The sequence below is a fragment of the Polypterus senegalus genome, chromosome 3, assembly GCF_016835505.1.
Source record: "Polypterus senegalus isolate Bchr_013 chromosome 3, ASM1683550v1, whole genome shotgun sequence".
Taxonomy (NCBI): domain Eukaryota; kingdom Metazoa; phylum Chordata; class Cladistia; order Polypteriformes; family Polypteridae; genus Polypterus; species Polypterus senegalus.
Genome location: NC_053156.1, coordinates 216522165 through 216666343, shown reverse-complemented (window position 1 = coordinate 216666343; position 144179 = coordinate 216522165). Strand labels below are relative to the sequence as shown.

The 144179-nt window shown below is 37.4% G+C and overlaps 1 protein-coding gene across 4 annotated transcripts; it reads left to right on the top strand.

Annotated features, from left to right (window-relative positions):
- The first annotated feature begins 76047 nt into the window (after positions 1-76047).
- Positions 76048-143858, top strand: gata4 (GATA binding protein 4). 4 transcript variants are annotated; one of them, XM_039748455.1, is made up of 7 exons: positions 76048-76166; positions 81839-82847; positions 130707-130873; positions 132701-132826; positions 133242-133326; positions 137540-137667; positions 142782-143858. In XM_039748455.1, the coding sequence occupies exons 2-7, from the start codon at positions 82331-82333 to the stop codon at positions 142905-142907; spliced, it is 1149 nt and encodes a 382-aa protein (XP_039604389.1). In that variant the 5' UTR covers positions 76048-76166; positions 81839-82330; the 3' UTR covers positions 142908-143858. The 4 variants fall into 4 exon arrangements, with proteins under 4 accessions (XP_039604389.1, XP_039604392.1, XP_039604391.1 ...); XM_039748458.1 differs by lacking the exon at positions 76048-76166 and adding an exon at positions 80590-80675; XM_039748457.1 differs by lacking the exon at positions 76048-76166 and adding an exon at positions 80672-80725.
- The last annotated feature ends 321 nt before the right edge of the window (positions 143859-144179 follow it).

The following is a 144179-nucleotide window of genomic DNA, read 5'->3' as shown; positions in this document are numbered from 1 at the left end:
CTTTCTAAAGTCCTAGCGCTTGGGAAGCACACCATGCAATTCTTCATCATTAAGTTAAAATAAAAACGGATGAACTGAAATAATTCTTTCAAGCAAAAGCTAATTGAAGTAAGTCACAAATAATAAAAACGAAAATAGAAAAGGTCAAAAATTTCATGAAGCAAAACTGAAGATAAACAGAAAATATAAATACAGGTGAAAATAGTACTGAAATCAAAGCTAATTTAGACATTGAACTAAAATAGCCTTGTATAACTATGCAAGTAAGATTTTTTATTTTTAATTCAGCCTTTGGACATTTGTTTCATTGCTTTATCATCTTTTATAATACTTGTGTCATGACATCGCAAGTAGCAGCACTGTCTGAAAACATGGTCAGCAATAAATGGCCAAAAGCGGAAATGTTTGTACCCACAAAAAAATCCAGATGCATAAATCTGTGCGTTCGCCAACTTCCATGTTCTTCTGCTTCATAAATCATAAGTCAGCGTGAAAAGCAACACACATGCACACGCCTGCTGCCACTCCCCAAATCCTCCCAGAATTACGCCTCTTTGAATATATAAATCAATATAAATAGCCCTTAAGCTCAGCATTCTGTGAAAAGGCAATAGTAAAAGCACGGAGGGAAATAGAAGAATTTCAGCAAATACCAAGTGGAGGCAAAGAAAAACATACTATTTGTTGGTTTAAACAGTGGTATAAACAACAAAAGAAAGATGATCGAGAGATATAGAGTGTCAGAGAAACTCAAAAGCTCAAGTTCACAAAGTCGTACAGTGCCCGAAATAAAAAAGAAGTTGTCAGATATCAAACTCGCCATGAAAAGGCGAGTCGTAGCCCGCTGTCTGAGTGTCATAAGAAAGCTTATTAGGGTACAGAGAAAAAAAAATAGGGACACAGTGAGGGAAAAAAAGCTTGAAATGTCAACTTTAACCTTGAAATTTCCACTTTAATCGCACAGTTTATTTTTGTCATTAAAATACAACATTATTAACTTCATCTTTAAATCGTTTAATTTACTAGTTTCTCATATCCCATCGTAACTAAAGTAGCACGTTAAATGCTTTGTGTTGTATTTGATCTTCTATGTGCTCTATGTGTGTGAATAATTTAAATACTGAGATGTATACTTGATAGGAATTAAAGCATGTTATTAAACATGGGAACACGGTGGCATACTGATTGTTCATGTCTCATGCAAGATGCTTGCTGCACAACCTTCGATGAAATAATTTATTGCAGCAGTACTGTCTCTTTTAAATGTACTAACCCCCATTTCCCACCAATCCTTTTCTTTCTCCAAATACCCAATCGCCACACAATCAGCTCTGTGATAGATGTTAAGGCATCTGTAAACTGAGAATGCCGATTCTTCAAAACTTTTAAGGAACATTGAAATATCTTTGTAGTACATGTTTAATTATTCTATCCATTTATCCTTCCAGAGTCGCACCAGCACCAGCAAGAATACTTATAATTACAAACAGTTCTACAAGGAGCACTTGATGGTCTGATTGATTGCGTTTATAGTTCTTGGGATGAAACTGTTTCTGAACCGTGAGGTCAATACAGGAAAGGCTGTGAAGCATTTGCTGTATGAGAGCAGCTCAATAGTCAGCATGGCTGGGCAGTGTGTGCTAGATGCTGTATACCGATAATTCTCTTTCCAGTCAGCTGCTGTAGAGCTGTGATTCCCCACTCAGATACAGTGATATAAATACTACGAGTGGTGCAGTGAGAGTAATATGGAAAAAGATGATCTGCTGTGGCAACCCCTAATGGGGTCAGCTGAAAGAAGAAGAAGGTGCAGTGAGAGTAACAACGCTAAAGCAGCTATGGGATTTGGAAAAGTTTGGCTATTCCGTGGATCATTATATTGTTACAGGTTAATTACAATCAGATGCATTAAACTAATAAACAATATGCAGTTAATTTCAGTGTATATGATAAAGCCTCGTCAGAGATGTGGATCTAAAAAAGAAAGGGAAACCACACTGGAACAAAAACACTGATTTGACGCTGGGTGCCGCTAGTTTGAAAAACCGAGCAGAGAACTTGTGTACACCAGGGTTGAGCTACCGTGAAAATGTGCGTGACTTTATGCCAGGTTTACAGTTTTATACATCGCGATTTGAGCGCGGAAACGGGAGTATGCAACTTTTTTGTGTGTACTCACCATTTATACATGAGGCCTCTGGTCTCTCTGGTGTTGTGTGGTTGCTGAGAATGTGGTGTGTGCATTGTATGGCCTTTGGCATTAAAGTGTGAGGAGTCCCAAGTACTAAAAAGTTCCAAAACAATTGCAATTATGCCCACTAAAGGGGGATATCACTATCAACCTCGGCTGTAAATAAGCGCCAGCACCAAACCTTTATAGAATAAAAAATGTATTTGTCACAAAAAGAGTTTCAATCACTACAAAGCTCCGTGGAGCACAAAGTCTAAATTGAATAGCCTGAAACACAAGCACAATCCAAATCAACAACACCCAAAACAGATTCCAAAGTCAATGTAAAAAAAGCAGAAAGCTGAAATGTCACAGATTCAATAATTAACACAGTTCACAGTAAAAACAAGTAAACTTACCATGCCTAGGCACATTCAAAATGAACTGCCAGGAACTGTGGGAGATCCTCCAAATTTATATAGTGGAGGCAGTTCCTGCCAGTGATTGGCAGGTAGCCCAGCTTTTGGTGGGACAACCCACAAAACATGTGGAACATAACTTACATACATAAACATGAGACTTGACATAAACCAGCTGTTGTTATGGCATTCTGGCTCAAATTTATTTGCTTTGTTCATTTTTTTGCTGTTATTTAAATATAATTTTTCATATTATGTTATTAATTTTGGTTTTTATTTGTCTTTATAATTATGTAATATGATTTTATTGGTATTGTGTTTGTCATTTTTGTTTTGTTTTATGTTAACTATATGCTAAGGATTTTTTGTTATCTGCCCTGTCTCCTGTTTCTGGAGCCTAAAGTGGCAGGGCCACCTAATTAGGCGGCAGTATTTGAGCCCAAGCAGAAGTGTGTTCAATAGCCTCTGCACTTCATTCTTGACTTTGCTTTACTGCTATTTGATTTTTGCATTTTGTTAGTAAGATTCTTCATTGTTGACTCTGGCTCTGCACTAAAGTACTTCTTTCTGGAATGTGTGGCTTTAGGATTTATTTGCTTTTGGATTTGCCTTTTTTGGTATTTTGCTCTTTTTGATCTGCCCTGATTCTCTTTTTTTAAATAATATTAAATAAATCTTTAAAGATTAAAGAAACTTGGCTTAGTTTTTGTACGTCAGAGGTTTTTGCACATTTCCTCCGTCTTTTCTGGATAATTGTGCTATAAAAGCCTAACTCTATTTTGGGTTGTGCTAGCCAGAAAGCCAGACTCTTTGAGTTGTGGTTAGGCTGTGGGATGACCAATCCAGTAGGCCCCGACCCTAACTACTACCCTAACGTCGCAAACTGACGACAATAGAAGGACCAGAAAATAGTGGTCAAGATGTAGAATTTACAGAAATAAAATCACAGAAATCTAATCATGACAATCATATGCAATGCTCATTACATCCTTCTCAAACCTAATAACAGCAAAAATCAGAAGCACAACAGCAAGCAGCATGAATTTTAACAGTATATAGCATTCAAAATCTGAGAGTCTGAGTGTGAAATTGATATTGATTGATTAAATAGAGCTAGAACAGGCACTGCTTAGGAAGATACCGTGCACTCAAGTGGTAGCAAGTATAAGGGATGGCCATCAGCCCAACCCAGCCGCGATACCCAAGAGTCAGAAGAATTGAGGAAGGCAGGTTCTTTAGGGCACTGCCTCCCCTAGAAAGCTAGATGGCAGCTCCCCTAGGTTGTAGCGGTGCCCCAGATTCCACATGGTATCATGGGACTTGAAGTTCTTTACTTCAGCCCTGTTAGATACTGTGCGTGCCGACATGTTGTGCTGCAAAGACTAAGGAGCCGCATGGCGTTTGGCTCCTGCCTTACCCAGAAGTGCTTACAGGTGACTTGGGTGGAAGAGCAGAAGCTCTTCTTAGTTTGCCAGTATAAGAGGACTTGCCGGCCACACAGAGTCAGGTGGAAGGTGGATGAAGCTTGTGAAGGGGAGTGGAGGAGACATTGACCAAGACAGGAGAAAGAAAAGAGTGCTTTATTGTGCCAAGACTTGTGCTTATTGCATACTTGTACTCGTGGCTATGGTGGGAAAGGCTTGGGGAAGAGCATCCCACGGAATAAAAGACTGTTTACCCTTTTAAATTGTGTCTATGCCTGCTTGTGTTGGGTGTTTGGGGAGCTGGAGTGCCCCCTACTGTCCACAAATGCTATCTGCAACCTCAATGAGTTTCTTGTAATAAAGAGTCTTTTCATTTGTACTTCTGATTGTCTGGCCTTTGCTTTGGCTGCATCAATGAAAAATGTACATTACACACTGGTTTACCCTGGTAATAATAATAATAATAATAGTAATAATAATAATAATAATAATAATAATAATAACAGAGTAGTAGTTGAGATATAGACACCACATTGTGTTTACTGGAAGGATGCTGCAGCAATTGAGGACTCAAATTTAGATTTAGAATTAGGCCACTGTCAAAGATAATGTCAGGTCACCTCACATAGGATAATGGTATATTTTGTTTGGGTACTTTCTGTACCAGATACTGAATCATGCTTCTTCCTCTTCCTCTTTATCGTTTCCCACTTCTCTGTGGGGTAGAAGTGCTTCATCAACCTTCTTCAAACAGCTCAGTACTGCTAATTCTCGCCAGTCAAGCCCTGTTCCTTCAGATCTTTTTTTACTTTATCCATTCATCCCCCCTTTGGCCTCCCTCACTTTCTCTTCCCTGTACTTCCATTCCCATCACTCTTTTGCCCACATATCTATTGTCTCTCCTTATTACATGTCCATACAACTTCAACCTACTTTCCTGTAATTTCTTAGATATCTCTCCAACTTTTGTTGTACCTCTGATTGTCTTATTTTTCATTTTGTCCTATCTCCACACATCTATCTCAACATTCTCATTTCTGCCATATTTAACTTCTCCTACACTCATTTTATTGCCCATATCTCAGCTCCATACATCATTTCTTGTCTTGCCACTATCTCAAAAACCTTACCTTTAACCTTTGCCTTAATTCTTCAATCACACAATACTCCTGATACCTTCTTCCAGTTGTTCCATCCATACTGCACTCTATGGGTTATCTTTGCATTTAGTTTTCCTTCTTGGGCTACCACAGATCCTAGATATTTAGATGTATCCTCTTTTTCCATCAGCTCTCTCTCAGGCTAATGTCTAAATCCTGATCATCATTATACCTCATATATTCTGTCTTCTTCTTATATGCCTTCAACCCTCTTTCTTCCAAAGTCCTTCTCCATTTCTGCAACTTCCTCTCCACTTCCTCTTTTCTTGTGCTGCAAAGCACAATGTCTTTAGCAAAAAGCCTTCCCCAGGAGGATTGATCTTTTATCCCATAACTCAACACATCAATAACCAGATCAGAGAGGTAAGGACTTAAAGAAGATCCCTGGTGCAGACCTACTCTAACTGGGATCTTTTCTATTACACCAGCACTGCTTTTATCCTGAGTCCTCACTCCCTTATAGACATCCTGGGCAATCCTCACATACTTCTCTGCGCCTCTTTTTTCTCTCATGTGCCTCCAGACACTCTATCATAGGCCTTCTCCAAATCAATAAACTCCATATTCAAACCCTTCTGTTTTTCTCAGCGCTTTTAAATGAGCTGTCTCAATATAAAGACTGTCTCAGTTGTTCATCTCCCTGCCATAAATCCAAACTGTTCCTCCCCTACAGTGGTGCAACGGACATAAATTGTGATAAGAAGACTTTTTTAATTTAATAAACCAAAAATTCAACTACTTAATTCAGTTAAAGACAATGGACTCTTCAACAGATATAAAAATCAAAATATGAACATAAACATAACAAAATGTAATGGTACTGACAAAATTATTGTGGTAAACTATATCAGATTATTTTCCTCCTGAGGAAACTATGTTTTGCAAGTTACTCTTGTAAAATAATGTAACTAACTGTATCTAGTTATTGTTAAACACCAACTCTGGTCAAATATAAAATAAATGTCCATGTAGTTCCATCTGAATCAATTTATTTGTTGTCATTTGTGTCAGGTGCCAATAAATCTTTCTGGTTTATCATTTCTAGTTCCTTCCTTAATTCCACGTTGTTTACAATATTTTGCTTTATCATTATCTATGTTCCTCCTTCTGCGTCTGGTAATTAATAGCATTATAAATTTAACTGGCTAGTTACATAGATTCTACATATTGACGTGTCATTGAGTTCTTAAATAAAAAAAAAACTTTACAGTTAGTTCCTGTCCCAGCTGTGCCTTTATGCTTCCTTAGCAATGTAAAATAATAAAAAATATAGCAGTTTCACTAGATTCAATTCACTCCAAACTATTAAAGAAAGTAGAAACAAAACTTCTTGTCTTTTGATTCTTGGTTCTTGTGTCATCGATTAGTTTGGCTATTAACTTCCTGGCATTATGACATTAGGCTGTTTTTCAGAGTTCTTGTTAACTTGTTATCTTATAGTATTTCATCTCCTGATGTTCCTACTTACAATTTATTCAGTCCTAGTCTTTCATTACTACGAGGGGTACAACTGATTCTAATTAAAAGGAGCTTAGTGGCTGGATAGTGTAGAACTTTATAATGTCTGCTTGAATGTATCTGCTGAGACTCTTTATTAAGTAGCAATTATTTGAATCCTTTCTGGTGTTTGAAAATGTATATTGTTGTACCTATTGACTGGGTTTAGCAACACTTTTTGCATCATTTATTCTACAAGGTAAGTCAATAACCATTCACACTGTTGTGCTAATTTTGTTTGGTTTGGCTGTACAACTTTTCCCGTGTACATATGAGACATGGTGTGCCTGTGGTCACAGTGGTAAAGTTTTAACCTTGATCAGTCAGTTTCTCTTGTTATTTTCAAGCAGTAAACATTGCACTCCACTCTCTGTTTTCACCAATCACTGAGCAGTGATCTGCTGTTTATGGACAGATGTTGTACAAGGGGCTGAGATCCTCGTTGGTTTGTTAGAATCATGGTACAGACTTGGCCGAAGTTGTCATCGGTAGTAAACATGGATGAACATCCTGCACCTTCTTTGTGCTTAACTCTCTTATCTGACTGTCTTTGAACTTCTCAATTTGTAAATACTCTGCCATGGTTAAACATTGTCTCCATATTGTGCAGAAATCTATGGATTTTGACCCCATACCCTCATAGTGGACACTAATTCTGACACAAGACACTTAATGTGCCACATTACGAAATTCATATAAAGTTATAAAAAGAAGTAACAGTGATCCAAGTTGTTAAGTTAACAGTAGAAAAAAACAGAAATAAATAAACAGAGAGAGGAGAAGTGACCAAGAACCCAATGGATACTCTAGTTAAGCTTCAGAAGTCCTCTGCTGAGTTCAGACAACCTTTGCAAAGAACAACCATCTCAGCCACACTCCATCAATCAGGCATTTATGATAGAGTGCCCAACGCCTGCTTGGAGTTTGCCAAATAACTTTTAAAGGAATATGAATATGAGGAATATGAGAGTATAAGGTAAAAGATTCTCTATTCCAATGATTCTTAAGATTTTTTTGAGTCACGGACCCCTTTAAGAATCTGATGAAACCTATGGACCCCCTTCCCCAAAAATATTCGCATAAACAGAACTTTGCAAGCAATGAATATAATGTATTTTATTTATCAAGATTTGATTGTCTCATACATAGATGACATAAACTTTAAAGTAAACAATTTTAAAAAATACTTCTTTTTCATGCAAAAAGTAATGGCCATTATAATATATTTAAATATATATTTAATATACAGTATATATAATATATAATAAATATATAATTATTATTATAATATATAATTATAATGACTCATTATAATTATGAAATATAATCCTCTTGTGCAAATAAATCTACTACTGCTGCATTTTTCTACTACCGTTACTATTACTACTAATACATCTATTCTAAATCAACAGCTGTATAGTGAATATAAATGTTAATTTTTATCTGACCCTCACGGACCCCCAGAAACCCATCCATGGACCCCCTAGGGGTCCACGGACTGCAGGTTAAGAACCCCTGCTCTAGTCTGATGAGACAAAAATTGAACTCTTTAGGTAGAACTCCAAGACCAGGCACAGCTCATCACCTGCTTAATACCATCCCAATGGCGAAGCACGGTAATGTCAGCATCATGCTAGGATGGTGCTTCTCAGTAGCACTGACAGGGAGATAGAACTGAGGAACGGATGAATGGAGCCCAAATACAGAGAGGTTCTTGAAGAAAACTTACACCAGAATACACATGATCTCAGACTGGGGTGAGAGTTTATTTTTTAGCATGACTGCGACCTTAAGCATACAGCTAAAGTAACACTGCAGTATCTTCAAGACAGGCCTCTGACTGTCTTTGAGTGGCATAGTCAAAGCCCAGACTCACACCTCTTAGAATCTGTGTTGAGAGATTGGCAGTTTACAGATGCTTACCATTCAGTCTAAATGTGTTTGAAAGAATCTGCCACGAAAAATGGGATAAATGGCTCAAACCCAGTGTTGCATAGCTTGTAGAGCCTTACTCAGAAGACACAAAGCCGTAATTGCTGCCAAAGTGGATTCTACAAAGCATGAATTAAGGGTCTGAACACTTATGAATGAGAGATTACAGTTTTCGATTTTTAGTAAATTTGCAAACCTTTCTGAAAACATGCTTCTGCTTTGACACTATGGATTACTGAGTGTAGATTAATGGGCAAAATTGCAAATTTTATTAATTTAAGATTAAACCTACAACACAATGCATTGTCCAGAAAATGAAGGGATCTGAATACTTTCTGAATTCACTGTTTACAGTTTGGAGTTCAGTATAATGCCTGGGGTGAGCTACTCAGATGCAATCAAAACATGCTGACATATTGGCTCACCAGGGAGCCACAAGCCGCACTCCTTTGGGTGCTCATGAGGGTAACATACTGTTCTTCCAGGGCACTGTACTTTCCCTATCTGCTTTCATTCAGGAACTCAGATAAAGATGAGTTCAGTGGAGCAACCTCTTCTACAATACACTCATCCTTGCACAATTTACTGTTCATTTGGCAAAACTAGTTACAGTAATCAATTTTTGTTAACGTAACATTGTTTAGCACTTAGCAGTCTGAAATGCATGTTGCATCACATAACCTCAAGGTGAATGATTGTGCTACTCCCTTAAAACGCCTCCATTTAGGAAAACTGAATTTTGTTCCAGGGCTTTTATACTTTTTATTCATAACAGAATGAGAACATTCAATTATATGAGCTCTTTAACTTTGAACTTAGGTCACTTGGCTAAGATTTATTATGTGTGCATAAATCATTAAAAAAAAGTATTAAAATATTTAATCTTTTATGAAAGTGGATGCATTATATTAATTATTTTTAAACAAAAGTTTAAACTATTAAAGCATTTCAATGTTTTGCTACTAAATTTCAGAATGAAATAAAAAATATAAAAAAACAAATATGTAGCACCTGTCAAAAGTATCCAGTCCCCTTGATCAATTCTTAAATTTTACTCATTTATAAATCCTACACAGAAATTTCATACTCTGTTTTATTTTTATTTCAAAGCACGGAAACCTTTTAATGTGATATTGCTTTATGTTATAAAAACATATTAATAAGAAAAAAAAGAAGAAAATATGCTCTTTGCTTAAGAACTCGGTCCCAATGCTGTGGAAATTTTACATCTACATGAGTGAAAAACAATTGTCCACCAAAGACACACATGGCTTTGATCACTGAATCAGTCATGAACCGTAGTCATGTGAGGATGGAGCAGTGTTTGGATTACTCAAAATCAAAACCTGAAACAAAATGCAGATCACCGTATATATTTTTTCTGTCCTTCTTCCCTCCTGATTTAAAATTAAACTTGGTGAGCAGGGGATGGGTTAAGGTTTTTTTTGATTTTGGTTTAGTGAATAAATAATCAATAATCATTCCTCTACATTTATACATTGAATGATTATGCGGATGTATATGTGTGATTTTTGCTATATTTACTTATATAATTAATTACATAATTATATTGTGTTTATGCACACATAATAAATTGCTTTAGCGTGTACTAGGATTATTTAGACTGCATGAAAAGCATTTTTTTTTGCCTATAAGATAAGGTCTTCTTTAATGTAAACATATAGAGACAAGTTTAAAAAACAAGACAGAGAAGATCTTTTATATATCTAAAACTTGCTTGAATTTTGCTATTATAAATAGAAGTGTGAGAAAGCCATTACACTCTAAACTGAGGCCGTAAGGGCAGGTGGAATTGATCTCTTACTTGTTGGACGTTAAGGCCTGCAATGTGTTTTGACCTATACTTTTCCCTTGGGATGCTGAAACTTTTTGCAGTAATCCTTTGGAACTAAAAAATATCTATCTATCTATCTATCTATCTATCTATCTATCTATCTATCTATCTATCTATCTACAGTGGTGTGAAAAACTATTTGCCCCCTTCCTGATTTCTTATTCTTTTGCATGTTTGTCACACAAAATGTTTCTGATCATCAAACACATTTAACCATTAGTCAAATATAACACAAGTAAACACTAAATGCAGTTTTTAAATGATGGTTTTTATTATTTAAGGAGAAAAAAAAAATCCAATCCTACATGGCCCTGTGTGAAAAAGTAATTGCCCCCTTGTTAAAAAATAACCTAACTGGGGTGTATCACACCTGAGTTCAATTTCCGTAGCCACCCCCAGGCCTGATTACTGCCACACCTGTTTCAATCAAGAAATCACTTAAATAGGAGCTGCCTGACACAGAGAAGTAGACCAAAAGCACCTAAAAAGCTAAACATCATGCTAAGATCCAAAGAAATTCAGGAACAAATGAGAACAGAAGTAATTGAGATCTATCAGTCTGGTAAAGGTTATAAAGCCATTTCTAAAGCTTTGGGACTCCAACGAACCACAGTGAGAGCCATTATCCACAAATGGCAAAAACATGGAACAGTGGTGAACCTTCCCAGGAGTGGCCGGTCGACCAAAATTACCCCAAGAGCGCAGAGACGACTCATCCGAGAGGTCACAAAAGACCCCAGGACAACGTCTAAAGAACTGCAGGCCTCACTTGCCTCAATTAAGGTCAGTGTTCACGACTCCACCATAAGAAAGAGACTGGGCAAAAACGGCCTGCATGGTAGATTTCCAAGACGCAAACCACTGTTAAGCAAAAAGAACATTAGGGCTCGTCTCAATTTTGCTAAGAAATATCTCAATTATTGCCAAGACTTTTGGGAAAATACCTTGTGGACTGATGAGACAAAAGTTGAACTTTTTGGAAGGCAAATGTTCTGTTACATCTGGCGTAAAAGGAACACAGCATTTCAGAAAAAGAACATCATACCAACAGTAAAATATGGTGGTGGTAGTGTGATGGTCTGGGGTTGTTTTGCTGTTTCAGGACCTGGAAGGCTTGCTGTGATAGATGGAACCATGAATTCTACTGTCTACCAAAAATCCTGAAGGAGAATGTCCGGCCATCTGTTCATCAACTCAAGCTGAAGCGATCTTGGGTGCTGCAACAGGACAATGACCCAAAACACACAAGCAAATCCACCTCTGAATGGCTGAAGAAAAACAAAATTAAGACTTTGGAGTGGCCTAGTCAAAGTCCTGACCTGAATCCAACTGAGATGCTATGGCATGACCTTAAAAAGGCGGTTCATGTTAGAAAACCCTCAAATAAAGCTGAATTACAACAATTCTGCAAAGATGAGTGGGCCAAAATTCCTCCAGAGCGCTGTAAAAGACTCATTGCAAGTTATCGCAAACGCTTGATTGCAGTTATTGGTGCTAACTGTGGCCCAACCAGTTATTAGGTTCAGGGGGCAATTACTTTTTCACACAGGGCCATGTAGGCTTGGATTTTTTTTTCTCCCTAAATAATAAAACCATCATTTAAAAACTGTATTTTGTGTTTACTTGTGTTATATTTGACTAATGGTTAAATGTGTTTGATGATCAGAAACATTTTGTGTGACAAACATGCAAAAGAATAAGAAATCAGGAAGGGGGCAAATAGTTTTTCACACAACTGTATCTATCTATCTATCTATCTATCTATCTATCTATCTATCTATCTATCTATCTATCTATCCATCCAGTTTCTAACCTGCTGAATCTGAACACAGGGTCACGGGGGTCTGCTGGAGCCAATCCCAGCCAACACAGGGCACAAGGCAGGAACCAATCCTGGGCAGGGTGCCAACCCAACGCAGTCTATCTATCTATCTATCTATCTATCTATCTATCTATCTATCTATCTATCTATCTATCACATTCTTTAATCAATAACAATTGATTGTGCTATAATACCGTTGACTGATTTTTAACTGTAGACAACATGTGTTACCCCCATTTCAGGTCATCAGTGATGCGGACCATCTACACAGCAACTCCTCAGATGCCAGGGGTAGTGTGCTCCACTTTCTGTTCCCTGAGGTTCATGAGTGTATCCTTGGTTTTAAAGGTACTATTGTGTTAGAAGGTACAGTAAATGTAACATACTCTGTGTAAGCTGTCTCATTATTTTTGGTGATCACACCCACAGTGTGTTATGTTTCAGCGAGGGTTCTTCCCCTGACTGGGGTTCATTTTTTTATTTTATGTATTTTTGTTCACTTTTGGTTCTTTGTTTTATGTTAATGTTACTTTCATGTATTATGTGTTTTGTGTAAATGACTTGGTGATGTTTAATGTGTTTTGTGGGTGGTAATCTAATTTGCTTATTACAGTTGGTTGACTACTAGGTGTGCTGCTGAATTTTGAATCATCTACATTTGCTTGATCACACATGCCAGTACTCCTGCTATCAGAGAGTTGTAGTAATCAAATTGTAACAAGACTAAACCCTGGACCAGGAGTTGTACTGCTACTCTGTCAGATACAGTCCACAGTACACTTGTGGATATTTTGTAAGGTGAATCTGCAAGAGATAGACACCATTGTAACATTATCACTAAAGAACAACTGGTCATCAATCACCACCCAGAAGTTGCATACACACTTGGTGGTTGTTAGCAGTGATGAACCTAGCTGAACAGACATGGGGTGCTGAATAGAAGGATGTCCACCTTTGCAAGGTTGAAATATCAGTGAGGTATGCAGAGATTCTAGCTAATGATATGTGATCCTCTGGAGGGAACGACAAGTATAGCTGTGTATCATCGGTATAGCACTGATGAGAGAAACCATGAAATTGGGCATAGAGAGGTACAGTATATATAAAGAGAAGTGGACAAGGCCCAGCACTAATTCTTGGGCTACACCTGTGCTTGCTTGGTACACCCTTGATTTCTCTCCTCGTCAAGGTCAGAGAGGGTGATAAGAAGGACCTGAGGGAGGCTTACTGCTGAAGTTTAAAGGCTGATTTATACTTCTGCGTCAAGCCTGCACTAGCCCGCGTGACCTATGTTGTAGCCAGACATGCACTGCCTCAAAAAAGTGTTTATCCATCGCATCGCTATGGACTCTACGCAGATCCCTACAACTGTAATTGACCAGTTTGGTAACTTCGTATTTCCTGAAACACATTTCCTTTTCTCTCCGCTATTCTAAAGTAATATGTGGCATAAAATAATGGCTAACATCAGCTTGGAAGTTGGAGAATGTATGAAAAACTTGAAAAATGTGAGCATAAATGTGAGGTTCAAACATGGAAGAAAATGTGTAGCAAGTGAAGCGGTGATGCTGGAGGGCACAAAGTGTGTGCATTTTATGATTTTCTTTCCTGGATGGCACCACATGTGAAGCACTGAGAGACAGAGTCAAACATCAGTAACCAGCATGCAGGCATGTGCAGAAGTACAAACTGCTTTCAAGGGTGTAGCCTCAACGCAGATAAAATTTAACATTTATATGCACTATACAGCCAGGTACTGTTGATTTAGAGTAGATGTAGCAGTAGTAGTAGTAGTAATGGTAATAGAAAACATTGTAGTAGTAGATCTGCACAAGAGGATTGTTGTCCAGTACTTTAGTTATTTGAATGCCCAGTCATTGTCATATCATCGACGGTTGAACTGTGAAACAGGCTGGCTGGAGTGGCTACCCTAAAACATTCTTCTGAGAAAATGGGAGTAACTTTGTGCAAATTGTAATCTGAATAAGTCTCTTTATTACTATACAAAGGGAAACGTCTTTTCATCAAAATAAGGCTGTGTAGACAATGTACACATTGAACAATACATCTGCTTTACTTAAACTATATGAGTAGTTTGAAAACCTAAAAAATTTGAAAACCACCCCTTAAGTATAACACAGTCTGGTCATTGATGTTTTATTACTTCAACTATTCTTTGTCTCTCTCATATAAGTGTGTGGGTCAACATGATCTACTGTACATCAAAATACAAATATTTTGAATATTGTCTCCCTTATCATATCAGTTTTTGAAGTCAGGGTGCTTATTAGTGCATACAAGTAAGATTTTTTGATATTTTATTTATAGATTAAAATACCAATTTCATAAAGTAGGATTTATTGCTACACCCACGTCCTGATGATAACTGTGCATACTACCTATACTTATATTGTTTCTTGGCTGCTTATTAATGCCTGAAGTTAACAAATTTCAAGTACAAGAGTCAACTTTCAACTAGATGCTTGTATCTAAATCAGTAAAAATAGAGGTCCCACCCACAGGAAAAGTGAAGCGAAGGAAAAACACATGCAATGAACCTCAAGACGAGCAAAAATTAAAAAAGAATACAATGCTCAGAAGAACAAATAAAGGGTAAAGTTGTAGGCAAGAGGCAGGAGATCAAGAAAACATTAACGATGAGTAACGGTTAACCAAAAACATTATACACTTCTGCTTCTCTAATACACAAGGAGGTGCCGAGTGACAATAATATTAATAATAAAAATTTATTGACCCTCATCATGTACAGTAGACTGCATCACGTCTGTTTGAACTCTTCAAAACTGTTTAACTAAAGCTATTAATTTTATTCAGTTTTCTTATTTTCTTCCAATGTCAGTGATTTTATCTTGCCCACTAGCATACTGTACATTTCTATGTATTTACATATTTAAATTTCTATGAAACACATATATATATACAGAAATATGAAAAAGTTTGGGAACCCCTCTTAATTCTTTGGACTTTTGTTTATCATTGGCTGAGCTTTTAAGGTAGCAACTTCCTTTTAATATATGACATGCCTTATGGAAACAGAAGTATTTCACCAGTGACATTAAGTTTATTGGATTAACAGAAAATATGCGATATGCATCATAACAAAATTAGACAGGTGCATTGATTTGGGCACCCCAACAGAGATATTACATCAATATTTTGCAAATATAACACCCTCTAGATGTCTCCTATAGCCTTTGATGAATATCTGGATTCTGGATGGAGGTATTTTTGACCATTCTTCCATACAAAATCTCTCCAGTTCAGTTAAATTTGATGGTTGCTGAGCATGGACAGCCTGCATCAAATCATCCCATAGATTTTTGATGATATTCAAGTCAGAGGACTATGATGGCCATTCCAGAAGACTGTACTTCTCCCTCTGCATGAAAACCTTTGTAGATTTCAAAATGTGTTTTGGGTCATTGTCTTGTTGGAATATCCAACCACTGCGTAACTTCAGCTTTGTGACTGATGCTTGAACATTATCCTGAAGAATTTGTTGATATTGGGTTGAATTCATCCGACCCTCAACTTTAACAAGGGCCTCAGTCCCTGAACTAGCCACACAGCCCCACAGGATGATTTTTGTCTCATTAGTCCAAAGAACTTTGTTCCAAAATGAATCTGGCTTGTCTAAATGAGCATTTGCATACAACAAGTGACTCTGTTTGTGGCATGAGTGCAGAAAGGGCTTCTTTCTCATCACCCTGCCATACAGATGTTCTTTGTGCAAATTGCACTGAATTGTAGAATGATGTACAGATACACCATCTGCCGCAAGATGTTCTTGCAGGTCTTTGAAGGTTATCTGTAGGTTGTCTGTAACCATTCTCACAATCCTGCGCATATGCCGCTCCTGTACTTTTCTTGGCCTGCCAGACCTGGGTTTAACAGCAACTGTGCCTGTGGCCTTCCATTTCCTGATTCCACTCCTTACAGTTGAAACTGACAATTTAAACTTCTGAGATAGTTTTTTGTACCCTTCCTCTAAACCATGATACTGAACAATCTTTGTTTTCAGATATTTTGAGAGTTACTTTGAGGATCCCATGCTGTCACTCTTCAGAGGAGAGTCAAAGGGAAGCACAACTTGCAATTGAGTACCTTAAATACCTTTTCTCATGATTGGACACTCCTATCTATGAAGTTCAAGGCTTAACGAGCTAATCCAGCCAATTTGGTGTTGCAAGTAATGAGTACTGAGCAGTTACATGCATTCAAATAAGCAAAATTATAAGGGGACCCAAATTTTTAACAGTTTTTCACATTTGATTTAATTTCATACAACTAAATTCTGCTTCCCTAAAAATCTTTGTTCGTAAAACACCCCAGAACTCAGATGTTCCTAGGAAATGAAAGGCATACCACTGTTATCTTTTTTGTTGAAAGTAGAGTCAATTATTATGCAGGCTCAGAGGGGTTCCCAAACTTTTTCGTATGACTTTATATATAAGCTGATCTGCTAAAACAAAACTCAATGACAGTGTCCATAATCAAACATCCAGACAACAGATATTGGAATTCATACACAAAATGGGTTAACAGATTACTTGGAAATATAAATTACATACTACCACTTTACTTGTAAATATAAGGGTGTAGTACAGTGTTAGCAATTATGGATGCCATAAAAAGTCAAGCAAAAGGACTCCTTTTACTGGCTAACTGAACAGATCATAATTTGTAAGCTTTTAGAGCAGGTAAGGCCCTTTCTTCAGACAGGTTGTAATGTTCTTTAGCTTCACAGGGCCTAAATCACATATGCCAGTCCCTCAGCTAACAGGGTTAGGTCATCTTTTTAATGCAACAACACTTACTATGGGCTGGAGTTCCTTTTTCTTGGCTTGCTGGAAGAACCAGCCCAGCAACTTAAAGTCTTCTTTTGTCTTATGTTCATGAGTTTTTGTTTCATGGGAATGGAAAGAGTTGGGCTGTTCATCTCTTTCAATGTTCATTTCACAGCAAGGCATATTAAGATTGGACTTCCAGTAACCTTTCTGAGCATGTCTTTGTAATGGGCTTCAGTTCTTCCCTTTGAAACAAAAACAAGATGAATGGAGGCATCAGAAGTTCCATGCCAAACCTCCTGAGTTTTCCTTGGGATGTCATGAGGAGTAGAAGGAGTGAAATGTGATGACAGACACTGTCACGGACAGTCAGAGAATAATCAGAACGTGGGGTTAAGCTATATTGTCAGTTTGAATATGTGTGATATAACCCTGCATTTGTTTGATTCAAAGATAACATAATACTTAAGGAAAAAGACAAGGCCAAGAGATTTCACTGCCATAGCATGAGAAGCAGAAACATCAAAAAGGCTAAGGTGGATGAATTGAACCTGACACAATAATTAATAGATGTAGGCAGAGCCCCAGTAAACATGGCTGTGCTTCCAATTTCGAAAGCTGGATTTGAATATGTTCAATATGAAAACCACAAAGGCTGAAATTGTGGCTTTGATTTTCATAGATAATCGGATATTCATAGGTTTCTATTGTTCCGTGAACAAAATCAAATGTGTTGTTCCAGGGCTGTCATTCACCTTTGACCAATCAGCTTTAAAGTTAGCCTATGGGACTTGTGCATATTTTACTTTTACTGTTATAATCATTTTTCAAAATCTGCTAAATTAGTAGTCTCTTAATAGCAAACAGTGTTGTAAAATTTGTTCTGAGAGTTTGCAGAAAGGAAAACAAACGTTTTGGTAAGATAAGGTAAGGTTGTTATACTCACTAACCATGGCGGAGGAGAGCTGCAACATGTTGCATGCAAGTAAGAATTCACTGTACTCTAAGAATTCACTGTAACAATAAGGTGACCAGATTTTCCCAGAAAAAATAAGGAATAGCCCTACTTGGAAAAGTGGAAGGTTATTGGGAAGTGGGGACTGGGGGCATTGCAGTTTTACAGTGATGTACACAAACAGGTTTACACTAGTTATAAACATGACAAAGAATACAACCAAACAGGCACAGACTGTAAAGCCAATCTCTATATATATAAAATCCAGCATCTGTCTGTCTGTATATCTGTCTGCTTTTCATGAGAGAAGTACTTAATAGATTTAAATCGGGGTTTTTTTCTATAATTTGGTTTGATTTTGCGACTTCTCCCATTGCACTAAATATCACAGTTCGCATGCACAAGTGATTTATTCAAATTAATCCGAGACAGAGGCTGTTCTCACTCACGTGCCCGCCACCGTTCAAGTCGGTCTACCAATCTCTACATTTTGGAGCATAACATGCCTCCGCTTAGCTAGCGATACCTGTTTGTTTATTGTTTTTTAAAGTATGTCCTGTTTCACTACTACGCTGGCAGAGCTGTGGGGGTCAGCTAGTCTACTATTTAATAAAATGCTACTGTCTGTGCATGTTCTGGGCCCTCTAGGCAATCTGATTGGTCAGTTTTGCTTTGGCCTGATTGGTCTGTTTGGTGTTGGTGACTCCATTGACAGAGGAACTGCCATGAATGAAAGTTTTATGCATACTAGGAGAAGTCAAGGTGTAGAAGCCATGCAGACAGTTGCCTTCAAAGATGGGAAATATTTAAAAGAATATGAATGATGCTTTTACAGCAGGTAATGGGGGCCCGTCTACCATTATGATAGTCAAAAAGTGGACAGGAGGCAAGTAAGGTGCCTCAAAATGAAAGAATCAGAGAAGCAGGGTTTACGGGAATGGGCTTGAGAGAGGTTGGTCAAGAGAAGTTCAGGCACACGTGGATACTAAGAAAAGATGTACAATATGAGGAATGCAAAAGGCACATGTAAAGCAGAAAATATCAAATATCAAACATAAAACATATTCTATGGCTAGGTACTTTATTCATTGTGTACTTTAAAAAACACTGTATGCACTTTCTCGGTGCCTATTACTATGTTACAATGCTATCTACAGCCACTCTGACACTGCATACATATGCAATAACTCAGGTGAATTAGAAAACCCTATAAAGCCATTCAGATCCTATTTTATTTAGGATGCTGAATGGTATGCGAACAGCCATTACACTTTGATATGTTGTGTCTGCTTCAATTGTTGACCTACACTTACACTTGTTTTGGATACTTTATGTTTTCTCAGTATTGATATGCTGAGTAATATGTCTGCATCCTTCATGGGAAATAGAACATCTACCGTACCTCCACATGTTTGGTATATTAGAACCAAAGCACTTCTTTTTCTAAAATTTGTTAAAGAGCACAAACACAGCCATACTGATGGATTAAGCACATGGCAAAAGCAAGCTGTCTCGCAACTAACCACCTTGCACACTTCAAAGTACTGAACACCTGGTTTGTCTGGTAGTATTTGTGTTGAATGGAATGATATGATTGGTGATTATAAATGCTCCTTCTACAATGACTTGCATACTGTTCTTTTAATGAATTAGAAAATGAGTCATATTTAAAATACAGGACAAATGAGGACATCAAAATTAGACAAGAAATGCTTGGCTATTCTGAGAAATACACAACTTCCGGTAACCTTACATATCAAAAATGACCCTATAAACCTATAAAACTATTGCTGAAAAGCACACAATTTAACATTTTTTCAATAACTGATTAAAAAAACTTATTTCCTTAGGACTTTACTGTAAATAATGAGATTTTATTTAATCCAGCGTCAAGGGATTTTGCAGAATTTTTTGTGAAAGAGAAAAGGGAGGTATTTTTCCTATTACCTTGAGATTTTCAGGTCTTTGTATGCACTTCCTGGTTAATTATGTCAAAGGCTGTCTTTAAAGATGATTAGTTGACCTTTGGGAGCAACAAAAACCCAGTGACATCTGATATTGCAGCACTTGGCTTTTGCCATGCAAAACTCTGCTAAAACAATAAATGTCACAACATTACAACTTCCAGGCCCAGACACTTTTTGTGTGGAGTTTGTATGCTCTCTCTGTGTCAGCATTGAGCTTTTCTCCTGGAAGTCCAGTTGTTCTCCAATAGCCCATAGACGTAATGCACATTAGTGAAATTGGCAGCACTAAACGTACAATGATGTACAGTATAAGTGTGGCCTGCCTTGTGCTTGATCCTGTTGATACTCTAGGGGCAGGCTTTAGCTGGCTGAAGGTGTAAAAATTGATTAACTGAGTTAAAACTTTCAGAATTGCTCAGAAAAACTTCTTTTATGAGTAATTAAAGTAATGTTTGTATATTTTGCAACGGTGAAAGGATGTACAATTGGATTAAACATAAATATAAAAATATTTTTTATTATTAAACAAAAACGTTTGGTAAGTCCAAACTAACACGACTAGAATGGTCAGCAAGAGACTTCATTCAGTTTGTGAGTGGGCCTAGCCCATTGTGCTCTTGTTAACTCTCCTTTTCTCTATTTTCACTTTGGAGTCAGAAAAAATGAATGAATAAAGATATATTTATACCCATTTGCATATGTCAAAACAACCTGCAGTGTATGAGTTATGTTTAGTGCTATTCAATTGCACATTTCTACCTACATTACAGTACAAGACTAATATATATATATACTGTATATATTTTGTCACACGTGGGAGTAGGAAGCAGCCAACTGGCTCAACTGAGCGTGATAATTCACAGAAAACGGGTTTTGAACAGACTACTAACCCCTCTTTCTTTTATTCAGTAGGAAAACAGATGAGTAGGCAAACCTTTTCAAAGATCCGCAGTCGATTTCTCTTCCGTGTTGACAACAACCGCTATCTCCCTGCTGTCTCGTCATGATGACATCCAGGTTTCCACATCACCTCTGGCGCTTCCTGCATTTTCCCATCATAACCGTTGTACACAATTTCCTGTGCGTCCCTTATATAAATCCAGCTATTTCACCAATACTTTTGTTCTGGTTGTGATGCAATGTTTTTGAATGTACAAGTCTGAGCAAGACTACTGGACACTTTGCTACACAGTGAAGAAAAAACCCCAAAACTTATTGAGAGTGTTGTCTCTTTCTTATATTTTTACAATATATATAAATACTAGCAAAATACCCGCGCTTTGCAGCGGAGAAGTAGTGTGTTAAAGAAGTAATGAAAAAGAAAAGGAAACATTTTGATAATAACGTAACACGATTGACAATGTAATTGTTTTGTCATTGTCATGAGTGTTGCTGGCATATATATATATATATATATATATATATATATATATATATATATATATATAGCAAAATACCCTTTGCAGCTGAGAAGTAGTGTGTTAAAGAAGTAATGAAAAGAAAAGGAAACATTTTGATAATAACGTAACACGATTGACAATGTAATTGTTTTGTCATTGTCATGAGTGTTGCTGGTATATATATATATATATATATATATATATATATATATATATAGCAAAATACCCGCACTTTGCAGCTGAGAAGTAGTGTGTTAAAGAAGTAATGAAAAAGAAAAGGAAACATTTTGAAAATAACGTAACATAATTGTCAATGTAATTGTTTTGTCATTGTTGTGAGTGATGAGTGTTGCTGTCATATATATATATATATATATACATACAGTATATATACACAGACACACATATATACATACATATATATATATACATACATGTATACACATACATCCACATATATATACATACATATCTACATACACACACACACACACATATAAACATATATATACATACATATCTACATATATACACATACACACACACATAATTAAATGGGCAGGCTATTTCGTATCAGTGCAATACGCTGCTTATTAAAACGGATGACTCCGCCTTATGCAAGTCTGCGTGGATATTATGAACTATCGTTTCTGTTCAAGTTCTATTTAAATTTTAAATAGAAGGAATTTTTATTTAGTAGGAATTTTGATTTATTTATCCAGAATATTATTCCGGAATATATCAACTTAAACCTTACATAACTTATATTTTGCTCTCCATAAAAATATATCCTGTCTAAATTATACAAGTTAGAAATAAAGTAAACGTTAAAAGAACAAACATTCAAATTTCTTTACTCTTATGTAATTTTATATAAAAATAAACTTAAATTTTAAATATCCCAAAAGATTTTGCTCTCCATAAAAATATATCCTGTCAAAATTATACAAATTCAAATATGAACATGGTGCATAACAAAACCTGGAAATATAAATAAAATTTGTTCTTTTCAGTAATAACAAATCAAATCATTCAGTTGTCTTTGCTCATATGTCATTTTATCAGAATTGGACTCCTGGCATCTTTTTTTGGCAACAAGTTCGTTTGTTTGGTGTGAGGTTCTGTGTTGTGGAGATTCTCAGGATGGACTGCAGGTGCTCATCAGTGAGGCGACTCCTGTGTGCTGTTTTGTTAGTCTTTATCACTGAGAAGAGCTTCTCACTCAGATATGTGCTACCAAACATGCACAAGGTTCGAGCCGCATGTAGACGGAGCTGGAGCATTTCTGCGGGAATGGAGTGAATAAACTGTGCGGGCCCTGCTCTATCGTACTTTGCCTTCAGTGTGCCATTACACTGCAGCTCAATCACCTCCATCTGAATCTGCACAGGTTTAGTTTCCACATCGACGGCAAATGGGTTGCGAAACAACTCAAAATTCTTTTTTTGTTCTTCAAAGTCACCAAAGCGCCGTGCGAACTCAGTGCGCAGCGCTCAGTTTATCAGCAAAGTGCGATTTGGGAACACCGTAGTGCGACTTGGTTCAACATTACTTGGCAACAGGGAAAGTGGGGCAAGTTGCACTGGTGCATTTGTGTCTCCCATAAAAGCAGCTTCACTTGAAATCACTTTGTGATTTTGCACGGGTAAAAACGTCTGCTGAAGTGTCAGATTCTTATTTAACTCTTCTGCTTTCTGTATCTTGTGCATTGCATTCAGGTCTTTCAGGTTATCGTGATGTTTAGTCTCATAGTGCCGTCTTAGATTAAATTCTGTAATTACAGCCACATTAGCTCCACAAATGAGACACACGGGTTCAGTAAACATATACTCAGCCTCCCATCGGTTTTTAAAGGCTCTATTTTCAGAATCAACTTTTCTCTTCAGCATCGTGTGAGCTAGCTTCGCAATAACTTGCAGCATCATAAGGTAGACTTGATTAACGCGTAAGTGTTGGCAAGGCAGCTGAAGCGCTGCATTATGGGATCTGTAGTTTATTGTGTTACCAGCGCTTCATATACCCGGGCTTTAATAACAATAATACAGTATATAAAATGATCTCGGGCCGGATATAATTACACACGGGGCGGATGTGGCCCGCGCCCTTGAGTTTGACACATATGGACTAAATAGAACTTGAAAAGATATATTTTTTCAAATGTGATCGCGCAATTCAGATAGAGTTGACGCGCAAGACTACAGCCTGCATGCCTCAATAAGTCATCCTCCCTCGCCTTACTTTTTACCGCTCATCTAATGAATACACTGAGTATGGCTTTACCAAAACAATCATTGATGGCGAATAAAGTATCCATTATTCGAGTATGTAGATCGGGTTATATATATATACATATATATATACCCGCGTATCGCAGCGAGAAGTAGTGTGTTAAAAAGCTAGAAAAGAAAAGGGAACATTTTAAAAATAACGTAACATGACTGTCAATATACAGTATTTGTTTTGTGAGTGTTACTGAGTGTTGCATCAAGGATTTGATTATCATTATTTCTTTCAATCAGGTTCGTATTTGTAGGATGTGTTGTGTTCAAGTTACATTCCGTGTTTGTCAATCGCTGTAAAGATGACAGGTTTCATTCATCGATTCGTTTCTTACTGCATCAATAAACAGCTCGTCTTCTTCTTTATCTGAGACCTGACACACTGCATGCACGGGTTTTTTACACTGTCTTCCTTTAGCGGACATTGACTTTTTCCACGTGTGCTTTGTTTCCACAGTAGCTGGATTTATGAATATGCTTATCAGACGCTTCATATTTTTGCTGCCTTTTCAATTGTGTAATTCGGTTTTGTTCAGCTCTTTGGAACTGTTGCTTTTATCTGTGCACTGCGCCAGTTCACGTGAGCCACTCGGTGTACATGCATCGAAGGTTCCCAGCTGTGCTGGTGCCATCTCGTGCTATGTCCATGGCTGTATTTAATGTTACCTTAGTCCTGGCACTTAAAACTTTCTCTCGCAGTTTCGCTGAGTTTGTGTCAAACACCACCCTGACCATCTCATCTTCCTCTGCATAAGCACAGTCCTTCACCCGTGAATATTTACCCGTGGCAGTTTGCTATTGGATTGCCGCTGACGGACGGCCTTATATGGGCAGGCACTAAATTACAAACGCCAGCGGCAGCCTGTCTATGAACTTAATTTAAAGTGTAGGTTTACATCGCGCTTTGTTTCCGAAGTAGCAGAACTCATGAATATGGTTGTATATGTCACTCGCTCGCTTCTTATTGTTTCGCTGCCTTCTCAATTATATAATGCATGTTTTCTTCAGCACTTTTGAGGTCTTCCTGGTTTTCTATGTACTGCGTGATTACGTGGGAGGCGTGATGATGTCACACGAAACTCCGCCCCCACGGTGTTGAAGCTCATCTCCATTACAGTAAATGGAGAAAAACTGCTTCCAGTTATGACCATTACGCGTAGAATTTCGATATAAAACCTGCCCAACTTTTGTAAGGAAGCTGTAAGGAATGAACCTGCCAAATTTCAGCCTTCCACCCACACGGGAAGTTGGAGAATTAGTGATGAGTCAGTGAGTGAGTGAGTGAGTCAGTGAGTGAGTGAGTGAGTGAGGGCTTTGCCTTTTATTAGTATAGATATGTCACTCGCTCGCTTCTAATTGTTTCGCTGCCTTCTTAATTATATAATGCATGTTTTCTTAAGCGCTTTTTGGAGCTCTTCCTGGTTTTCTATGTACTGCGTAATTACGTGGGAGGCGTGATGATGTCACACGAAACCCCCCCCACGGCTTTCGAGCTCAACTCCATTACAGTAAATGGAGAAAAATAGCTTCTAGTTATGACCATTATGCGTAGAATTTCAAAATGAAACCTGCCCAACTTTTGTAAAGAAGCTGTAAGGAATGAGCGTGCCAAATTTCAGCCTTCTACCTACACGGCAAGTTGGAGAATTAGTGATGATTCAGTGAGTCAGTGAGTCAGTGAGTCAGTCAGTCAGTGAGGGCTTTGCCTTTTATTAGTATAGATATATGTATTAAAGAAAAAAATTTTGTGTCAAGATGTGATCATCTCGGAGAGACACTTTGAAGTCCCACAAGACTTCCTGCATGTCACACCCTACTTACAAGCAAACAATTACTCAGAGACACTTTAACGTCCCACGAGACAAGGAAGTGAGACAAAAGGACAGCTGCTGTACAGGCTTTTAAATGTGTGCCCATATCACAGTTACTGTGAAAAAACAAGTGAAGCAAATGAATACGGAGCTTGCCATCATTCCGGGAGGATTAACAAAAGAACTTCATCCGCTGGACATCGGTGTAAACAGGGCATTCAAAATGAAGTTGCAAGCGTCATGGGAGCGATGGATGACAGACGGCGAACACACTTTTACTAAGACTGGGAGGCAGCGCCGGGTGAGTTATGCCACCATATGTGAATGGATTGTGGATGCCTGGGCTAAGGTGTCTGCTTCGACTGTTGTCCAAGCTTACGCGAAAGCTGGAATCATTGCTGAACAGCCACCCGCAACGAATGACTCCGACAATGACGAGAGGGAACCCGGCATGTTTGATGGCGAACTTGCCCATCTGTTCAATTCAGATACAGAAGGTGAGGACTTCGATGGATTTGTGACAACAGACTGATCAAAAAACAATGTGAGTGTATTTTTAAATACGTAGTAGAATAAGGTTTAACTAAACTCATTGTTTTGCTTCTGTTACCTTGTTTTTGCATGCGCCGAATAATACGGTACGCCTTATGTATGGCTTAAGTACAGAAATAAGCCCCGCAATTAAGAGTGCGCATTTCAATCCAGTGCGCAAAATACGGTATATAAATTTGATATACAGTGCATCCGGAAAGTATTCACAGCGCATCACTTTTTCCACATTTTGTTATGTTACAGCCTTATTCCAAAATGGATTAAATTCATTTTTTTTCTCAGAATTCTACACACAACACCCCATAATGACAACGTGAAAAAAGTTTACTTGTGATTTTTGCTAATTTATTAAAAATAAAAAAATTGAGAAAGCACATGTACATAAGTATTCACAGCCTTTGCCATGAAGCTCAAAATTGAGCTCAGGTGCATCCTGTTTCCCCTGATCATCCTTGTGATGTTTCTGCAGCTTCATTGGAGTCCATCTGTGGTAAATTCAGTTGATTGGACATGATTTGGAAAGGCACACACCGGTCTATATAAGGTTCCACAGTTGACAGTTCATTTCAGAGCACAAACCAAGCATGAAGTCAAAGGAGTTGTCTGTAGACTTCCAAGACAGGATTGTCTCGAGGCACAAATCTGGGGAAGGTTACAGAAAAATTTCTGCTGCTTTGAAGGTCCCAATGAGCACAGTAGCCTCCATCTTCCATAAGTGGAAGAAGTTCAAAACCACTAGGACTCTTCCTAGAGCTGGCCGGCCATCTAAACTGAGTGATCGGGGGAGAAGGGCCTTAGTCAGGGAGGTGACCAAGAACCCGATGGTCACTCTGTCAGAGCTCCAGAGGTTCTCTGTGGAGAGAGGAGAACCTTCCAGAAGGACTACCATCTCTGCAGCAATCCACCAATCAGGCCTGTATGGTAGAGTGGCCAGACGGAAGCCACTCCTTAGTAAAAGGCACATGGCAGCCCGCCTGGAGTTTGTCAGAAGGCACCTGAAAGACTCTGAGACCATGAGAAACAAAATTCTCTGGTCTGATGAGACAAAGATTGAACTCTCTGGTGTGAATGCCAGGCGGCACATTTGGAGGAAACCAGGCAACACTCATCACCAGGCCAATACTATTTCTACAGTGAAGCATGGTGGTGGCAGCATCATGCTGTGGGGATGTTTTTCAGCGGCAGGAATTGGGAGACTAGTCAGGATAAAGGGAAAGACGACTGCAGCAATGTACAGAGGCATCCTGGATGAAATCCTGCTCTAGAGCGCTCTTGACCTCAGACTGGGGCGACAGTTCATCTTTCAGCAGGACGACCCTAAACACACAGCCAAGATATCAAAGGAGTGGTTTCAGGACAACTCTGTGAATGTCCTTGAGTGGCCCAGCCAGAGCCCAGACTTGAATCCAATTGAACATCTCTGGAGAGATCTTAAAATGGCTGTGCACCGACGCTTCCCATCCAACCTGATGGAGCTTAAGAGGTGCTGATAAGAGGAATGGGTAAAAACTGGCCAAGGATAGGTGTGCCAAGCTTGTGGCATCATATTTAAAAAAACTTGAGGCTGTAATTGCTGCCAAAGGTGCATCGACAAAGTATTGAGCAAAGGCTGTGAATACTTATGTACATGGGATTTCTCAGTTTTTTTATTTTTAATAAATTTGCAAAAACCTCAAGTAAACTTTTTTCACGTTGTCATTATGGAGTGTTGTGTGTAGAATACTGAGGGAAAAAAATAATTTAATCCATTTTGGAATAAGGCTGTAACATAACAAAATTTTGAAAAAGTGATGCGCTGTGAATACTTTCCGGATGCACTGTAGGAACATGTATAAACCATCCATCCATCCATTTTCCAACCCGCTGAATCCTAACTACAGGGTCACGGGGGTCTGCTGGAGCCAATCCCAGCCAACACAGGGCACAAGGCAGGAACCAATCCTGGGCAGGGTGCCAACCCACCACAGCATGTATAAACCTTTTCACTTAAATACATCAAAAGTCAGGGATTTCTTGTAAAGCTCATATTTAGAAATACTTCTTACAGTAAGCTTAGTAGAACTTACTTATTGATCATGCTTTCTTAATTAAACGCAAACGATAACCAACTAAAAGAAGAGAGAATTCTCTTCTAGCTAAACAACTATTTGGCTTATGAATAGGACTCTGCTCTTTATAAGGTGTCTCTCCCTGTCTGATAGAATAAAATAAACAGCACTTCATTTCATTAAACATTTTTCAAGTTTTGATGTATTTTTAAACCATTATATGAATTCCACAATCCTAAATTGGATCAAACAGATACAAGAATTTTTTGTTATATTATAGTTATAACAGGTTATTAAATCAGAGCTGTATGCACACAAATCCAGTTATTGCATGCTTTTGTGCTGCGTAAGTGTTTCCAAACACTGCATCCTTGAGCCTCTTCTTCCCGATAGAAAGGGCATGTTGTGGATGTTCTAATTCCTTGAGTATGGAGGTGGACACAATTTGGAACTCATTTGTAAACCAAGAGGCGTCAGTCTGAAGAGTTTTAAAGCCCAGAATCTATCAAACTGATAAGGCCCACTCAGACTAATGGCTTTTTAAATACCCTCTGCTACTACACCTCCAAGATGATCTATGCTGTCAAAGAAATAAAGGAAATAGCTTGAAAAGTACTTCTTCTTCTTCTAGCATATTTTTTTTCGAAAATTTGAAATGGAAGTAGAAACACTCCATGTAGTTTGTATTTCTTTTACTTTATGAGCTGAATTTTCTAAGTATGATTTCCTGCTTGCCAAGCAATCTACCCGATCATGTTACTAATGTTAAGGGACGTGCTCTCATAAGACTGACCCCATTTAGCATTAGAGGACTTGCAGATGTGTATTGTAAAGATTAGAAGAAAAGCAAAAAGAGTAGTTGTCCTCATAACCCTACATTTCATTATACTGTATAAACTCTGTATTTTACTGTGTATGGATTCTAGACTTTCAGATCCTCTATATACAGTATGTAAATGTAGATCCAGTGTCTTCAGAAAGTATTTAGACCTCTTCACTTTTTGAAAATGTTATGTTGCAGCCTTGTGCTGAAACAAAGCTAAAATCGTTTAAACGATTTTTTCTTCCTGACCAAACATCACTCCATACTTCACAATGACAGATGCAAATTTACAAAAAGTAAAAAACTGAAATATCACATTGACACATGTATTCAGACCCTTTGCAATGACGCTTGAAATTGGCCTAAGTTATGTCCCATTCTATTGATCATCGTTGAGCTGTTTCTGTTTGGAATCCACCTGTGGTCATTTCAAAGCCTCACCGTTGACAATGTGCATCAGTGCAAAAACCAAGACATGAAGTTGAAGGAACTGCCTGCAGAGCTTAGAGACAGGATTGTGGCAAAGATTTAGAGAAGGCTACAAAGATCTCAATCTATCAGAATTTAAGAATACATATGCTGAAATATATCCATTCACTTGTTTTAATTCCATAAAAGTTCTTGGAAACATCACATTCTTATGTCATGTTAGTAATGGTTCTGACTATGATACATATGGAGAAAATTAAGAGAAAAGATTAAAGGCATTAAAAATGTTGAACAAAAAAGACAAATTTGCATGTCCCTGGGAATATAACTCCTATTTTCACTAAAGGTTTTATTTAGGTCAACTAAACTTTTATTAAATGATGAGCCCCAATTACAGTGAAACACATGTTGTGTACTCTTTGTATTATTTGACAGATACTCTATAACATATATCCATCCATCCATCCATTATCCAATTCGCTATATCCCAACTACAGGGTCATGGGGGTCTGCTGGAGCCAATCCCAGCCAACACAGGATGCAAGGCAGCAAACAAACCCCGGGCAGGGCGCCTGCATGGGTTTCCTCCGGGTGCTCCGGTTTCCTCCCACAGTCCAAAGACATGCACGTCAGGTGCACTGGCGATCCTCAATTGTCAATAGGGTGTGTGTGTGTGTGCCCTGCGGTGGGATGGCGCCCTGCCTGGGGTTTGTTTACTGCCTTGCATCCTGTGTTGGCTGGGATTGGCTCCAGCAGACCCCCATGACCCTGTAGTTAGGATATAGTGGGTTGGATAATGAATGAATGGATGGATATATATATATATATATATATATATATATATATATATATATATATATATATATATATATATATATATATATATGTATGTATATATATATGTATATGTATGTATGTATACACAGTATATGTATTATTTTTCGGGTGTTGCATTTAACATTAATGTTAAATTCACTGTCTGACCATGGCAATACAATTATCTAGAATATGTAGTAGTCTGTAGTGGAAGTGCCATAAAGTGATAACGACAAACTCACACACTGTTTTAGACATGTCAGTTTCTAGTCTTGACCAGTGTCCTGTTCCTCACAAGGATGATGCCAATATTTCTGTTTTCCCTGTGACCCCACAAGTGATAAAAGGGTTAGATAATAGATAAGTTAGCAACTTGTGTTTGTGAATAATACTGATTCTTATGTCATTCAAAGTGTGATGCTGCTTGCACTTTCTGTTATCAGTTTATTCAGATCTGTAAAGAAAAATAGTTAGGTTTAGGTTAGCTAGAAGGCAAGTAGTGGTACTCTCAAGTCAAGGTATTTTACTGCCCAGATAATGTAAATATACAGTATACATTTCTTTGAGTTAATTTACCTTCATATCCAGTGTTATCAAGTCTTAAGACTATTTTCCTTTCTATCACCACTGCTACTTTTTTGTCTGGTTAACTGGTAAAATGTTCCTTGCTACCTCCTTAAATGAGATAAATGAGTTTAACTAGGTTAACTACTGACTTGAATCTTTACTAGTTTGAGTGTGGCCAAGTTAATAAGTATGCCCCTCAATGAAGTGACATTTTGTGCAATGCTGGCTTCTGTCTTGCAAATATTGTTGATGTAATAGGATTTAACTAACTAGCAAATCATAACATCAAAGGGTGGACAGACAGTTTGAGTGCCACAAACCCCTGGGAAACTAAAGTGACACTAGGAGCTGGAAAAATCAGTATTAACAAGGTGGAATCTGAAACTGATTGCCCAAATCCAACCCATGAAAAATGGCAAAAACAATTAAGAAGCAATTAAGTCAGCATCACATGATGAGCAATGGGCATAGCAACCATAAACGATATGGTCATGACCATAAGAAACAAGCACAAAATAATAACACTACAATAAAGAAAGATAATAAAAAAAACTCCAAAAGTGAAATGAATTGCATCTGAGGATACAAAATGAAGCTTCGTCATACTGGGTATTTAAATTACCACACCATCTTTCATATTTACATATACAAGTTTATATTTAAGTAGAGTTTTAATAGGTACATGATTGAGGTTTTGTTTACATCACACACATCTGTTCAGGGGTGCCAGAATAAAAGTCATTTATCTGTGAGTAAAAATGAATACACTACATGATACAGACTGCATGAGGTCATCTAAAAATAAAAAGCCACATACTGTACAGTTGAAAATGAAAACTCTTCCAAAATAAGATAAGATCAATCCCTCTAGTGACCTAGCCCATTCATCCAGGCTTGGGTTGTAGGGCAGCTGGAGCCTATCCCAGTATTAAATGGGCACAATGCAGGAACAATACTATGGCAGACAGCCAGTCCACCGCAGGACAGACATATCTACTGGGGACAATCTAGCATTGGCAATTCACATAACCTGTGGCAGTGAACTGGAGTCTCTGGAGGAAACCCATATAGAAATGGGGAGAACATGAAGACTCCATGCAGGGAGCACCAAGGGAATAAACCTTGGTCTCCTTGCTGTGAGACAGTAGTGCTACCACTGCACCATCGCAGGGGCAGATCTACAATGAAACTAATAAAACTTAAGATTTAGGGCCCCAGAAGTGACTTTGGTCCACATTGATTAAAGATTTTGGATATTTACTATATGAGAAGGGATTTTTAAAAAAATGATTAATAATATAGTGCAATTCTAAATATAAAATAATAGATAGTCATTTTCTAACCCGCTTAGTCCTGATAAGGATTGTTAGGGGGCCTATCCCAGCTAATATAGGACTCAAGGTTGGAAAAAAACCCAGACAGTGTTCCAGTCAATTGCAGGCCAAACACACAAACAAACACACACACACACCCCAACCACACATGGGCAAATTTATTTATTTTTTTTATTAATTTCATTACAATCCATACATAGCAATCAAGTTTTTACAAAAAAAAAAAAGAATTATGCATGGGCAAATTTAGAATTGCCAATCCACCTAACTTGCAAATTTTGGAATTATGGGAGGAAACTCACACTGAACTGCCTTTCCCAAGGTTTCTTCCATTTTTCCCTACAAGGTTTTTTTCGGAGTTTTTCCTTGTCTTCTCAGAGAGTCAAGGCTGGGGGGCTGTCAAGAGGCAGGGCCTGTTAAAGCCCATTGCGGCACTTCCTGTGTGATTTTGGGCTATACAAAAATAAACTGCATTGTAAACCAGAGCACCAGGAGGAGACTAATGCAGATACTGGGTGGACCTGGGGTGTGAACCTTGGTTTCCTTTCTGTGAGACAGTAGTGCTACCACTTTGCCACTGTGCCTCCCCAAAATAGTAGTTTAAATTAAAATTAGAATGTTATTAAAGTATCATGTAAAAGAGCTGTAAACAAAAAATGTTCAAATTAAGGATGTTTCATCCTAAGTATATTAAATACAAAAGTTACTTAAACAGTATTAACATTTACCACAGAAATAATTATTTTTTTAATTATCTATCGTAGGCTAGTCATAATCAAAACATGAAACCATATTTCATTGCTTGTGATCATTGTGGGTAAAACTTTAAAAAATATGTGGTGATTTGTCATGGAACAACATTACTGAGGAAGATAACAGTGGTTACCCAGATCTCAATGCTAGCTGTGAAGCGGCCCACATAACAGTTCAAGCCTCAGGGCCCCAAAAATGTAGGTCTGCCACTGCACTATAGTGCCACCTAAATAAGAAAATGTTGCTACAAAAAAACCCCATACATTTTCAATAATTGACTTTTACCTGGTAGCCTAAAAGTGATAAATGTTAAGAGAATTTGAAGAATATAAGAAATATAATAAATGAGATGAGACCATCCAGTTCATCCAGGTCGCTTGATAGGTAATAGCTAAGTTGTCCCAACATCTCATCCAGATTCTTCTTAAAGGTTGTAAGGTTTCTTCTTCAATCTGGTGGGTGTCCAAATGTAAGTGTATGTGTATCTACAGCATATAAAGTCTTCATTTATAGGGGAGTCCGCAAGAAACTTTAAAGTATATTATTAACAATCATGTTTCGGTAGACTTGGAAAGTGCCCAGAAGATACACAGTATAAAAAACTAAGTCTACTTAAGCCTAGTTTAAATTTGAAGGGTCCTCACTGAGCACGAGGTCCATGCAGCGAAAATTACGTTAGATTTGAAGACGCTCCTCTGCATGCTGTGGTTTCGCTGCTTGCTGCTCAGAGAATTTTTTTCTAACTATGTGGCACAATGGACACAACAGCCATGCTTCCAAAATGGTGCATTTCAAGGAGAGGCTGGTTGCATGGGCAGCCCAATGATGAATAAAAACTGCAGATTATGATGCAACACATCATCAAAATGCAAGGAAGATATGCAAAAACATTTGAAATGCATCAGCTCATCATGTAGTTCTCCCACTCACGAGAATATTACACTCACCCTTTCTTTACTGCTTTTGGTCAATAGATCCAACCTTCTCCTTTTACTTCCTCTTAAAGTCAGTAATAGCAACTCTCATCAGTGAGAACTTAAGCAAAATGACACCTTTTATTGGCTAACTAAAAAGATTACAATATGCAAGCTTTCGAGGCAACTCAGGCCCCTTGCATATTGTAATCTTTTTCATTAGCCAATAAAAGGTGTCATTTTGCTTAGCTTCTCACTACATACATAATGGCTAACATGGTACAACACCCTAGTACTACAATTCTCAACTGCAAAGTCTCACATCCTGTGCTGTGACATTGTTAGCTATGGAAAACTGACCAAACACTGTCACTTACTGACTAGTAGACTATCAATGCGGTAATCAAACAGAACACAACCAGGGCCGGATTAAGACGAAATTGGGCCTGATGCTGCAGCGCAAAGAAGGCCTATTTTTTCTCGCCATTGGTGCATGTGCATTCGACACTCACCGTACATGCGTACTCAGACCAACCAAGGAGCCTTAATTGCTTGCAATCAACCAGCCAGCCTTTATTGAACATGAATAATAATAACGACGTAGTATCGTAACAACTCAAGATTAACATCAAACCATGTAAGATCAACATTCAATAGCAATTGTCTAAAAAGTGCACTTAATACAGAAAACCTAACAATGAAATACACAAAATTTCACAATTCTCTTACGAAACAGAGTAAGAAAAAATGAATTTGCAGAGACATTGGGTCAAAGTGACTCAGTTCAGGCTCTTGAGGGTAAAAATTTGTCCATGATTTAAATTTCATAATAGACCAAAATCCTGTCGAGGATTTTAAAAATTCTAAACATCCATGCTGGGCCCGCAGGCCGGCTTTTAGTTTTACCTTTACAGATAACCATTTAAATAGCCATCGATTTTTACTGTACAACTAAGGTGAAAAATTTACTACGTGGCACTTACTGAATAATAATAAAGTTGCAAGAATCCCCAAGATATTGCAAAAAATGCAGCTAAATTACTAAGTAAACTGTTTAACGTAAAATTGATAGCATTAACTTGAAGTCTTCAGTTAACAATAAACACAATGACGTTATAGTTACGTCACAGCGCAAAGAGCAATAGTAACTGTATAATAAGTAACGCTGTGTCTAGATGTCCGAAAGTAGGACTCCAAATTTCATTCTAAGAATTATTTTGAGGTTAATATAGCAAAGAAAAACTTTTCAGCTTCCGGAAAATTCTCATCTGTTTTCTGGGCCTATTGCAGGACTGGGCCTAATGCTTATCATCAATAGCACCCACCTTAATCCGGCCCTGACCACAACAAGTATAAATGTGTTTTAGTTTCTCAGCACGCATGCACTGTGCAGTGCAGTCTGCGCACAGGCTTCATATGGTAAGTATAAACCAGGCTTTAGGCTGAATAAGAAAGGTGCAATAAAATACCAATTAAGTTCAATCAGAGACTTACTTAATCTGTATTATCGTATGTGACAGTTCTATAGTTAGTGTTATAATATATTCTTGCATTTTGCATTGAAGTTTGTGATATGTATGGGGGAAAACAACTATACTTTATGTAGAGAAATGTCTCTTTTACTTATCTGCGCTTGTATATACCATATAAGGAAAGGTTCAGCTCAAGTGATGATGTTTTTCTAAGGGTCATCTGCATCAGTTCAGATCAGACGGAGAATGGGATGATCCAGAAAAGGATCAAGATTGACAGCCAGGATTTGTTTTGTTTTGTAGAATGTCCAATTATTGTCAATGTTATATTGAATAAGGAAGACGACACCTGTTGTTAATCTGCAACCCGTCTGCATTTGTGCAAAAGACACAACCGTATGTACTATTACTATTATAATATTTTACAGTACTTATTGTATTGTATTTCTGAGGTGGCAATGACAGACTGACCATCTAACTCTGTGAAGAGAATTATTTGTGTTCTATTTTGTGTTGTATTTACCACATTGCCCGCCCAACCTATCTGGAAGGCGGTCTCTCTCTGAATTGCCTTTCACAAGATTTCTTCCTCTTTTTCCCCTACAAGAGTATTTTTTGGTAATTTTCTCTTGTCTTTTTAGGGGATTGAGACTGGGGGCTGTCAAAAAACAGGGCGTTAAAGCCAATTGTGGCAATTCTTGCTTGATTTTGGGCTATAGAAGAGACAAATTGTTGTTAACTATTTTTAAAGATGGAGAATTTTTTAAATTTCTAATCACTTCATCAAAGAGTTAGCTATTGTTTATTAAATATTTTGAAACCATGAGCCATCTCTCTATTATAAAAAAAAACTTGGGACGAGATGAGGCTTTTTTCCTGAGATGAGACGTGATCTTTTGAAGAGAGACAGTTTTAGATCCCGTGAGATGGTCAAATCACATCATACTTACAACCTTTGGAAGCAAGTCCTGTGATACACATGCAGAGCAGGTTAGAGACAATGGAAGTAGGAAGATTTTAAAGTCTCAAAAAAATGAGAGTAAAGATCACATTAGTGCAAACAAATGGAAAATAATACTCGGTGAAATAACAGAACAGCAAAAACAGATCGAATAGTGTTTGAGGATTTCTGGGGGAGAAGAGAGACAAGGCAGTGAGACAAAAGGGACAGCTGCTGTACAGACTTTTAAGTGTTTGAATCACTGCGCAAACAAATGAAAAATATTACTCGGTGAAATAACGGAACAGCAAAAAGAGATCAAATAGTTGCCATTTTTTAAACATACCATTTTCCAAAGAAATACCCAATGGAGATTTAAAATCTGTATTAAAGTCTCAAGGTAAAATTGTTGGCTATATTCTGAAACGATGGACAGCAGATCGTTGTGGTGCTTTGTCCAATAAATTACGGTATCAGAGAAATATTGAATCATGATAATGTGCAGACAATAAAGCTGTGAAGTTGCTTTTAGCATAATGGAAATCTCAAGTACACGTTTATTCACTGTATGCATAAGGTGTCACCAAGCCATGGTTAGGGAGGTTCCTCATTTCTTCTTAAGTTAAGTTGCTTGGATTGTTTACTTTTATACTCAAGAACATCATATCACTTACCTGCTATGATTTCAAGGACCAGGAGAAGTGAGCTGTTGTGACAGAGGATAATGCAGACCACAGCACAGTTGCAGGAACTTAACAAAATAGGGATATTTTCAGGGGCTCAAGGAGTGCTTAAAAGGGCCTTTGAACCTTGTCAACACGTATTTCCCAGTGAAAGTAATGCCAGATGAATTTGGTGGAGATTGGTTCATATCTGTGAGTACAGTCACTATGATGGTAAGGAAGGCTACATGTGTGGATAAGAAATGTCAGGAAATACTTAAAGACATTATATATTACTGTGGTCTGTTGGGTAATATGGCTGTTCAGTGCTGAAAGTGAAGGATGTGTTATTTTATTTCTTAGTTCCACAAAAGTGGTCATTTTGATCATTAAAGGTGGAGTGGTGGGTCAGTGCCAGTTATAGTGGAAATGACACTCTCCTAAACAAAAAAGCTGTAGTACTATAATTTAAATTCTGATTCAGGAGAAGAAATTAGGAATCTGTAGGAGCTTTGCAATAGTGGACCAAACGGTTAAGGCCAGGGTTTTGGGGGTCTGAATAACAGTCTGGTTGGCAAGGTATAATTTGAGGATTAGAAAAGTAAATCACCTGATGCAGAACTATCATTAAAGCACATTATTTAGGTTGTGTTTCATAATATATAACTTAATATGGAAGAACACAATGAATATTAGTGACATGCAAAAAACACTCAGAAAACATGAAACTAGTAGGTAGTGTTGATCAGTGATATTGCAAAAGATTCACTGGCTTGTTCACAGATAGGCCTCACCCCGGGAAGCCTGCCCCCAAACTCCATCAGACATGCTTTGGCTTGAACTGGCCCAAATATTTTCCAGACTGTTTTAGCCAATGCTGCATTATAGTTTCCAGGGCTCAGTTAAGGTAAGAACCCTGGAATCTGAAGTTAAGGTCACATGTTTACTTAATTTTACCTCCTCTCTGCCCACAGACCAGAATATGCCTCGTGTGAGAAACACTGACATCTCTAGACGTTTTTACCTGGTCACGAGTTTAATAAAATATGGTTTTAGTCAGTTTCTCTACAGCCTCACATCTCTTAACCAATGATGGAATATGAGCGGGGAAAATAAATCTAACTCCAATTTATTTCTTTTGGTCTCTAAGACTAATTTTAACTTTGTGATATAAATTAGTTAAATTAGATAAATTACTGTGACCCTCACAGGCTGCATATCAGGCACAAACCACTGCAGTGCACATGACTTTCACTCTTTTGTCATCAGGAGTGACTGTCAAATAAATAAAAGAGGAAAATATATAAGTTGAAGAAACGTCTCTGAAGATAAATTTGAAACAACAAAATAATACATAATTGAAGTCATGTAAAATGTTTCTCTGTTTTAAGATAAATTAGTCTGAAAAATGATTTTCAATGGGAGGTTTTGAAATTTTGTACAGCACATTGTATTTAAGAGATCTCAACAAAAATAACATTCCTTGAAGAATAAGTGTTCCAAATTTCAAAGATACTGTTCTACTGGGATCCGATGTTGTTTTAAGTGGACAGACAGACAGACATAGTGACTGCAATAGGTGTTTTGTATGTATTTAAGCATTAATATGTATTTGGGATTTGGTAAGTGTAACTGATAAAGTCACACGCTGCTTACAGAGTAGAGCTTGAAAGAAACATCTAGATTACAGTTACTATGGTTACATAAAATACATAATCACACATAAAAATGTTTAGTTTTGAGTCAGAGATATAGACATTATGTCTTCCTTATGGATTTCCAAGGAAATTACTTTACTGTTTTTTTTTTTTAAATCAGACCTCCATAAGCATGCTCTTTGCTTTCATATTAGACTGTTATCAGAATTGTAGAAGTTCTTCTATGGGGCTGCTAAATGCCTGCATTATATCAAGTACATCTTCATTAAAAAAAAGAATCTGTTTGACTTTTAACTCTATTCATCCCCTTTCTTTGTATTTCAAGTTCAGAATCTTATTACAATTAGTATCAGAAATATTATGTCACCCATAGCCCAACACAAATGGGAACATACTACAGATGTGTCCTCAGTAGAAATCCCCCATATAACAAGTATTGTCAACAGCACATTGAAAGATTACACATACTGTATAAAGAAATAAAGAAATATAAATATAGCCACACAGGCCTGGCAGGAGTGTTTCTGGGCACTGATAGTTCATCCTCATCCCAATGATATGCAGATCCGATTAATTAGCAACTCTTCATCTTACCTGCCAAGTATGAGCATTCACTATTGTACAAGTTTTTGTACTTTTTCATGTTCCATGCTAGCATTGCTTCTTTTTTATCTCTTGTTATTTTTAATTTGAAATGTTATTCTAAAAATTCATAGCAGTTGGTTATTTTTGCCCAATGCAGATATTCTTGCAATACATAGTTGGTCCTGTCTCCTTTATATAAAGAATTTTATTTATAGTGTTTTATCTGTGGTTTTATTAAGCAGCAATAAGTCAGAACTGAGAAGCAAATTTTATGTTTCTACAAAGGAGATACAAGTGACTTTCCAGCAGTCTTTCTGTGATCTCTAGTAGCAACTCTCCACTGAAACTACTCCACATATTTTCTGCCCATTTTAAGTGAAAACTGCATACCACAAGCTGTTTTTGATTCATTAGAAATTGCATAAATTAATAAAAAAAAAAAGTAAAATCTGAATTAACATGGAAGTTAACAATTTTAACCAGTAGACTCTACGTGTAACATAATGTCCTCTATCATTACCTATAGTGATTTTTTATTAATAAATATTTATTTTGCATAACAATAAAAAGTTAAATATAATAGTTGAGCTATGATCAGTTTTATAAATTTTTAGACTTTCAGACACTGTTGTTTATTAAATAACTAGCTGTGCTACCTGTTATTGTGGACCCCAGCACTATAATTTGCAGTGCACCATCGATTGGAATGTATTTTATAATGCAAGTGGTATTGCATTTGTCATTTCTAAAAGATGGTGAATCAAAAAATTTGTAATAACAAAAGTGCATTACTACAAATGTCTGAGAGGCGCCATCTGTTGGAATGACAAATGAAATGCATAAGTCTCTGTTATATGCCATTTGGTATGGAATTCATAAAAGCAGTGATATTTGTGAAGTGTCATCTGTTGGAATGAATGCAATGCATTTTATTACTACAAGTGTTTATCATTCATCTGTTAGAAAGACAGAGATAATAGCAACAGGATGGACATTTGTACTTTTATTAGGTTCGGTTATACTATACACATTGAAGCCAACTGCAATGGTACAGGCAAGTGCCATGTTGTCAGTTGTCAACTGTGTGGTAATTACTTAGGTCACACTACCAGGCTTAGGCTGTACAAGTCCAAAGCATCCAGGTGTCTCCTTAGCACATCTTGGGAATGACTAAAAGATGCCTCTGTGCACTCCGTGCACCAAATAAGTTATTTAACATCTGAGAATATCTACTGAATATGGAGTTGGAATGATCTCTTAATACTGGAAGCAAAAGCAAAAAAGCTACAGCTTATAAGCTGGAAATACTTAAAGACATTACATATTACTGTGGTGTACTGGATAATATACAGTAGCTGTTCAGTGTTGAAAGTGAAGGATGTGTTATTTTATTTCTTAGTCTCACAAAAGTGGTCATTTTTATCATAAAAGGGGAGCAGTGGGTCAGTGCCACTTATAGTGGAAATGACACTCTTCCAATAAACAAAAAAACTGTGGTAGTATAATTTAAATTCTGATTCAGGAGATGAAATTAGGAATCTTTAGGAGCTTTGGAATAGTGGACCAAAGGGTTAAGGCCACAAACTGCAAAGTGTGTGGGCCTGAGTAACAGTCTGGTGGACAATGTATAATTTGGGCATCAGAAAAATCAATCAACTGATGCAGAACTACCATTAAAGCACATTATACAGGTGGTGTTTCATAATATGTAACTTAATATGGAAGAAAACAATGAATATTAGTGACTTGCAAAACATACAGAATTACATGAAACTAGAAAGTAGCGTTGATCAGTGATATCTGCAAAAGCTTCACTGGCTTGTTCACAGACAGGCCTCACCCTGGGAAACCTGATCCCAAACTTCATCAGACATGCGTTGGCATGCACAGGCCCAAAACTTCATACTCTAAATATTTAAAATACTAAAAAACAGGTAGATGATGACCATTAGTGGTGATCAGCAAAATTCGCCAAAGCGTCTTTTTAAACAGCGAAAATGCTGTGTTCACCAGTGTCCTTGTTTGCCAAATATTTTCCTGGAAATTTACGGCAGCCAGCTTAGGCAGACTTTTTTAGTCAGTACCTAATAATGGTTTTCCAGGGCTCCGTTAAGGTAAAAACCCTGGAATCTGAGATTAGGGTCACATGTTTAATGAATTTCCCTTCCTCACTGTCCACAGACTAGAAGATACCTCACGTGAGAAATTTTGACATCTGTAGGTGTTTTTACCTGGTCATGTTTTAACTTACCCAGTTTTTCTACAACCACACATCTCTTAACCAATGATGGAATATGAGCGTGAACAATCAATCTGACTCCAATTTATTGCTTTTGGTCTATAAGACCAAATTTATCTTTGTGATATAAATGAGTTAAATTAGATAAATTACCATGACCCTCACCAGGAAAAGAGGATAAGAAGATGAGATGAGAGATGATGAGATATAAATCTATACTAATAAAAGGCAAAGCCCTCACTCACTCACTCACTCACTCACTCACTCATTAATCACTAATTCTCCAACTTCCCGTGTAGGTGGAAGGCTGAAATTTGGCAGGCTTGTTCCTTACAGCTTACTTACAAAAGTTAAGCAGGTTTCATTTCGAAATTCTACACGTCGCGGTCATAACGGTCGACAATGTCCGCCATGTTGAACTTTCTTATTTATGGCCCCATCTTCACGAAATTTGGTAGGCAGCTTCCCTGCACTAACTAAAACCAATGTACAAACTTATTTCAGTGGTATGACACCAGTCGGCCGCCATATTGAACTTTCCAACGTCACTAATTCTCCAACTTCCCGTGTAGGTAGAAGGCTGAAATTTGGCAGGCTCATTCCTTACAGCTTACTTACAAAAGATAAGCAGGTTTCATTTCAAAATTCTACACGTAACAGTCATAATGGTCGACAACGTCCGCCATGTTGAACTTTCTTATTTATGGCCCCATCTTCATGAAATTTGGCAGGCGGCTTCCCTGCACTAACCGAAACCAATGTACATACTTATTTCGGTGGTATGATGCCACTGTCGCACACCATATTGAACTTTCCAACGGTCTTTGTTACTTATGGGCCCATCTTCAAGAAATTTGGTACGCAGGTTCCCAACGCTACCTGAATCCTACTTACGTACATATATACGTCCATAGCCTGCAGCTCGGTCACCGTGTGAGGCGGTGTTGGGTCCCCCATCCCAACGCCTCCCACGTTGTTGGCTGCCTGCCTATATAAGGCCGTTTGTCGATCCGGTCTCTACATTCCCTTCCTTGCATCGCCACGGGATTCACATCTCCCTGCTGATAACTACAGCCTTCTTATTTAATCTACGGCTTCTCCGCTGTTTTATTGTTATTAGTTACTGTGTAGGTATTTTAGACTTACTTTACATTGTTCAGGTACCCATTTCCTTTATCGGTCCAACCGTACCCCCATTAACATGTATATCGAGGTGATCACCATCGATCAAAGAACTGTCACTTACCGAGTGGTTTCCATGCCCGGAGATGGCACCTGTCTTTTCCATTCTCTTTGTTACATATTGCACGGCCATATCAGGCTCACTTTTGATATCTGGAGGAACATTGTGTCTTATGCATTGAATGACTGGGACAGGTTCAAGGTGTGGACTGATGACGGTACAGGAGATACTTATACTACACAGGAGCACTAGAAGAGTGAAATGCTTAAGCATTTAAATGGTTCTGCATGTGAGTTGTTGGCTGCCGCTGAATTGTTCAGTTGTTGCTTTCAAGTGTACCGAAATGGCCAGATATTTTAAACCTTTCGACAACCGCCAATGCCTCTTAAACATCTTAGATTCACAGGTGACGATTTCAGTAGTGGACACTTTGATGTTTATGAATGTTTAAACTCTCAAAGGCTGGATGCGAAGTTATTGATGAACTGGTTGTATGCTTACAACGCTTGACAGATGCCGAATGTCACTTCAACACAAGTCAACAAATGCTGTCGTAATTGAAACAAACCATGAAATTCAAACCGATTATGACAGCAGCAAACCAAGCTGTGAGATTTGAGACAAGATTACTTTTCACATGGCCAACTGTACGTTGCATGCTCAAGAGTAAGCTCAGCGCACAGCTTGGTCATATGGCCGAACTGACAATGTGATATACAAAGAGATCCTTAACAAATAATTTTTGGTATATTTTCCATCAGTTTAAAAAGGTTTAATTTTCTTCTTAATAAAAATTTTAAGGCAGTACTTCGCCGCTGCGAAGCGCGGGTATTTTGCTAGTTAGTTATATGTTACTGTAATAACTGAGTGAGCTTAACTTAATATTGTTTGCAAGGCTTTGGTTTGTATACGCCTGTGACAAAAGCTAGTAGTCACTTTTATCTGTAAACTTAGAGGCTCATATTGTTAAAATAGCACATGCTCTATAATAAAACCTAAGAGGCTAAATAGCTTTCTTAGACTATGTTACATAAATAATATTTCATATGCAACCTAAGAGGCTAACGGGCATTGTTTAGCATGTGTTTATGAATAAAACTTCAGTTTCTAAGCAGCATGTGTTACATTTAATTCAAAGCCTAACTATTAAAGAATACTCACCAAACTCTAAACCTCAGACGCTGAATTCCAGAGTGTGTCCATAGTTAAAGGGGTCATACCCTTCTGGCTTTAATTACAATAATAGCAAGCAGATAACCAGTACAATAGTCGACAGTTTATTAATAGTAAAATCAAACAGTAACAAAATGTAATAAAATTATAAAACCTGTAAAAAATGAAATACTAGAAATGCATAGACAGTAATACTAATATTTCCTTTGGCATTTAAAAGCTTATCCTTATATACCCTGAAAAGCTAAAGTTAGTCAGAGATCAAAGCACATCCGATGGGACAACGCAGGGCCATGAAGTCTTCAAAAGAGTTGACACCAGTTCCATTTGTTGCCAAAGAAATACAAACATATAAGGGGAAGAGACTGACGCTTCAGATGTCATAAATCCCATAGCTTTTCACTGATAAAGCATACCTGGGATCTGCTTCATTATTATGTATAATTATAGAAAGATTTTGCAGAGATATAGTAACAGAAACATACCCTACTGGAAATAGCACAAAAAAATTCATCATAATATTAGCATTAATTTAATCCAAACAAGCAAAAGAAGATATTACAGATGTCATAGAAATTCTTAAATTAATTCCAATAAATTGTTAAGACATAAAACTGTGTGAATGTTCATTTGGTTGTCTGCTGTAAGACTTTCAACAGCTGCGATCTTGGGACGAAAAGCCAATCCTATCCTGCAGTAAATCAGTTCTCACAAGATTAAAGGAACTCTTTCTTTCCCATTGACAGACAGCATTTTAATGCTGATGCAGATACAATTTCCTTATTCTATATGCTCTGTTTCCCTACACATCACTTACGGTGCCATCCTGAAATTGCCATAGCCGACTACTTAAAGAAGTGCCAGACTGGAAGTCAGCGTTCACTCTGGAACCTACCTCACCCTCAGAAGCATGTCATAAAAAGGGAATTGTAAGGTATAAACATGTGGCTGTCCTAATATTAGGTGTTTCATTTTTACTCAACTTTTGTTTGCCTCCATTAAACAAGGTTACGTTGGTGATCCCCCTACCTTCAAACTGTTCCCTTCTCTTTTGTTACAATTTGTAACTTGCTACCTTTGTGTATATTTGACTTTCTATATGCATTCATAATTGTGGGTATAATGGTCTTCTCAAAAGTTTATTATGTAAAATATATATAAATATATATTTTTATTATGATGTGCTAAAGCTACAATAATTCAACCTCAGTTAATCAGTCTTTCTTTTGGAGTTCTTCCTTTTTATGGTTATTTTATATGAGCAACAATGTTTTGGAGAGGATGCCAAAATAGACATAGGACCACAGCAGCAGAGCAATTGTTTCATGATGCATTTAAGTGTATGTCACGTCTCTGGCATGCAGTATTCTTACTGCAGTCTATTAATGGTTTAGGCTGGAAAATTATGCAAGAAGTGATTTTGTCATTACAAAGGACTTCAGGGTTTGAAAGACCGAGATAAGGAAGGGCCCTAGAGAACTTTCAGATATTGGAGAAAGAAATTCCCAAGGAAATACTATATGTGGAATGTAAGTTCAGGATAGTTGAAATTACTGCAATGGTGTACGGTAGGGGAATGGCATTTTTCACACAACTTAACCTTCAAGGTACATGATTTCACAAGCATACAGATTAAATCTCTTTTATCCATGAAAGTCATTCTAAAACAGTAAAGGTCACATTTTCTATATCTAGGATAGCTATTTAAACTGTAGTTGACAACACAAACTAAAAGACATTTTTTGTTTGCTTTCTGTAGCTACAGGTTATCAAACCACCTACACTTTATCTAGGAATTATCAAATTCCTTCAAGCTTAAAACACAACATACGTGATTGCACGAGAGATCTTGTTCCAAACAGAATAGTAATTTGCAAAATTGAAACTATATGGCATTTGTAGCAACATATATAACTAATTACAAGAGGAGAATGTCACTAGTGAAATAGCTCAGATGTTGAGGCTAGGACTGTTCCTAATTTATGTTAATGAACAGATTCAGAGCATTCGAGTGAAATTTTAACATGACACTAAAATAAGATTAGTGAAAATCCACAGAAGTCAAAAAAAAGTATTGTGCAGTCTTTTTATAAGGCTGGTTACATTCACTTTAGTAAAGTCAAAGCACAGGTTTATTATAAAGTATGAAGCCAGTGCAGCAATGTGAATTTGTGCCGTGCGGCAGTGTGTGTTGTATTGCTGGAAGACACCACTTCCATCAGAGAATATCGTTGACATGAATGGATGGCAACTTACTGCCTAATTTATCTTTGACTGGCACCACTGTTAGAAGATGGTCGATGCCATTCACGTCATACGGGAGTAGCCATAATGGTTTGGTCGTCAGTTCATGTCCTTTTATAAACGTTAATGAAACTCATCTTTTAACCTTGAGCAGAGAAGATTTTGTGGTATTTAATCAACATGATACGGCTTTGGCTTCCTCGCAACCCTACTCAGGAAAACGTTAATTTGGAAGATGGATGGGTGGATGAAAATACATTTTTAAAACCAGAGAATTTTAAGGATGTTAATTCAGCTCATTAGTGATACAGAAAACATAGAGGTTCATAAACGATGAGGTTAAAACTGAGGAAAGGTACAATAGAAACAAAAAGAGCACTTTATCACATGTTTACTGATATCATGTACAAGTAGGTGGCATTTTTATTCATGTTGCCAATCAATACAATATTCTAAAACACTGTCTCTAACTAGAGCCTGCTCCATCTTGTACTTATGTTGTTCTTTACAACTTTCTTGACTTGTATTTATAATTTTGTGTTGTCCTTTGACTATATTAATTCTGATTTGCATTTACACTTAAAATTATTTCTTTTTACTACACAAACTGGAAGGGATGAACTAAAAATAAGAGCGGGAAGTCAGGAGCAGTTCATTCCACAAATTAATAGGTGGAAGTGTTCCTCACAAGAAGTCCTACTTAGGACTGCATGGGAATTGGAGTCCAGAAGTGCAGCCCTGTATTGGTCCTTGGGGGACAATTGAGGGTGCTGCTGGGGTAGGATGTCCTTGGTGACCTGGAATTTTGTGCAGAACAATAGCATGAAGGAAGTGTCGGATGGGATGAAGATTATCACTGGCTGCAGCTCGAAGCGGGGTGCCGCCATCGAGACAGACGTGGAGAGAGCAAACCAAATGAACAACTTCTTTAATAGGTTTGATCACCCTAACCCACTCTCACCTCGGAGTACTCCATCCTCCAACCATCCTTCTGCTGATACCAGCATAGGTGAGACATCCCCACCCACAATTACAGCAGCCCATGTAAGCAGAGAGCTGAAAAGACTTCGTGCCAGCAAAGCAGTGGGTCCAGATGGGGTATCGCCACGATTGCTGAAGGCCTGTGCGTTGGAACTGGGGAGTCCTCTACAGCGCATCTTCAACCTGAGCCTGGAACAGGGGAGAGTCCCAAGGCTTTGGAAAACATCTTGTATCACTCCTGTCGCAAAGGTATCACATCCTAGTGAGCTGAATGACTTCCGACCTGTTGCTCTGACGTCACATCTGATGAAGACCATGGAGCGGCTGCTGCTTCACCACCTGAGGCCACAGGTCCGCCACGCCCTCGACCCTCTGCAGTTCGCATACCAGGAGAAGGTAAGAACGGAGGATGCCATCATCTATATGCTACACCGATCCCTCTCCCACCTGGAACAAGGGGCAGTGGTGCTGTAAGAATTATGTTTTTGGACTTCTCTAGCGCCTTCAACACCATCCAACCTCTGCTCCTTAGAGACAAGCTGACTGAGATGGGAGTAGACTCACACCTGGTGGCATGGATTGTGGACTATCTTACAGACAGACCTCAATATGTGCGTCTTGGGAACTGCAGGTCTGACATTGTGTTCAGCAATACAGGGGCGCCACAGGGGACTGTACTTTCTCCGGTCCTGTTCAATCTATATACATCAGACTTCCAATATGACTCGGAGTCCTGCCATGTGCAAAAGTTCGCTGATGACACTGCTATTGTGGGCTGCATCAGGAGTGGGCAGGAGGAGGAGTACAGAAAGTTAATCAAAGACTTTGTTAAATGGTGCGATTCAAACCACTTACATCTTAACACCAGCAAAACCAAGGAGCTGGTGGTGGATTTTAGGAGGCCCAGGCGCCTCATGGACCCTGTGATCATCAGAGGTGACTGTGTGCAGAGGGTGCAGACCTATAAATATCTGGGAGTGCAGCTGGAGAACAAATTGGACTGGACTGCCAATACTGATGCTCTATGTAAGAAAGGTCAGAGCAGACTATACTTTATAAGAAGGTTGGCATCCTTCAACATCTGCAGTAAGATGCTGCAGATGTTCTACCAGACGGTTGTGGCGAGTGCCCTCTTCTACGCGGTGGTGTGCTGGGGTGGCAGCATAAAGATGAAAGACACCTCACGCCTGGACAAACTTGTTAAGAAGGCAGGCTCTATTGTAGGAGTAAAGTTGGACAGTTTAACATCTGTGGCAGAGCGACGGGCACTAAGCAAACTCCTGTCAATCATGAAGAATCCACTGCATCCACTGAACAGTGTCATCTCCAGACAGAGGAGTAGCTTCAGTGACAGACTTTTGTCACTGTCCTGCTCCACTGACAGACTGAGGAGATCGTTCCTCCCCCACACTATGCGACTCTTCAATTCCACCCGGGGGAGTAAATGCTAACATTACTCAGTTATTGTCTGCTTTTTTTATTTTTATTTCATTTTTTTCATTTTTATTACTATTTAATTTAATATTGTTTCTTTGTATCAGTATACTGCTGCTGGATTATGTGAATTTCCCCTTGGGATTAATAAAGTATCTATCTATCTATCTATCTATCTATCTATCTATCTATCTATCTAATTGCTTCCAACAAGTCATGATGTGTTATCATAAGTACTCCTGGGTCCAACTTAAAACAACGCTATGGCCATACCTCAGTGAGTGAGAGTCGGGAGGAGGGAGAAGGAGAGAGAAAATGAAAGAAGAGAGAGAGAGAGAGAGAGAGAACAATTAAGTCTATTTAACTTGTCACCATTGAGCTGTGTGGATTAAAAATCCATTTCATTGAATCCGGAATTGTGTTAGATCTTGTGTATCTGGGGTTTGGGGACTCAGTGGCACCACCTACTGTTCACACAACTTAATAGAAATCCTTCCTGGTCTGGTGTTCATCTAGCACATACTGTATATTTGAAACTCTGGTGGTCACCAAGTGTCAGAGGCCCCGCTAATGGTATAGAGTGGATACAACAGAAAAATGCAACATCTGAACACTATTGCTGGCATTACTTAAAGCCAAAAAAGACTTCACCCTAAAATTGCAATTACCAATGAAGGTCCCCTCGGAACACCAGATAGAACAAATGGCTAAAGCTCTGCAGGAGACTTTTGAAACTATTTGAGAGATTTGCTTTACTTTACTTAGAGAAACAGGCACCAACTTATCAGCAGAGCACTTCCAATACCACAGTTTCCAGCAAGAGTAAATATGAAGGCGCAGGCAATCACTGCACCAGAGCAGTATGAAGGTTAGTCTCTTTTCATACTTTGGACTACTAATGCAACTAATTCCATTGTATTTTAAGAATCATCTGGCAAACGAGCGCATGTTCTTTTAATTTATGTCTCTCAGGATGGGCAGTGTTTTGGAAACACTGAAAATGTTTGGTCATCTGAAGAAGTAAATGATGAGGTACAGTGAAAGTTTAGATGACAGATATTTTTTAAGGAAATAAATTAAACAAAGTATTATTATTAAACTCCAGCTGGACAAATTCAAACAGTAATATTTCTGCTAAATGAATCACTAATGCTATTTTGGTGTGGCAAGGGTCAAGTGCTAGACAAAATCACGGTCAAAGCAAAGCAAGCCCGTGTATCATTGTGATTTATGTTTTAAATGATTAAGCAGACACATACGTCTTCCATTTTTGTTATAGTTACACATAAATTTAGCTTGCTTTTATACACATGTACACAGTCAAAATATTTTTACTTATTTATAGAATATATAAGAGTAATGTTCTGAAACAAGGTTATTTGATATGTACTCTAAATGTCCAGAGATAAACTACAAAACAAGATACAGCCAAAGTATCAGGCTCCTGATTTGTTTTCTTTAAGTATTTTTTCCTTTATTTACTGCTGTTATTTTTGTTGTTATTTGCCAGAGGTTAGTTTAAAAATACTCCAGTTCTTTTTAGGTTATTTAAGAGTTATTACTGTTATTTGAGTTGTTAAGAATTATTAGTACTATTTTTGTGGCTTCATCATGGCACCATTATGTTAGTGGTTTTCCCAACTGGTGTTACTATTTGGTACGTTATTTTCATGGCGAGCTTCGACTTAGTGATGATCATGATGAGCTGACATGTGGTTTTCATTTTTATAGTCATTGCTTTGCCTTTACAAATCAACAAGGCATCGTTTTAGAGGTTTGGGAGGTGAGTGGTTACTTTTTTATAGATATATTTTTTATATTTTGCTTGTATTATGGGCGCTGCTGTTTTTTATGTCTTGTTTGGTCTGGTTACTTAGCTGTTGCAAGGTAAGGTGAACCTGATGTGTTCAGTGTATGACATCAGCAGGTTAAAGGTGTAAAGAGCAGGATCCTACACCTCCTGGTTGTCCAAGTTTGTGGGTAATTTAAAGAAACTCTCTAGCGTTCATTGATAAGTCTTTCCTGCTATTCTGGATTCAAATTCTAATCTGTTTTCATCTAGGATTTTCTCCTTTATTATGTCATAGAATACTTAAAAATATTATTGGCTACTGAGCCTTTCTGCTTCCTTTAATTCACTTGATTTTGGTTTGAAGTTTTTGGTCTGTTTGAAAGATTTTTTTGACTCCCTAGCATCAACAATTGCACATGCCTGACTTTGGCAAAATCTCCTAATTTGAATATTAAAATATTACTGTTGTCACATTGAGCAGTCAGTACAAATGTCTGTTTATAGCCATGTGACCAATAGTGATATAGCGCATAAAGTCACTGCGCAGACATTATAAAAGCAGGTGATGTGTAGAAACTCTTATCCTAAAAAAGAGCAACAAATTTTAAATAACCAAATACTTGGTAGAATGTTCTGCTTACACGGAGAAGAAAGGCATTGTATTATTAATAGAACTAATTCTTGTAATTAATTGTTGTAACTAATTCTTGTAAACAACATCTGAATAAGATAATTAAACACCCTATTGCTCACTGTTAGTTTGTCTATCACAATGGTTTACCACATGAGTGTGGTTTTGTTGGAGTTCGTTAAGCCATGTAGCTAATCCTCCTGTACCCATCTGAAAGGCCAAGCTGTCAGAAACAGACAAAAAAAGTTGCACCAGAGACACTTGTTCTAATAGAGCACCATCTTCCTGTATGTTATCAGCTGTATCTTTCAAGAAATTAAATTAGCATTAAAAGTTAGCAAAAGTGCTATTTTATACTTATACCCAAGGTTTTTTTTTCCATTTCTTCCACTATTTTGTGGTTTGTGTTTGTATGTAAAAGATTGAGCAATTTGGACAGAAGGCTTAATCTTTCAAAGAACTTGTGTCTCCCACAAAATATATGGATCACAAACATATACAGGTTTAAAAGAACTTTAAATTATTCACACAAAAATCACACATTTAAATGCATAATTGCATAAATAAAAAAAAAATAATTAAAAAGAACATCAGATTTGATAATGGATGGGAGACAGAGAGCTGGGGAGTGTTGTGAGTAGGTGACACAAACAAGGCCAAAAGGGTGACAGGCCTACAAAAGAGGCCACCACCTTTACTGGCCTATCTAGAAGCAGGCCTTATTCCCCAAACACAACTGAAGCTAAAAATTTAAAAAACTACTTTAAATATTCAAAATACTCAAAAATGTCCATCAAGAGAGATAATGGCCGTTAGTGTTGATCAGTGAAATTCGCCAAAGCATTTTTCGCTGAGAATATGTGCTCACTGTTGACTTTGTTCACCAAATATTTTCCTGAAAATTCACTAGGCGGCTAGCTTAAACAGACTTTTTTCATAATGCCCCATGATGCTTGTGAGGCCAAAATGACATCAGAGCTGTAGGAGGCAATGGATGGGATAGCCCCCCAACTATTGATCCTACTACTGAGCTAAAAATTACCAGAAAAGTTTAAATGCAAAACATTCTGCTGAAAGAAACTGAAAATGTGTTGGTGTATTCATGTTCTAAAGGTAATGTCATTTTCCAGGGACTTGTATGTGACCTATGTGTAATACGTGAGCCTAACCCTTTAAAAGTATTACCCAGATTGCTGTTCAGTTGATACAAACAGGAAGGAGTGAGGAATCCACATGTCATAGATAGATAGATAGATAGATAGATAACTGTATTTGTCCCGTTGTGCTTATTTGCTAGTAGTGTCAGTGAGTGAGCAAAAGTGTCAGGGAAAATAAACTATACATTTCTCAAGAGAGGTGAATACCTGCTATTGAATCCGGGGAGCAAGTCTTAGTGAATTTATGGTTCCTGTCTGCCATTGTCTGCAAGAAATTCTTACTTTTTTGATATTTAATTCCTATTAATTTCATCTCAGGGAGGCACAATGGTGCAGTGGTTAGCACTAATGCTTTATAGCTCAGGTTATACTTTTGGCTACAATATGCAGCCAGCATAGTTGGTATATGCTTCCCTAGCCATCTGGGACACTTAAAAAACCAGTATGCCATTATAATTCACTTAAATCTAGCTCATTTTCAGCTTCCTCATTGACGTCAATGCATTTGATTTTGGACTGGCAAAGTTCCCAAACATTTCTACGATTTTACCTAACTTGAGGTAAAGCGAATTCAGTAAAGTGTTTGTTCATCATTAATGACCTATGCCTCAGGCTTGATATATATCAGCAACCAAAGAATCTTTATAAATAAAGAATATATTCAAGAATAATCAAGAAATGAGAGAAAAACCAAAATGCAAAAATAAGACAAAATAATATGTTTGGCTTAAAGATAATCCAAAGCTAACAAATCCTGTCTGTTCCAAATAGAGTCCAAAGACAGAAGTAAAACCAACAGACACTAGAAATCCAAACAATATTTACAATAAATACCTTTTCACCACAACAATCGATGAACCTCTGAGAGACTCACTTTCCAGCCTAAAATATATACTGTATATATATATATATATATATAATCAGTTGGGACTCAGACTACAAATGCTATGAATATATATATACCTGTATATATATATATATATATTCATAGCATTCGTAGTCTGAGTCCCGAACTGATTGTATAATTGTCTCTGACGCTGACGTCCGAGGTTCGATCCCCGCGAGGGGTGCAGTGGAGTGGGTACGCCTGATGACCCCAAATAAGGGTGAAACATGTGTCGCATAATCTTTGCATTATTTGACAGTAAACTATGTAACATATATACATATATATGTGTGTGTGTGGTGAGCTGCTCGAGATTTGTTTCCTGCCTTGTGCCCTATGTTGGCTGGGATTGGCTACAACAGACCCCTGTGACCCTGTAGTTAGGATATAGCCTATATATAGCCTATATATTATAGGCTGAAGACTGTCCATCAGCATAAGGTTGTCCCTTCTCTTGGGGTTCAGACCACAGAAAATACGGAACGCATTCAAACTTGCATACACAATACATAAATCCTAAATACAACAGTATTAAAAAGAAATACACATAAACTCAAAAACACATGGAAAATAATAATTCAAGAATGATAAAAACAATAATAAAATAGAAAATAAACATAACCTAGTGAACCCTGGATGTAACATATCAGAGAGGACCAAAAACAACCATCAACTCTCTAAAAAGAGAAGTCTTTCTTAGACTCAGTCTAGCGCTCCAGCTCCCTAATGTTAAAAAATCAAGAAAAATTAGTCTTTATCCCGAAGGTGACATTTGTTTGGTTTTCTAAAGAAGCCACATATACAGCTACCCTCCTTATATGCTAAAGAAAATCAACACCAGCAAATCTATAATTTCCATACATTTTTCTAAAATAGCTCCATTGAAGTGATGCGCCATTGCTTGCATGCACATGTGTGGTAATAATTCTTGTGGCATGTTAACGCATACAATACCTGTGACATGCACTGGTTTCCTTATCCACATGTAATCACATAATTGAAGAAATACAAACAAATAAAAAACCTCAAACCAATAATATTTCAAACTGTTTAAATGGCACATTTAAAAAATAGTTTTTCAGTTAGATTAGTTAACTACTGTTGTGACAAGACTAGTAGCCCTGTGTATTTTCTGAATTTGCACATACTCTACAATCTTATCCACAGAGCAATGCTTTTGGGTCATTTGACAAGGTGAAACACATTCCTGAAACCACTTATGTTATATTAAACTTTTATAAACAAAATTTGTAGAATATTTTGGGACATTACATGTTTATGTGTATTAATGAGAGCATGATATTTTTCATAGCTGAATGGGGTCTGTTAAACTGTGTCACAAAAGCCACAAAGAGCCATAGCAAGGTTTGGGGCAGCCACCCATATATTTGGTTTCCTGGCTGCAAATCGTTGTTTAAATGATAGCACTGCTCTGTGCATAAAACCAAGTCCAAAACAGAACTAAGGGAATAGGGAAAAGGTGGAGGCCTTTAAAGGGGAAGACAGGAAGTGAGATCAAAGGGGTTGGGCTCAAGAAGGTCTTCAGCCATTGGTTCGAGCCCAGATGTGACATCACAAAGGCCGAAGCCGGCAAGTTCTCCTTCCATAGGCTTGGTCCCGGAAGTGACGTCAAGAGGGCCAGGTGGAATCTCCCATGAATGGTCTACAGGAAAGGGAGAAAAAGAGTCAGTGCACTCTGCCACATCCTGGTATGACTCGGAACTGCCCTTACTCAAGCCTTTTAGCTGCCTCCCATGCGCACGTGTGTGACAACTAGCAAAGCAGAAAATACTAAATTGCAATTATTTATATGCAAACTTTGCATTTCATGTAAGTTTGGTTTTCTTAACTCTAATTTTACCGGATTACAAAAACATTTCAAAAACATTCAAATTTCAGAACCAACTTGATCTTTGAGTGCTGTGAAATTACTTAGTAATAAATTGGCCTTTGAGTATTGCAGGAGCAGAAAACCTACTTATTGTGTTTATTGAAAATAAGTAGTTATCTTGTATATTACACCAGATAAGCATCTAATCACACATAACAAATTTAATTTTTTAAAATTAAAAATTGCATTTTTTAAAATTTTATTTAGATCTGGCTTTAAGCATTGTTAGGTTAGTTTGATGAAAGTCTATTATTTCTTCTTTTCTATATTTTTTATAAAACACTTGTGATGGGAGACTCAATGGATAAGGAGTGAAACTGGGCAGGGGAAGGACTCTGGGTGAGATAGATAGATCTTGCACTGCCTAGAAAGCCCCTTCCTAAGGGTGAGACCACCCGGGGGTGTACTATATCCAAAGGAACCCAGCAATGCCATGATACATTAAAAGAAAAAATAATGATGCAGGACAGTTGCACAGAATTGCAGTTACAACACCCAGGTTTGTCCCGTGTTCTCCCTGTGTGGAGTTTGCATGCTCTCCCCATGTCTGTGTGAGTTCCCTTTAGATGCTTGGGTTTCCGCCCACTGTAGAAAGAGGTGCATGTTAGGTGAATTGGTAATGCTAGATTGGCCTTGGTGTGTATTTGGTGTATAGGTGTGTGAGTGTTCACACCGCCCTGTGAAGGGTTTGTTCCTGCCTTGTGCCCTATGCTAGTTGGGATAGACTTCAATTACTGACACCTAAACATTTTACCCTGGTATGGATTAAGCAGATTAGAAAATGAAATGACATGATACAGAAGGATACATGGTATCTGGAAATGCAAATTACACATTAATGGGGAACATGACAAACCTTAAAGCCTCTCTGGACCTACCTGAAAAAACGTTCATGAACTATGTAAAAGGTAGGGTAATTGGTACACATTGTTTTTTGCCACATTCTTTCCGTCTTTGGCCTCTTTAACCCACACGAGTTGAACACTTGTCTCTCCCTGCTTTCTCAACCTTACGTTCACTAGTCTGGTGACTGGATGAGGCTTTTTAGCTCCACCCATGAACTACTGCTGGAGTAATGCTGGAGATGGCTTGCAGGTTTGGGAAAGGCATAGGGAAATTCTAGGGCTGTCCTCTTAGAATTCCCTCTAGTGGTACCAAATATTCCAGCAATCCCAGACCCAGCGGCCAAGTCAGTCCTACATCAACTGTCCAACACTAAGGGAAGTAGGAAACCATGTTCTGTCTAAGTGAGCTTAAATTCACCTTTGGGTGTTATGTAAGCCTGTCCTCTCATTATTACTCTGAATATAAAGGTCATCCTGTAACAAACAGTACTTGTTAAGTTCTGAATGGTTGGATTAAGCTATTATATTGGGTGTTTACATAACAGCATGAAGAAGCCTTAATTGGGAAATCTAAATTTAAATCTGTTTATGAATTCAGTCCTCCTTTATGTTGGATACCTGCTTTGATTGGATATACTTTGTTTCTGCATAATATTGGTAAATTATATTGTTAGTAGTTCTCAGCATTTTTGAGAACATAAATACCAAAATCTGTATTTGATGCAGTCTGGCTTGGTGAAAATAAAATTGTTTCAGTCATTATACTTGGATAGTGACAGAAACAAATGTTTTTGAGATAAACTGCCTTCTTATTCTCATCAGGAATTAAAGCAGTGATTGTTTAACATCCATACCTCTAGTTATCTTTGTTAAGAGTTTGTGATGTTTTTCATTTTTTTTTTTGCATCTTTCCATATAGCTCTTTTCCCATATATGCATTTGTTTTGGGGGATTCATGACCCAATAATCTATTTTTGATTTCAGTTTTTTTCTGTTTCCAGTTTTCAAAGCTATAGTTTTTATTACTGAGTGGTGCCATTTTGTACTCTTGTCATTAGGACCGCTCTTGAATTGTTAGGGGTGTGTCTTCAGAGGTCACGACATGTTGCTTACGACATGATGGGATTAATAGGTCACTTTCCTATCTGAGTTCACAGATTCTTAAAATCTTCATTTTGAATTTTTTTTGCTTACCTGATCTTCTCTCGTTCCCTTTTTGCTTTCAAACTTTTTGACCCTTGTCTCGCCTTTTGGTTTTGGTTGCTTTACTTTTGACCTCTTGGTCAACCAACCCTTTTCTGTCCATTGGGTACATTTTTTCTTTCATTTAGTAAAAATTAACATGCTTCCATTTTACATTATAGTGCATATGACTGTTCTACCTGTTATTCTGAAGATTTCTACAGTATGTCATTATAGATATTCCTCACCTCATATCTCTTTGCAGTGAAGCCAATGGTTTGAAGTTCTTTTGCTCCTGAGAGTTATTTGCACCATCTGTTATCTTAATGATTCAATCTCTGTATAGCTCTGCGTTTTTGCACCCACTATATTTGAGATTATCTTATCCACTGACTACATTTTGGATGTGCATTCTTGTGTTCTTTCAGAAACCTTATGTGCTCCTTCCTGGCATTTAGCAATGCCATTTTCCAGACAAACTAGAAAGTTATACCTAATAACAGTCAGTGGACAAGAACCCCAATACATGGCCGACATATTACCATAGAATCCAACTATTGTTAAGAAATTAGTGCATGAGATGCTTATTTCCTAAACAAACTGATGAGAAGCATAGACTGAATAATCTTCCCTAATTTATGAAATTTCATAAGAACTTTATATTAACAAGACATAAATTACATTTTTAAAGTTGTACATTTTATACAATTTTACCTAATATAGTAATTTTTTGCAAACTGAATTAGAAGTGCTGAAAAACTAGTTTAGTGCATTTAGGATTAATTAAATAGAGAAAAGATGCCACCTGGACACTGGACAGGTTATGCCTTCCACGACCATGAAATGGATTACGCTGGTTTTAAAATTGATAGATGGAAAGATAAATAGATAGAAATTTGACATGGAGATTTAAAAAAAATAAAAAGAAATGTCAATAATGGAACTGATAGATAGATAGATAGATAGATAGATAGATAGATAGATAGATAGATAGATAGATAGATAGATAGATCTTAGAATGTGCAGATGACAGAATCACTCACTCTTCATACCACTCTAGCACACCTGAATGCTATCCCTGAGTACTGTTTATTGACTACAACTCAGCATTTAATGCTGTTGAACCATCAAAGCTGACCACCATGCCTCTGGGCTTGACTTGGGGAATTGTGCCATTTTCTGCAATTTGATTTTGGACTTTCTACCTGCTAGATCCTAGCATGTGCACATTGACATAATCACTTCCTTTACAAGAGAGGGGTGCCAAGCAAAATTCTGTACGCTTGTTCACCTATGACTGTGTGGCCATACACAGGCTCTAGCTCGATGAATAAATTTACTAATGACACCAAAACTGTAGCGATGATCGCCAATAATGGTGAGATGGTTTACACCATCAATAGTGCCAGGACAACTATCCTTCCCTTAATGTCAACAAAGCTAAGGATGTGGTCATGGACATAAAGAAAAATGAAATATGGCACACTAGCACTGGCATCTGAGAAGTTGTCATGGAAATATATGTTGTAGTTTATTGGAATCAACATCACTGATGACCTGAAATGGGCACACATTATCTACAGTCAAAAAAAAAATCAAGTAAATTACTGAAGCCACAGTGATGTATTATAAAGTTGTGTTGCTTTAGGTAGGTGCCATGCCACATGCACTTCAGAACAGTTAATCACCTGAAGCTAAGCATGTTTGGGCCTGGCCAGTGCTTTGGTTGCTGCTTTAAAGAGGTGTTGGAGAGGCCAGCAGGGGGCGCTTAAACTGTGGTTTGAATGTAGATCCCAATGTCCCAGTGCAGTGATGGTGGAACTGTGCTGATGAGATGTAAAATCAAGGTCCTGACTCTCTGTGGTCATAAAACATCCCAAGCCATCTTGCGTAAAAAGTAGTGTGTATCCCGATGTTTGGGCTAGATTGCCTACCATGACCTAATCATTTTGGCCCCCTAATCATCCCCTGACTCTAATTGGCTGACTATCTGTCACCCCTTCACCAACTAACGGCCAATGTGTTGCGAGCATGCTGGCACAAAAATACTTGCCATTGCATCATCCATGTGGTGGTTGAAGTGACTCCCCTCTTACTTTATAACGTGCTTTGAGTTGTGAGAAAAATAAATAAAAAAATCATTATTTATTATTATTAAGTACAAATAAGCCCCAGTAACATCAAGAATAACAGTCAAAAACCCATTAAAATGTTCTACTGTACATTAAAAAACAGATTAAAAAAAGCAAAACATAACTTGTGAAAGTGTATACAGAAAGGAAAGTTTGAATTCTGAATGCAGAATGATAAAAATCTGCCTTTTTTTTGCATCAAACAATAATGGGAAATTGAGACTGTAAAGATTGAATTAAACAATGTTAAAAATTAACAAAGCTGTCTCATTCACTGTTTGATCTAGTTGGTGCCACAATGCCATGTCCCCATTTCTCTTTTTTTTTTTGCTTTGTTCATCAGATCTCACTGCTAAATATCCACATTCTTGCATATGCAAGTATTCTACCAAAACCCTTAGGCTGTTATATCTAAAGTTAGTGTTTATTTGCACATGAAAACACTACTTAACATTAGAATAAATACAAATAAACATTGATACAATGCAAATAACAACAAATTCTGGTGTTTTCCAAAACCTTTTTGATTATCTTGTGAGATGATTAGAACAACACCTAGTTTGGATCCCAAACCTCCCCTCGAGGTACTCCAATCATTCCATGTATTTGTTAAATTCCAACAACAGCACACCTAATTAAAAAAGTGAATGTGGTAGACATAATGGCTGTGCTAGTGGTTTAACAAATAATTAGATGTAATAGATGGTAAAAACAAATACTGAGGTACCTAGGGGAGAGGTTTGGGAATGGCTCAGTCATAGTTTTTTTTTTATAAAAAAGGCTATAGTTAGCAAACTGGATTTTCAAGATGTGGTGTTCAAGCTGGCATAAAGAAATGTGAAGAAACCATGCAAGCTGAAGACAAAGCATGCACAGAAAGACCCAAAAGGCTGTCTGCCCCTGAAGAACAGTACTTAAAGGGGATGTTTTACAGTTTTTACTTGTGGTATTATATTCTCCCCTTACTGCAGTTTTAATTCTACATCAAATAGTTCAATTTTATGGTAACTGACCAGAATGAACAAGTGATAAGTTGACTGATGCCCCCGGGTGGTTCTTTCCTTGTTCCTCAGCTATTACTGTAATAGACCCCTGACTCCATGTGATACAAAACTAGAATAAGCAGGCATAAGAAAGAGACGGATGATTGTCTGGCTGGATGAATACTGAGGTATACAATATGGGAGATGTCTTCTGTTCTTATATGTTGTCACTGGTTAATATTTTAATCTATTTTTTTCTTATTCCAAACCATTAAGATCCATGTGCAAATCACAACAAAGTACATATGCAAATACTTGTGAAGTAAAAATCATCAGAGAAAAAAAATCGGTTTAAATAACATTGTGATGTTTTGGTTTATAATGGCTTCAAGTCACTGTTTTTTAATCTTATTTAAATTTCTCAACAGATGCTCCTCAGTAACTCAGGTCATAAAAATAACCTATGCATTTCATAACATTGATAACATTTGAAAATAAAATGTATGATAGAATTGAATAGAATTGATCAAATTTATGGGAAAGAGTAGTGGAAGCTACAGTAGATTAAGAAGGAAGGTGATGATTAGTGAGCAGCAGTATGGTTTCATGCCAAGAAAGAGCACAACAGATGCAATGTTTGTTCTGAGGGTGCTGATGGAGAAGTGTAGAGAAGGCCAGAAGGAGTTGCATTGTGTTTTTGTGGACCTGGAGAAAGCATATGGCAGGGTGCCTTGAGAGGAGTTGTGGTATTGTATGAGGAAATCGGGAGTGGCAGAGAAGAATGTAAGAGTTGTACAGGATATGTACGAGGGAAGTGTGACAGTGGTGAGGTTTGTGGTAGGATTGATGAATGCATTCAACGTGGAGCTGAAATTAAAACCAGACTCTTTGTCTACAAAGAGATGTATAAAAATCATCTACTCTATTACAAGGATTGTATAGCTCAAACCAAATCTAATTATTACACTCAGTTAATTACTAGTAATACAGGTAACACCAAGTCTTTGTTTTCTTTACTTAATAATGTTACACAACCTCCAGACTCTTTACCATCTCACCTTCACTCAACTGCCTTCTGTAATTCTCTTATGTCTTTTTTCAATGAGAAAATCCAAAAGATACATCAGCACCTTGGTCCTGATCCTTTCTGTATTTCTTCTGAACTACACTCACCTATTCACTCTTTCTCTTCTTTCCAGCTTCCCACTTCCTCTGAAATCTCAGATCTCATCTGCAAATCCAAGTCATCTACTTGTCAGCTGGACCCCCTGCCTACAGTTTTGGTTAAAGCCTGCCTCCCCTCTCTAGTCCCTCTTATTTCTGCCATCATTCACTCTTCTCTTACTACTGGTATTATTCCCTCATCTTTCAAAACTGCTGCTATAACCCCAATATTAAAAAAACCTGGTTGTGATCCTACTAATTTCAATAATTTTCGCCCCATTTCTAACTTGCCCTTTATCTCCAAAATTCTTGAAAAATAGTAGCTATCCAACTTCACACCCACTTGTCTCACAATAATCTATATGAGAAGTTCCAGTCTGGTTTTCGCCCCCTTCATAGTACAGAAACGGCACTTGTTAAAATTACTAATGACCTCCTTATGGCTGCTGATTCTGGTCTAATCACTATTCTCATCCTTCTTGATCTGAGTGTGGCCTTTGATACTATTTGTCATACCACTCTCCTTAATAGATTATCTTTGATTGGCATTACTCACACTCCACTTGATTGGTTTAGATCTTACCTTTCAGGCCGCACTCAGTTCATACAGCTTAAAACTTTCACATCCCAACCCACCCCTGTTACTTCTGGTGTGCTCCAAGGCTCTGTCCTGGGGCCTCTTCTTTTTATTATTTACCTTCTTCCCCTTGGCAATATTTTTCGTAAATATAACATTAATTTTCACTGTTATGCTTATGACACCCAGCTCTACCTTGCTGGTAAACCCACCTCCTCTTTTCCACCACCCTCACTTATTGACTGCATTTCTGAAATTAAATCCTGGTTCTCTTCAAATTTTCTTAAATTAAACAGTGACAAAACTGAGGTTCTCCTCATTGGTTCAAAATCATTATTATCCAAAACCAATAATCTTTCTTTTATTATTGATAACTCTGTTGTTTCCCCATCATCTCAGGTCAAGAGTCTGGGTGTTATCCTCAACAGTACTCTATCTTTCCAATGTCACATTAATAACATCACCCGGTCTGCTTACTTCCACTTACGTAATATTAATCACATTTGTCCCTCCCACACTCCTCATACTACTGCCATTATTGTTCATAGTCTTGTCACTTCTCGGCTGGACTACTGCAATTCACTCCCCTTTGTTTGGTCTCCCTAATAAATCTCTTCACAAGCTTCAGTTAGTCCAGAATTCTGCAGCACGTATCATCACTGGAATCCCATCTTTTCACCATATTACTCCGGTCTTGCAGCTGCTTCATTGGCTCCCGATCAAGTTTCGTATTGATTTTAAGATTCTGCTACTAACTTTTAAGGACATCCATAACCTCGCACCTCCATATCTGTCTGGCCTTCTACATGTTGCCATTCCATCCCGTAACCTTAGATCCTCTTCCTCCACCCATCTGACCGTTCCTCCCGCCCGTCTAACCACCATGGGGAGCAGAGCTTTCAGCCGTTCTGCTCCCAAGCACTGGAACTCATTACCTGCGGATCTCCGAAATATCAAATCATATTCATCTTTCAAATGTAAACTTAAGACACATTTATTTAAAATGGCTTTTTCTTCTTCCTCCTAATTATAGTGGTTTTGTTTGGTTTTAATTTTTAGATTTTCTGATGTTTTAAGTTGTTTATAATTGTGTTTTTTATTTATTTATTTATTTATTGTTTGTTCGGTGTCCTTGAGTTCTCTGAAAGGCGCCTTGTATAAATAAAATGTATTATTATTATCATTATTATTATTATTATTATTATCAGGGATCGGTACTGAGCCGTTTCCTAATTTGCAGTGGTGATGGACAGATTGACAGAAGAGATTAGGCAGGAGTCCCTTTGGACTATAATGCTTGCTGATGACATTGTGATCTGTAGCAAGAGTAGGCAGCAAGTCTAGGAGACACTGGAGCGGTGGATGTATGCTCTAGAGAGAAAAGGAATGAATGTCAGTAGGAACAAGACAGAATACATGTGTGTGAATGTGTGAATGACAGGACAGTCAGTGGAATGGTGAGGATACAGGGAGTAGAGTTTAAATACTTGGGATCAACAGTACAGAGTAACAGAGATTATGGAAGAGAGGAGAAGAAGAGAGAGCAGGCAGGTTGGAATAGGTGGAGAAGAGTGTCAGGAGTAATTTGTGACAGGCGGGTATCAGCAAGAGTGAAAGGGAAGGTCTACAGGATGGTAGTGAGACCAGCCATGCTATATGGGTTGGAGACGGTGGCACTGGCCAAAAAGCAGGAGACAGTGCTGGGGGTGAAAGAGTTAAAGATGCTAAGATTTGCATTGTGTGACGAGGATAGACAGGATTAGAAATGAGTATATGAGTACATCTGACAAGTCAGAGGGGTGCGATTGTGTTAGTTTGGACATGTGCTGAGGAGAGATGCTGGGTATTTTGGGAAAAGGATGTTAAAGATAGAGCTACCAGGCAAGAGGAAAAGAGGAAGGCCAAAGAGAAGGTTTATGGGTGTGGTGAGAGAGGACTTGCAGGTGATGGGTGTAATAGAACAAGATACAGAGGACAGGAAGATATGGAAGAAGAATATCCGCTGTGGCAATCCCTAATGGGAGCAGCCGAAAGAAGAAGATTTCAAACACTGATTGAAACACAATAATGTATATCACGCACATTTAGCCAACCAGCCTGTAGCTTTCACTTCCAGACAACAAGACTGATATTTGCTAAGATGTGTGGGTTAATATGTACATTGACAGGAAAGAGGATTACAATTTGTCAGTGATCAGAAGCTGTTTCATTTAGCAGTGGTCACAACACTCCAGACAATAAAGCCAAATAATGCCGGCATGGTTTAATTTTCCACCATTTTACATAATAAAAATATAAACTGCATCAAAGTTGAAGAAATGTGCATGGCTCAACAAAATAAAATGTTTGCAGAAGACAATAAAAACAAATTGCCACTCCATGAGCAATGAATAAGTGCATAGGCTCTATTAACAATGAAGAGGTCTTTGGTAGACCTCCGTTAATTTAGAGGTTTGTGTTGACAAGGAACCATTTTGTCTGCGTTTAGTAACAGTCCAGCCTCTCTAAAATGAAACATGTGCAAATGTTGATATCTTAGAACACAGGAGGAACAAATGGACCAAATAAATGAAAGCAGATAAATATGTAAAAAAACGGACAACCTTACAATGAATACTTCGTCATGCAATGTCAATGGGAAATAAGGATATGTGGAAAAGGGCTGAACAGTCTGGAATTTGTTTGAGAAACATAGAAGCCCTCATTAAACATAGCAGCTAAAATTGGATTTGAGAGATCCATCTCTGTTTTAAATTTTATAGCCTCTACATTCTTTAATTTATATGTAAAATATGTTATCAGAAATGCTGGTAAAGTTTTAGTGGAAGATTTTCAAAGGCTCTCCTCAATGAGGGGTTTAGAGGTGATATGGCTGCTTACCCATCTTCCTTTTTGTCCATAGCCAAGAATACACCACAAATGAAGAATCAAGACTCTTGCCTTCCTATCTGGCTTCTCCAACATAAAAACCTCATTTTCAAGATCAGGAGAATAGAGTGCAGAATATCTTTCTTCTTCTTTTTCAACCCTAACAACCACTTTAAAAAACTGAGAATATTAATTGGTAGTGTTCATATGGTCCCTCCACACTTCAGTCATGTTTCTTGTCATCTTTATAGTATGATGTGCAACTTGCATCTATTTTTCCAAGGTGAACTGCACAAATATGATACTTTTCCTTAATCTGCATCCACACTACCACATTTTTGTTTAAAAATGCAGATGTTAGTCCGAGTTTTTGCCTTTCATCCATGTAATCCTGGTGTTTTTAACTGCTGAAAACTGAGACTTTTGAAAACACTCTCTAGAGCTATACATTTCTGAGAATGCTGGCCAGCACTACAGTGTAGAAGGGTGAAATTGTAGAGCTTTGAAAATATAGACTCTAATGGCACTCAGCTTCAGGCTTATTATATGGCCCTTCCTTGATTAATCCTGCTTATTGCATTGTCTCAGCAACTTTGCTCACCTTATACTTGTGCATTACTCGGAAATAAAAATTCCACCTTATTATCAGTCCAATCAAAACAATCTCAATTTTAGTTTTTCATATTCACCATTGCTGCTCTCCATGTCTAAATGCAAACTGCAAATGGATATCTAGCATGGAGGACACTTCTTCTTGCTGCGTGCTCTGATGCAGGCATGCCAACTGTATGCGAGCGGTTATGTCATATGTGTTTCCGGTTGTTTTATTGTGGGCAAAATTACTTTTGTAAATGATGTGAAAACATTAGTGTGGTTGGAGGTTGTTGTCATTTTAAATGACAATGTAGTAGTGTGGTTGTAACCTTAGATCAAGAAAGGTTTATTCACTACCACATTTATTAACAGATCGCTTGAAACAAAACAGGTAAAATTGCAAATATGCAGAATTAGTGTCGTTACCCATTGAACCAAATGCACAAAAGATCACCAATCAAGACAATTTTAATATAGGGATTGGCAAGAGCAGCTTATTTTATACATTATTATTTATGTACTGAAAACAAAATACAGATCACAAACAATAATCTATTGACACTTTAGGAAAACTACTCCAAAAGTGAAAAATAGCTAGGGACAATACAAGTTAAGCAAATGTTTAAAAAAAAAAACAGAAAAATCAGATACAAAGAGAAATAAATGGACACAAGAAAAAGTGGTAAAGGACGCACTAAATTACATGAAATAAGGGATTAAAAAAATATTTTTAAAAATATCTGGTAAAAACAATACTTTAGAAAGTCTGGTCATCAAAAAGGTAGAATATTGCTACAAAACAAGCCACATTACATGTGAACTCCCTTCTTTTACACAATTTAATAAAATAAAAGGTGGATTTCTGTTTTAGATCTGAACCTTAGGAGCTCCATGGATGCCCAAGGAATGTGGGGTGCCACAAATCACCACAGGACAAGGCACATTAAAGAGCTTACACCACCTAAACTCAAAGAATACAAACTCATCCTCAAAGTTTATTGAGGTGATAATGGCAGGACATTGGCATCACTGGGTCTCGGATCCAATACAGGAAAATCTCTTTCCTTCATCATAACCCCTTTATTTAAAAGTACTGACCAAAAAAGTAATGGAATATTACCTGCTGAAAATCCCCTTTGTCTCATGATTTAAGGCACTTCTACAAAAGCAGTAAAGGGCCTGATTATTGTGCATTTCTGTCATGTCAGAATTTGACATTGATTACTTTGACTTTATAATATATCTGTTATTTCCAAAAAAGAAAAAAAAAACTTCTGTGCCCAATATTAAATCTAGGAAGTTTACAAAGTCATCTTCATTCATATGCAAGCCAAAGGGAAGTGTTTTTTTTTTACCAGCTAGGCACCCAATATAGACAGTCCAATTTCATAAGTTTCATCCGGTCTATTGTAAGCTATCAGTTCCTGTTTCCCATCCTAATATTCTATCCTACATGTTTACAGATCCGAGGGCCCTTTGTCGGGCGCACTGGAGAAAGGAACCGGGTCTCACTAGGTTATGACCCCGCAGCGCCTTGGAGTCTGAGCCTGCCTGAGACGCAGACACGTTGGCGGTCTCCTCATGTGGACCTCCAAAACAGCATTCCCCCGGCCGCCCGCCTCCAACATCCCGCCGTTGTTTACGGCCCCGTCACTAAACACCTCATTAATATGAGCAGGTGAAGGCAGCCGCGAAACTGCGCATCACTCTCGGCGCTTTTACAGAAGTGAAGAGCTTAATCTTTGGAAGAGATCAGCAGCCGAGTACGGGGAGCACCAACCCATCTCTTAAGTTACTTTCCCACGCTCTCTCATTGATGCTCTTTGCTAACAAGGTGAGCGTAGATAAACTGTCACAAAATCAAAGCGATCGTCCCACAAGAGCTGTCAGATGAGACTACTTAGTGATGTGTGCACACTACTGCACATCTATGTTAGTGCTGAGGAAGGAGGGTGGAGACGCAGAAAGAGATTCACTACAGATGACACTGACTCTTCTCCGCAAGTTTAACAAACATGATCAGATACAAGGGAAATTCAGCACTTAGGTCACCTCTCCCGTCCAGAGTTTGCTTTAACTCTTGATCGATGCTGCCACCATATAGCTCTGGCACTTTTTGTGCCTTTAAATGAAAATGCAAAAAATAGAAAATAAAGGGTTTGATAAAACATGAAGCATGGAGCATAAATGTTGTGTTTGTTGAACGAAGGTATTTTGTAACAATAATGCAATAAATTTGACAGGGTCATTGATATCACTTGTACATATTACACTGAAATTCTTACTTGCATGTGCTAATTAGCTGGAAGAGACAGTAAAATAATACATAATATTTACGTATTTACATATTTAACAACATTGAGCTCTGAGGTGATGAGAAAGATTTACGTCTCATAATATCTAAAATGTTTATCGAACAAGGTTGCGATCTGTGATCTTTTCATACAGAATTAAGTCGTAAAAATAAGTTATAACGACCGCGAAAACTGTCGCTCTCTTTCGAGATGATTTACGTTGTAGATAGAAGAATCTGTTGTGTGATTATAGCGTAATCTCGCGATGTTTGAGATGGTCAATATCACTATTGATGGAAATGGACATTGTTGTGTGTCTCTTTTATTTATTTCGTGGAATGTATTGTCTAGGTGTGTGTTCACGATCAAACTGCCCAGATTTGCTTCTTTCGTTTCATTTTCCTAAGGAGCAATCTCTGAGAATATTTTATAAGATTATTCATCTTAATCATTTAGACTACTGCTTTTTATAATATAGCAGCCGCTTTTTACAAATATTCTTAGATCTAGTGTTAATGACTCATCAAGAATCGGACTTCAATAGATTTAGACAGTGGTAGCAAATCGTACTACTTGTTACCAGTGAAGTACATGCGCTACTATTGCTTGATTCAGTGTACTGCTGACAACTGCTTTCATATTTTGGTACAAATAGTTAAACACCACAAAGATGAACTTTTGAACGTTTAAATATTTTACTATTAGCTAAAACTGAACTTTCATATGCTATAAGATAGAAAGTTTCATTTATTTTTATGTTTTCTTTTGCCTATGTTATATAAAACCTGCGCTGTCTTCAGAAAATTATCATTTGCCTTAGAATTTTCTTTAATGGTAACATAAAACCTCCTCGATGTAACATATTTCATAAACGTATGTGTTTTCCTTTATATAAGTAAGTCATTTGCTATTACGATACCGACACGTTTGATATGAAATATAAGTATTCTAAACGTTTAATGTATACTGTACGTCTTGTTTTAACCGTATCGTGGTTAAAAAAAAAAAAAAACTCATGTAGATTAAACTTTGAGCGCCTTGCTGGTTTCTCTCGTTGCACCCAACCAATCACTTGTGGATCTTTAGACTTACATTGCTATATCTAAATAATGCCAAAAATGTTAACTTTGTAAGTGCCTTTAGCTTCTTTAAATCCCATTATTATTTGTTTTTGCAGCACACATTATCTTTAAAACATTGTAATTTAAAATCCAGACTGCTGAAATGGTTAGCGCTGACTCTTAAAACTAAAGGTGTCAAAGTGATTTTTCACAGCAATGCCACTGAGGAATCATTTTTGGTTATTTATCATTTTAGATATGTGTAGACTCCATAAACAAGAATTATAACAGATTTTTTGACATACCATTGAGTTTAATATTTAAAAGAAATCTTATACTGCATACAATAACACAGGCTAAGTCTAGGTTTTCCTGACCTATCAGTATCCTGGTAGATAGCCTAGACATTAAATATTTCTGTTGTATTTTCAACAACTTTTCAAGAAACCAACTTCACACGCAAACCAAAGAATTAAATGTTCTTTGTCAAGCAATGGCAAAAACTATAGTAAAGTATTATTTTTTGAATTTGACTCCAGCCCCTGTCACTGTCTATGTGGACGATGTATGCTCTCCCTGTGTCTACATGCTTCAGTTTAGCACATGCTAATGACAAGCGCATGTGTTGTGTTAATTGACAACTCCAGACTGGCACTGTCATGGACCTAACTATTTCCAGTTTTGCTGCGCTATTACCATGGCACCACACAACCCTAAAACTAGATGTTAGGTAAATTGATTAAAGGATGGTACTGCAAGTGTCTCAGGCTGGATAGGGGCTGAAGTTTCTGTCATTTAATTTGACATGGATAGATAGATAGATAGATAGATAGATAGATAGATAGATAGATAGATAGATAGATAGATAGATAGATAGATAGATACTTTTTTAATCCCAAGTGTAAATTCACATACTCCAGCAGCTGCATACTGATACCAATATGATGAAATGATGGAAGATCAGAGTTAGAATTGTTAAGATGTTGACAGTAACTGAGCTTCACGCATATCACTTTAGGGTCTGTAATGGCACCATGGGTTTGCAGTCCTCAGTAGAACCATTACTTGGGAAAGAGCCATTTCATTTTGGGAAGGGGTCTTTGTATGGGAAAGTGGTTCTTTGGACTTTACAAAGGATCTTAGTATGCAGATGAAACAAACATCTTTAATTTATAACAGGCTACACTGCAGGATACTGATGGATCAAGAAAACCTAAAATTAGCCTGCATTATTGTATGTTGGAAGAGTTCTTTTAAAATCAGGAACTCATTGTAATCTGACTAATCTGTTATCATCTATTAATTGTTATTTATGACACTTGGATGTAAATGCAACTGTCAAAACTTTATAACATCACCCTAATGAACCACTCTGGCCCCTTTATTTTTAAAAGTGTAGAATGGGTTTAAATAAGTTTAAGTTCTCCAATAAGCAGAACTTGAGGAAGCCTCACTGGGTTCCTATAAAGCTGTTACAGGAAATACTATACAAGAATACTGGTGACCTTCTCGCCTCCTTGGGAGATGAGTAGGAGTATTCTTTGGGTGGGTGACTTTAGGAGGTTCACTTTATGAGAGGCAATATCCGAACCACTCAGACATAAAGATTAAAAAGAAATGACCAACATAACAAATGCGCAGGTATGCTAAAAGTCATAATTGAGATTATGCATTATTGTATTATTATTATACAATTAAAAACGTGCACCAGCACCTGTAGTTTTTCCAGCTTATGTACTAGATAAGCTATTTAGAAAATTATGGGCTGATTTCAAAAATGGGAAGGATCAATTGACACTTCTTTAAGTGCAGCTTTGCTTCTTCTGAGATCGAAATTCACTCATGTTCTGAATAGCTTTTATATTATCATTTCTGAAACCTTGTTATTTGATTCAGTCTTATGCACTGCCCAACACTGAGCCCCAATGTTTTTCACAACTTCAAGTAAACACGCCCTTAAATGGGTGCTGTTTGATGTGGTTTGAGTACACCTGTCTGAGGTTAGCATCTGCTCAGCTATACTGCAAGTGGCAAGGCTTGCGGAAAGTAATTAATAACTTTGCTGAGAAACTACTGACGACAGGGTGTTGTTTCTCTCATCTTGCGCTTTAAGCTATACAGTCCATATAGCGTACAATGCAAAATGTTAGACCCGATCTGCGGGCGCAGTGGAGTTATTTGACGTCAATGTCGAAAACTGCCGAGTCGGAATCTGATTCGAAAACAGTTGCATTCAAACGAAAAAGGGCTGACAGGAGACAAGGCGAGAAGTACTGTACAAGGGGTTCCGCTGTGTTAAAAAAAATGATTTTGTAATGTGAGCCATCACGAGGTTTAAGATTAAAAAAACAACAATAAATAACTAAAAATAAAACCGGAAATCATGTGCTTACTGAAAATGAAAATTCATTAGCGGGGGAGTAACGCGCAAGTGCCAGGATGCACTTAACAGAAACTATGATGAAAGAACGCCTGCCCGTGAAAATCATTGCCGCTCTTTTGAGTGGCAATGTTAAAAGAAGGTCAGAATCATGGAGACATCTAATAGGAGACCGAATTAAACAAAAACAGCAATTTCATAAAACTTCACTGGAAGGGGGTTGGTGATAAGATTGCCAGTCCTGCCACTGTATAAAAAAAAAATCACACTGTTCCAGTTTAGTGCTGAGATGTCACCCACTGCACTCGAGCTCCAATCCAAGTGGTTCGTCCTGTTTTGGGTGCGGCAATGTACTTTCAGCGCATGCTCCCAACATCTCTCTCTCTCTCTCTCTCTCTCTCTCTACATCACTGGAAACAACTTTGCGCCTTTTATTCATTTACACAAAAGACGTTTTAGCTGAGTTGTTTTTTTGATCACGTTATCAAAAAATGTGTGCAGTGCTGATTTGTAACTCAAAATTCAGTGTACTAAAATTTAACTGAACTGGATGAAAATTATAAGAAAACTGCAAACTCATCTTCTGGGTCACACTGATACGGTCAAACTTAATAGTTGGTGATGAAATAGCAAAAAATATCCAAACTGTTCACAGATAAATAAATATACAGATACACACAGTTTAATTAAAATAAAACTTAATTCCATTAATTAATTCATTCATTCATTCATTTTCTTAACCCGTTGGTACATGATTGAACGTCATATAGGGAACCACCTCCTGAAGATAACGCAATGTATTTTAAATATTTATCTAGAGCTAAACTCCGCTTGTTCTGATATGGGTCGGCAAATTTTATCTGGCATAATTCATACCACTAGCTAATTTAGCAGTGCGGTCAAATAACTGACATCACTGACTGTTGAAATGAAAAGTGTTCTTCGGCTGTTATCAGTCTGGTGAAGCAAACAAATAGTCAATTGCTAGAAAGATACAATGAATAAATTGTTATTAAAGAAATTAGCACATTTTACCTTTGATCACATAATTCGGAGTGTAAACACTATAATAAAATAGATATTAAATGGTTTACAGAATACACTGGGAACTGTCGACTTCGTACACACATGCCATAACGTAAAATTGCTCTTTATCGGTTCAAATTAAAATAAACAGTAAACTATAAGAAGATTAACCTAATAAATATACACAAATACGCGATTTGGACTACAGGCGAGTCAATGCACCTGCGAAGAGTTTGAAAACCATTTGGCAATTTAAAAAAACACATGATTTCTAGAATTATGAAATTGTTTCAGACGACCATGCGCGTTTTTAACGTGATTAAATGTGCTTTAGCCATAAAGCCAGCACAAAACGCATAGCAGCTCTAAAGGCGGTTTATTTTTCATCATAAATCATAAAGACGTGCTATTTTATTTTAATGTATCTGTTTTTACTATTTTCTTATCTTAATAAACGAGTTCTTTTTCTTGTTGGTTAATACCGCATTATTTAAAACATGCATACATTTTTAAATGCCCCAGTTCTATAATGCAACAGTTCACGTTCAGAATAATTCGACCAGTCCTCAGGCTGTCTTCCCGATATTTTGTCGCAAGTAAGTAAACCGAATGACAGCTCGGCAATCTTTATTGCTGTTGGTAGTTATTGGTAAAATTAAACGCAAAACGCTTTATCAGTTGACACTTAACAACGATTAACAAAGGACACCGTAAATATTTGGCTGTAACTTAACAGTTAAATGACTGGCAGCTGAGAGTTGCCAGTCATTTAACCGTCAAGAAACCTTTAAGCATAGACCAGTGTCCGATTTCTTTCTTTAAAACAAATGCAGTTAACAATACAAATTCTATCGTCAGTTATATTAAATTGATTCATTTCATTCAGTGAATAAAATGTATTTTACAATTATCTCCGAACAAAATATATTGCACAAGCCAATGTTCGTATAACGTAACTCTCCAGTTAAAGATAAATTAATAAAAGTCAGTTATTTACAAGAACGCCTGGGTAAATGTAAGGAAATCACTCTTATCAAACTGTTTACTTCAGCTCATTAAAAGAACGCATGGTGTCTGGTTGAGGATGAAATATTGAGTGTGCGGCGACAGATTCGTCAGTTTATCGAGTACATCCCACCACATATCAACTACTAATAAATAAATAAATAAAACCTGCAACATATTTTGTATTAATATGTTGGCTAACTATCTTTAAACCTTCTATTCCATTGTACAAAGGTGTGGGGATCAATTTGATGTGTGGCGCTAAAAGGGGCGTTGTTTATGCAAATATCGTAAATTTATGCACAATTGGAATTCTCAACAAAGATAAATACCACAGAAAATGGAAGAAAGGTTCGGATAAATGACACCATACTGTACATGGCAACGCAAACTTGTTTTACTTCAGGTGCATCCCGTACTGTTAGAAACTGCATAAAGCTAGCAAATATATAGTAATTTTGAGTTAATATACGATAAACAAAACACCATGTTTATTTTTGAGTGAGTTATAAAAATTGTGCTCTTCAGTGTGAAGAGTTACAGTGTTATAATTCGGGTCTATTGTGAATTTAGGGTAATGCAGCAATTATTCATAAAATTAAAATAATTTGTTGATATTGACAGCAAAAAACACTGCTTAAATTTAAATTTACATGCATAAAACATTAATTTCACTGTTCATTGTATTATACTTTGTACTTAGAAAATATGTCAAATTTAATTTAATTTTACCGGATGTACTACTTCGTGAATAATTCCGTTTTTACAGGTTTCGTTAAAGTAGTGATCGTTCTTTTCAAATAGAAAATGAGATAAGCAGTCTTTTTATTTACGCTAGGTCGATATATGTTACTTGTACGTAAAAAATCTAATCGACCGATTGGCTTGCATACTGTATGTTAGTCGTCGACATAACTGATATAAACATTGACCAAAATAGGTCTGCACAATTTATTTTGGAAATACACGTACTTATATGCCTAACGTGTTGGCTGTCACGGACTATAGCATCTAGTCCAAGGATGATCGTTAATTTACATCTGATACGCAGGAGTCCGGCTCTCCAAGAACACTTAACAGTGAATTGATGAATGTGTTGAGTGATGTTAAAGAAATAGAGATTAGTTAGTTTTGGAAATAGCTTTTTATTTATTTTTAAAGAATCAAACCAGCACCTCCACATTTCTTTATTTAACAGACTTTTGAATGCCCACAATACGAATGGTCTACCCAAAATATCATTTTTATTACTTTTACAATTTTCTTGTTTGTCTTTCGCCGGATTTGAACCTACATCCTCAGAGTTTCAAATTCAAAGCGACACTGCTTGCTTAATTAACATTGAAGATATTACTGATATCTTCATCAATGACAACTGCATCAATGCTTTACCTGTTTTCCAGTTGCAGCGTTTTAATGCTGATGTTTGTCAGAAAGAACGGGAAGGGAATACATTAATTATATATTTGAAATGCCTGTTTAGTGGGTTATGAACACTTAGGGGTTTTAATTCCGCCGATGAGAATTAATTAATTATGGAAAATCTTGTTGAAAAATCGGAGTGCATTAATCTTTCTTGTAGAACTTCCAGTTGTCTACTTTATTTTGGAGACACCGTCTGGATGCCGCCTCTAAATTAACTGAGTTATCGTTATTTTCGTCAGTTCGCAAATTATATCTGATCTTTCTTTTTTGCGGTATCTGCCAGTCCTGATTTTGTGTGAACAGGTGATCCTATACTGTGAATGAATCGATTCTCGGAAAATCGTGAACTATAACACACACACTTTAATTCATGAGATGTACCAAAATTCAGGCTTCCTCTTGAAAGTCACAGTCGTTGTGATTACAGCACTCTGAGGTGGTCAACTCGTGCCCTGCCTAGAATCGGGTACTGCATCGACACATTACCTCGACCCTGTACAAAAAGAAAGCAGGTATCTATATATAAAAAAATGAGTGTAATGATTGACGTGCCTTTACCACTTTCTCTTCTTTAGTTTGATAAAGACAGCACAGTTTTCTTAATGTAGCACTTTGTGTGATGGGTATGTAACAAACTGAATTAGAATTAGTATGACTTTATACGGTCAACAAATTTTCAGAGAAAACAATCATAGAGAAGTAAAACACTGTTTATGTTACATGATGTATTCCAAGTGAAGTGTATCGAAGAAAATTTTGACATGATCTGAATTTTCTGCAAAACAAAAATCTATCTTGTGTCTTGTATATCTTTCACTGCTATTTTTCTTATCTGTCTATGCGCTTTATATACAGTGATGCAAAACTGAACAAATGTCAGAATTCTTTTTGCCAGTTGAATGAAAGCGACAATAAATAATTTGACGAGTGTTCAAACAGTTTTATTTATGATAGTTCTGCAGCTAATTAACCGAGATAAGCATGACTTTTGAAAACATCTCAGAGGTGAAAAGTTATGTATTCACTTATATCTCCACTCATACGTATCAACGGGACCTTTCAGGACGACGGTTAAAAGCTTAGCACAAACATTAAAGAGAGACAAGGAACATAAGTAATGGTCTCGTTTAAAGTGCTGTTAGACACTTGTATACCTGAAAAGCACAGCACATAAGACAAATTGCAAATGGTTAGATTGAAGCGACCACCGTGATTAGTGTGCGGTGCTCGGACATGGAATTCCTCAGGGCCCAAACGGCAGCCGTTTAGCTGACACTTACAATCACTACAGAGATACCAGTGGGGGGGTGGGTTGCACGAAGCAAATTGATTCCGAATGCTCAAATGTTATGCGTTAAGGTGATCAAGCAATGCAATTTGGGAATATGGTTCGAACTTTGCAACTTTGCAGGGGAGAAGCGTGCAAATGGATCAGACAGACTGATCAGGTATCGAGCTTTGCTTGATGAGAATGTAAGAGCGTCACTATGGTGCTTCCTCATGCAGTCTCATGTGTATATTTATTTTGCGTGAATATCTTTAATTAATGCACATTTTAAAAAATAATCAACACATAATGGTGTTTCCAGTACTTTCTGTTAATTTATTTAAAATTATAACAAAAGATGTTTAATTACCGGCCTGGTAATAATAGTCATCCGCATGTGCTAATCAGATTCCTGATTTTCTTAAGCTTCGAATTAACTCGTCCTCCTGTCGAAAGGTTTTTGAAATGGCCGAGACTGCGCGGATGAAGTCTTACGTCGAGGAGGAGGAGGGGTTTCTTGCCCTTCTCCGGTATTCCCCGGTTCTGAGCCGAGAAAGCGCCGACGCGCACGCATCATACGCCCATCTGGGAGCAGTTAGAGCCACAACAGCTTCCGTATAGCACGCGCGCGTAACTTCGTCTCTGAAGTCTTCACCAGGACCAGAGAGTGGCTGGAGCAATGACACGGTGAATGCGTCAGGTGAGGCTTAAGGGTGACACAGACGATTCAGGGTGTGACATACAATAGCTGGCAGCGGCATCAGAGCCAGAAACATAGAAATGATTTGTATGTTATCGTATGTATGTATGATTATATATATATATATATATATATATATATATATATATATATATATAGTCTTCATGTTTTTATAGTGTCTCCAAAGTATCGTTGTGATTTGTATTAATGGTTTTTATATATGCTGTGATAGAATGGCGTCCCGTCCATGGTCAGTTTCTTTCTTTTACTAACGTCTACTTAGGTAAGCTTAGACTTCTGTAACCCATAACTGGTAAAGTCGAGAAGAGAGAGATAATATGTGAATAATTTAACACAAAATAGGACAGGGGGCTTGAGTTATGGTAATAAAAGACGGGATTTATGTGCTCATTTACTTCTCTTTAGTCAAAAGTCATTCAATGGTATCCAAAACAGAAAATGACACCAATGTCAATGTAGAAATACTCGAGTTGATCTAAAAGAGAGAAGAAATGAACCATCAGACACCCGTTGACAAACAAAATGAAAATCATCTTGCCGCTCAGGCTCTGTGATTCCCCTATTAAATTCGTATATAGGAACATTTTCCTCGTTTTACAGTGCAGAGTATTTGTGTTCGTGTTTTGTAAAATAAAGAAGAATGTGAAATGTAAAAGCATTTAGGCAATAGGCATTTAGCTTGTTATCTATGTTTGCGTTGTCTCTGACCGCATCTATTTCAGATTCTCCCTCGAAGGCTCATGTTCTCTGTATTCGTAAGATAAAACGAAAAACACACAATTCGCCATTTCACCACCTTGATAAAATATCTTTGATACCGTATCTGGGAATCGACCTACGTTAACAATGGGGAGATAACTGATTAAATCCAGAGACCCTTTTGTTCACTCTGCACACGCACGCCCGGAGGAAAACTTTACCCAGTGAACAATTGGTGGCGACCTTCCCTTTTCCATAGTATGTGATAAAAATCTATGGGACACAGACACTCATAGTTTATCATTAATAATCTAAAAACGAAAAAACAGCGTCCACCATTGAAAACAAGCGTGTCAAGTGTAAATTTATGAAGAAAATCGCGCAATGTTTTTTTTTTTATTATTGCAGATAACTTTTTATAAAAAAAGGCTATTCGTTATTATTTTTGCTGTATTACTTGAATTCTCAAACATTAAAAACGGGTTCGTTACAAATGATTTGTTATCTAATAAGGTGTCCTTATAATTATTATTTATTATAGTATATTCGTGTATATGGTACTACGTGACAGTAAAAAAAAAAATTGGGCAGTACACTAACATCTTTTGTTTCATCTTAAGTTATCAGAAGTAAAAAACGTATGAAGGATACGCTTGATAATACCTCGAATATTTACAAATAATTTTACATCGTATTTGTAATTTAAAATGTTACACTAAGTTAATTTTAATGGTTATTCAATGGCAGAATTTTAATAATTACATCCTTATTCTTAACTGTATTGTAATTATGGTAAGAAAGGACCTTGTAGGATGCAGAGTATATGACCACATATGATCAGAATCAGAATTCACTTTGTTAACCAGGTACACTATAACTTGTATTAGGAATTTGACTTGGCAGTATTGATGCAAGAGGAACAACACTAAATACAATAGGATAAATTATCATTCAGTACATAAGTACAACAAATAATATAAAGAAAAAAAAAAAAATATATATATATATAAAGATGATGTTAGTAGTGCGGGAAAAACCGAAGTCAGTGTTTTAAATGTGAATAGTGAATTATCATAAGCCCTATTTACACTCTTATGCTCTTTTTTGAGGAGACAAAAATAACAATTTTATTGATATACACATGAAAATCTTTTCCTCGCGTTTGAAAATACGGAGCTCTTCCAACAGTAACCACGTTTAAAACTTAAAAGTAAATATAAATGTCATACGGGTGACCGTTTTTAATTTGTTATTCGTTTATGAAAATAATCTACTTCTGTCATCGCTGTAATCATTGACAATAACATGATTCGTTCCAGATATGAGGCGAAATATATTAATTTAGATAGATAGATAGATAGATTTTCTACAGCTACTACAATATCGTCCACTATAGTAATATTTTGAATAAAGCAGTAGAAAAAGTAAGACGCTTGTATGGCATAATCGTTTGAAAGTCAGCTTAAATAAGCACGTATAAACATGTACTGTAAATACTGGTCTGTGGTGGGTTGGCACCCTGCCCGGGATTGGTTCCTGCCTTGTGCCCTGTGTTGGCTGGGATTGGCTCCAGCAGACCCCGTTGACCCTGTGTTCGGATTTAGCGGGTTGGAAATGGATGGATGGATGTAAGTACTGGTTTTGTGAAAGATACATTTGAATTGTTTATCAGTTTAACTTGAACAGCTTGCTCAAACTCCATCCATAAATATACATATACATCTACATAAATTGAAAAATCTGTTAAATAAATAACCTGGTATAAATAACCACATAAATCCAGCACTTTCACAGTAGCCAGTTATAAGAATCCTACAAAGCTGCACCTGTATTTTCCCGCATTTGTTTTCCGTTCAGCAAGGATCATTTTCCAACCATCCGTCATTTACTTTCATGATCTGTTATGTCTTCCCAAGTGGGGGTCGCAGCAAGCCGTTGAACACACAACGCTACACAGGTGGACCCATTGTCAGTTTCATGTCAAGAATGATAACAAGTAATTGTATTATGCTCAGTCTTTTGGAGCTGTGGCGAATGTCAGGCAGACCTGAGTCCATACACGCATTATTGCATGGGGGTGACTTGAATGTTTTTTAATTATTCACATCATGGTGTATTAGTTCCGACAGAGAATATTTGCCACAAAAGTTAACTTATGTGGAATTTTCCGGTTGCTTTTTGTTTTTGTGGCGCCTAAAGTTTTGAAACACTTTTAGATTCCGTTTGTGCTGATACTTTTAACCAAATAAAACATTTGCATACGCAATGAAGCTTTAAATCACAGGAAAATCGCTACATACGATTCAGAAATAACGTTTAAATATGATGCAGGGAAATATAAAATATCCTTGTTTTAAATTATGATCCGTGTGCATAATTTCTCATATTTTACTCATATTATATTATAGTTCTTAATATTTGCTTTCTTTCAGCAACTGTGCATAATTAATGTCATACACAGATTTAACCATGCATTACTTTATTATTTTTCATGCTACAGTATTAAATAAAATGGAAAAGCAGTATAATACTGTACTGTATTTATTTTGTGTGTATTTGGGGGGTTGGATAATGGATGGATGGAAGGATAACTAGTTATTTGTAAAATTAAATAAGATGCACATGAATTTCCAGCCTTTAATTTTTATTGTATTGATCCATATTTTCTGTTAGAAGAATGAAGAAAAATGTACTTATTGGCATTTTTAATTTTAACTAGATTTTACTTAACACGCTGTCTAATCAGGGCGTTTGATTTTTGCTTGTCTTTAACATATTCATGCATTCATTCATTCATTCAGACAGACAGACAGACAGATGACATTAATTCATTAACTATGTCATTGTATCACTGGTAATGAAACTAATATAAACAGTTCAATGATTAACTTTCAGATGTTTTAACTGTGCCACATTTATCTAAATCCTATCAACCTGCTTAATCAAAGTTTCCGTGTAGGAAGGCCACAGTAAGAATGACCATATTCGAGTACGTTTATACTCATCATAGCTCAGTTGTATACTGTATACATAATTGTTCTGTTTGAGATATCATATATACTTTCATTTAAAGTAAACTCAAAATTATAAATGTAATACATTAATGTCTGCTATTTCATTTTGCTTTGTGTAATAAAATTGCATCTTGAGTAGTTGGATACAGAAGAACTGAGTATATAATAAGGAGTAATGTACATTGAATTCAGCTTCGATACCATGCTTTGCAGAGGCTGAAATCGGATAGCCCAGTTGTCACTCAAAGGTTAACAGAGACAAAGCAGGCATACTTAAGGACAACTCAAAGACAATGCTTTCATATTCTAAGGAAGATATTGGACAGTTCATCCGATGGAAATGCATTTTTACATATTTTTATCAATTTAAATAGAACATCTCTTTCAAACCACTATTATTGATGGTGAATTCAGATTTTAAGGGAAATAAAGCAACCAGCAAGCAGTGTAATATAAAATATCACAATTTTTATTTTTCACTCACTCAATATTATGTATTAACTAATAGCACTTCTGAAGCAGGCGGATTTAAAGTAATAGTGATTCCAATAGGCTGGCATGGTCAGAGTGTGGGACAGTCCCAAAGCATATGATCAAACCAGGAAAGTGCCAGACCTAGGGTCCTGGCCTGAGTACATTTTTGATAACCTGAGTTAAGATAAATGCGTGTAATATGTGATTTTTCATTGAGTTGTGCCTTTCTTTGCCCAAACCAGTGGAAAGCACATTTTGTCAATGGCCGAGTCCATACTTTATCTGAAATTCTACGTGAAAGGTCAGTTTCCAGACCTGAGCATGAACTTTTTTAAATAGAGTGGCAACAAGGTAAAAAATAATGGTGTAAAAATAATTGTTACTGTTTTGATTTAAATGATTGCTTTTCAGCTGTAAAAGTGACTCTGTCTTACTTTTCGCCCACGAGCACGTCAGGGTTGGGGCATGTTGGTGCAGAAAAAAAACTAGGAAGCTGATTAATTAAGAGGATTAATTGGGTAAATATTGCAAAAGATCTAGAACAATTCTGTAAAAGTTGTCCTGACTATCTAATAGTCTCATTGCTCCATACTAGGAGCAATGATTCCAGTGCCGACTTGCACAATCTAATATAAACTCTTAAAATGCTAGTTCTTTAATGGCACTTTGTGGTTGCTCCAAGAAGAATCACTTCTGAGAAGGGTTCTTTACACATAAATGTAGCCTTTTTGAGCTTTGAAGGGGTTCCTGATACGTGCACAAACCAGAAATCTGTAATTTGTTGTAGGCCACCTAACAGAGTACAATCATATTAAGACACCTGAGTTGTTGAATACTGAATACTGCCATAGTCAAAATCATTAATCTGTTTTTTTCACAAGTCTATCATTTGGAACCTGTTTTGAATCTAAACAATTTTTTTTTAATTCTTGAATCTTCATGTGGATGGTTCTTTTACGAGTCAAAAATGGTTACCCTGTGGCATCCCTCTGAAGAACCACCTTGGCACCATTATTTTTAAGACTGTATAACGGCGTTGCTTTAAAAATACCTTATTATTATTCAATTTCTGGAATGTTTGCGGTCGAGTTTTACTTAGTGGTGTGATCTGAGAGTGTATTTTATATTCAGAATTTTATAAGTAGCTTAGCATGTCACCAGTTCAGTATATAAATTGTGATTACGTCATCTAATGTGATAGCAATCGTTGCAGGACTCCCGCACGGTTGTCAGTCTATCACAGTGCACACTCACGCACACACCTACATTCACTGATAATGGGGCCAATGTAGAATAGTAAGTTAAAGTAACACATATTTTTTTTTTTTACTTCTAGTTAAAACTGTTCAATAAGTGATCAAAAACGTTTGCAGAAGTTGAGGAAATATTCGTGCGTGTCGACCTGTCAGTGTATGTGCACTATGCTCGTTAGGTCGGTTATAATTTTTCGTTTCTGTTTTTCAGGACAAGCAAGAAAGAAGCTGAATGAACATTTTTGGATGCCTACAAACTATGGGAGGAAAGGAAAGCAACGGGACAGTCTGACTCCAGGATCGAGTTTGGCAGCTCCTTCCGCGGAAAGAGAAAAGTACCATGTGGCTCTTCCTGTGAGGACAAGGTTCCTCCTTATCTAGTCTCTTCCTATTCGGATAAATATCGGCAGCTTTCTGTTTTCCTCGAGCATTATGCGTTAATAGTTAATTAATGGAAAATTCGTGAGGAAAGTTGCATGACTATTCCTGGCTCCACTACATCATGCGTTTCGTGTTTGGTTTCCTTCATTTGACAGAAACACGTCAAGAATAGGCCGTGCCAACAAGGGATACTAATATTTATTACAAGAAAAAACTTTAGGGCTTCTTCATGTAAGAAGGATAATCTGACGGAGACATTTGGAGATAAAGGACCATTCCCACACAGCAGATGTACTGATACTTATGTAAAAGGCAGTACACCATGTATCAGGGTATCGCTATGACAGCAAACCATGGACCACCTTCATACGAAGGCTCGCCGAGCTTTGTCAACAACCCGGCGGCATCCTCACCTGTTTACGTACCTACAAGCCGTGTTACATCTATGATACCAGCGCTGCCTTATTTGCAACCGCCTTCAACGTCTCAGCAGGGCTCTTCAGCCTCCAGTCACTCCATGTGGGCTCAGGCCGGTGTAGAAGCTGGGGTCGCTTACAACCCGGGTTCCTCTTCGCACCCTTCTCACGTGTCCTCACGCTTCTCCTTCTCAGCCAGTCCACCTATAACAGCCTCGGGCTCCTCCGTAAGAGAAACCTCAGCCTACACCGTTCGGGAACAGTACGGTGGTAGGAGCTTCGGCAGCACCTACCATAACCCGTACCAGGCTTATGTTGGATCCGACATGGGAGCGGCGTGGCCTCCAGCTGCCTTCGACAATCCAGTGCTGCACAGCCTGCAGAGCCGGGGGGTTCCCGGGACGGTTAGGCACCCGAATATAGGTGAGTACTACCGTAACTAGAAGAAATACTGACCGTTGTAAAACTCACAGCCGCCCAAATCTATTTACTGGTCAAGTCAATGTTAAGTGCGTTCAGCAAAGAGAAGAATGAAAACGAAAATCGCGTGTCTGCAAGGCAATCATTTTAGGCGATAACTCCGTTTTTAGGATATGTGCGCGACTCTGAAGTTTTTCGATTAAATAAGTAACATGATAATAAACGTCTGAGAAAAACACGCATTTTACTTCGTTTTATATATATATTGAGTACGAAGTAGAATGCGTGTTTTATATATAATATATATATATATATATATATATATATATATATATATATATATGATGTAAAGTGTTTTTCACGAAAGTGCACGAGCCCTACACCTTAAAATACAAGAACAACTCACCTGCATGTAAACTACAGGCATTGGAATGCTATTTACTTACGCTAAAACTTACATTCAGACTTTAGGACGATTTATTTTTGTTGATAATATGCGTTTAAAGTGATTTTGTGCGGAGGTAGTTTTAAGGTTTGTCGGCCTTCCATTTTTGCACAAATTGTTCTACAGTTGAAGACAGATAAGTCGAAAATACTCACGGTTTTAAAATGAAAAATACACAAAAAATTAGTTCAATTTTAATTCTGCTTTAAAACAAAACAGAGTAAGATAAATGAAAATATTGCCCAGTTTGAATTTTGCTTTGCTGTTAATTCGAACTTTTAAGTTTACATACTTTTTATTTTATTGAGAAAAATCTTTGTATACCGTTATTCAGTCTGTTGGCTCTCTCTCATTACTCGTTAGGGGTGATTTTTGAAACTGATGAGTAGACAGAGCAAACAGTATTTTCGACTAAAGAAGCTTCTTATAAGCAATTTGGAAAATTATAAAGCTTAACGAAGTAAAGTGCCTTGTTTCTCGAGAATATTGTGATACATTTTATATATATATATATATATATACAGTATAAAATATGATTACGGGACTGAATCTGTGCAGACATATGTAAAATAATTATTTAATGATCAATAAAGAACGTGTTAAATTAATGTTATCTTAACGTGTGCGAAGTAGATTTTATTGCTTGATTGATAGGCCTTAATTTAAAAAATGCACCATAATACACATTTGTAAAGCAGTTTATCCTTATTCGTTTTCTGTATATAAAAAGAAATCCATATTAACTGAAAACGGCCGACAAACCATTTCATTTTTTGTTGTATTAAAGTTGCTATAGAAATCTTTCAATTACATATTAAATGTATTTTAAATATTTTGCAGTTTCTCAAACTGCATGAGGTGGATTATTAGCAGAGTTTAGAAAACCCAGACTTCCCATTTTAACATGTAATATTAGTAATATTTTACATATTGCATTTGTATTTAAATTAATGCTTAAAGTTAAATGATTTCAAAATAAAAAAGGTGTTCCACTTAATGTATGTACTTTTCATTGAGACTTGTGTTTATGGTGTGGTTTTATAAAGAATATGTAAACAACAACAACATTTATTTATAAAGCAAATTTTCATATAAATAATGTAGCTCAAAGTGCTTTACATGATGAAGAACGTACACTTTGAATATATTTGAACATAACATGTTCATGCATACCATTTCAAATAGATGTTTTTACACTATATATTTGTTTGCTTATTTATTTGCTATTGTGGTTAAGTGTTTTTAGAAAGATAAACAGATATGTGCACAGACATATTAATTACATTTCTTATCAATCTAATTTGTTTAGTTATTTGTCATCCAGAGTTTTTATTTTTGTTATTTTAATTTATTGTTTATTGGTTTGTTTGTTTTGTGTTTACTTTTGGAGGCCTTATTTACTGTTGAACCTGGAACATTTGTGCCCATCTGTCTTATCAATTTATATTCTCATGTAATGCATGTAAATGTTTTTAGTAAAATTTTAATTTTGAGACTCATCCACAAAATTATTAGTTTCACTTATTTAACTATCAATATTTATCCGTTTCGAAGGTTAAATTTGAATTCAGTCTTTCTCACAAGCATGGGGAAAATTTAAATAATAAATACTAATTAAAACTACAGCAGTAGTCAAGAATTGTGCAATTATATTTCCTACAGCAGACACTAATGACTAGCTGATGACCTTCTGTCTAGATTAAAAATTGTTATAAGTGCAGATTTTGCATTATGGATGGATTCTTTATTTACAGTTTTCTTCTGACTCTTTAAGAAGTTATGGTCCAGTTTTACTTTTTAGTCTGTTTAATTTTTTGTTGCTAGAGTGTACTGTCAGACTGAGAAATCCTTCCTCTGAGGAATTATTATATTATTTTATCCAGATTATAAATATATGCATCAAATAGTAACTAAAGTATAACATTGATTGCCTAATTATATTAATTCAAGGAGCAGAAGATTATTCCATCCACTGATTAAATAACATAATATGGAATCCTAGGCATAAAGGAGAAGAAGATTTAAATGTAATCCTCATACCAGTGTTGATCATATTTCTAAAGACTAAGTTTATTTTTATATAACACATTTGCAGAGTACTGACTTAGAGCAGCTATACTGTACATACAGTATTTACAACTATAATGTGCTAACACTAAAACTGTCTGAAACTAAATATATTTGACTTCTACAGACAGTGTCAAGCATAAATGCTATAATTCAAAGTAAATTCTTTCTCAAAGTATCTGGTAATAATGAAGGATAATGCAGACTCATACTGGTATTTAAATATTGTAGACTGTCCGCCCAGTCAAAGTGGGCATTGTACATTTCTATTTTCCTTATGCTTAAACTGGGAAGCCCCTATCTAGTCTTCTAGCTCATTTAAGAATCACAATCCTCGAAAAATAAGCTGTTTATAATTTAATTCACAAATCAAATTCATCATTTGGAGACCAACTTGTTTCAGTGTTTAAAATGATGCTGGTAGATCATATATGTACACCTTTTAAGAAAGTTAAATGTATTCTGCCATGATGTATTAATGTTCATGTTGAAGAAATGCTGGTCATTAATGGCTTCAGTGAATTATTCAAAAGGCTATAAACTGAGGACTGATTAAAAAGTTTGCAATATAAAGGAAAAAACTAATACTTAAAAATTTAACGTTTTCTGAAAAGCATAGGCATTTTAAGTCTGGTTAAAACTCAACGGGCACAGCCATCTGAAAACATTTCTAATGAGTTATACCAGCTAAATCTGCTCAATCTTAAAATTGCAAATTTTATATAATGCATTCATTACATTGTGACATAGAGTATATTTAAAAATGGGAGTTATATAGAATTTATTAAAGTTCTCCCATGTACCCTGCTTTGGAAACCTTTTTCAAAATCACCTATTCAAAGTCCTATGGTGTAATCACAATTAAGGAAAGTTGTTCTAAGCAAGAGGTGCTACTGACATAAATTACATTTAAGACATTATAATTTGCTTTAATTAATAGCAACATCTACAACTATGCTCCCAGCATTGCTAAATGTCTTGGAAAAACATGTCTTTATGATAAATAATGTTGAGCCAGTAGTCTTTTGTACTCTTTTATTTGATGTAATACATAGAATGGATGGGCGGCACAGTGGCGCAGTGGGTAGCGCTGCTACCTCGCAGTTAGGAGACCCGCGTTCGCTTCCCGGGTCCTCCCTGTGTGGAGTTTGCATGTTCTCCCCATGTACTCCTCCAGGTACATCAGTTTCCTCCATCGCATTGGCGATTCTAAATTGTCCCTAGTGTGTGCTTGGTGTGTGTGTGCCCTGCGGTGAGTTGGCGCCCTGCCTAGGTTTTGTTTCCTGCCTTGCGCCCTGTGTTGCCTGGGATTGGCCCCTGTGACCCTGTAGTTAGGATATAGTGGGTTGAATAATGGATGGATGGATAGAATAGATTGTTTTTTTTATTACGAGAATGACAGAAAAAATGCAATATTATACAATGTTTTGAGTCAAATGTCATTTTTCTATCAAAGGTTATATGCATGCATTCATCACTTTTATAATCAGCTTTTAAGTTTGTAGGAACAGAATCTTATATGTAATTCAGTTTCATTTGTTTTGGTACATTGGCCTTTTCAGAGTACAGGCTCAGAGCTTTGAATTTATACTAATAGCACTGGATGGAAAGTGGGAGCCAAGCCTATAGACATTGTGCTAGTCTGTCTGAGAGCACATCCAGCCTCAGATTTTGGCCAGGTTAAAGTCGCCCATACATGCGCGCGCACGCACACACACACACACACACACACTCATTTAAAGGACGATTTTAGAGTCTACACATCTTTCAGTATGGGTGACAGAAACAGCATCTGGAGAAAAGCCCATACAGTCACATGAAGATCACTATCTCCACGTATTTATGTAAATAGTGGCTTGTCCAGAATTTGAACCAAACTTGGAGCTGAGAGACAGCAGATCCAACAGCTGTGCCCCTCCTCAAAAGTGTCGTTTATTTATTTCTTTATTTTTATCATTTTAAAGCATATGTGTTCAGATTGTATAGCTATAAGTGTATACAATAGCTACACTTCCAAATATTTGTGTTAATACTGTTTAAAAGTAACACATTGCTATTTCTGCTTCTAACTGGACACAATGCATAGATTAATATGGCATGGGTATCCATTTTCTCAAAGGGTTACAACACTGTTTGCATTAAGAAGTGCTTCTTGCTTTCCTTCTTTTTGTACTTAATGAAGCAACCATCAAGGGAAGGCAAGTTGTCACCTTTGGCCCATTTCTGCTGGGTTATGCTCAGATTCTCTGCATTCTCAACAGAATGAGCAAATGGATGGGAAAGGCAGGCCACAGGCAATGGAAAATTTTCTTTTGTTTTATTATGATATTATTATATATATAAAAATGTACTCTCATAAGGTCTTCCTATCTTTAAAATGTAGTCCACGTAGGTCCACATAAGTCCAAGTTTTCACAATATTTTCATGTGTGTGCTTTATACCTGCTTTGGTCATTCATGTGTCAGTCCTCTTTGGTACATGTTCAGGATGCTTAAATTGGACTCCCACTGGATTCTCTGTTGGCATACAGTATTTGGTGGATTCTTGCACCTTAATGTGTTGCTGCTTTTAGCTTAACAGGACACCACTTCTATTCAGACAGTGGTTATTTATGTCATTGCCTTGAGGATGTCAAATTACATGACTAGGAATGGCAGGGGAAAACAATCTACACACTTCCACTTTGATTTTCTAGCCTAGTTGCACATTTCCAATGTTTTGTAAATTTGACCCTTTACTTCCCAGCCAATAACGTGCTGTCTGACTACACCATTGCAATACAGCAAGTTTACTGGGAATTATTGCCCTTCATTCTTTTTTCCATTCTGTTGTGGTATGTGACACATGAGACATCAGACAGACAAGCCTCTCTTCTATTTGCGAGGTACAAAACATGTTCTTCTTTTGTTTCCTTGTGGCTGCATCACCCTGAATGAGTACTTATTGTTTGTCAGCTTTCACACACACTGAGCCAACACTCATGACTTAAAACCTGTTTGATTTTGTTGGGGCAAGTTTTCTGATTGATTTCTGGGGATGTCATACTACTACTGGAGTGTGCTGCGATTGCTCCTAACTTGCTTAGATTATGTAAATAAAGTCTGAGACTGAAAATTGCTGGGAAATCATGTAGAGTGACAGGGATTTAACTGGGAATAATAATTTCCTAAAATTATAATAACCTCTCTTTAGAATTTGATAGAACAGTTAGAACGAGCCACCAATAAATTACTAAAGGCCTGCCCAATTCAGTCTCTGCTAGTGCTCATCACAATATAATTAGATTTAATTTCATGGTAATAAGTTTAATGTAGTGTTCAGTAGTGGGGAAAAATTGAAAACTGGAGAATGTTGTGACAGTATCTAAAAATAACTGCATGTGCGGAAAAAAGGGCACAAGTTTTTGAGCCAAACAATTTGTGCACAGGCTACAGTTGTTTTTTTATAGTATGGTTCAGCTTGAGATAATGGCAAAGCAGGTTAATAATGGAGATTTCTGAGTGTAGTGACAAAATCCAATGGGATTCTGATAAGCGTTTGGTTTATCATTTTGCAATTCTCCAATTTTACATTTTAAATTATAGTTTTGATAGTGTGTCAGTATATTTTGTTATCTGTACATTTTAGATTACATGGAGTCATTGAGCAAAATGATATTTTTATAACTTACAACCTATTTCCAGACCCTTGTCACACACCACTCACCTGGTAGCTTGTAGTGTCATCAAACACTGCCAACAAACAATGAGCCATGAGTCACTACTGCTGTCATAACTGGCAGCTACCATCACCCATGCTGCCAGTTGTAACCTTGCATTCGCTTTGGTTACCTTTTGCAGTAAGGTCTCTATAAACATCAGGGGGCTCATGTATAAACGGTGTGTACACTCAGAAATGTTATGTATGAACATTTCCACGCTCAAATCACGTTGTATAAAACCTAAACTTGGCATAAAGCCACGCAAATTTCCACGGTACCTCATACCCTGGAGTACGCAAGTTCTCCACTCGGTTTTTGCGGACTGGCGGCACCCAGCGTCAAAGCAGTGCTACTGTTCCTGTTTGGTTACCCTTTCCTTTTCAGATCCACAACCCTGACGTAAATACACTGAAATTAACCGCATATTGTTTATTAGTTTAATGCAGGGGTGCCCACACTTTTTCGGCTTGCAAGCTACTTTTAAAATGACCAGGTCGAAATGAGCTACCTACATTAAAAATGCTATATATATAAGCACACACTAGGGCCAATTTAGAATCACCAATCCACCTAACCTGCATGTCTTTGGACTGTGGGAGGAAACCGGAGCGCCCGGAGGAAACCCACGCAGACACGGGTAGAACATGCAAACTCTGCACAGAGAGGACCCAGGACGTGACCCGGGTCTCCTTACTGCGAGGCTGCAGAGCTACCACTGCACCACCCCTAAGACCATTTAACTAACACATAATAAATATAAATCGATATATATATATGTGCTTTAACAGAAAAACACCCGAAGGTTCTATTAAAATGTTTGGAATGACTGGTTTCATTAAAGATGTGATTAAACGAATGTGAAAAAATAAAAATACATTTCAACAAAACAAATGAGGACAAATTACTAAAAGCACTCCAAAAATGATTTGGATGCTGTCACATGCATTTGTCATATGCAGACTTATAGAATGAGAGAGACAGAGAACAAACAGCCAGCAAGTATAACAAAAAGGAGCATTTCTAAATGCTTCTTTCATAAATTACAGTACATATATATAGGGTGTATGGTTAGTGACTTGCGTCCTATGAAATAGTCTGTTTCCTTATTTGTCATTGTTCATTTGACATGTTTTACTCATTGCACTTATAAAATAGTCTATAAGATTTGAGTGGCTAAGCAGTGTCTTGTTTTGTTCTGTGGCGCTGTGATATGTATAACCAGCATTAGCACAAGTGAAAGGCTGACATATGTGTTCTAAAGCCAACAATAAAGGATAGAAAATGTAATTGTATGTGAGATCCATCATAAGCAACCAAGTAACGCCGAGACATACAAACCGAGCACCAAGACCCCAACTTATTACTCTGCTCCACACCGCTTTGCCTCTGGCCTGTATTCATTCAGAGAGAATCTGGTTACTCATATTGATTTTCCTGCTAAATGCATAAACAATTGTAAAGCTTTACCAGTGGGATTACTGTATCTACTGTACCTACTGTTAATGCCTCAAACATGTCATGCTACTTTGCAGGTATTAAGAGCAGCAAAGAAAAACAAGCAACAGCAACAATATTTATTTATATAGCACAGTTTCATACAAACAATGTAGATGAAAGTTCTTTATAAGATATCAAAGAGAAAGTTACATGAAAATAAAAATTAATATTAGGCAATAAAAAAACACAGTAATCGTGGTCATTGTATTATATGGAAGCATGGAAACACCTTTGAGGAAGAGAGAAACTTTTTTTTATAATTTATGTAGAAAATTATTGTAGGTCCCCTCGCACAACACTAACAAAAAAAAATATATGTATATAATGATTTATGGAGTACTTAAGAGCTATTACTAGTTCATAACTGGAAAATAAGCATTCAAGGCAATGCAGCAAGAATGTTAATATCTTTGTGTAGCAATTTCACATTTTCAGAGTTGTTTAACTAATGTCAGACATTCTACTTTACACTGGCAGAGCGCATTTATTGATTTAATGGCAGACACGTGAGCGCCGTGGACTCACAATCTCTGAACCTTTGCCCTTCAGCTCAGAGGAAAATTTGACCCTGAGCCACTGTACCTTTTGGGAAGTGAAACGTTTCAACTGTTATAAAGTCTGTAATTACTGAATACATTTTTTTAGCCATCTGATTTCATTTTTAATTATTTTTTTCATAGTAGTGAAATGTACCAGATGAAGGAAAGCTGTGTTCTGCAAAAACCTCCAATGAGGAGGTGTTGTTAGGTGTCTAAGGTTGTAGATACAAATTTTAATAGGAAACTATTAAATAATCAGTGCTACCTCAAAGGCGTAACACTACTTAAAGGAGAAGGCAAACAAGGAACAATAAACTGATTACTCAGTGTCTTGCAGTATTGGAGCAGCTGTGACATATGCAGTCTGGAATTAGAAGGTTGGCACAAACTGGTAGTTTCATCTCCTGTCTTTCACTGCTTAATTACAGAAATTGTACATTACAGTAGTGTGGCATAGGGGTCCAGTGCTTCAAGGACAAAGGTGAAGTCCCACCCAGTTTCTAAATTCACCTTGTGTTTATATGGGATGCCTCCAGAAAGTTTCCTTTCGTATTTCAAAATTATGTGTTAACAAGAAACTCTAAACTAGCCGAAAAATGTGTTGTGATGAATTTGCACAGAGTCCACAAGTGGTTCCTATCTTATATATTATATTGCTAGGATAGGCTGCACCTCTCCATGACCAGGAGGTGAAATTGGAAGATCGGTAGATCTATAGATGAGGATGAGGAACTCAAAGATAGATAGCAATTAAAAAAAACTATTAAGCATAAGCCTGGTTTATATGGAGTTGCAGTTGTTAGTGTCAATTTTAAATTCTAGCATAGTCACGCTCTGTGTGAAGTTGCACATCCACCTCAGATCTCTGTAGATTTTTCTCCAGGTTTTCCTTCCACATCTCAAAATTGTGCAGGTTTGGCTGATTTGTGTAAGTTAGTATGAGTATGAGTATGTCTTATAATGGCTTAGTAAAACATCTAGAGTTGATTATTCAGTCAGCAATGCTAGAGTAGGTCAGTCCTAGACTGGATTAAGTGGTTTTAAAAATGAATTGATGGATGAATTAAGTCTGTTTTCTCTTACAATCCTTTTGTCATATTTAAAAATATTTTAAAATTTAAGCAAAGAGGAATGTGGTTTGGGGACATATTGCTTAATCTTGAAGTCCAATGCAAAAAATGTTTGGTAGGCCATTAGCTAGAAATGTTTCAGGCAGCATTTTCTGTAAGCATAATCAAATCATTTGAAAAGACTAATTAAACAATCAAAACTAATAACATTTATGACACATGATTTATGACTTATTTTGTTGTTTTCTTGATTGTTGATGTTTAGGTAGACTTTATCCCAGAGGGGATGCTTAACTGGGATAATGCTGGGATGAAATCTTTACCCAGACATGACCAATGTGGAGCTTATACATTCTTTTTTATATATTTTTTTCATAATAAAAAAAATAATAATATTAAGAAAAGTGCTATATAAATGTACATTTTTTTTATGCAGTGGTTTAACAGTTTCTGACCTAATCTCAAAAAATCCACCTGTAAGTTCCTTGGTATTTTTGACTGTAGTGATATTTCATTTTATCATCAATTTTTATGTCATCTAATTAAGTACAGGGTGGTCCAGATCTAATTATGCAACTTTTAATACAATGCAGGAAAAAAATGCAAGACAAAAGAATTCTGCGAAACATCTTATAATAAATGAAAATGGACTTACATTGAATTAATTCACTAATTTTTTGTGAATTCACTTGATTTTTTGTGAATTCTCTATGTAATAAACTTAATAAGTTATAGTGTAATCAAAATTGCATAATTAGATCTGGACCACCCTATATGTAAATTCAGCTTTCCAGTTATGTCAGCTATGATTGCCAATATCTATCTACAATATAATAAAACTCTGAGGTCTTTTTGTCTAGTCCCTCTGATTGATAAGTTTGGCTTTGGTGATGTGATTAAACGAGGAGTTATGTATGTACTGTACATTATATACAGTCCCTGACTAAAAGAGGAAGTAAAGAAATATTAAAATAACATATGTACCCAAAAGAAAATGTTATTCTTTGCAGTTTGAAACTCCATGTTCTTTCAGCTACCAACCAGATAACCACTTTGATCATGTCAGTCAGTTTACATTGTGCTGAATTACAGCTTTTTTTTTTTGTCAGCAGCCATACTACCTGCACTTCAGAATAGGTCATCCACCTCAATCTATGCATGTTCGGGCCTAGTCAGTACTTAGATGGAAGACCATTTAGGAAAAGCTAGGGTTGCTGCTGGACAAGGTATTGGTGAGGCTAGCAGGGGCTTAAACCTGAGGTCCTGTCTCTTTGTGGTCATTAAAGATTACTGTTCATCTTTTGAAAAGAATAATGTTTATCCCAAAGTCCTGGCTAAATTACCCATTATGGCATTGTCCATTCTGGCCCCCCTAATCATCCCCTACCTCTAATTGTTTATCTCTCTCACCCCTTCACCACCAAGTAGCTAATATGTAGTGAGAGTTATTAGCACAATAATGGCTGCCATAACATCATCCAGGTGGGTGTTATACATTGGTGGTGGATGAAGTGGTTCCTCTCGGTCTGACTAAAGCATTTTAAATAACGACAAAAGCACTATATAAATGTAATTCATTATTATTATTTTGTGTTGGTAGATTGGTTGTGGTGGTGATCTAACAGCCCTTTTTCTAAATATTTATTTGAACCACTGAAGCAAACTTCATAATTTGCTCTGCTCACATAGAAATTAATTACAGCTTGAATGCTTGTGAAACAACATGTGGTGTGCACTTTGTGGCCTGTTCTAGTAGAAAAATAAATTTTGAGAATTTTATTGATTTTAAAAATATTAGTTCTTTCAGTATTTAAACGTAGATTCATTTTTATAAATCCCATTAATCATTTTTAATGACCATTTTTTCATGCTATGCTTTGACAATTAATAATGAAAAGTACAGAGAAGCAAATACTCTTTTTTTTGTTTCTGTTAAAAATGAAATGCTTTACAAGCATGCAGCATGGTAATAAAAAACCTTGCACTTGTATTACAATCACAGACGTTGTTACCAGTTGAACTTATAAATGATACCTTTAGTTATGACACTTGGAATTAAAAAGTAATTTTCCTTCCCAAAGTAGTCACTGGACTACAGTGGCAAGGACACTCCAATCGATTTTCTTTTCATCACATAAAAAGCATTCACCACCCTGAGCTGAGTGACAATCCATTCTGTTAAACTGAAATAAACACAACGTTTAATTGTTGATAACATTTATTAGAGGCGTTCAGTAGCTTCTTTGCTCAGTCTCGCACCTGAACACCCTCACAAAAAAACACCCACCCACACCTCCCAAAAACCTCCGCCCCACTCCTCCCGGAAGCACATACGCTGGGTTAAATAGTGCAGGTGAGATGTGATATATTAACAATCTCCCATTTAATTTTTTTATAAAAAAAGAATAAAGAGGAAACATATGAAACAAAGTCCTTGGTTACCATAGCAGAACAATAAAGGCCACAGAAAACACAACAAAACAGTAGTTACATATACAATTGAAAGTGCATAGGTTTGGAATGTAGCCCCTTTATTTTTATTAAACGTTTTGATAAGACAGTTTTAGATAAGATTTCAATAGCACCATAGCCCTTCGCTGAGTACTTTTAATAACATAAGAGCAGATGCTCCCCTTTTTGTAAGACAATCAGCAAGTTGAGTTTTTGTGTCCAACCAGAGAACCTTCTTTATTTTTTTGCTCTGTATGAGCTCCTTTATACTGCTTATTTCCAGTCTAAGTCGTTTCTCAGTGACCTGTTTTGTTGACTTAAGAGCATCAAACAGAGAGTGATTGTCTGTCACACAGACCAAAGGGGGAGCATTCAGATCAGCATTTCCAGTAGTAAGCTCAGAAAAGAGGGTTGCCAGAAAAATAGCATTATCTATTCCATCTGACAGGGCTAGAGTTTCCCCTGCCAGAGTGCTCCTCACCACACGTCTAATTCTCTTAGACTGCCAGAAGAGGGGAGAAAACTTCCCTCCTTCTCCCATGAGACCAATTAATATTCCCCCTTGTGTACCCCCATCAGAAAGATTTCCTAGGGAGGCATCGCTGAAAACTGTCAGATTCAGAGCAGAGTAGCGCAGCGGAAGCGTGCTGGGCCCATAACCCAGAGGTCGATGGATCGGAACCATCCTCTGCTACCATGTTAAACTGAAATAAACACAACGTTTAATTGTTGATAACATTTATTAGAGGCGTTCAGTAGCTTCTTCGTTCAGTCTCGCACCCGAACACCCTCACAAAAAAACACCCACCCGCACCTCCCAAAAACCTCCACCCCACTCCTCCCGGAAGCACATACGCTGGGTTAAATAGTGCAGGTGAGATGTGATATATTAATACATTCCTCCAAATTTTGTGATCTTCTTTTTTCTAATACAGGCCTGTGGAAAGCCTTCCCAGCACCATTGAATTTAAGACAGAAATCAACCTGCACTGGTATTTGGTTGCAAGACTCTGCAGCAATGAGGAGGAATTATTAACCACTGTGTCACCTATGAAAGTCACAATATACTTGCAAGCCTGAATCAAGTGACAGTCCATAGTAATTAACTTCACACACACACACACACACATACACACACACTAGTTCAGTTTGAGATCTCCACTTGATCCCACATAAACATCATCAAGATGTAGGAGAAAAACCAGAATATTGGAGGATAATTCCAACAGAAATGGAGTAAATATGGTAACTGCTATGAAAGAAGTACAAAGAAATTAGTGTGAAAGGTTGAGGTTCCCATATGAAAGCTATGTTTGATAGCCATTGGGCTGTTATTTTTGGGACAAAAGGAATAGCAAAAAGAGATAGTAATTATAGAAAAAAAATCAGCCACACAGTAGCCTTTGGTTTATCTTATGGTCAAGGAAGGACCATGGCTTATAGTCTACCAGAAAAGGAGGGGTAAGAGATAGAGGGCAGGGGTTGTCCTCTGGTTTAGAATCTTCTCTGCTATGAGTGAAAAAGGTAAATGATTAAGTGTCTGTATAGCTTTAAAATCTTTCCATGGTGCACACTTTTAATTCTGACCTGTGCCACAGTCATTTTACTGCACACAGATAAGTGTGAGATTTCAAGGCATTTTCTTGAATCTGTAAAGCAGCAGTATTTACCCTAGTGCCACCATGCTTAAGCACCCACACACACTCAGGTAGGGCCAATTTAGAACCACCTATCACAGTATTATACATGTCTTTAAACATATGGAAGAAAAATGTAGTACATGAAGAAAACCCCATGTAGACAACGTAGACAATGTGCAAATCTGAAAAAATGAGCATCAGATCTAAGGCAGGTTACCTTTGAGACAGCATGGAAGTTAAATGATATGTAATATCCATCTGAAAATTGAGTTCAAGACAGAAACAGTGCTGAATTGAATGCCAGCCCATCAGAGTCATACCCATACCAACCCAATTTTGATTTGCCATTCACTCAAGTTACTCATATGTCTATAGGACATGAGCAGGCCAATATTTTATAACTGATGGCATAATGAAACCTTGTGTGAACAGTACTGCCACCTCATAGCTCCAAGAGACTGAGTTTGCGTTGTGGACTGGTTATTAGTTATGCTGAGTTTCCTTATTTTCTTCACGTCTGTGTGGGATTTCCACTTTGTATTCCCAATTTCCTCTCAAACACATGCATGTCAGGTTAATGGTTTGGTGTGTGGTTGCATTTTGATGAACTGTCCTCCTGTTCAAAGTAGACCCCCATCTTACACCTAAGTCTGCCATGTAGCTCCAGCTATGATTTCCTACAGCCCTGAATTGGATAAGCAGGCCCAAAAAATGGATGGATGGATAACAGATCATAATCAATTCTTTACAAACTGAGCACTTTCAAAATTTTTGATCATCTTTACCCCACAAACATTCTTCATGGTTCTAAAGGACTGATTAGAAAGTATATACAATATTCCATTGTAAACAACACCAATTGAACTAAAATTCAATAAGTGCTGGGTGTCATAAGCAGTTCCGTGTTCCCTGCCATGCTCTTTAAAACCCTGGAAATTCTTTGCATGCCACAGTTGAGCACTCATGTAGCAGCCTTCAGCAGTGTTTGCCTGATAAGAATTCATTTTAAGTAAGTTAACCCATTCTGCCAAGTATTAGAATTTTCTGCAATAGAAGAGATAGATATCTCATGTCCTATTGTTTAGATCAACCCACAGACTGTACCAAAATCTGCAAGTGAAGTCTTCTGGTGTTTACTTACTATGTATATAGCACATACGTATAATTTTGCTCACTCTATAGTACACCAAAATAAAATTAATAGACAGAAACAAAGGAACTATAAAGGCTATGCCACGTTACATAACTTTTCCAAGGATTTTCAGTCGCAGCCTTCATTTACATTATCTTAACAGGCCAAGACATTTGGTGGAGTGCTCCCGTTAAAGCAGTCTCCTAATGTTACATGCCCAGCATCTCACCCCGACTAGTCTGCAACTCGTTATGATAAAATGAAACTGTTTAGATTTTGTCTTTAGTCATGAGGCGGTCACCCCGTGCATTAGAGCTGACAACCAATGTATGCTCACTTGGAAGTGCAATGCAATTATTGTAGTGACAATGAATAAAGAAAGCAAGAGTTTCAGACCTCACAAACAGAAAAAAAGCTTGTCTATCTGATATCTGATGTTTTTCATACCACAACAGAATGGAATGAAGAAAAAATGGGTGGAGATTACAGCTGAACTTGCTGTACTTTGTTAACTCTTCATACAGCACTAGCTCCATAAAGCAGAACACTATTGTCTGTCAGAAAAATGGGCAAGAAAGACTGTGTTGAAAAGTCAGCACTCAGTCAGTAAATTATGCACGCCTAATTATTTTCACTTAAAGTGACATAGTCTTGTGACAAGATAACCACTGCAGTCAGCATTTCTGACATACCCCAAGACTAGAAGCCATATAATTTGACATCGGCTTAAGCGGTACCCAGTTTTTTTCCATTTGTCTGCAGCTGAATGGCAATGCTAATTGGCTATCAATGAATCATTTTTGACACCATTTTTTCACCAATCAATTTGTATTTATTAATATGCTGAAATACATACAGCTTTATAGAGTATAAATGATAAAATCCTGCACCTGAGAAGATGGGTAACATGATAAAGGAATATATTAAACCTTTGAACAATTTTCTGTAAACTTTAATTTCTCTGCTTACCTGAATTTTACATGCTACAGAATGCTAACTCTGCATAGCATGTTTTATCATTTTCCACTTCTTAAAGAGAAAAGGAAATAGTATACAGGTGGAAATGTAACATACTGTTACACTGTTATACCTGACTCGAGTAAGGCACATATGAAAATAATTAAAGGGATGGATGAGGCAAGAACCAATGTCAGTAAAACACACTTGGATTGAAACAAAAAATAATAAATCTAGTTATCAAAGCTCAACATGTCATCTGAACTTGTATCCACAGTCTTGGATGCTGCATAACATGTGACGTGTCACATCCATGGACTGTGGCACAGTAGCGACTGATATTATGTAATATTATCCAAATCACAAAATGATGGCAGCTAAAAAATAATAGTAACATGAAAAACACAAAACATACTGTAAAATAAAAATCAATTCTCTCTAGACAAAAATATAAAGGAAATAGTTATCCCAAAGGACTCTCTGATGAAAACCAACAATGAGCCATCAATGAAGCTCAGAAGAAAATGTATTAAAAGCAGAAACAAATGTATAACATAAGCCAAAACTTAATCCAAATCAGAGTCTAGGATGACTGGAGCCCATCTCAGCCAGGGCACAAGGCAGAAAACAGACTTGATTGGTGAATGGTTCACCACTCCATCACAGGGTTTTTGTAATCTTTGGTTTTGCACTCATTGGGTTGCATTTTTGTTTATTTTGGAGGTGATTGATTAGTTTGTAATTGTTATTGAAATATTTTATCATTACTCTTATGCTGCCATTTTGTTTCTTGCATTAGTATGGTCACTACTATTATGTGTTTAATTTTGCATGGCCTTGACCATATTGTGTACAGCTGCTATATGCAATGCTAGCCACATGGAAGTCACACAGTGTATTATGTAATTTATTTAAGATAGCAACTCACAGCTTTTGGCATCTTCTTCTTTGATCCCTTACCTGATTCTTTCTTACAGTAGTGAAATTTAATAGATTCTGCTAAGAAGACTTTAGTATTAGCACTTTTTGCTTTTTTTTTCACTTCATAATTAGTTTTTCAGTTTAAGAATTGGACCCTGTTTTAAGTTGTCTGCCTCGCAACTAACATTTTGCTTTGTGACTGGGATTGTTCCTCCTCTCTTGTTTAACCTCCCAGTCATACATCTCAAAATTCCAGGCCACATTCTTTCTTTAAAGTGTCCATCTCAGGGCCCACTCATACACATGCCGTCACTGACACAGGGCCAACCAAAGACCACCTGTCAACTTGACAATCACTTCTTTGTGAATTGGAGCAAAAGCAGATTACCTTGAGGAAAACCCTACAGAGACATGGGGAGTGTAAGACATTTCTACACAGACAACAACTGAAGACAAGATGTAAACACAGGACACTGTCTTTATAAGGTGGTATTTATACATACAGTATACATATACAGAAATATGGCAATTGGTGGACTGGTGCAAGTGCACCAAGATGAAAGAGATGATTGTTGACTGCCATGCTTTCCAAATCTCACAGCCCCTCGAGGGCTGTGCAGTGTAATTGGTCAAGAACACCAAATTCTTGTTAATTAAATTCTGGTTAATTAAAACCACCTTCATATTTTGCTAAAGAAAGCAAGCCTACCTCCCCCATTCTCACCACATTCTACAGGGGCAATCAAGAATGTTCTGACCAGCTGTATCATTGTCTGGTTAGAGAACTGCAGTGCCTCTGGCTGTGTAGGTGTTATAACAAAAGAAGAGATCATTGGGACCTCTCTACCCTTGACTGAAAAGATCTTTAGAAAGCGATGCACATACAAAACCCAAAGTTCCCTTCCCTCTCATCGTCTCTTTAACACATTTCTTTCTGGCAAAATGTACTGTAGCATCCAAACCAGTTCCTACCAGGTGCTACAACAGCTTCTACCTCTTGGCTGTCCAGACTCTGAAGTCTGTGCTGCCTCCCTGCTCTCAGATCGGCTGTATATGTAGTACATTTGTTACACTTGTTACCACTGTTATTTTTATTATTAGTTGTTATTTATTTTATTACTGTCCTTTTAAAATTATTTTCCTATTATTTATTTATTTGTAGTATAGTATAGTATAGTTTTCTCGGTCTTGCACTTGTCCTGTGTTTATGTGTTATGTTGCACTACAGTCCTGGGCAACACTATTTCATGCCACTGTATGCTGCAATACTGTGTATGGATAGTATGAACAAAAAAAAAAAAACACTTGACTTGACTTGACTTGAAAAGGCGCACATGTCATTTCAGTCTCTAAATGACATATTGGCCAATTTGTTTAGACCCACCTCTGTCATTACTTATAGTGCTGCACAGTTTGTCTGAAGGAGATCCCTGACACCAGTAGGTCAGCTATCACAGAGTCCAGGTGAATGTCTGTTCACACACTCACCAGCAAAGCAGTATCATGCCATTTGACATACATAAAGTTAAAAAGAATCAATGGTAGATGTGAGTAGAGTTGAGAGTAATACAGTACTAAATAAAGCTTTATTGTAATCTAATTACGTTTCCCAGTAACCAAGCAGTATAACTACAGTTTAAATTCTTGTAATCACATCACAGTTACTAACTTGGCTAGTATTAATTAAATTTTTACTTAAAATAATAATATATAAAGGTTATAAATGTCTAGGGCAGGCCTTTCATTTCACATATTGTGCAAGGAGGCAAGTGTGGTTGCCCAATCTCCATCCCCTGTCTGATTTGCACTGCATGTCCACTATTTTCATGTAGGTACAGAGTATTTTTAATTTAACAATGCTGCCAGATTAGTGCTGAAGATATGTGTTATTTTAGAACATTTTGTTTTACTATAGAATTTTATTGAGATTGACTTTAGATAGGAATTGTTCAGTTTTGGAAGAATATGTTGAAGAGAGAATTACAGAGGCAAATATGTCTTTGATGTGCAATTAAATTAAAACACTGTAAGAAGCAAGTAAAATATGCATATCCCATTTTTTCATCACATAATAATAATAATAATAATTAATTCCTTACATTTATGCAGCACTTTTTCTTGGTACTCAAAACGCTTTTTAACATTCCATGCAAAAATGGAGAAATCTGTGCATTGGTAAGGTAACTGAATCCTTGTTAGTGAATTTAAGATGGTTAATTAAAAATGTAAATATCTTCTTTTCGATCACCAAATACTTTTTTTGATAGTGTGAAGTGCACTGAGATGGGAGAGACATAACTACATGGGTATATTGATAGTTTTAAACTATAAGCACTATAGTATGCTGGCCCCACCAGTCATGGACTGGTTCACACCTTTTTGAGCTCCTCGCAGATGTAATGCTGGAATAAATGGTTTAAGAAAATGGAAAGATGAGTAATCTCTTTCAGATTCTAAATACAAATTTAGATGAATGTGAATAATAAGAGGTCCAATGATAGACTGATGCTCCAACCAAGGCTGTTTTCTGCCCTTTACCCAGTAATACTAGTATAGACTCTGACCTCTTACATCCCAGGATTGAGTTAGGTTTTATAGTGTAATGTTATGAATAATGAGAAGCATAGTCTAAGGGGTACCAGACAGCTTATGAAATTTAAAGTAATTGTCATTTGGTATACTGTCTTTTTTGAATGACTATAAAATGTTATGGAAATAAATGTTAAGTCCTTTACTTTAGCTTCTTCTTGTCTAGGTTACACTTTATCATTCACGAAATAATGCCTAGGCTATCTGCCCTTCCATTAGTTTAGTAATTTAGTGAACTACCTTATTCCATTACAAGGTCACACCCAGCCAAGTTTTTCCTCAAGGCATCAGGCTTAAAGCAGAAAGCAGTTCTGAATGGATCGGCAGCATCCAACAGAGCCCACACCCTGCTAGACTGCTGAGAATGGCTACCAAGTCACAGTAGGAATGGGAAAACCACATGCAGATAGCAACTGGTCTAATCTAGGAATCAACACAATGGCTACAGCATCTCTTTATTTAAATCATACCAGAACAACTGCCTTCCTGTATATATTTTAACAGACAGAACTACTCAGCAAAGACATATGGGTAGTAGCACCAGTAAGGTAAGTTTGAGATTGCTGAACAGATACATTCCATTCTAGCAGCAGTAAAAAAGCTTTTTTGATGCTAAGAAAATCCTCGAGTTCTTCCAAATACGTGTCAATGGCATTCCGTTTTATTTCGTCACCTTAGAAGCCAGCAAATCTCAATCCAACTGAGCATCTATGGGATGAAATAGAACAAGGTATTTGAAATAGAGAGTTATGAGCAGCTACTTTGACAGAGATATGGGACATGTTGGTGTTGACCAATGATGAGCGAACTCCACAGTGTTGCTTTGCCTCGCGTTTGGAGAAATCACGGAAGTATTTGCGAATTTTACTGAACTTGGCAAAATTCATTTAAGTTAACTGAACTAGATTTGACTGGATTATAATGGTTCAAACATCTTTAACACTAGAATTACCAGAGCCTACGAAAAAACTCATAGATCCGGCCCACCTTAAACCCCTTATCAAGCAGGGTCATTTTTGCTAAATCGCTTGTAATTTGACCTCTCCAAATTAGAATCATTGCTGTTATTGAACTATCTGGAGTATAAACACATGTTTCGTCTCTTTGTAAAGGTAACATTCTCTAGTTTCACCCTTAGTAGTCAGAATCACTGTAGGTGTGACTGATCAAAAGTTATGCACATTAGAACTCACAGAAAAAATGAATTTTTTTGTTCTCGCCTAAGTTTTTTTGTGAAAATAAAGGCCTCTATAGCTGCAGTAGGTAGGTGGGGACAGAAACACACTATGTACCAACAGAATAACTTGTTGACTACTCACATTTCAAATTTGAAAAGAATACCTGTAAAAATGACATTTTTACACCAGTTTTTATGTGGGCATGTCCAGGTGCTTTTTAGAGGGACCTATGGTTTATCCGTTATCCCAAATTTTGAAACGTATTGAAAAAGTGCAATAACTTTTGAATGCTTCAACCCACATATATCAATGAGGGCTCTACTGAAAGCTTACACCTAAAGGAATCTATATCTACACTACACACAGTGTCACTCTATTAGTTATGGAAATTCATATTCCATAATAAAAACAATAAAAAATACACATTTCAATATAAAAATAGTCAAAACAAGTCTTATGGGCCAAAAAAAAATATATATTTTATTTTTTATTTTTTTTTTAATAAAATGCACACAAACTATATACATTTTTTACAAACTGTTACAACACAGCTCAGCGTTTTTCCATGTGCCACTGATTGTAGCAATCCCTAGCAGGCAGAAAGCACAAGGGCGTGTCACATGTCGCTCTCTGCCTCAGACTTCTCCTGGTCCGATTCATCACTGTCACGCCGCGTACATGCCTCTACTACTTCATCGAGAGTGTATTTACGTTTATCTGTATGTTTATCCATATTTAAAATGCGAAAAAACTTGGTGAAATCACAATAAACAACCACGCACCATGTCTGCAGACTGGCACAAATGCCAGCTTCGCGCAGCTCCAATCGGTTTTGTTTACAAGTTGGCATGGCAAGTTACATATCGGCGTGCTCAGCTGCTCATTGGCTGTAAGTTTGGAGTGTCACTCACAACGTCCAATCAAACTGGTAGATTCTACCAGGGTTTGGAGTTGTGCATCATCGTTCAGCTTTCTGTGACACTCTTTGGCTATACGAGGTGCCAGTCAACCCCAGACCCTCGTAATTGGCCAACTTAGGTGTCAATCAGAAGCTAACACTTCCGTGTAACATGCTTTAGCATGGTTATTGCCGACAGAAACAAATTACGTCTGATATGACCAATAGAAATGAAAAAAAATGTCGGAGCTAGTCTCAAGTTAAGAAACATTTTCTGGAGTTTTTGTCCCTTTGAGGATCTATCGTGTGTTTTGGACCTAATTGTTTTACTGGATAATATTCCCTGGAGCCTTACAGACAGAATGAGATCAATATTGCTCGGAAATATTGATATTTGACTTGCAGAGAGCCTTCAAAGGTAGGAAAAGTCAACTCTTAAAAGTATTTACTTCTCTGTAAAAAAGGATTTAGTGTCAGTGCTGTGGTTGTTGTGTGTCAAAATGGTTTATATCATCGGAAAGACGAGACTCTGAGGTTTCATTTGATGTGTAGTATGTCGAGGTGCATGACAGAGGGGCATGCACACATGGCTGTGACGTCGTCCAATCGTAGTTATGTACCGGGACCGGTACGTGTGCATGTTAAGAATTAAATCCATTCGCACCTCTCCGCCAGGGTTTTTTGTCATCTAAATGTGCTGATAAAGACAATCTGCAAGCAGCCAGCTATTCTATCCCCCCACTGACTTAGAACATGCACAAACTTCTCCCAGCTCATGCCTTGATTGATTATCTGGGAGTGAAGTGGAGTTTTAGAGTGGAAATAATAGATTGTTATTTGGAACACACACATTTCATGTGTGTTTCATTTCTACAGTAATCTGTGTAAACACATTGTTAAAACAGAAACTTTTTCATATTTTAGTAATATATATTACAAAATGTAGGCATAAACTATAAAATGTGTGAAGCCTGAAGTCCAAAGATCAAATAAACACTTTCACAAAAGGTTAAAGAACAATACAACAGCTTATGTGGTGCACTGGTAAGATTTGCTGGCTCAGAGTGCAGCAGGCTTGCTGTGCTTCAGAGACTCAAGTGCAATTCCCTGCTGAGGAGAAAATGATTTTTTTTTCTTTTTTACCTTCACCGCTCTGCCTACCTGCCTGAACTCTCTGTCTATCTATATAGTAATAACAGTAATTTTATTATTATATAGCAGCTTCCCTGTCTGCCTATCATATAGTGCCTTTCTTTCCTATCTATATATCTATCCCCTTAGCTGTTTTTTATATATCTACTAGCTGATTACCCAGGGTAAAAAATAAAATGTAGTATATAAATTATTAAACAGTAAAACATTAACATGTAAGAAGTAAAGATACATTGAGCAGTACTGGAGTGCTTTCGGGTAAAGTACATTTTAAAGGCGCTATAACACAACAGGTAAGTAGCACTACCAGCAGCTTAAATGTATTTGGATCATCTCTCAGTAGCAGATCCCTTGTGAGAGGCGCTACACGACCGCTGTGGTATAGAAATGACATTTTCTATGTGATCCTGCAAATTTCTGCCTGACAACCTTGCACTACGTGCCTGTGATTTAAGAGAAATGTGGACGCTGCCCTTCCGTGCTTAATGGGCAGAAGGTCCAAACAATTCTCAAGTCCAAAACTTAACATGAAGAGGTCGGTACATCTTCTTAGATGTAAACCCTCCATCTTCTTAAAAGAATTTATCACAAAAGCAACTTTGAATGTTGCGGGGTTTTAGTGACCTGAACTCACCTTAAGGAACAGTAAGTAATCGTGAAGCGCAATTTACAAAGAGAGTCCTACTTTGATGGCGCCGATTACACTCATTCGCAAAGATTTCCACTCTCCCAGGAGCTGACGGGGCACTCGAAGTGTCACAAACAGTGCGAGAAGAGAGGACGCCGCCCGAAACTGCGAAGCTTTCGACCCGGCAGAGCAGCCCGACATTCCACGCCTCCAAGCGTCCACTTTGTTTTCACGACCCCTTGCCGCTGAAGGTGGTGTCGTCTTCACATTGTTTATAGCTTGGCGCAGTTAAAAAGTAGAAAGACGGAAAGCTGTTTTCCTCATCTCTTCTACTATCAAGTACTGCCAATTAAAAAAAAGTTATAATGTGGCAGTTTCTGCGACAGTCACGTGGACAAATAAATAAAACTTCTCTGTCAGAATGTGCCTGGCGGCGAACAGGTCAGCGCTGGAGTCCAGAGAGGAGGGCTGGGAGAGGGCGACGTGGGGCGCACTTCTATGGGATAGATCTGCGTGTTTGTGTTTACTTCTTTTCAATATCAGTAAAGTAACTCTCACACAAATAATAACAATTCATAAAGACGATATAAAAATGGAGTCCACAAACAAAGTGATTAGTTCCTGTGTTATGTTCTGTGGTCATACGTAATTTCCGTTTCAAACGCGAAAAGAATTTTATATATATAGATTATACAGTGCCTTCTGTGTAAGCTGGGCCGGATCTACAAGTTTTTTCGTAGACTTTGGTAATTCTAGTGTTAAAGTGTCCCTGAGTTTTACGGAAACATCTGCCACCTACACTGCACAGATTAATGTGGCCAAAAAAGTGACCTAAGCTATGTGGCAGCAGTGCCAACCACTGCACTACTCTAACTCTGTGAGATCAAAGAATAAAAACAGTCAGAAACGCACAATCATATATTTTATCAAGCAAAGCAGAAGTGACAAAAACATAATCAAAAGTCATAAAAGATATGCAGGTCTTTTAAAGGGAGAAAATTCAGAGCGGCTTGTCATGATTGAAGCTACTGCTGCATTCTATTTTTTGAAGTTGCGCTGTAGGCTCTCCAAACTGTCTGTGCTGATGTTTTGTACTTTTTTTCTATCAAAAATATAGAAATGTCTTGTAAATAGTAATAAATCTTTCATTATTATTATAACACCAGTAACGGCATACTATACTGTAACATTCAGTGGATACACTTGACTTATAGTTTTCATACTCTTTCTCTGTATGTTTACCTTTCGTTTGCTGAGAGGTTGATGTGCTTGCTGCTTCATGAGCAGCTCTTGTTTTCTCCACCCTAGCAGCTTGCTTCTTCTCTTCTTTTGTCAGCATCTTTTTGTGTTAAAACTGATTAAGTCAGTTTTTGTGTTGCGATTACTTAGTACGTTTTTCTTATTTTTTCACTTAAGCTGACACTTAAGTGTTCAATCTGCCTCAAGAATGATTTAAGATATGAAGAGATAGAGGAAGTGATAGCGAAGGTGGTAGGGAATGAGAACGGCACCCGTATGCATGCGCCACACGGCCACCCTGCTGTGCACTGCCGAGACTTGATTCTACAATAAAAATAAAATAAAAAGAGTAATAACAATCATCACCCCAGAAGAGGACAGTAAAGCTCACATAGTATATGTGTACCAAATTTCAGGTCAATAGGTCAAACGGTTTGTGAGCTACAGGTGATTTAAAATCCTGGAGAGACAAACGGACAGACACGATAGCGTATTATGCTGTATAAGAAGATAGAGTGTCCTGTGTTTGGGGGTGAGGGGGGTTTCAGAGTCTTTCAAGGTTTGTTTTTTATCTCAACGTGGCTAATTACGCATGCATAGGGCACGCACCTCCTTCTCTTATACTGACATGGAAGTCAAAGTTCAACCTGCACATGTGGTGACAAGCAGAGACAACTCATTATTTATGCTATATAAGTTTCTTAAAAAAAAAATTTTAAGAACCTGTATTATTTATTAACTGTTCTACCACTAAGTCCCACATAGCCTGTAATACAAATAATTAGCATTATATACCTGGGGGACAGTCCCATCCAATGTTGGCTGTTACAGTTCCAGGGGGATGTCGTGCTGGCCTCACAAAGCATTATGGGATGCTAGGGAAAAAAGTTCTACTAAACCAGCTGAATTATTAGTAAATAATACGACAAACAAGGGCAAACACAGCTTTGGTGAAATTCGTTGATCATCTCTAGTGTTGAAATAAATGAGTGCCCCATTTAATACTTCACTGAGTTCATAGTCTATGGGCAAATGGGGGGCTACTAACTCACCATGAGGTGAGTTAAATAACTGCATTGCTCAGTGTAATTTATATTCAAGTTCTAACAAACATCCACTTTTAAATTTGTGTCTTAACAGTCCTTTAAAATCTGTGGATTTTAATTTAAAATCAGCAACATAAATCAAATAGAGATGCTCACAACAGAGGCTGAATAAGCAGCTCACCATGGCAATACATGGGACTTGAACACCACCATCAAGGAGCTCTCAGGAAAATACACCAAGCCAGAGAGGCCAGTGAAAGACAGAAATGGTAGAGCTATACCAGATAAGGAGGGGCAGAAGAGCAGTTAGGTGAGGCACTTTGAGGAACTGCTAAACAGACCTGCCCCCCCCAAGATCCACTGGTCATTCTCCCAGCTTCTGATGATCTGCCAGTAGACTGCAGTGCGGCCAAGAAGGAGGAGATCTGCAGTGCCATCAGGTAGCTAAGAAACGGCAAGGCTGGAAGACCTGATAGCATCCCAGCAGAGGAGCTAAAGGCCGACATGAAAGACGAATAATGACAATTTTAATGCCAGTTTATTTCAGGTAAACTTGCTAATCTATGAAAAAAATATCCAACCATCCATCCATTATCCAATCCGTTATATCCTAACTACAGGGTCATGGGGGTCTGCTGGAGCCAATCCCAGCCAACACAGGGCGCAAGGCAGGAAACAAACCCCGGGCGGGGTGCCAGCTCACTGCAGATGAGATAAATATTCAATATTTAACTGTACCAAATAATCAAAAAGAACTTGTGCATTCAATGTTTTATATATTAGCGTTATAAGATATCTCTTCTCATTTTCAAACCTGCTTAATCCAATTGAAGGCATGAGTAATGAGAGCCTATCCTAGCAGCACTAAGTGTCAGGCAGGAAATAGCCCTGAGCACAGCCCCATCTCATCTCACCTGGAGAATCACCAGTTAACTTAATACATATTTGTTTTTCAGAATGGGAAAACACGATGTGATAAATTTTCAAACACAAAAATCTGAGATATGTAACAGTGACCTTCTATTAGAATATATATAATTTTCAAAATTGTTAGCCTTACATTTCCAGTGCATTTCCAGCCTTATTATTTGTTGTTTTTTGAAATTCACATTATCAGCTTTACTTTAGTCTTTTATGTGATGGTTGCTCTGTGAAAGTCCAAAACAAACTGTAGTAACAAGTAATCTGTGTATGGAGAAAGACAACCAAACATGTTGGTAACATTTAGTTTTTATAGTACAGACAAGTGCATAGTATTCAGGTAAAAGTAACATTAAATATAAACCAAAATTTGCTAAAGCTGACTTAAACAAAGCAAGATATGCAAGCAGTTTACATTGATGCAACTTTTTGAGTTGTCTATAAAACAGTGACTACAATGAGAGATTATGTTGCCAAAAATGGTAAATATAATGAAAGGGATGTTATGCTCCAACTACATAATTCACTACTGAGATCACATCTGGTGTACAGTGTGGCGATTCTGCAGTGAAAAAGACAACAGAAATCAGCGCTATAAAAATGAGAGCAACCAAGTGCATTCCAGTGCTAAAGGGCATGTTCTTTTCTGGATGGATATTATTTAAGGGGTATCACTAAAAATAGATCTCCAATGTAGGGTACTTGCAAAGGTTTTTTTAGGGCCACAGCTACAGTAATGTAAATAATAATGGTAATATATTAATAATCACAAATCAGCCCTACCCTAGGCAACTTTCTTTTACACACCAAATATTCTTAAAACAAACACATACGCATTTTGTATGACTTCAATCACAAATCAGTTTACTGTTTCAAATTTAACCTTTAGTAGGACACTTTGTGTATATTTTGTATATAGTATTTTCCTCTTTTACATCTCAAATAGCCACTTTTGTCATGAAACAAATTCTTAGTAGTCAGTACGAGCTATAGTGGTAGAAAATGACATCTAAATTAAAGAAAGAAACTTATCCTCTAACAGGACAAATCTAATAAAATCTTTTAGTCAGTAATCAGGCAGAAGAAAAACTGTTCATTGTGTCATTTAATTACTCCTTGGCAAATGCCTTAGAGGGAGCATCCTTCACAGCAGTCTGTTACAGCATGGTCAGACTGATCGGAGAAACCAAGGATACAGCTTCATTTTATAAACTATTGAATTTACATATAGTGACAATTAATGCATACATATTACACTGGTTGGTTCATTGGTTTGCACCCAAACAAAATACAGTGGTACCTCGGTATACGTCCGCTTTGGAATAAGTCCAACTTGGTATGCGTCCTGTTTGGACGTGAAAAATTTTGCTTGGTATATGACCTTTGTTTGGAATATGATTTGCGTGCTAGAACACCGCGCACTACCCTTGTTTACCTCTCTCGAGATAAAGCCACGACTGCCCACGAGCATCAGCACGCCAGTTGCTAACATTCAGTGAACAACCCGCGCTATGATTTTGTGTTTTTTCACGTAAATTTGAATTGATTGTTGAAAAGTATGAAGGTGGCATGCGTATCTGGGACTTGGCTGCTGCATACCGTATGCCAAGAACGACGGTATCTACGATTGTAAAAAACAAAGAGTTTGAGGTAAAATTTTCATTTATTTCATCAAATTGTTTTGTATGTATGTATTTTAGTATTAAGCAGTGTTTAAATTATTTTATACAACCCCATCAATGTATAATATGCCAATAACAATAAGATTTTTTTTCATGGGAACAGATTAATCATTTTCCCTTTATTTCTTTTGGGAAAAATTTGTTTGGTATACGTCCTGTTTGGTATAAGTCAAAGGATCTGAAACGGATCAAGGATGTATACCGAGGTACCACTGTATATAAAATAAAATTCTGTTTTATTATATTCTTATTATTCTCTTATCTTTCGGGTTCAGCCACCACCCTGGAAACGTTTGTGTATGTAACAACCGTCTATTGTGGTTGTTCACAGAACATCTACTGATTTCTTAGTCATGTTTCAGTTTTCTTTCACTAATCTTTGTGTAGTATATCTTTGTCTTTGTTGTTCAGCTGTTTGTTTCCTGTATGCCTGAATTAATTAATTAATCAATCAATCAATTAATTAATTAATCCTTTATGGTATTTCTTTAAGACAAATGCTATATTTCAGTATTTAAAGCATATCAAAACACTTTATCCTAAATGACTATGTGACCCCTAAGTCTAATTTTTCTTCCACACTACTGAAACTACTTGAGAGTTCTGCATTTCTCTATATGCGGCTGCTTATGCCTGAACGGGCTGCCTATGCAAACAAAAGTGTGGCGGTCGGAGCAGATCTCTAACACACATCACGCACACCACCATGACAAAATATTTAATAAACAGAAATGTCTCTTCAATTAAGTAAATGCAAATCAAAAACATTCCAACTTTCAAATGAATGTTACGCCTTGCATACCATTTCAAAACTTGTTTAAAAAATAAGAACGTACTGTACTTATTTTGTCACAATTACAATAAGTAGACAAACAAACTAAAAAAAATTGTTTCCTCTGATTTAAATATAGTTAAAGGTACTTGTTTACTTCTTTGTAATTTTAAAGTTTTAAATGTGTCCTCATAAGTAAAATTTAGTTTATATTACAAACTGTTTATTAGTTTATATTACCAACTATTTATGATATAAATATATTTGATGTAAATATGTAGCAGCACAGTTACAACACTTAAAAAATGCAATTATTTTTTATGGTTCGTCTGGCCCTTCCCGGGCCTAAATTTCAAACTTCACCCATGCTACTCTGATACGCTTAGAGAGTCAAACCTCTTTATTCTTGAGCAGAGCTAAACATGTGGAGATTAAATCCAGATCTTTAAAATTTTCAAAGACATCAATAAATTTCATCCAAGCAGAATTCTTACTGGTAAACAATGAATTATGACCAGATTGTTTAATGGAATCTTGGAAAGTGAGAGGATGCCTGAGGAGTGGAGAAGAAATGTACTGGTGCCAATACTTAAGAATAAGGGGGATGTGCAGGACTGTTGTAACTACAGGGGAATAAAATTGATAAGCCACAGCATGAAGTTATGGGAAAGAGTAGTGGGAGCTAGGTTAAGAAGTGAGGTGATAGTTAGTGAGCAGCAGCATGGTTTCATGCCAAGAAAGAGCACCACAGATACAATGTTTGCCCTGAGGGTGTTGATGGAGAAGTATAGAGAAGCCCAAAAGGAGTTGCATTGCGTCTTTGTGGACCTGGAGAAAGCATACGGCAGGGTGCCTCGAGAGGAGCTTTGGTATTGTATGAGGAAGTCGGGAGTGGCAGAGAAGTACATAAGAGTTGTCAGGATATGTATGAGGGAAGTGTGACAGTGGTGAGGTCTGTGGTAGGAGTGACGGATGCATTCAGGGTGAAGGTGGGATTGCATCAGGGACTGGCTCTGAGCCCTTTTTTATTTGCAATGGTAATGGACAGCTTGACAGACGAAATTAGACAGGAGTCCCTGTGGACTGTGATGTTTGCTGATGACATTGTGATTTGTAGTGATAATAAGGAGCAGGTTGAGGAGACCCTGGAGAGGTGGAGATATGCTCTAGAGAGGAGCGGAATGAAGGTCAGTAGGAACAAGACAGACTACATGTGTGTAAATGAGAGGGGGGTCAGTGGAATGGTGAGGATGCAAGGAGTAGAGTTGGCGAAAGTGGATGAGTTTAGATACTTGGGATCAACAGTACAGAGTAATGGGGATTGTGGAAGAGAGGTGAAAAAGAGAGTGCAGGCAGGTTGGAATGGGTGGAGAAGAGTGTCAGGAATAATCTGTATCAGACGAGTATCAGCAAGAGTGAAAGGGAAAGTCTACAGGATGGTAGTGAGACCAGCTATGTTATATGGGTGGGAGACGGTGGCACTGACCAGAAAGACAGAGCTGGAGGTGGCAGAGTTAAAGATGCTAAGATTAGCATTGGATGTGACCAGGATGGACAGGATTAGAAATGAGGACATTAGAGGGTCAGATCAAGTTGGACGGTTGGGAGACAACGTCAGAGAGGCGAGATTGTGTTGGTTTGGACATGTGCAGAGGAAAGATACTGAGCATATTGGGAGAAGGATGCTAAGGATAGAGCTGCTAGGGAAGAGGAAAAGAGAAAGGCCTAAGCGAAGATTTATGGATGTGGTGAGAGAGGACATGCAGGTGATGGGTGTAACAGAACAAGATGCAGAGGACAGAAAGATATGGAAGAAGATGATCCGCTGTTACAACCCCTAACGTGAGCAGCCAAAAGAAGAAGAAGATGTGCTATAGGACATACTGTAAATATAGAAATTAAAGGCAATTGCATTTGAGGAGAATGTCAGCAATTACTTGTTCACCCAAAGAAACCTTTACACCTTTTAAAAGATACCTGTCTGATTAAGGTATTGGGACAAGTTAGTATGAAAGACAGAGTGGTTTCCTTTCATTTTTCTAATTGTAAATAAAGCTATAAAGAAAGTTTCCAAAGATTCTCCCAGAAGAGAGTTATGGAGATTGTATTTTTGCATTAAAGTCGTGCAAGCGCCATGTAAAAACTGACTGGGACCTTCAGATTGGAAAACTAACATTACACCAAACACATCAGCATCACAAACAGGTCAAAACAGGATCATAAGCTCTTAGCTTTGACAGGTCCATTTCTTATTCTGTGGGGAATTTTGCAGAATTTGTGCAGTGTAGAAAAGGCAAGGCAAAGCAAATGTTTAAAAGTGAAATGTACATCATCTGTATTTTTATATTGTTTTTAGCTTCCTTCAATGAAAAGGAAACAATCTAGTCAGAGCAGAATATATGCTGTTCTTTACTTAGTCACACTATATACAAAGTAAACTTTACCAAAGTAACACATCAAACATTGTTGTATTACCCATATGATTATTATGTACACAATTTCTTTACCATAATAGGATCACCATTGTAGCCCTGCTTCATAGAAGCAATGCATTCATAGCCAACCCTTTTAGTGCTTTTGACCTTAGCAACCACACAATGCATCAACTCTCACAAAAATAGTCATGATAACAGAGCATAGCAACACCCAAGACATTGTACTGCCTGCCAGTCTGTTCACAGACTATATAGTGTTACACTAATCACTGATTGCAGCATTGGCACAGTTTAAAAATAATTTTATTGAAACGGAGGTTAAGGATAGATAGATAGATAGATAGATATAAACATCCATTAAATAGAATTGTGGGAATCTGGAACAAACTACCGAGATATGTCATGCATTGAATGGTCTCTCGTTTGTAAAAGTTTTTTATGTCCTTGATAAATAGATGGTTAAAAAAATAGATAGACAGGTAGTACTACATTTGATCCAAGGGGGAAGATTTAGCTTTTTACAGGATTTCAAGAACTATTATAACAAACAACAACAACACCCCCTCAAATAAACACAAAGAATTGCACAAAGAAAATGCATGGTTAAAGATAGAAAGAGCAGTCACAGCGAGACATTGTAAAGACAAAATAATTTGGTAAAATAAATTTACGTATGTATGAAGGAGCTCCAGGAGCATTTCTTAACACGCTATTGAAGAATTTGTTGGCTAAAAGTATGCCGTGCTGGTGTGTAATACAGAGGATGTGTAGCATTGTTTATAATGGCCATCAGCTTTTTCCTCATTCTCCTCTCTTCTAGTACCTGCAGTGGGATGAATGCATTCCATAACTCGGCCTCCCTTCTTAATCTTTTTGTTGATTTGGTGGGCCTTTCTTGAAGTGATGATACCAGCCAAACACACCACAGTGTGGATAATCTCAATGGCCATCACAGAGATATAGACTTGTATGTAAAGGATATCATTACCCACCTTAAAGGAATACAGACTTGAGTTAATAGACCAGTCCAGCCCCTCATTGATGTGGACACCCAAGTACTTATAGCAGAGTATCCCCTTTAAATTCACTCCCTGAATAGTGACCTAGCATAGCGGCTCTTTGGTGCACTGAAATTCAGTAGCCAGATCCTTGGTCTTGATGATGTTAAGTTTATGAAGATAACATAACATGACATTCTCAGACCAGTCGATCCAATTCAAGATCATTAAAGGCTGGAGTCTATACCTACAGGACTAGGCACAAGGCAGTAACTAACCCAAAATGGAGGACTAGTCAGTCATAGGGTACTCAGAGAGCAGTTATTTAGCATTGCCATTTAACCTAAAACATGTTTCTGGAAATTTGTAATGAAAATTTAGGATGCTAGGATGTTAGATCAGTTAGACAGCAGAGCTAACCACTGCACCACCATGCTACCCAAATCCAAAGGGATGAAGCACTGAAATGAAATATGTTAAGAACAGAACTGACATCGAGTTATACAGTGTGATCAGAGGATTAGGTGTTTCAAGCTCTTGTAGTTAATTTTATATCACTTATTTTAACTTCAACAGTCAGAAGACGTACAGTCAAGTAAGAGTGAACACAGGAGGGAGTGACAGTGTCCTTCTCCAGAGATGGTTCCTGCCTTGCATCCATTAGTACCTGAGCATACAGACTCCCAATACTGGAGAAAGCAGTTTCACAAAGTGGGCAGATGCACACATTTTGTTTTTGTAACAAACACTGATTTTGCTTCCTACTCCCTTCAAGAAACATTTACCAAGAATCTAGCCTGATTATCACAAATTAACCTAAAGAATTAATCACTAAAGCCATTTAAGATTTAAAGAGACATTGGATCGAACTGCAAATGGGGCACCAGTGTATCAGTCTTTTTATAAAAGATAAGATAAAAGTGTTACTTGGATTTTTTAGTAACGGTGTTATGATGTGGAAACTTGTTTTTTTGAACTTCAGACTTCGTACTGGCTGCCATTTAAACAGATCTTGCTTTGTCTAGGCTGTTGATGGGGATGAAAAGAGTTTAAATCTTGTATATGACTAAGACTGGAACGTTTATTTAAAAATAGCTTACTTGTTTTAATTTTTATGGTATTTGAGACATGGTTCAAAATGATGCCAGCACTCTTGTATAAATGTGTCATTAGAGGAATTCTCCCTAAACTCCCAGCTTCACTAACTTAGTTTTAAGTACCTTGAACTGCAAATACCAGACATACTGAACATAGTTTCTTCGTTCAAGGACACTCTTAAGACAGCACTGTAGTACACAGAATAGCTAAATACAGCTATTTCATTTAATGAAACCACGCAGAAAAAAAAATCTTATTTCCAACTGGAATTTTAGAAACTTAACTGGAGTAATATTGCCACCTTTTGACCATAACGGGTCATTGCAACTGTTGGAATAAACATATGGATGCATCCAGTATTGCATTATGTACACTCCCATTGTATTGAATGGCTGAATAGACAGAGCTGTTTCCTCACAGTTTCAGGGACCCATGTTTAATTCATAGCCTGGTCAGTGCGTGTATAAAGCTTATAGTAATATAACTAAAACCATTTGGGTTTTAGAAGATGTTCTGATTTATTACAACATCACAAAGAAGTACACGTTTGATTAACTGGCATCTCTAAACTGACCTAGTAGTGTGTATACATGAATTCTTGAGTGAGCTCAGTTATGGATTATCCCGTCCAGACATGGTTCAACCTTGCAACCACGACAATATCCTGTGTCTCCCAGCAGTCTGGAAATTTAGATACCACACAGATAGATAGATAGATAGTCTTTTGTGGCCCAAGGATAAATTAAAACATTACAGAAGCTCATGAAAAACATATATATACAGTATAAAGAACAAACAAAGACCACCCAAACACACATAAGAAAAATAAGAGCTGCTATTGATGGGAAGACATAGTCAGATCTACTCATTGACTCAGTTGTGCTGGTTTACGTTTAAAGGCACTGTCATTCAAATGGAGCAAGAACAGCTTGTTGTTCCCACTAATCCAACATGCTAATTGAAGTTTGTTTGTTCCGCTGTCCCTAACAGAATTCTAGGGTCAATTGCAAAAGATTATGTGGTTAGCCCTCTTTTTTCAAGGATTAAAAATTTAATGGCAAAAGCAACATGTTTCCAATATATCAATACTTTTTAAATCTATGCATGTGTTATCATGAGACATGGAGCATTTATAAAATTGTGATCTTGACATATTTTTTGATCAAAATCGCACGCCTGGATGAGTGAATGCATTTTCTGATACTTCTGGCCACAGCTTCAGAGATGTTCCTGGATTCCTCAAGTGTTTTGGTTCTTTAAACATCATACACTTTTTCCAGGTGACCTATCTGAGGTTGATCAGACCTCAGCTTGTGACCAGATGGTGAATAGGGTGTTTCATCCCCATGCATGAAAGCACATGTTTCTTAAGCAAGAAATACTTCTATAAATTCAAAGTAGTCTTTATATACTACTGGGGTAAACTCTAACTACCTGTAGCCCTATACTGGATAAAGTGGTTTCAGAAAATATATAAAACTAGCGCCCGCCATAGCATACGGCGTGGTAAGATTAGGAACGGAAAACGGTTTGAAAGGAATTCAGAAATCAAGAAGAAAGAAATACTTCTTGAAAGACGCAGTTGTAGATAGGTGTTTTACTGGAGACGATTTGTGTCAACTGATAGGAACAGGCAGTTGCCGGATCTCGGAATAGAGATGACGTTGTACAAAAACCCGTCAACAGAGAAGATACTGTCGTTCATTTTATAACAAAGACTTAGGAAACAACCGTTGTAGTATAACGGAAATATCAAGGAGCAAAACCAATAGCAAGGAGCGAAACCAATGCCAATGGTCAAGAGCATAGACATACTGTATAAAGATAGACACCGCATTCATTGTTTTGCCCAGTCGACACGATACGTCAGCACGTCTGCCATATTACGAGTGGCAAAAGTGCCATTTAAACTAATACAGGTAGACGTGGAAACGAGGTTTTCTGATGAAAAAACAATAACGTTTAAAACAGTATCGTTTACATACAACAGATTTTGTCAAATTGTTTACATGCAATTATTTATATCCATTTATACACTAATAATTGCAATTATTAAATAATAATAATAATTATTATTATTAAATAATTCCTCCCATATAAGTAACATTTCTCGGACAGCCTTCTTCCATCTCCAAAACATTTCTAGACTTCGTCCTGTTCTTACGCAACACAGTACTGAAGTATTGGTTAATGCCCGAGTCACCTCACGTATAGATTACTGTAATGCTATTTTAACTGTCATCCCACAAAAACTTATCCATCGCTTACAACTTATTCAAAATTCTGCTGCCAGGATAATAACCTGCTGTTCTAAATCCACTGAACATATTACACCTACTCTCTCTCCACTGGCTCCCTGTGAAGTTGTGAATAGGTGTTTTGCTGGAGACGACAGGCTTTGGAAACAACCGTCACAGTATAATGAAAATAGCAAGGTGTATGGGAGGCCGCAGGCAGCGTGAGTTAGGGTTTGGATGAGGATAAATAGAAATCGAGAAATGCCGTGTCGGCTGCGTGTGGGCAGGACTGATTTTGAAGAGGAGCCACAGGCAGCGTGTGGAAGGGTTTGGATGAGGAGAAATAGAAATCGAGAAATGCCGTGTCGGCTGCGTGTGGGCGGGACCGGTTTTGAAGTGGATGCAGGACGAACCAGAAGAGAAATATATATAAAAGATACCAAATCGTATTATGGCACCAGTCCATGGCAGGATACCCTCAGTGATACAGGACTAATTTAGCTTCGCCATTTAAGCAATACTTAATTATATCTATCTACCATTTAATGAACAATTTGAATCCAATTTTCAGGGTCCTAGGAAGTCAAAGTCTATGCTGGAAACCTCAGATACACGGCATGGAAGCAACGCCAGTTCATCATAAGGCACTCTCAGTAATATTTGGCCAATTTAGAACTAATTGGTCAATTACACTAACACATATTTTTTGTGATGTAGTTGTGAAGGTAGTGACTGACGAAAAACATGGAAATTCTAGACAACAAATTAAACCCAGCAACTAGGAGCTGTGAGTTAGTGACACTCTGCACTATACTATTGTGCCTAGTATTGTATATTCACATTTTCTGTTATACTATTGTGTTGGGATATAATAAGGTAATATCTTCAGTCTTTCAGGTAAATTTGTATAGTACCATTCATCAACAAAGTCCAGATGTTTTACTTAAACATTTTCAAGTTGAGATTCACAGGATCTCATTTCAGAAGTATAAGGCACAAGGCAAGGGTAGTGATGGACTAAATGTTGGTCCATTCCAGTGCAGACTGGTTTTTTTTTTTTGCTTGCTATTACACAGCAATACTACTGTAATGTCAGTGGTTGATTGTAGTAATCTGTGTGTTGGCAAGTAATATACAACTATCGTCAGACAGTACACCTTTCTGTTTGCTTGTATTGTGGCATAAAAGCCCCAGCCAGGACGCCTCTATGCTGGAAGGACCGGGGGAGAGAACATTTCCAGAGTATTACCTCCGTCGGAGTGCTAGATGGCAGCCCCCCTGGGTTGCAGTGGTGCCTTGGACTCCCACATGGCAGCTGGAGTTTGGTGCAGCCATGTTGGGTTCCATGGGCACCACCAGGGGGTGCTGCAATTGCTGCTGAGCCCTGGATTGCAGCACCTGAAAGTGCTCCAGGTGCTCGTCAGTCTACTTCTGGAAGCACTTGGTTTATAAAAGGAGCCAGCAGCCACTACTCCAGGAGCCAGAGTCAGAATGGAGAAGACAAAGCTTTCCAGGAGGAGTGGAGGAAAAGAGAGAAGGGAAGAGAAGTGTGCTTTGTGTTTTGGCTGTGCTTGTGATTGTGCTGTATATGTGGGTAATGGGGGAAGTCATTACCCACAGGGGAAAAATAAAAAATTAAAGCGTGTGCTCTGAAGTTGTGTCCCATGTCTGCCTGTGTCAGATTTGGCTGGTGGTGCACCCCCTGGTGGTCCACAGTCTAAAATTAAAAAAATGTTCTTTCAGGCAGGTGGTGTGGTATAGCAGAAAAAGAACTGGACTGCAAAGTTCATAGTTGCTGGTTCAGTTCCAGCTGCTGTTCTGCTGTGTGGCCCTGAAACAGTTTGTTAACCAGACTATGCTACAGCAGTTAAGAATGAATAGGAACTGCTGTGTATAGTGTCAGCCTTTATAAGACACTTTTTTTTTGTTCTTTATTTCGCCTTATACAATTTCTCGTATTAGGACCTTGGGGTCAGAGCCAGGGTCAGCCATTGTACAGCGCCCCTGGAGCAATTGAAGGTTAAGGGCCTTGCTCAAGGGCCCAGCAGAGTAGCATCTCTTTTGACAATGACAGGGATTCGAACCGGCAACCTTCAGGATACCAGCGCAGATCCTTAGCTTTGCGATGGTGTTTGCTGTAGAAACAAGCCATTTAAAATAATCACTGTTTGTTTATGGCAAATACTATGCCATAACTGTGTCCAACTTATTCCATATTTTATATAGAACATGAAGTGCAATGATATGCAGTTTTGTAGGCATACTGATGTGAAGAGTTCTTGTTTTACCCTCCAGTTGTGGCTCTGGCAGAAAGTGCTGTTCTGTTGAACAGCGCTCTTATAGAATTTGTTCCAACCCAGATAACTGCAATTAAAGAGCCGAAGTATATCAAACATGGTGAATGTATTAAATTAAATGTAACATACAAGGCAGGAAAATAAGGAAAATGTAAATCTGCTGACCTTGCAGTTATTCCCAACAGGCTCTGCACTGTCTAACAGAGGGATGAGTCCCCTTACTTGGTCTCCTTCCAACTTGGACATTTAAATGCTGTTTTCCCAGACTCTTTGTCTCTTTTGGATCTTCATATCTGTTTTTTTGCAAGTGAATAGTCCTTTCAAATGCTTGTTTCATTTTTCTTTCTTTTTTTATATTTGTCTATTCTTTTCTAGTCTTTTCTGTTCTGGATTTTAACAGTATTGCAGTAAAGTAAACAAACAGAATGTTTATTCTTATCTTTATTATTTGGGTTTATTTTCATCTGAGTGGAGTCTTCATGTTGCTCCTCCTAATCAGCCCGAACATATTTTGCACAGCAAAGAGTACCTGTTTCAATGGAACTCACCCAAACACATGAATCTACCAATTTCTCAGCGAATCTTAGCACTATTTTTAATTCAGTAACTTGTCATAACAGTCGCGTAACCAGAAAAGGCTAAAAACTGTAGAAGGGGACGTATTTGAAGAAGACTGAAAAAACTGAGAGGACTGTCCATACGGACTTCATTAATGGGAAATGTTCAGTCTGTCCGAAACAAAGATGATGAACTTCAAGCATGTGTACACTTTCAGACCAATTACAGAGACGCATGTGTCATGGCCTTTACAGAAGCCTAGATAAATGGAAACAATACAGAGGACCACTTGACGATCAACGGGTTTGGCACACAAATTCATCTGGACAGAGCCATTACCAGTAAGTCATACAGTGAAGGCATCTGCATTTATATAAATAAACAGTGGTGAAAAATGGTGATATTTAGAGAAAAAGTGTACACGAAGGATGTGGAATTTCTGTCATCTTGCAGCCCTCCATTTGTTTGCCCAGGGAGTTTCCACAAATTGTAATTACAATTGTTTATATTCATCCAAGGGCACTGGGTAAGTGTAGCCCCTAACTACATCTCCATTGTGATACAGAAACTTGAATCTCTGTATTCTGTCTCTCCATATTTTATTTTGGGTGATTTGGACCAGTGTTCACTGAACAAAACACTGCCGAATTTTTACCAATATGTCATTTGCCCAACTGATCACAGGAGAGTGCATAGTAAGTGCTATAGGAATATCAAAGATGCTTTTGAATTTAGAGAAATATCCATGTTGGATTCATCAGATCATAACTGTCCAGCTTATTCCAACCTATATACCAGTCTTTAAAAGAGAAAAGCCAGAAATTCTAGAGATAAACATCTGGGACGAGGATGTCAGAAAGGTACTTAAACAAACTAAAATCAAAAAAGCATGGGCCCAGAGCAAATAGGCACAGCTTTTTTATCTTAGGAAACTAAGTTGTTTTAAAACGGATAAAGCTAAAATGGCATTTTCTATTAGTCCCTTATTGAATCTGTTGTCATGTTTGCTTTTATTTCATGGTTTAACAATCTCAGCATTATGAAAATAAACCATCTTAATACCTTTGTTTAAACAAGCAGTAAAATTATTGGTTTGCAGCAGACCTCTGTCAATGAGCAGCATTACAAACAAGTTAGAAAGAAGGCCGACTCAATTTTGTCAGGCAAGAGCCATCCTCTTTTCTCTAAATGTCAGCTGCTGTAATGAAGCTGCAAATTTTGGTTTCCAAGGGTAAAGAGCAACATTTAATAACTCTTTTATTGCTAGGAATAAAAGCATTTTGAATTCTGTCAATTGTATGGATGCTTCTAACTGCTAAATTCTGAATTATTATTTTGTGTACTGTTAAAGGAAATTATTCTTGATACTAATCTTGTGTATGTGCAGGTATGATAACACCAATCATTAGCTGTTGTGTCCTTGCTTATTTTGTTGCATCACTTTTAGTTGAATGAAGCCCAAAGAAGAAGTAATTGATTCCAAAAGCAAAAAGAGTAAAAACCAAAAGGCTTTGTAAAAGCTTTCATGCTCAGTCACCAATTAGGAGCTTCATCCTGCGGTGTGCTCTTGTCGTAGAGTGACCCCTCCTTCTGGTGGCCTAGGGATTTTAAGCTGGGGGACTGGAAGGGGCAGAGTCAAATGTCCTTACTGGGCATCTGCTCAGTACTGTGGAGGGAAGAGAAGAGGACATAGTTAGCGCCAGCACCCCCTTTCAACCCGGAGTGGCAGTACATACCTCAGCTGAGCCGTGAGAATGATCCACTGTGTAACAATGTCTTATGTTTTTTGCACTATTGTGCTGCAAATAAATTTCTCTCTGGGATATTAAAGTCTATCTATCTATCTATCTATCTATCTATCTATCTATCTATCTATCTATCTATCTATCTATCTATCTATCTATCTATCTATCTATCTATCTATCTATCTATCTATCTCCTCCATACTACTGTCAGCAAGACACCCCATCACATATGTTTTAGCATAGTTATGTTTTTGGATGTTGTCTTAATAAAACCTTTCCATATCCAGCAGAAATAAAAAATATGACTTCATTTGGATCTGTATTACCTGTTATTAAGCTTCCAGAACAGACAGTTTTATGCAAACTCACAATTTCCATGATTTTTCAATCATTTTTTAAATAATGTCCTGTAAAAACCAGAATAATTATCAGCAGACTAATGAATTGCAATATCCGGTACATAGTGACAGTAAATGCAACTTGAAAATGCAAAAATGTACAAGTCAGCTAGTTTTAATAATGCCAAAGAATTCACAAATTTACACACAGCTGAATTAATGTGATAAGTCGCCCTCGGCACACCTCCCCTAAACTCCCACATCCCCTTCAATATCTGTTTGTTTTCAAAAACAGAATGCATGCTATCAGCTCTTATCTGTCCCATGCAATGGGGAGTAGGTACCTATTGAGCCTACTATCAGGTTCAGTGGGTTTATCGTCAATGATTTAAGGAGTGATAACAATGGTCAGGGTTTAAATATCAAGAGCCTTTAATTGCCAAGATCTGCCCTCACTGAAGCTCTGTTTATTGAATATAAAAGTAACAGTGAATGTTCTTTTGTGAAGGGCAGTAAATAAATGTTTAATTTGTAATAGTACATTATACACCACATCTATTTGCAGTAAGTTAAAAATAATACTATTTGTCAGTCAATAACCAAGTGTAAAAAATGGACATTGAACTACTAAACCTCAGCATTATTTGTCCTGTTAAGAAGTTAATTTTGAAAAACAAATGAAAAAGAACTGAAAAACAGAAAAGTAATCTTAAGCCAGGCATATTTTAACTAGAAAGGCTTTAAATCAATTGTTGTTTGATTGTGGAGGACCAATTTATCAGCACATATCCTTGATCTGTCATTCTCTGGTTGAAGGTATTAAAGTTAAATAAATCACCAAAAAACTGTTTGTGTTCAACTTTGTGGAGAAAAACAGTTCACAGACTACCAGCTGTGCCTTGGAAGTAGCTTGGCTACAATATGACTGTTGAGAAGAAGCAAAGAAATTTAGTGGGAAGAGTAAGGGCTCGTTTATACTTCACGCTCAGAATGCGTACGGACATACATCATGGCTGCCACACGTTCCCAACGTTCATTTGACGCATCCTTTGAGCAGTTACTCAGAAATTAACGCGATGCAGTACCAGCAAAAAGTCGGGGTGCACAGCGTGATAAAAGTTGAAATGTGACATCAGAGTCTCTGTTTACTATCTACATGTGACAGAGAGCCGCTTTGAGTATCCTACGGGATCGATGTGTGTGCTGTAATGTTTGATGAAGCAAAATGTCAACATACAGATGCATTCTGATGGTTCTTTTATATTCAAGCGTCGCATATTCCCAATTTTAATGACAGGATACATTTTAAAAGTCTCACATATCATCTTTTGTGCCATCTTTTTTTTTCTGGGGCTTCCTCCTGACCTGACAGTAGCAGCAAACAGCAATAGATCACCACACAGAACACATTACATTTATGATATTCCAACTCTCTGTACATTTAGAATCCTTAGCTTTATACTTGATATCACTTTCATGATGAAATGCATTAAAGTATGTATGTTACATTTTACAGATAAACTGTTAATTTTGTTTAAATAATGAATACTGTTAATAATTACACATGGGGGTGACATGGTGGTGGAGCAGTAGCACTGCTGTCTCGCAGAAAGTCACGTCACTGGTATTCCCTGCCTGGAGTTTACCTGTTTTCCTGTTGGGTTTCCACAGTGTGCTCTGTTTTCCTTCCAAAGATATGAAGATTTGGTAACACTAAAATGACGCTAATGTATGTGAGTGCTTATATTCACCTTGCGATGAGCTGATGGCCCATCCAGGGATTGTTTCTGGTTTGTGCCCAATGCTTGTTGGAATGGACACATCCCTGGATTGATGGATTTAATCATTAAACATTCTTTTCAGAGATATTGCAGTAAGGTGTCATCAGAATTTAATGGGTATTCCAGGCAATTCGCAACACAGTGAAGCCGAGCCTGTTCTCACCGTGATAATATCTCACAGTGCCACCTGGTGAATTCTTCCAGATTTACGTAAAGTGCGCACACAAGTATAAACAGTAAAATGCTTGCGTAGCAGGAGCATCCCCTGGAGCATGAGTCGCATCGCGTGAAGTATAAACCTGGCCTAAAATGTATGTACTGTAGATAATTTTAATTCTGAATGTTAGCAAAATGTTTACTTCTCATTGGTGTAGTCAACATTTGCATCGTTAGGTACATCAACTGCTAAAATCACAGTCCTTTTTATTGATAAAGTAGAAGCACCATTCAACGTTGCACAGGTAATTTTAAACTCTGGTCTGTTTTTCTGCTAGTCTGGCTTTAGTCTATTCTAGTGTTTCACTTGCTGCTCTGAACCACAAGGTGGCACTTTTGATCAAACTGTAGTGAAAAGAAAATTAAAAAAACTTAAAGGTACATGTCATAAAAAATATAGGCTACAACAATAACAGCAATAATAATAATAATCCTCGAACTGACGTAGCACAGGAGACACAGAAGAAGCAGCATAAAATTAAATGATCGACATGGCAGCAGGCCTGGACTTCTAGGAGTTACTTGCTAAAGGCTTGTTAAAGCTTGTTAAAGGCTTATTTAACTCATAGTATAAACATCTCTCAAACTGGATTATGTTAAAACATTAAAACCCATCAAGTATCGTCCTCTATTATTGAATGATGACTATCTTCACATTTGCCCAGGCACATTAAAAAAGCTTTCTGTAGTCATTCTCTTGCCCAAAAAAGTCTGATGCCATACACTTATTGTGATATTGCATTCTTTGCATATATAGCCAAGGATCTGGTTGCAGTTGGAGCAAGGTGATACACATTTTATGTTTTTACTTTCCTTTTTATTTTCATAAAAAAGTTATCATTTATCTTTGTCTGTTTTTTGCAGATCAAGCTGCCAATTAACAGAGATAACCATAAATGTTTGCAAACACAATAGGAAAATAGGAAAGGAGTAACTTCTAAGATTTCCATAGCACAGGAATACAGCATAATATCTTGTTCTCAGCATGGACAGAAGCCTTTATGGAGCAGAATAGCTTTTGTCTCCAGTAATGATACAAGCTGGTTTACTGACTGGGATAAACTTCAAGAGGCATAAAACAGGAAAAAAAAACAAGAAAGAGTAAAAATAATTAAATCTGCTATTACACAGTGTGACCCTCCCAGGTATCAGAAAAAATATTTTGAATACCATGGCATCAGCTACACTCTGCTTGTGCAAGAAATAGTAGAGTCATGATCAGTAACTGCAAATTACTTGTGCTGTATAATAAAAATTACATTCTAAACACCAAATCTGTTTTTCCCATATTTACTAGGGTTAGCCAAATTATGTCAGTATATAGAGTATAAGAATGGAAAGGCAGACCACAAACAAGTAGCAATACAGATGTGAATCCTCCAAGGTTGCTCAAGACACAGCAGCTGCAGTCTCTTTTATGCACCACTCATATAGTCGATTGCCAATTTGTAAGAGGGGATATTTATCACTATTGTGTTCTGTAATTGCAAAACACAATAAATAGATTTAATTTTTCTCCTTGATCTTATAATTTAAGTATGCAGGTAATAAATGAAAGCCATTTTCTTCTAAAGATTTTGATAGATTTTTAACAATGATTTATTGCAAATTAAACTGTACTACGCCACAAATAAGCACATAAAAAGGTCTAGACTCCTGTAGGCCTTAGCATTAATGTTAAAACATTACAAATGAAAGTTATATTTTAATAAGTTCAGCTCCCACGGCCATAACCAGCCACCTGGGTGGAGAAGGTCTTTTTCCCAAAACAACTGGGCTTTTTTTATATTAGCTTACCGGTTTGTTCATTTTCAGTTTACCTACTGTATGTTATATATTGCTGTGGTCCAAGAGTTTCTTGTGAAAAGGCTACAATAAATGTACATACAAGATCGTCCTATTGAAACAGTGATGTTTTTTTTGTGTTTATTCAGTTTATCACTTTGTTCTGTCATTCTAATTCTTAAAACCGGATCAAATCTGTGTTAATTGCAAAGAAAAGGTTGCCAATGTTTTTGCTTACAACAGAAATTCATGACTAAATAAATCTTTTAAAATAACTGTAAAATAGAATATAATATTTGATAATAACTAATAACTAATTCTACTAGTGTTCTTGTTGCAAATGGAATTGTCTGCATCTTAACATCAGCAAAACCAAGGAGCTGGTTATTGACATTCACCGCACCAAAAAGCATCAACCCCTGGTCACTATTCAGGGAGTGGATGTAGAGGTGGTCCACTCCTTAAAGTACTTGGGGGTCCACATTATTGACAGGTTGGATTGGTCTCAGAACACAGAGGAACTTTATGAGAGCAGGTTCTTTTTCCTTAAGAGACTGATTTCCTTTAATGTGGGAAGTGACATTTTTCACATCTTCTATAACTCCCTGATGGTTAGTGTGATTTTCAATGCTGTGGTGTGCTGGGCTGTTAACATCGCTACAAGAGGGGACCACCAAATTTAAAAGCTAATTAAAAGGGCAGGCTCAGTTATGGGTCCCCCTATAGGTAGTAGCAAAGGAGAGGATGCCATTATGAACAAAGTGGCACATCCTCTCTTTTACACACCAACATGGATGAATTTCAGCCAATTAAATCATCCAGTAGGAGTGTGGCAAGAAACTCCACTGGGGGGCTCCTTTATACCAACAGAAATAAGCATGCATGACACCTCACTGTGACTGTGACTGCCTAGCCAAAGCAAAGATCTTCTATCTATCTATCTATCTATCTACCTGTCATGCTACATTCAGTTTCAGCAATGAACTTTTAACTTATCTTTTACAGGTTTTATTTAAAATTACCTTATTGTTAAAAGTTGTTTATATGTCATGATAAGAATTTTCTGAATGGCACACTTCAAAATAAGCTATTATTTATTTCACAGGGTCTCTTTTAATCTGTTTTTCAAATCTATGTACCAATATCTTTAACCCTATATACTGTACATTATATTATATATGTACATTAAAACGTTGCAGTTTTTCAATATTTAATGACTTATTTATACATATTATTGCACTTTTACATTTGATAGTCCATCCATCCATTTTCTAACCCGCTGAATCCGAATACAGGGTCACGGAGGTCTGCTGGAGCCAATCCCAGCCAACACAGGGCACAAGGCAGGAACCAATCCTGGGCAGGGTGCCAACCCACCGCAGGACACACACAAACACACCCACACACCAAGCACACACTAGGGCCAATTTAGAATCGCCAATCCACCTAACCTGCATGTCTTTGGATTGTGGGAGGAAACCGGAGTGCCTTATTTCATAATTATTATTTAATTTATTTTATTTTGGCACAAATGGCATTCCATCCACTAATGACAATCAAAATTATCAGCCAAATTTAAAACACCTAAATCTAATTGTCCGATGGTCTTTCTCAATTGCAAGGGACACACAAACAAACTGTATAAACTGCCAGTGTAACATAGTAGTGAACTCATGGTAACTAGGTAAGTATTAACAGATGATACATAAGGGTGTCCTCAATTCTGTGCCACCCGATGGAGTTGACCAATTAAATGGCAGCTTATCTAATAATGTGTTAGAGAACATGAGAAGTCCAGCTGAAAGCTTTACCTTGTGTTCTTTTTTCTGGCACAATCATTTTCTTCTATTCACGCTTCTTTCGCTACATTTTGAAAAACTTCTGATTGCTGTAAAAGTACCACTTTGAGTATGAAAGCTGATCCCCACTAGCTACATATTTTTTGGTGTGTATGCATAGCAGTTTTCATTTACATATTTAATTTGTATATGCTGTATTTTTTACCACAAAGGGTATTTTATGAACACTATGTGGTTATTATGGGTTGTTTTTTTTTGCACCACTAGCAAATGGGGTTGGTCAGACAACATATCTGAACCAAACCACCCCAGCATGCCCCAGTTCTTTTTTCTAAACATAATATAGTGAATAGAGAAGAGAAGTTACTGTCAGCAGAATGTTCCAAAAGAACTAAGCTATGGAAAAGTACCTGCTGACAGTTAAAACATTTATTTTGATTTGTTCCAGCAAAGTGCCAGGAGGATCTTACAAGCTAAAGAACTTATTGAAATCAACAATTTCTTATTACTGAACAAACAGGAGTAAGATAAAAAAAATAAAAACTAAAAAAGCTATGGAAAACAAGGAACAAACACATCCAAAGGAAACGAGAGAGAGGTGGAAAAGGAGGTCCACAAAGATGCACTAAGAAGTCAGAACCAAAACACATAAATCATAGAACTGGGCACATTAAGAGCGCATAGATTACAAACTGGGTCAAGGGCAAAAATCTTTTAAACATTGTTTTAAAAGAGTTGTGTATTTTCTATGTATGAATCATATGGACAATTTTATATTGAATGAACTGGACAGTGGAATTTTTGGAGCAGGTTTTGACATTTTGAAAGATTGTAACTCCACTCAAGGCAGAAGAGGGATGCTGATCTGAAATTTAGCTGAAAAACTGAGAGGCTTTTTATCCATCTCACAGAGGTGTGGATACAGAACTGAGACTGGTTTGAATTCAAAAATGCTGAAAAGAGTGTGGGGTAAGATGAAGAGGATCAAGAGATGCTGAATGTTTAGAGGGTGACATTAGCTGTGGTAAAAGAAAAGAGTGGTGGAAAATGAAAGTTATATTTAAAAAGACTGTAAAAGGTGTAACCTCCTCATTTCTTGCTCCCACGTTAGCTGTTTATTTGCCATCAAGTGATACAGTTATGTTCTCCTGTATTTTCCAGGGTAGGACTGAGTATGAACTTTGCTTGTGGATACTAGCTGAGGGTTCATCTAGATGATAATAGCAGAGGTGACTTCTGAGCTAACATGTTACCCATAACAGCCTCCTTTAACATCATCAGGCAAATGTTTAAAGTCAGGAAATGAGGGCTGTAGCTGCTCTTGGGATAATGTTTAGTGTAAAAGATAAGAGGCAGAAAAAGGAACAAATGAAAAAAGCATCCATCAAAAAGGCCTTTACAGACTGAGTTCAAGATAGAACTGCCTTAAAGGCAACAAGATGCTGTTTTTATAGACAGGTCAGAGAAAGTGATGTCACTAAGGCCAGAACTGGAAGTGATGTCATGGGGCCCTGAATCAGAAGTGATTTCTCTCAGATGGTCTGCAGGAGAAAGAAAGGGTTAGTGCACACTGACGCCCCCAGGACCGGCGTGGAATTACCATCTTTTGAGCCTGTTAGCTGCCTCTTATACGCACGTGTGTAACAGTAGAGAATTGCTTTGCCTGGAACTAATGGAAAGAGCTCAAAAATGAATACATTTCATAAGAAAAATAACACTTTTTGAAATAAACAATACTTATCTTAATATAAGATAGGTAATATTTTATAGTAATGATAAAAATAAGCATCTTTATTCATAAAGTAATTAAACATACTAAATTCTGATGAAATTGAGTTTTCCTTGTGAAGAGTAACAAACTGATATTAAGTTGTACACCATTACAATTTTCAGTATTATAATTTAGTCACAAGATTTATCAAGATAAACTGTTCATTATTAACACAGGAGAATTGTTCGAGGTTCTGGATGTCATATTTTTTTCTCTCTGTTTCTTGTTTACACATGAATACACTTGTACATTTCAAGCTCCTCTTTTTCTCTTTCTTAGAGCTGTTTGATGACTTCGCCGAGGGTCGAGAGTGCGTCAACTGTGGAGCAATGTCAACCCCACTGTGGAGGCGTGATGGTACTGGACATTACCTTTGCAATGCCTGTGGTCTGTACCACAAGATGAATGGCATTAATCGACCCATCATAAAACCCCAGCGTCGCCTGGTAAGTTCAGAAGTAACAGCAGTGTAAGTGGGTGTGATGGGAAGCGGTAGATAGGACAATATAAAACATTCAATGAAAGATCTAATAGATGATGGGTAATGTAATTTTATAGCTTATTCCAGCAGACAAATTATGTTTACAATTAATAAAGAAATTAGAAAAGCACATTAGTGGCATTTCTTTAAAACTAAGGATCATGTAATTCTGAATTTCTCTAATGTATATGAGGTATTTTTCAATTCTAATCCCACTAAAGCTCATTTAAACACTCCATACATTTTAACCTTTTTCAATTTGACACATTTGCTTCCGGGCTATTTTATGTTCCTTTAAATTTTTTGTGTAATCTTTTTTAAAGTTCCTATCCTGTATTTAGTGAAAGCTACCTTCCTGTTTCTCTTTTAACCTTTAGATTTTGGAGTATTCTTACAGTTAGTTCCATTCCACGCTACTAATAATTTTAATCCATTAGTGAAGATAAACACAGATGCACACAAAATGCAATATGTATACAATATCTGGTATATATATGTTTCATACAATATACTATTAAATGTAGTTTTTTTATGCCCAGAGGGGGCTGGGTGGTCTCATGGTCTGGAACCCCTGCAGATTTTATTTTTTCTCTCCAGCCGTCTGGAGTTTTTTTTTTTTTTCTGTCCTCCCTGACCATCGGACTTGTCTTATTTTAATTCTTACTTTGTCTTTTTTTCTCTTTTCTTCATCATGTAAAGCACTTTGAGCTACATTGTTTGTATGAAAATGTGCTATATAAATAAATGCTGTTGTTGTTTTTTTTTTTTTTATTTTAGCTGTATGTACAAAAATAATCTGATGAATCTGGGCATTTGCCCTAGCATTCTTCATTCACAGTGCTCTCCGCCATGAAGTGACATAAACTTGCAGGAATTATTTTGAACTACTGTAGCATGTACTGAGCACTCTGAAGCTAAAAACAAACAAAAAAGCCAAAGTATATAAAAAAGGGGTAAATTTTAACAAAAAAAATAAAACAACAGAAAAAACATATTAATGGAAAGCAATAAACCTAAAGCCACAATGTATGCAGGTTCAGTCCATCAAATGAGGTGCCTTAAACACTTTTCCACCTGGGTTATACATTAATGTCCCCTCGTGCTTACCCTCTTTACCTCTTCTGACCCCTTTTCCTCTGACCAGTTGAGCCTTGTCCACTCTGAACTGCTAGACTCCATGCTCACCAGCCTAATGACCGAACCAGTCTTTTAAGCACAGAGCAGGAACTACTTCCAAGGAGGTCCCAAGGATCACACCTAGGATCAGGAAGCCACTTTTTATGAACTTCCTGTAGCTGTCCCTGCATCTTTAGAACCCAAAGCTATCTTTAAGGACCAAGCCAAACCCAGGACATCTTGCCCACCAAAAGGAGGAGCAACAGACCAAATATAATTTTACTATATTGTCCCTCAGTGTCTTCCATCCATTTTTATTCACCAGGAATTATGAGCTCCAGGGCTTCATGCATTATTCTGAGTCTTAGTGACCCCATATGGTAGTGGTACTGCATTCAATGTCAATGCACTTACTACTAGAGTATCTTGCCTGACTTCTCTCTTGCATGAAATTATATATCCTGAATGTGTGATTCATACCAAGTCCATACCAAGGTTTCTAATAACCTGTAATTGTTTAACTCACTTCAGAGCTACATCTCCTGAAAATCAGATATTCAGGGCTAAGTCAATCTTGGAGAGCATGTTGTGAAGAAGTAACTATTATAAGCAAAAAAAAAAAAAACAATGGAGGTAACTATATGCTTTTTCTCTTCTTTATTTTTCCCATGTACAGAGTGCCTCACGCAGAGTGGGATTGTCTTGCAGCAACTGTCACACAAGCACTACTACACTGTGGCGACGAAATGCAGAAGGGGAGCCGGTCTGTAATGCTTGTGGGCTCTACATGAAACTCCATGGGGTAAGGTTGCTCTCTTCTTGGCATGAAGACCATTCTGCTTAATGTCATGCACTTTGCACACCCCAGTAGGAGGAGGTAGATAGTTGTAGACTTCTACTTGATTTATGTTGTGTCACTGTTGCAATTTATCTGAAAAGATAACCAAGAAAAAGACTGCGGCTGATGCGCACACTTTTAAGCTAGCTGCCATTATGAGATGAATAACAACTTGATTTGCACTGTAAGTGGTAGGTGATGCAAAATGAAATCAATAATTCATATTAAAATATGGAGAAAATGTCCACTGACAGGAAACATTTTATGTATTGAATTCATACCCTCCCACTCAACAATTTCCTGCACAGTGCATGATTTAGATTGATAAACAGCTAATATATGAAATTCTTAAAAATCTAACCATTTTTGTATTTTTCAGGTTCCCAGGCCGCTAGCCATGAAGAAAGAAGGAATACAAACTCGCAAGCGGAAACCAAAGAACCTTAGTAAACCCAAACAATTAGGTGAGTTAGGATGCCTCAGGACAACTAGACTCGGGCTTATTAGTCCAGGTTAAGTAGATGGCTATATGCTTCCCAAAGTGATGGCCAATTGGTCTGGACCCTTAAAATAGTTAAGGACTATACATTAAAAGAAGCCTCCTTCCCTCAGCAAGGAGAGCTTGGAGTTGGGAGTGAAGTGGAGGGAAGAGTTCACCTGTCAAGGAAGGAGAGAAGGAGGAGATAAACCCACCAGTATCACTGATGGGACAGAAGAAAGGAGGTAGGCCAGGGACAAGATATTATGTATCATGAGTTAGGCCCTGAAGCAGCGAGTGTTTATTGTTCTATCTTAATATAACTTGTGCTCTGTGCCTCCCTGGAACTCTTTTTTCTATAAATAAAAGCTCTTGTCACTGGACTATGTGGTGTCTGTAGGATACTTTAAGTGAAGAGTTGGCTTGAGAACATCTTCCAGTATATATGCTGTACAATAGATGTATGCCAAAACAAATTTAAAAGAGTCTACAGTGTATACATTACCACATACACCAAGGTACTGTATACATGTCTAAACTAATATACTGTATATACGGTATATCTAAAGTATTCATCAGTTCATTCTCTTATCTTACTGAATTATTAGGTCATTGGGAGCTCAAACCAGCACCTTTAGATTCAAGGCATTTAACCAGGAGTGGATGAAATAGCAAATATTCTGTATTTTGGGATGTGGGAGGAAATTAGATTACTTATTTAACTATAAAACATCAGAATTAACCAATACATGAATGTGCCTCCTGTTAAAAGTAAATTATTGAAAATATTTTATAATTGACTGACACCCCATTCACAGCTAGATCCTGCCTTACCAATAATTAAATGGTAACGTTTTTATTTTAATTTTACTTTTTATCACCTTTCTATAGGAAATACCATCCCAAAGTGCTTAACAATGTATGTCGATATTGTAGGCTTTAATATTTTTTCACAATTGCATTTCAAGTGACTTTCACATACAGTCAGTGGCGTAGAGCAGACTTTGTTCCATTCCACCAACAATAACAGTGGTGGGGGCCCCTCCCTCAAAATATTTACAATAGAACTCCATTTAATGTTCCTGTAGCATTTTCACACATTTAACATTTTTTGAATGCTGTTATTCATTTAAAAAGCTCTTGTATCAAAAAGCGTGAGTCTTTTATGGCTATGTTCACACAGTGGCTAAAAGTGTCCCAGTTTTTGCATTGTATCTGTTTTTTTTTTTTAATTTGACTGCTCGGATAAATTTTGCAACTGATTCAAATCTGCCTAAATGTGCCCTACATGCACAAAATTAATAAAACTATTTTGTCAGACAGATGCAAACTTGAAGATGTTGGTTCCTGCTCTAGGTCAGGTCATGATGGTAAGGGAAAGAATCAAGAAACAAAAGATCAGCGCTCTTTGGTTGAGCACATTTATCCTTGCCGGTGTTCTGTATGCAGAAACAAGTGGCACAAAGGACAGGAGACCGAACTGGACTGATGAGAACAATGCAGATGTTCTGGATGCAAAACAGTCATTATGAGAGCAGTGGATATACCAGTCAGGTCCAGAAGTACTTTAGACAGAGACACAATTTTCATAATTTTGGTTCTCTACACCACCACAATAGATATGAAACAAAGCAATCAAGATGTGATTGAAGTGTAGACTTTCAGTTTTAATTTAATGTGTTTAACAAAAATATTAAATGAGCTCTTTAGAAAAAAATAGAGATTTTTATAAATGGTCCCCCTGTTTTCAGGGGTTCAAAAGTATTTGGACAAATTATCATAATCATAACTTTAATGATCATTTACATATCTGGTTCAAAATCCTTTACAGTCGATGACTGCCATCTCCAAATACTGGCTTTCCACCCTAGTGATACTTTGCCAGGCCTTTACTGCTGCTTTATTTAAATGCTGCTTGTTTGTTTGACTTTCAGTTTTGTCTTCAGCAATTGAAATGCATGTCTAGTTGTGTTGAGGTCAGTTGATTGACTTGCCCATTGAAGAATATTCCAATACTTTGAAATGAAAAGCACTTGTTTTGCTTTTGCAGTATGTTTTGCCTCATTGTTCATTTGTACTGTGAAGTGTTGTCCTATAACTTTTGTAGCATTTGGCTGAATCTGAGCATATAGTATAGCCCAATACACTTCAGAATTCATCCTGCTACTTCTGCCAAAAGTCACATCATTAATAAACACTAGGGACCAAATTCCATTCTCCTGTCATGCATGATCTTGCCATAAAACTACCTCCACCATGTTTCACAGATGAAGTGATATTCATCGGATCATGAACTGTTTCTTCTGTTCTCACTAATCTTCCCTTACTGTCTTTGTGGTATATATTGATCTTAGTTTCCTTTTTCAAAGAAAATTGTTCCAGAACTGGACAAACTTTTAAAAACTGTTTTTGGCAAAGTCTAATCTGTCCTTCCTATGCTTGAGGTTTACCAGTGGTTTGCACTTTGTGGTAAACCTTCTGTCTATACTTTAATGAAGTCTTCTCTTGATTGTAGATTTTGGCAATGATAGGTCGACCTCCGGGAGAGTATTCTTGGTTTGGCTTAATGTTGTGAAGGGTTTTTTTCTTCATCAAGGAAAGAATTCTGCAGTCATTCAGCACAGTTGTCTTCTGTGTTTTTCCAGACCTTCTGGTGTTGCTGAGTTCACCAGTGCATTCCTCATTTTTAAGAATATACTAAATGGTTGATTTGACCATTCCTCGTGTTTCTGCTATCTCTCTGATGGATTTGTTTTGTTTTCACAGCCTAATGATGGACTGGCTTTATTTGCATGGGCAGCTCTTTGGACCTCACATTGAGAGCTCAGTTACAGCTTTCAAATGCAAATACCACACTTGGAATTGATTCCAGACCTTTTACCTGCTTAACAGTTAATGAAATCATGAGGGAGCTCCTCCCACCTGGCTATGGTACAGCTTGTCAGTCAATTGTCCAAATACTTTTGAGCACCTGGAAATTGGGGGCGGGGGGGATGGGGGGCGGGCTTTACAAAAAAATGGCTGTCATTCCTAAACGACCCATACAATATTTTTGGTAAACCCTTTAAATTAAAACTGAAAGTCTACACTTCAATCACATATTGGTTGCTCAATTTCAAATCCATTGTGGTGGCATACAGAAACAAATTTATGAAAACCGTGTCAATGTCCAAATATTTATGGACCTGACTGTACTTCATGAAAATATTTGATTCCATGATGTAAAATGAAACATTCTGATGGCACAATGATATTATTTACTTATTTTTATTCAAATACTGTATGTCCTTATTTCTACCTGGGTCTGCAGCTGTCAGGTTACTTGGTACATCATTATAAATAAGCTTGTGGTCGTCTGCAATGAGTGTTATATTTGGTAGTAGGCCTGTAGTGCCAGTTGCTTGATTTGGGATGTGGGAGAAGGCTGTGCTTAGTTGTTTTCTTTTTCTTATCATGATGCATCTCTTCATTGTCTATTTGTTAACTTGTGCAGATTTCCTCGCGTTCACCTGTATATTGCCTGTAATGTCACATGAATTCCTCATCAGTTTCTCTCTGTTTCATTAAGCCTAAAAATGAACAAAATATATTTTTTTCTTTTTGCAAAAATTTAATTTATTTTTTGTGGCAAGTTTGTGGAGGTCTGGTAAGGGGGCTGTTTGGGTCTGAAAAGCCCCACTGGGTGCTATGTGGGTGTCAACAATACCAGTGCATGCGCTCAGTCAATGATGGAGACAGAAGAGTCAGTCTTCTGGTGTCCTGGCCTTCAGTTTATCTGCTCAGCTACATTGCCTAGGAAGAAAAGAAAATTGATAAAAAGATTCATGTTAGTTCTGTAATTATTTGTTTAATATATTACTGTAAAAGTACTCAGACATAATGAGGCATTTTAATTTTGCTGTTTTATTTATGTTATGATATTATTTTAAAATCCTTATTTTGCTGTATAACAAATGTGTGCTTTGTCTGTTTTTCTCAGCTATGATATTAGCTGCTCTTTCAATGTCTTTTTAAAATCTTATATGATAAAGTGAAATTTCTATTAATATACAGTAGATTCTGGATGTTCTGGTAAACTTGGTGGCAATAAGATTTCTATAATAAATTTTGTAAAAAAAATTCCATGACTGGGTGAACACATACGAATGGTAAAACAGCATGAGGTTTTCATCCTGACACAGTTCTGTTTCTTTTAATAGGATGTGTTGGCCCTCCAGACAGTCTAACTCCTAGTAGTCCGGCAAACCTCAGCACAGAAGAGCTCCGGCCAATCAAAACTGAGCCTGGAATCATAACTCCGTGCACACACCACAGCACTCTCTCTCAGGTACTTCATGGGTAAATTCTATTTTCAAGTCACTTCTGTGTTTACTGTCTAAGAAGTAAGTGAACCTATACCAATGGATTCATTGATTCTCTATCCTCAATCTGAACGTAATGATTACATTTAAAATGCCAGTTGTAGCTATCCACATGTATTTTCTTATTAATCTTGAATGACAACCATGAATATAACATTTTTGTTAATGTCCAAAACTAGAAAAGAACCGTAAGAATGTACAGATTTCTGTGTGTTACCCTAACAGGGAACAGAGTGCTCAATAAATCTAATTATATGGATTTATCAGTCAAGACATACACAGGAAGAATGACCAAAGGGAGAACAAAACATATCCAACTAAATGCACTGTGTGTCATTCCCTGTCTCTACTATGGGGTGGTCCCCCACTTGCTCTTCTCAGAACACCATTTACCTACTCCACTCCCAATTTTCATGCTCAGTTCTTTAGCCTCTTGACCTCCTTTCAAATCTTCTCCCAAAGCACTTCCTCACTTCTCTAATCATGTAGACTCTGGCAGACAGTGGTCTTAAAAGCCCATCCAGGGGATACTTCACAGGAATTACTTATAAATACCCATGACTTGAGGCCTTGTTTATACTTCACACTCAGAACACGTACATGCACGCATCATGGCTGCCACACGTTCCCAGCGTTCATTTGACGTGTCCTCTGAGCAGGCCCTCACAAATTAACGCAACGTGTGCGCAAGTTGCAGTACCAGCAAAAAGTCTGGGGGCGCAGTGTGATAAAAGCCGGAATATGATATCAGAGTCTCTGTTTACTATCTACATGTGAGCTGCTTTGAGGATTCTACAGGATCGATGTGTGCACTTCGATGTTTGATGAATGGTTTGATGTGGTTCGCAAAATGGCGACATGCAGATGCATTCGCCGTGCTTTTATATTCAAGCGTCGCATATTCCCGATTGTAATGACACAATACATTTTAAAAGTCACACATACCATCTTTTGTGCTGTCTTTTTTTTCTGGGGCTTCCTCCTGACCTGACAGCAGTGGCAAACAGCAATAGATCACCACACAGAACACATTACATTTATGATATTCCAACTATCTGCACATTTAGAATCCTTAGATTTATACTTGATATCACTTTCATAATGAAATGTATTAAAGTATGTAGGTTACATTTTACAGATAAATCATTAACTTTGTTTAAATAATGAATACTGTTAATAATTACACACATGGGGGTGACATGGTGGCAGAGCAGTAGCACTGCTGTTTCGTAGGGAGTCATATCGCTGGTATTCCCTGCTTGGAGTTTACATGTTTTCCTGTTGGGTTTACACAGTGTGCTCCGGTTTCCTTCCAAAGATATGCAGATTTGGTGACACTAAAATGACGCCAGTGTATGTGAATGCTTGTATTCACCTTGCGATGAGCTGATGCCCCGTCTTAAGGATTGGTTCTGCCTCGTGCCCAATGCTTGCTGGAATGGACACATTCCTGGATTGATGGATTTAATCATTAAACATCCTTTTCAGAGATATTGTGGTAAGGTGTCATCGGAATTTAATGGGTGTTCCAGGCAATTCACAACACAGCGAAGCCGAACCTGTTCTCACCATGATAATATCTCACACTGCCACCTGGTGGATTCTTTCAGATTTACGTAAAGTAGGCGCTCAAGTATAAACAGTAAAATTCTTGCGTAGCAGGAGCGTTCACTGGAGCATGCATCGCGTCGCGTGAAGTATAAACCTGGCCTAACGGGTCAGAGAGCCTATTAATGTACTCTGAATTTCCCCTTGGTATTAAAAAAGTATCTATCTATCTGATTACACTGTTCTCCTGATGTCCCCTAGAAAGTGCTGGTTTTGTCTCAAGACTATGTTCTCTGATGGCCCCAGATGACCCTGTATCTCCTAAATTTGGTTAAAGAACCAGTTATGTGCAGCAGAACCTTGAGACCTGGAACTTAATTCTTAGGGTGGGACATACTTTTAGTAGAGGACAGGAGAGGCATAGATTAAAGAAATGAAAATACCTTTAAACATTTTAAAACATTCTTTTTTAAATTGCTGCATAAATCTAAATCACTGCTTTTAATCTATAGCTCACTATTTCAGGCATTGTGTATCAGCACAGCAGCCAATCAGAATGTACTCAGTGGGACAGGCTCTGCTCAGATAGGAAATCATCCTATCTTAGCGTGAAAATTAGTGTTGACACTGGCAACTATTAAGAACATCTCGAGAAATGAATATCTCTTACAAAGATCATACTTCAATTATACTGACAAAAGGAAAAGTAAACACATGACAGTTGTTTTCAAATGTTATGTGAGAGAAAATCAGTTGGCGTTTGTGTGCTGCAAACATAGTAGCCATAAGTCAGACACCTTAAGTCTAATACAATACTCCTGTACTACCTGCTAAAGGACAAGCTAATTTTACAATCATGATTTTATAATTTTGGACATCATGGGCAACTTTTACATGTCGTTTTTGGTATATACTTTGTATTTTGCTTTGATTTTATAAAAGTACTTTTGTTTTTATTAATATTGCGCACCTGTCAGTTTCATTATAATTCATGGTCACTGCCATTTTGTGTTATCTTCAAGGGGTTGCGGCTGCTTTTGTTGGAGCAGTAGTGTACTCTTGTCACATGTTCACTGTATGTGATGAAGTATGATGTTAATGGTTGACATTATTTATGGAAAGTGATGGTGATTATTCACTGCCCAGGTTTATGAGTAAAACCAGGCATACACCGGGGACCACACTGGCTAGAGAATCATGCATGTATAGTGAACAGGGATCTAAAACCACATCCCTAGGGCATGCTGATGTTCAGGGTAATGGAGCTGGAGGACTGTTTTCCCACCTTGACTACTTGGGGTCTGATAGACGAAAAGTACAGGATCCATGTGCATAGTGTTGAGCCGAGACCCAGATTTTCTAATTTTGTTGATAGTTTTGTGGGTAGGATTGTGTTTAAGCCAGAGCTAAAGTCAATAAACAGCAGCCCCATATAGCCTTTTTTCACCAGGGTACAAATACAGCAAGAGACAGTAACATCAGTCTGTCATTGACAGCTTGTTTATTTTGAATATCTAAAGTTTTGTTACAAAATATCAATAGGAAGACTATCCATCAGAGCATGTACACGTATAGTCTGAGCACCCACATTGTGGCATGTTAGTCTGGCTGAACTTTTTTGTACAGTATGAATATATACTGTATATGACTAGTGACTCTATCATACAGTGCATCCAGAAAGTATTCACAGCGCATCACTTTTTCCACGTTTTGTTATTTTACAGCCTCATTCCAAAATGGATTAAATTCATTTTTTCCTCAGAATTCTACTCACAACACCCCATAATGACAACTTGAAAAAAGTTTATTTGAGATTTTTGCAAATTTATTAAAAATAAAAAAATTGACAAAGCACATGTACATAAGTATTCACAGCCTTTGCTATGAAGCTCAAAATTGAGCTCAGGTGCATCCTGTTTCCCCTAATCATCCTTGAGATGTTTCTGCAGCTTATTTGGAGTCCACCTGTGGTAAATTCAGTTGATTGGACATGATTTGGAAAGGCACGCAACTGTCTATATAAGGTCCCACAGTTGACAGTTCATGTCGGAGCACAAACCAAGCATGAAGTCAAAGGAATTATCTGTAAACCTCCGAGACAGGATTGTCTCGAGGCACAAATCTGGGGAAGGTTACAGAAAAATATCTGCTGCTTTGAAGGTCCCAGTGAGCACAGTGGCCTCCATCATCCATAAGTGGAAGAAGTTTGAAACCACCAGGACTCTTCCTAGAGCTGGCCGGCCATCTAAACTGAGCGATCGGGGGAGAAGGGCCTTAGTCAGGGAGGTGACCAAGAACCTGATGGTCACTATGTCAGAGCTCCAGAGGTCCTCTGTGGAGAGAGGAGAACCTTCCAGAAGAACATCCATCTCTGCAGCAATCCACCAATCAGGCCTGTATGGTAGAGTGGCCAGACGGAAGCCACTCCTTAGTAAAAGGCACATGGCAGCCCGCCTGGAGTTTGCCAAAAGGCACCTGAAGGACTCTCAGACCATGAGAAACAAAATTCTCTGGTCTGATGAGATGAAAGAGTTAACTCTTTCTTGTGAATGCCAGGCGTCACGTTTAGAGGAAACCAGGCAACGCTAATCAGCAGGCCAATACCATCTCTACAGTGAAGCATGGTAGTGGCAGCATCATGCTGTGGGGATGTTTTTCAGCGGCAGGAACTGGGAGACTAGTCAGGATAAAGGGAAAGATGACTGCAGCAATGTACAGAGACATCTTGCATGAAAACCTGCTCCAGAGTGCTCTTGACTTCAGACTGGGGCGACGGTTCATCTTTCAGCAGGACAACGACCCTAAGCACACAGCCAAGATATCAAAGGAGTGACTTCAGGTCAACTCTGTGAATGTCCTTGAGTGGCCCAGCTAGAGCCCAGACTTGAATTCGATTGAACATCTTTGGAGAGATCTTCAAATGGCTGTGCACCGAGGCTTCCCATCCAACCTGATGGAGCTTGAGAGGTGCTGCAAAGGGGAATGGGCGAAACTGGCCAAGGATAGGTGTGCCAAGCTTGTGGCATCATATTCAAAAAGGCTTGAGACTGTAATTGCTGCCAAAAGTGCATCGACAAAGTATTGAGCAAAGGCTGTGAATAATTATGCATATGTGATTTCTCAGTTTTTGTATTTTTAATAAATTTGCAAAAATCTCAAGTAAACCTTTTTCACATTGTCATTATGGGGTGTTGTGTGTAGAATTCTGAGGGAAAAAATGAATTTAATCCATTTTGGAATAAGGCTGTAACATAACAAAATGTGGAAAAAGTGATGCGCTGTGAATACTTTCCGGATGCACTATACATTGTATTTAGCAATTTCAAATAACTGCACAGTGTATGCCTGGCCTTAAACAACAGAGCAGAAGACTAATGAGACAGGGAAAGCATATGAGATCAGATCAAGATCTTAGCTTTGTTTTTTAAAATTTTGATTTGACCTTTCATGCCATGTTTTGACTTGCATACTGGAGCGCTTTAAAGGGTTACTGCAAAAAATTCTCACTTTTTATTGGTTTGACTTTTTTCAGACTTCTTCTTTGCCCGGACACCTAACCATTCACAGCAGTCCTCTGGGTCTGAAGCTTTCACCTGACCGACATGAAGGGTCTGCTATGTGCAAATCTGAACCTTGGAGTAGCCTGATCCTGGCATAAAGAAGAAAGGTCAAATGTCAGTGGACAATGTCATTAAAAAAGCATTAAGAATTATAAGCACAAAAAGAGGAACTAAATAACTGTGAAAAACGAGAGAGTGGAACATGACTACTGTCTTACAGCATCATCTCACAGTATTTAGGTGCCCACCCCATGTTTCATTGCTTTTTCTTAATCTTGACCATGTATTTTTTTATTTGTTCTTTGATTGCATAATTTTACAGACTTGTCCAAAACTGTGCTTGCTAAATAATGTTTATGCCATTATATTTTTTGTGCTACATAATGGCTAACTCTAATAATACACTTCTTCTTTCATTGTCATTACTGGAATATCTACACATCATTAAATTGTGAATATTACACCTCTGCAGTGAAGGAGAGTGAATTATACTGATCTCATCATCTCTTTCTCGAGGGGCACTGAACAAACTACTTTTAATAATGTAGGGGAAAGGGAGGTCTAGCAATGTGAGATGTTTGTTTCACTAATGTCCTGCACTAATTCCAAATCTGAACTCTTTGATTGAGTTTCCAAATTTCTGAACATTATTTTTGGTTTGCGTAATTCATGAGAATGGATCCTCCACCTGGACATGTTGGCCTACCTCCACCTCATTTGTTGGTCTGCATACTAGTTTGCAGCCAATAAGCTTTCTGCCTTGAACATCTAAATAGAGTGGATTGAACTGAAGCAGAAAATGGAATGGAAAGTGCAAGTCCAACTCTATTTTAAAGGATTAATCATTCTTTCACCACAGCCTCAATGGTAGGATCCATTGGACAGAGTGCCAAACTGTGGGAGTTGAGCCTCTACAGTCAAGGGAAGAAGGAATATCGCAGCCAAGCTAATGTAAACTAGCACACTAACTCCAGCATAAGCTTGTGCTGATACTCCATACATAAAGCCCAGCAGTTTTTAATTGTCCTCATTATATACGATTGACCATTTTTTCCTCGTTTACCTCTCTGCTAACTCACTGTCCATTTCCAATTGTTAAAGATGTTTCCTCAGTATTTAATGTTACACTGTTAATTCACTCCTTGTCCATTCATTTTATGTTTTCCAGTATGTAATGTGAAATAAACCTTTCTTGTATTAATGTGTAGCATATTTATCATTATGTCTACAGACACCTTTTCCCCAATTACAGGATCAAAAGTCAGAGTGTAAGGTTACAGTCTAAAGCAGGGGTGTCAAACTCCGGGCCTGGAGGGCCGCAGTGGCTGCAGGTTTTCATTCTGACCCTTTTCCCAATCAGTGACCAGTTC

What these genes read in the sequence shown, in the direction of transcription:
- gata4 (XM_039748455.1), top strand. Translation starts at nt 82,331, where the DNA reads ATGTATCAGGGTATCGCTATGACAGCAAACCATGGACCACCTTCATAC. An exon ending in TAAAACCCCAGCGTCGCCTG is followed by an intron (nt 130,874 to 132,700) that starts GTAAGTTCAGAA and finishes TCCCATGTACAG; the next exon opens with AGTGCCTCACGCAGAGTGGG. An exon ending in ACCACAGCACTCTCTCTCAG is followed by an intron (nt 137,668 to 142,781) that starts GTACTTCATGGG and finishes GACTTTTTTCAG; the next exon opens with ACTTCTTCTTTGCCCGGACA.